This window comes from Mauremys mutica, chromosome 18 (genome assembly GCF_020497125.1).
Source record: "Mauremys mutica isolate MM-2020 ecotype Southern chromosome 18, ASM2049712v1, whole genome shotgun sequence".
In the NCBI taxonomy this organism is placed as follows: domain Eukaryota; kingdom Metazoa; phylum Chordata; order Testudines; family Geoemydidae; genus Mauremys; species Mauremys mutica.
The window spans coordinates 28532510-28676688 of record NC_059089.1 but is presented as its reverse complement, the minus strand read 5'-3'; the positions used below and the strand labels follow the sequence as shown (position 1 = coordinate 28676688).

The window sequence follows — 144179 nt, the reverse complement described above, 5'->3', positions numbered from 1 at the left end:
TGGGCTCTGGTAGGAGATAGGATGGCACAATATATGCAGCCTTATTCATCAGGTTGTACTGTTTGCAAGAAGCCGGGATAAGCAGGGATGATGCACATTAAGCTAAACATAGCCATACATCAGAAACATCAAAGTATCCCCAAAGCGTCACTTGGATAAGGAAATCCCAAAAAAATGGGGACCAGAGTAGAGAATTAGGAAATGCAGACAAGGGGGGAAATAAAAACCAGAAAGCAAGCATTCAGAGTCAGAACCCTTTGAACCAATCAACGTAGAAGCTGACACAATTAAGATGAATAACTGGAAAAGAAGTGCTGCGAATCCACACTGCTCCTCCCACCACAAATGATGTCTCTGCTAGATGCCTGTTAACACCTCATAACAGCCACCCACCAACAAAAGAAACAAACTTTAAAGAAGATATCAAAGGAGGGCATTAAAATTCCCAATGGGAAACAGACTCCACATCCCGTTCATGGTGACAGGAGACACATTGGAGATATTTGCAGCCTTGAACACAGATGATGAAGGCAAAGAACTGAAACTGCCAAGTTCCTGACCATGGTGTTCATTGAGGAGAGAAATTAAGTCCCATCGAACTTCTCCAGATACAAGGTGGGTCAGTATTGCAGGATTTGGAGGGGGAGGGGAGTTCATAAAGCCCGGCATTTCATGAGTACCAGATGCTTAAACGACCCACAAAGAATTCCAACAGGATACCTGCTGTCTGCAGACAGGGGATAGGCCAACTAAAAAAGAAAACAACAACAGAGGCTGCATTGTTCTGGCTTTCTGACTTTATGCAGCATAACACAGCATGTTACAAACAGGCTGGCTAACGCAGACAAGAAAAAAATGCTTCATTTCTTATCCACAGTCAGGGATAGGCAGGGACCTATCTGAGCCTTCCTGGCACTAAAAGGAAAGTGGTCTGCATGGAGCTGAAAGCATGATGTGTAGAACAGCCAGTACACAATCATTCTCATCTGTTCCAGGTTCTGTTACTCTCACCCCCATGGTATATACTGCAGTGGGGAAAGTAGTGCTTGGGGCTTATTAATATTTTCACTCTGCATCAAGTGTTTTCTACAGATCATAATTCAGCCATTGAAACTGATTCTGAGTGGGATTTGGCATTGAAGCCCTCTGCCAAAGAAATTAAAAAAGAGAGAGTGCTCAGCCTGGCCATGGAATGTCCATTCAGTGCCGCCTAAGCTCATCATGAGGCAGCTTGTGCAATACAATTAGGTCTGTGACTCATAAGCCAAGCTCTTTGGTCTGGTCTGCACTAGGATTCTCAGAAACTGGAAGCTGTAGTGTAGACAAGGCTCAGGCATTTTTACCACATGTCTAACACTGCTGAGAGTAGGGGTTTGTGTTTGAGCCCATATGAGTCTTGTCTACACTGTAGCTTCCACTGGTGCTGTCACTGGGGGAGCTGTATGTGTTGGCAATTATGTAGCCAAAAATCCTAGTGAAAACTGATGCTGCCGTGTAGGAGGCATGAAAAGGAAGGATCCATGTGTGTAAAGTAGGAGTAATGTGGCATCGCTGTCTGTAGCTGAGTGGGCTACAATGCAGAGCCCAGACAACACAATGTGATTTCTCTAGGGCCTGCAATCCTCTGCAGAAGACGCAGCTGCAAATGCAAATGTTAAGACTGCCTGAGCTGTGAAAACTGGTTTAAAATGTTGGCTTTACATACACTTGCAATAGTGTTTTCTGGTTAATAAATGACATATTGTATGCACATCACTAGGTAATACAACTTGATTTTCAATGCAGTAGCAGCACTAGGATGGAACAGACGCAGCTGAGTGGAACGTTCCTGGAGAAATATCTTTAAAGCTCTGTACTATTGGTAGCATCTGCTATGGGTCAGGACAAGAAAGTGTTTCCTACACTGATGTTTCTATCTAGCTTTTCCTGGCTTGTGCATACAGTTCTGGAAGACTTGCTGCACCTCTCCCCCAAGTCTAATAGTGCTGCTCCCAGGCTGGTCCCCCCCAGCGCAGGGCCGTTTTTAATAAAATGTGAATACCCACATCAGCTCTTCTGAGAATGTTTCAACTTTAAAAAATTGAAAAGAAGGTCCCTGTGTATCTTTTGGGCACACAGGATGAACTGTGCCAGCTGGGAGAGCCCCACAGGTGGAGGATCTCAGGGAATGGAGAGTTCAGATGTGATGTAGTTGGAAGCATCTAATGTCAGCAGCTCTTGCTTAAATTTTGTGAAACAGCCTGCAAATGAGATAGGGGCTCTTAGCCCTGGTCTACAATACAGGGTTAGGTCAAATTTAGCTGTGTTAGGTTGATTTTATAATTAATGCCTCTACGCAAGCAACCCCGTTCCATCGACCTAAAGGACTCTTAAAATTGACTTCCGTACTCCTCCCTGGTGAGGGGAGTAGCGCTAAAATGACCTTGCTGAATCGAATTTGTGGTAGTGCAGAGGCAAATTGACATTATTGGTAGGGTGACCAGTAGGCAAATGTGAAAAATTGGGACAGGTGGTGGGGGTAATAGGAGCCTATATAAGAAAAAGACACAAAAATTGGGACTGTCCCTGTAAAATAGGGACATCCAGTCACCCTAGTTATTGGCCTCTGGGAGCTCTCCCAGAGTGCTCCAATGTGACCGCTCTGGACAGCACTTTCAACTCCGATGCACTAGCCAGGTACACAGGAAAAGCCCCGGGAACTTTTGAATTTCATTTCCAGTTTGGTCAGGGTGGCGAGCTCAGCAGCACAGGTGACCATGCATACCCCCCAGAATCACAAATGAGCTCCAGCATGGAGCAAACAGGAGACACTGGATCTGATTGCTGTATGGGGAGAAGAATCTGTGCAGGCAGAACTCCAATCAAAAAGAAGAAATGCTAATACATATGCCAAAATTGCACAGGGCATGACAGACAAAGGCTACAACAGGGACACACAGCAGTGCCACGTGAAAGTCAAGGAGCTCAGGCAAGCCTACCAAAAGACAAAGGAGGCAAACAGTCGCTCTGGATCAGAACTCCATACATTCTGCTTCTATGATCAGCTGCATGGCATTCTAGGGGGGGGACACTACCACTACCCCACCACTGACCCTACCATTACCCCTACCACTACCCCACACCTGAAGGGGGGAGTCTCACGCAACATGGAGGAGGATTCTGTGGATGAGGAAGAGGAAGAGGAGGAGCATGCACAACAGGCAAGCGGTGAATCCATTCTCCCTGGCAGCCAGGATCTTTTCATCACCCTGGAGCCAATACCCTCCCAAGGTGGGATCCCCAACCCTGAAAGCGGAGAAGGCACCTCTGGTGAGTGCACATTTGTAACTACAGTACAGGGTTTAAAAGCAATAGTGTTTAATGTTTGATTTGCCTTGAAGACTTGGGATGCATTCGTGGCCCGTAGAGCTACTGGAAAAGTCTGTTAATGTGTCTGGGGATGGAGCGGGAATCCTCCAGGAACATCTCCATTAGGCTCTCCTGGAGGTACTCTGAAAGCCTTTGCAGACGGTTTCTGGGGAGGGCTGCCTTATTTCGTCCTCCACGGTAGGACACTTTACCACGCCAAGCCAGTAGCAAGTAGTCTGAAATCATTGCAGCAGAAAGCATGGCAGCGAATGGTCCTGGGTTTTGGTTGCATTCAAGCAACATTCGGTCTATATCTTTCTGTGTTAGCCTCAGGAGAGTGATATCATTCATGGTCACCTGGTTGAAATAGGGAAATTTTTGTAAGGGAACAGTAAAAGGACCCTGTTCATGCTGGTCTGTTTGCCTTTGGCTAAAAAGGATCATCCCTGAGAATAGCCGTGTGGCAGGGGGAGGGGTGAAGGAATCATCCCAAATAGCCACGCAGAGGGATGTGGGAAGGTGTGTGCTGCACATTCACCCAAAAACCACAGCCCCTCCTTTTAAATGGCAAACCCAACCGGCATTGCTTGCTATGGGAAAGGAGGGCGCTGCAGTTTGAAAACATTCCCATGTGTTATGAAGGCGTTAGAAGCCAAATCCTTTGGCTTACCATGGCTGCTTGGAAACTGAATTCTGTTTCCCAGCCATGTGTGATGTGTCACCATATCGGCAGGCGCTCAGTATAAAAGGCAAAATCGACCTTGTACCTAAAGCACATGTGCTGTCTGCTGTGAATTGCTTGATTCTCTGTGAAAGAATCTCCCTTTTGTTCTCAGAACTGCATCATCTTAAATTTTACTCTCCCTTTTTATCCCCCCACAGGTCAAATGTTTCTATGCTCCCCCTATCATCTCCATCCCTGAGGTTATTGCAGATTAGAAGGCGAAAAAACCGCACTTGTGATGACATGTTTTCTGAGCTCATGCAGTCCTCCTGCACCAATAGGGCACAGTTGAATGCATGGAGGCATTCAGTGGCAGAATCCAGGAAAGCATTAAGTGAGCGTGATGAGAAGAGGCAGGATGCAATACTGAGGCTAATAGGGGAGCAAACGGACATGCTCAGGCATCTGGTGGAGCTGCAGGAAAACCAAGAAGAGCACAGACCGCCGCTGCATCCACTGTATAACCACCTGCCCTCCTCCCCAAGTTCCATATCCTTCTCACCCAGATGCCCGAGAACGCAAGGGAGAAGGCTCCGGGCACCCAGCCACTCACTCCAGAGGATGGCCCAAGCAACAGACTTAATGCGCTTAGTGGGGACATACACAACTGACTGTATAAAATTGATTTCTAAAAATAGACTTCTATAAAATCGACCTAATTTCACAGTGTAGACATACTCTCAGTTACCATCACAGGGTGAATAGTAGCAGCAAGGCCTGCTCTTTACATAGCCTGAACCCAGCCCACATACCTGGTCCATCCCCTGCCCAAGGTGAGAGCAGCAGGTAGGTTTCCCTGGAGGGGGTTGAGTTTCTCAACCCTTTCTAGGGGGATGGGGTCCTGCACATTCCTAGGGTCACAGAGGAGCATATATTCTCTTCTCAGAGGTTTTTTTGGGGGGACAAAGGGATATTTGTTTGTTTCACAGTTGTGGGTCACAAATGCCATTTAATTATTTATTCCTGAATTTATTAATTGGCTTGTAATAATTCCCCATAATTGTCAGTGTGCAGGTTGCTATTGCTATATGGTCAAAGCCCAGATTCCTGGGTTTGGGGCCTGATTAATTTCTGCTTTGCATCTTGTGAAGTCAGCTATACCAGTGCAAATTCAGTATGATCTGACACTATTTTGATGGGTTACAGTACACGCATGTGGCATTTGTGCAAACAACTAGATGAGGTGCAGGGCAATGGAAAATCAAAAGTTACTAACATTTAACCAAAGTGACAAATATGTAAAACTTTATAGTCAGATTAGGGCTCCTTCCTTCCAATTGCTAATCAACAATGCTCATGTGGAATTTCCTCTTTAGATTTTGGCAGAAAATTGAAAGCTGCAATTATTTTAGGAAGGGTTTAGCACTCACATGCCAAGCTCTAAGTACCAGACCTGATAATGGATTGTATCTCAGAATAGGTTTCTGCACAATATGCAGCAATTTGGAGACAGAAATCTGAGATGTTACTGATGCTGATTCCATTGCTTTTATTCTCTTGTTTCTTCATTTGTGCCTTAATAGTTTTAAACTGAGACCCTCATTTTTCTTCCTGATGTTGAGTGCTTTTTTATAGTGGTGGTTTTCTTTTTTTGTGCTCTGCATCTCCTGCTGTGATTCATTTAAATAATTTATTTTAAGGGTGGATTTCAGATTTTTTAGGTTATGATCAAAAGGAGAATTGTTTTAATAAATTATTAACAAGGCAACTTTCCTCATCATTTCATGGGGAGGTGAAAATGTCTTTTCAGGGCTTTCTGTGGTTTTGAAACTGATGTGGTCCGAGTATTTTGTGTTTTCAATTCTCACAGTAGCACAAGAACACCGATATTTGTAGATCATTGGTGAAAAAGCATAGCAAGGCCTGTCCTATAATATTAAAATACCCGGAGAGCTTGGAACAATGACAACTAATCTGAAAGCTCTAACCCAATGATATATTATATCAAATGAACCTTGGTGTACGAAGTTAGTGTCTGACCTTGCAAGCTGTTCCTGGGGCCAGCTTTCAATGCACATATGGAGCAATTTGCTGGATCGGGACTCAGTCTCTGATGCAACAGAAAAACCGCCCATTTAGTTTGGGCACTGCAGGGCCGGGCCCAGAAACTCAAAAGGGAGAGCATATTTTTTAATCTGAGTCCAACTGCTGCATATTTTTGAGTTTCCTATTTCAAGTGAGCAGAAAATGAAATTTACAGTCCTGTAATTCTTCAAGACAGGTTATTTGCATATTATTAAGTTAGTGTTTTACATGTGTGGGAAATTTTACATTTCAGCAGAGAGATACTCCCAGTAAATCTGTTGCAGCACTATTCTTCAGGAATACACCACTCCATTCATCTCTAAGTTGTCTCTTGTTAATCCTAAATTTTAAAAAATAAAATAATATCTGCGCATTGGTGCAAGTCTAGCAAATAATTATATACATATCAAATATTTATTGTTTGCTCATAAAAAGGAAAGTCACAATGATAAGATAGAAAAGTTTTACAATGTAACAAAACTATATATATAAAATTTTATGGCACTAATCAAGAACAGGAAAGTATTGAGTTCCACAACACCTTTAAATTTTAAACCGACCCACATTGCAAAATCCCTAGAGCAAAACTTAAACAATATATTATAAAGGTATAAATTTCATTCTGCCTCTCCCCAAAAAGTCAGTGTTGTGTCTTGTGTGCTGTTGTGAAGACCAACCTGGGTTGCCAACAGACTTCAACAGGGATGCCAGCAAAAACAAAACAAACAAAACCCATTTATGATCCAGCTATAGACTTGTCTTTATTGTACTTATAAAATATACATAGCTTTTTATTGAATTGCCTACTGTTGAAATCTGCAAGAATTTTATTGCTTTTTACTGTCCTGGAGAGGAATAAAGCAGCAGCTTCTGTGTAATTTCATAAGAAGTAAGGACAGTAAATTTAATTTTGCTGGATATGGGGGTCGATGATAAAAAGTAATGCATTGAACAAAAATTAGTTGTATCAGTGATAAGAAGTTTTCCAATATACAGCATCAGTGTCTCTTCCCCTCATTTGGGATTTCCAGGGTTTGTTTAAAAAGCATTTTGGGGATTATTCATGTCTGAACGCTTTTTGCATGGCAGCGCACTGTCTGAGCTATTTTAAGCTACACATTCCCCACTGTAAGTATTTTAGTCTGTTCCTATACTAAATGGGGTTTTTTTTACAGCCATATCGCCTTTCCTTCACCTTGAAGTGGGATGTAGTTGGCTATGCAATGTGATGAGAATAAATGGGACTCAGACGTTTAACAATATCCTTTCCTTTCCTCTGATTTGAAATAGGGATCAACCTATGAAAACCCCAAATTCCCACCACTGAAGCCACTAGTCTGGAACATGAAAAGGAGGGTATTTTTAAAGCAAAATTTGTAGCTTAGCAGCTTTTCAATAAGAGGTGCAGTCTGCTGCTGTGGGTCATATTTCTAACCTCGGGAACCCTTCTGACTGTTGTTTCCCAATTTCATGCATATCCCAGCGGAAGTGTGGGCTAACATATGTAGAGGTGAGGCTGTTTGTAAGTAAAATAAACTTATGTGAATTTTTTATTTAAAAATAAATCTAGTGCAAGATAATGTGCAAGGTAACAAAGTCAGTGTACTAAATGCTTGAGCCAGGGGGAAGGAAAACAGCCATTTTATTATTGTACATTTTCTGGTTGCATAGGGGTTAAAGAGGTATCTTCTCTAGACTGCTGATAAGGATCTGCTGTATCTTTAGCCCCATTCATCAGGATGGATCCCAAAGCACTTTACAGACTTGGGGCCTGCTGCAGAATAGTACTGAATATATGCAACTTATCACAGCACCTCTCAGGATCAGACCCCTAAACTGTTAACATACAAACATTGCTGAAGGATTACTTTTTCGTTTACCCGTGAAATGCAGCAGCACACAGCAGTGCTACTGAGAAATTTAGGACAGGAAGTGAAAAATCTCTTGTCAAATTGAAAGTGCAGGGGATGGGGGATGTAGGGAAAGTGGATTTGAGTATGGCCACAAGCTTTCAAAGAAATGAGAGAGGAAAGTCAGAAGCAGGGAAGACCAAGAGACAGGAAATGCAGAGAGAACTTACCATGTGAAAGATAGGAGGCAGTTTGTCTGTCTTTACCATAAACACAACCAGATTTCTTCCACTGCTGTGCCTATACGCTGGAATGAAATGATAGCAAGACAATCCTGCAGCATCAGCCAAAAGAGAAGCCTTTTAGTCATGAAGAGACCGGACTGTGACCCATAACCCGGGCAGCTTATTGCAGGTTGGAATGCTGGAAACCTTGAGTCATCTCTTTTATCCAAACTATGTTTCATAAAAAGCCATTAAGGTTTGAACTTTGTTAAGAAAAAAATGCCTTTCATAAAGAGCTTATCTGGCAGAGAGATGCCACTCACTATGATAAGCAAAAGCTTTGGAAATTCAAATGTTTGTAATCTGAAACATGAAAATGCAATTAGATTAATTTAAGCAGGGAAAGAGAACCTAAAGATGCTTCCAAGTAAATCCACATTTATCAGATGAAAAGAAAAGTACATCCTAATCCCTTGGATAACATAGAAATAACAAGGAATTGGGTTCAGCAAAGAACAAATGTATTTTCTCATTATTTTATTGCTCACAGAATTATATTTTTCTTTATTACTAAAACACAAACTATTTGCATTAGCTCACTAATCTAGGTTGTATACTTCCTTTCGCTATTTTGTATCATGTATTTCTTTGTGCAGTTACTCAGCATGTGAGCAAATGGCCAGTAGTCCATCTGCATTATTCCAGCAAAGGACTAGACTACTTACATCAGCTGAATCTAAAAATAGAGGCTGACAAAAACTATTTTCAAGTTATTCACAGACAAACATATTTAAATAACTAATTTGTTTCCATCCAGTCACAATTCTACCATTAATGAAATACCAGATTGCTAAACTTATGTTAATTAGTCAAACACTGGAACAGCCTCACAAATGAACAAACCAACCCCTTCATCAGCCCAGGACAAGGCAGAAAGCTGTGTGCTGTACAGGGAGCCTGAAGGCATTTAATTGTGCCATGGGGTGAAAGTAACTTAAAGGACTTACCGGTACACCAGAGTCCTGAGCGGGGGGCGGGGCCTTGACCGGAAGGGGCGGGGCCTTTCGAGCCCTGGAACCTTTACATCGAGATTTAAATGGCCCTGGGCTCTGTCTGCAGTAGTGGCGGCTGGGAGCCCCGGACCGTTTAAATCACTGCTGGAGCTACCAGCTGTAGAGGTGGCTGGGAGCCCCGGGGTTTGGGGGCCATTTAAAGGGCCCAGGGCTCGGCAGCCGCTACTACAGCGGAGCCCCAGGCCCTTTAAATCACTGCCTGAACCCTGCTGCCGGAGCCCTGGGGCAGCAGCAGCGGCCAGGGGCTCGGGCAGTGATTTAAAGGGCCAGGGGCTCCCAGCCACCGCTACTGCAGCACTGCCCCGGGTGTCCCGGCTGCCGCTGCTACCCCGGAGCTCCGGCAGCGGGGCTTGAGTGGCGATTTTAAGGGCCCGGGGCTCCAGCCGCTGCTGGGAGCCACAGGCCCTTTAAATTGCCGCCTGGGAAAGCTGGTCCACTACGGCGTACCAGCTTACTTTCACCTCCGATTGTGCCCCATTGCTCATTGGTTGTACAACCAGAATTCCTGTTCCACTTGGTAGAGAAAAGAGACAGATTAAGGTGCTATGTTGTGATAAAGTCAATACCTGAGCCCAGGGTCAAGCCCTTCCTCTTCTGTAATAATGAGTCTGGGATCCTCGCTGAGGCCAATCAGGTGCTAAGGGCTAACATCCGAGGGCCCTATAAAAATGGTTCATCCATAAACCTTTCTGGTGGCTACGCACTATAACAGGATCTTTGGTATGGTTTGAGCAGGGGCTTTGCCTGTATGCCCTGGGAATTTAAACTTGGATCGTGCCTGACAGTAAATATGTAGCAAAAAAGGACCCTCTGGGACATACTCTTTTGGCTGGCCAGCTCTGCTAGTGTGCACAGTCTGCTGTCTCCTGTTCTGCATCTTGGGGCAGAATGAGAGACCGCTTGTGCTGTGTGGTGAAATCCCCACCAAAGAATTGCAACAAAGAGAGCAGAGAACTACTTTAGTGTCCTGGGTAAGGAGAGAGGGCAGGGAAAGGCTCAGAAGGAAGATCACCTCTGATATTTTCCTATGAGTTGTAAGAGTAAAACAGTCTGTGTTCTTACTACTTGTAGCATGAGGCACACCAGATACATTTAGGCTATGCCTGGGCCTTTCACATGGAGTCACTAGTTGCCAGATGTTTGGTGGGAGCTGCCCAGTACAGAGAATCTTCCCCAAGAACTATATTGGGTCACATGACTCTCAGGGGAGTCTGCTTTAAAAAGGAAGGCGACTTCTGTCAACCTCTCTTGCTTTCTTTGTACTGATGCTCTATAAGGAATGAGCCCATAAAAGTGCTGTACTAAACAGTGGTTGTTCTGAATGAGCTGCTTTGATACTTGTTTTGTCCAGAAACAGGTGCTGGAACAAGTTGTCAACATCTGAGCCTTGCCATTGTTGAAATGAAATAACAGCTGACCTTCTGCAGGTGTGTGGACCAGCCATGTCACTCCTATGCTTATCAAGTTTCCCCTGAGTGGAGCTGTGCACCTTGATAAGCTGAGAAGGCTCATTATGTTTAACATCTGAGCTACTGCACATAATATTCTAAACACACAAGTGACTATGGGTTAAATCCACTAGGCTGATGCTTCTGTTCTGGATCTGTATGGTTTCTATAGAATTTACCAACTTTAATTCTGTGCTTGAGGCTATCATGTACATGTATATAGGTGCATCTTAAATTGTAATACAATAGACTTCTGATATCAGCTGATGCAGCATAATAAATTTTCAAATGAATACAAGACTTCACGGAAGTGATTAGAGCTGTGTGAAAAAACATCTGTAAGACTATTGAAGCCACTGACAAATCATCTTTCTGTATCTCTTCCAAGAACCACAAAGGAAAGAAAGGGTGGTACTTTTGTTATGTTGCTGAACTGGGACTTAGGAGGTCGAAGCTTTGCCACAGATTTCGTGTGTGATCTTGGGCAAGTCAATTTAATCTCTCTGCCTCAGTTTTCATAAACAGGCATAGTTATACTTCCCTACCTCTCTAAGTATTGTGAGGCTAAATACATTAATGTAATGGAATCACTTAGACGCTATGGTACCATAGGAAATCTTATAAGTTACCAAAATACTTATGACATTTGCCTCAGTTTGTTTGCAGTTTTCCATGAAAACAAGTGGCATTTTTCACTACTGTGAAGCACAGTTATTTCATTATAAAACTTCTCTTTTGTTACAAAGGTGTCAATATTTTTCTGTGACAATGGTTAATTTTAACTTGGGAGAAACTTGCAGCTAGTTCCCAGGTGTAATTGTTATTTCTCATTGAAATAAATTGAGTAATTTCTCCCTAGTGCGAGTTTGAGTATTCTTAAAAAACCCTGTGAAGAGCTCAGTGTCTGCATGTGAAAAATCTGTAGAAAAATGTTTTCTTAGCTCTGCTTTAATGCTGCCACCCAGTGTAAACAGTGCATCTCTGCTGTCACTGCTGTGTCTTTGACAAACATGGTTCCACAGTAGCTACCTTCAGAGAGGCTGCAAATTCCCTCAGGTCAATGGCCCTTGCAGGCTACAGGATGGGCCGCCCAATAAATCTATGAGACATTCTGCACATACAGAGAAATAAGCTGAGATGGCCTGGAAGCCTTGGCAGCCCATAGTGACACAGGACAGGGTCCCACTCTTGAAGCACCATCAGTAAAGCAAGGAAAACTCTGAAATAAGTATTGCAAAGTATGGTTGTTGGTAAAACAGTCTTGTGAAAAGAGATATCTTTGTGACATGCTACAGAACGAGGCATCTTCTAACATTTGATCTGCATACAAAGGTTCATTTTTGTCTGTAGTTTTTTTGGTTATTTTTAGTCCTACTTACTCTTATCTGAAGGTGCTTATCTAGGGGAAAGGGGGAGGCAGCTAAAAGGAATGATTAAAGATGATGTGGTGTCCTTTACAGTATGCTAGTAATAATGAGACATAATCTGCTGCCAAAGACCTACAAGTAAATATGTATCTATGGATAAACTGATACCAGACCCTGGCTAGAATAATTCGTTATCAGATGCTGGCTCTTTAAAGCTTGGAGATACCAGATACCAGCAAAAAATCAATATAATCTTTTATGCTAAACAAATCTCATTTAAAGTGTTTTCCTGACTATATTACTGACACAAAGCACGAGACAAGAGCATTGCATTGATGCACACCCACAGAGAACCAACCTTTCTTTCAGCAAACCTGATAAAATCAGGAACTCCGAGGAATACAAATGGGACATAAAATTACACTCCTAGAAAAAATGTTAACCTTTCCTTGGACATACAGCTCTGAAAGTTACCAGGATTCAACTAGGGGTTGGAGCTTTTAATGTGGGAGGGACAGTGAGGTAATTAAGGGCTCAATCCTGCCAACCCTTTCTACCAAGCACATAGTGCGACCCTGCCACCTGATTGACGCAAACAGATCCCTGCCCCCTTCAGAACGCCATAGACTTCAGCTTGACTCTCTGTGGATTTAACGGTCGGTCTGTGTAGGGCAGGAGACTCAGTGTTTACTCCTGTGCACATTCTCATTGGAGTCAATGGAATAAGCAAGACACCCTGGAGTATGAGTTTGTGGATTGTTTCCTAACCTAGTAACCAAAAAGTGTTGCAGAAGAAATGGACAAATTCCATTTGGGGGCAAAGTTGACTGCTCTTACAACTGTGTGACAACAAGCAAACCAAAAATTAGTAGAGAATGTTCCAATCAGCCAGCTATGTGCTGGCATTATATTTATGGATTTAAAGTGTGTTAAAATATTTAATATTGACTTTTCAGGTCAATATTACAATTTTGGTAATTTTTACTTTGGCGAAGATATTTGTGTCCAAATTATAAAAAGGGTTTTATATGGAAATGCTAACTGAACCCTAAGCAGGGCAGCGCAGGGACACTGCTGCCCACAGTAACACCACTGATTAGCTCAGTAGATCACCTTCTCTGCGCTGGAATCAATGACAGTGGTTAAAGGTCTCTGCAATTGCTGTTTTCCCAGTAATGAGTTTATAACAAAGCTGCCACCAAATAGTTTAGTGTCATGTGTTTTCTTCTTTATTGATTTCAATAAAAAGGCTAATTTGGAGATATGCTGGATTGTCATCTCTGGGTTAAAAGTAGTTAAAATAACAAATGGCAGTGTGGCAGCATGATGGGGACACTAAACCTGGCTCACTCCTAGAAAACAGAATGGGCTTAACAGAGAAAAGAGAACCCCATGTTTAAAGTACACATTGAGGCTGGGACACAAACTGGCAGATGCCAGGATGGTCAGTGTCCCGTCAGACACATGGGCTGCTGTGAGGAATGAGTCCCATTGACAGCATCAGGCCAAGCTGTGTGGCCACCTCTGTCACCATCTTGCTCCTCCTCAGAACCTTTCCATCGAGTGCCTTTCCATCACTATTATCAGCACTACGCATGTGCAATGTGTGAACGAATCACCAGACCTTTCATCATTCCCAATGAGTGTGCTAAGGGGCTAGAAAATCCAACCAACTGCAATGTTTCAGGAGCGAGGATTGGGATCCAGGAAGATACTTGCCTCCTGCACGCTAAGAGAGAGCGGGCCGAAGACTCAGGTATTGGAATAGTTGGCTGCTATTTCACTAACATTGATACTGTGGCCCCAAGAAACTTCATGCCCCCTCAAAATGGACTCTTGACAGCTGAAGCCTAGTTATTTATGGTAGATCTAGCCCAGTGCCAAAGAACTAATCCAGAGAAGGACATCTTAGTAACAAAGCAAATTTAGGGGCAATTAAAAATGATGTAATCTACCCAAGAAGGAACCTCCACTGGGGTTTTAGAGAGCAGAACCTTTCTGAGCTCCCCATCTCTGCTCTCTGACTCCTGGTAGCATGGGTAACAGACTCTTCATTCATCAGGGCAATTAAAATTATTGTATGCCTCCTTAGGTGAATGCGGGTATACATATTTTTTCTCTTCTTAGACTGAGCAGATACAGATATTGCTAGGATGGTCTCAACCCCAAAGCGGCCTTGGAAATGGGAGACCAGAACTAATTTCAAGACAGCAGAATATCGACATTAAGATGTCTATTAGCTGGGGAAAGGGAGGAGGAGAGGAAAATACTGATGCAACTGGCTTTAGGCACCTGACAGGCCCCAGATCAGATAGGACCCTGTGCCCAGCTACTATTTCAAATCAGCAGATAACTTTACAATCAGATTTCAGAGTGATAGCCATGTTAGTCTGTTTCAGCAAAAAGAATGAGGAGTACTTGTAGCACCTTAGAGACTAACAAATTTATTTGAACATAAGCTTTCGTGGGCTAAAACCCACTTCATCGGATGCATTCAGTGGAAAATACAGTAGGAAGATATATATACACAGACAACATGAAAAAATGGGTGTTGCCATACTAACCATTTTTTCATGTCCTCTATATAAATATATACAATCAGAATGATTTTCAGGGGTGCTGAAATCTGCAGTTTCCATTGACCTGAGCTGGAGTTGTGGGTGCTTAGTTTTCCTTCAAATCAAGCCCTTAGAGTTTTGCACAGTTCATGTTTCTGTTGAAACAGAACAATAGAGGTCTCTGGAGTTTCCTGTCCTCATAATGAAACAATCCCTATGCAGTGAGCACACTTTTCCCTTCTGGGGGGATCTTTATAGCCTCACCTTGCTGAATCCTCTCCACCAGGAAACTGCACAGAGCCCCTTTATATGCGGTTGGGGTGGTATCTTCACTTCTGCAAGCTGCCGCTGGTCACTCAATGGGATTATTCTTTCCTGGGCTCAGATTTCTTTGTGTTTAGATCCTAGTCTGTTTTTTGCTGGGACCTTCTACATCATCTCTGGGTTTTAGCGTTCTAAATTCTTTCCTTCTTCATGCTGCCATGTCTAATGCTTAACAAAAAGCTGCCAGAGCAGAAGTCAATGCAAGAATTGCCACTATAGTTTAAAAACATGGAGCTTTCTGGAGTAAAGAAAAGTATTAATGTCAGACTTTGTGGTATGTGGCTCTAATCCATTTGAGATTGTGCCCGTAGCTGCTTAAAAAATTCTGGCTTTGGAAATATTAGCCTAAGCAGTTCTGAGTAATATTTCAGGAAAGTATTATATTGGATTTAGCTACTATAAGTCTAGCATTAGTAACAAAACTCTAATCAAATACCTGCTGAAAACAAGGCATTCTTGAAAGATTGGATATGATTAAAAAAAACATACACTTTGGCTGTATTAAAGGTTCCCTTATTTCAAAATAAAAGGATTAAAAAGAAATATAGTTTTAAGAGTTTTTAAAAAACAAAACAAACGGAACATAGTTTGACAATCAAGAAACCCTTTTTAGTTGTGATCTGTTCTGAACACTGAGCTGCATTCAGTGCAGCACTGTGGGTGGAGCTGCTAGCTAGGGATTCAGTGGAAGAAGTGCTTTGGGTTTATAAAGGCTCTAATGAGAGGGACAGTTTATTCCCTAACTGCCATTTGTGCCTTTGTAAATCTCCCTTTGTAAAGGGCCTCAAAGTGGACTCAACCAAACTCTCAAAGGTATAGGCCCCATGTGAGAAGGGATGAGGTAGTTAACTGCAGTACCAGGGAGAGTGTGATTTTCACTGTGCAAAGGGCACTGACCCCAAGCCCATTCAAATCAATGGAAAGACTCCCTTTGCCTTTCACGGGCTTTGGATCAGGGCCAAACTGAGGATGTCTGATTTTTCCCTCTAGTTCTGCCCGGCTGCACTTCCCTCTGTAGCTTAGATGCATGATGCTAGGGAACATTCTCAGCGTATAGGATGCCCAGGCTTGCCACATGAAGGAATCCAAGTTGGAGCCATGTTTAAGATTTACTAATCACCCATTCATGTGATTTGCATTTTTCAAGAATCAGATGAAAACAAAGTGACATAACAAAAATATATAAAAATGAATAGTTTAGCAAGGGCAAATTGGGAACTTCTGTTCTCCCTCTCTCATAACTATGCGTGTGATTTGGTCATAGATTCCTTGACTTTAACAGATCTCCATGACTTTTTGGCTTCAGCTTCAGCTCTGGGTGGCAGGGCTTGGCTGTGAGACATGGGTGGTGGGGCTCCAGCTTCAGCTTCAGCCCTGCAGTGACCATGCCCTGGTTTTGTCCTTTTCTCCCATGACTGTTCCATTAATTTTGCTTAATTTTACTATGACAAAATTGTATGCATAGTCATAACACTAAGACAAGGGTACATGCAATATAGTTAAAATGTGGGAAACTCAAAACTGATGAAAGGATATACTTTTTCACACAATGCATAATTAAACTGTAACTCATTGTCACAGGAAGTCATTCAGGCCAAGAATTCAATGAGTCAAAAAGGGATTGGACATTTATATGCATATCAAGGCTATTCAGAGTTGTCATAACTGATGCTGATCAACTTTGTGGAAAGGATATTAAGCCTCATGCTTCAAGTTTTAAGCCAATCTCTAACTATTAGCGGTCATGTGACTTAAAGTAGCAGGCAGATTATCCCACATGTCCTACTGCTGGGTTATTATACCTTCCTTTGAAGCAGTTGGTGCTGGCCACTGTGAGAGACAGGATATGGAACAAGATCCACTTGGGCTGATCCACTTGGGCAATTCCTATGTTTAAATACCAAACAGGCAATAATGTACATGAAAGGGCAAGTCACAGGATACACTGTGCCCAACCCTGCTCTCCCCCTGGTCGAGGGAGTGGGATTGGGCTCACTGTCAGTCAGGCCACTAGTTTTGAACTTCCCTGGCTTATATAATTAATAATTGTGGCAGACATCGGGTTATATATATATATATATCAGACATGTAGATTGTTCAAACAAGTCAGGCAAAAGGCTCTCTGCAACAACTTCAGAAACTATGGTGATGAGGCCATATAAATACCTGGAGAGATATAAAACAAATCCCATACCATGTATACAATGAATGTTAAGTGTTTAGTGTTGAATGAGTTCATTTTATTTTTAATGAACAAATGGGTTTTTATTAAACAAATGTTGACACCTTTTGTTCAAACATTCCTCAGAGATAATCTATATAATGTTTAGGTTTTAAACTTTTATTCAGTTATAGAGAACAATACTTGCACTGAGTGCAGTATGTGTGGGTGGTGTGCATGTGTGTGTGTATATATGTGTAACTCTGCATATATGCGTATTGACACAAGCATGCTCTCCATCTTTCTTATCACATATTGAAATAAATGCACAGGGGGCATCTCTCTGGCTTAAGCTGTTTAATGGGAGAGTTCTCAGGTTTTCATCTCTGTTTATAAATGAAATTGGTCAAATCATCATGGTTTAAGATAGAAAAACACAACAAAAGCTCTGCAGCTGACTGATTTTTGGCACAATATGAAGTAAAAAATAGACACTGGTGCTTCTTTTAAATGAGTGCTGCGCTCAGCGGAGCAGAGATCAAGCCGAAATTCACATTATCGGCTCATGTACCTCACCTGGGGCTCTGTTATTGATAAGTCTGTCATCCCTCCTAATATTGGAGGGGTAATGGCAGCTGATGATTAAGCCACTCTTGAGCTATTAACTACATTTCTTATCCCTTTTAGAAGAGATTCTTAGTCAGCTGGGAAACAAAGGCTGCCTTCAGTGAACTAAGACCCAAATTGTGGGCCTGCATCCTGCAACCTGAAAGACACAACTGTTACACTTCCAGGAGCCTCCGAAGTCAGCGAGGAGGTAAATGTCAAAGGTTACCCAATGGTGTTATCTGAAATGAGTGGGCTCTGACTGCCTCTTGTGCTGACAGAAGCTTGCAGGGAAATTACAGAAAATTGCCTGTTTTGTCAACATTTTCTCGGGAGGTTTAGAAAAAAAGGGACTCTGGTTTCAGACAGTTAAAGGGGCTCAGTCAGCCCAGAATTGACTGACAAACACTCTATTATTCATCTATGTAAAAAAGTGATATTTTATATCATTTCTCTGAGTGATTGTTAAGTGACTGGATAGCAACTTTGACATGCAAGATAATCCTGGTAATATTTGCAGTTCTTGTTTCAAGGCAGACTTGCTCATTTGTCGATAGTTACAATAGAAGATATTCAGAAAGGTAGTGGTAACAAAGGGCTAGCTCCCAAAAATGTCTCATACAAAGCCAAAGCAATGATAAGGGTCTGCACCCACATGCTCCAGCAGTGGGTGCATTGGAATTAGGTAGACTGGTGGCTGAACAAAGCACACATGCAGGAACTGAGCTGATAATTCCAGATCATGTGATACTGCAAACACATCTATGGGAATTCTGCAGCATCACAGTTTTAAAAAGGTTTTTTTAAATAGTTTTTCCTGTGTTGCCCATGGTATAACCATCTTGTCAGGTGTTTCCCAGAAGAACCATTACTGAGCTGGAAGCACGTTTGTCAGAGTGAAGTGACTACTGCGTTTGTAAAAGTTACTGTGGTCGAAGTTGCCTAGAACGGTGGCTGCTCGGTGAACTTTGGAGGATCAGGTCAGTAGTCCCCATCACTTTCTTACCAAAGGAACAGATTCCTTGTTATATGTGCATAGTATGTGAGTTGCTTGATGAGTCTGTGGCTGCCTGGGTGGGTATTTTAGCTACAGTGACTTCACTGCTGGTGCTCAGGCAGAAAAGGCAGGTTGAGCTGGCAAGGAGAGGAAAGAAGGGGAGGGGAGGAGAGGGAAGAGGGAAGGGTGACCCAATCCACAAAGGCTCCATTATGAGCTGAAGAGTGATTAGACTACAATGGAAAACAAAGCCCATAACCATCTATCTAAATGACCCTATTATGGCTTATTCACACCCCACAGTAACTGGCTTTGGGGACAATGCTTTTCCTGGAATTTTCGGGTCTCTGTCCTAAGCAAATGTACATTAGTACAGTGCACCGAGTGCCGATACTGTACCCTAACTCCACTCCCTGACACTGCAGTTAAGGATAATACTTTATATACTAAACACCTCTCACATTAGCAGGTTGCACTGAGTAAAGAAAATGTCAGAGGACATTATAAGCCCCATGCAGACTCTTTCCACCTTATCTGAACCTAGGTACTATAGACTTTTGATGTGAATCAGAAAGTTGTCATAACTGGCTGGATTTCTAATGCCTGAATTTCCATGGCTGGCTGCTGGTCAGTATTTGCTTCCAGAACTCCAGGGAAAATGGCACAAAGCGACCAAGTAGATAAGGCTGGGAGGTTTGCAGCACTGTGCTCCTGAGGATGGGAGTTTGCTCTTTTGGACATAGCTACAGGAAAGGCTTTTCTCTGTCATTTCTCTCAAAGAATTCCAGTTGGAGACAAACTCAAATGAGCTCATGTTATTAGCAAAAGAATGTTATGCGGTTCAGATGTGAATTTTATAAAGAACATGGCTCTGAAGTAACATAAACATAAGTAAAAGCATCAAAGAATCCTGTGGCACCTTATAGACTAACAGACGTTTTGGAGCATGAGCTTTCGTGGGTGAATACCCACTTCGTCGGATGCATGTAGTGGAAATTTCCAGGGGCAGGTATATATATGCAAGCAAGAAGCAAGCTAGAGATAATGAGGTTAGTTCAATCAGGGAGGATGAGGCCGTGTTCTAGCAGTTGAGGTGTGAAAACCAAGGGAGGAGAAACTGGTTTTGTAGTTTCTTTGATGCTTTTACAGATCCAGACTAACACAGCTACCCCTCTGATACATAAACATAAGTGTAATTTTTTTTGTCAGACACTGGAGACAAGGTTTCCTAAATGTTGTTTCTGCTAGCACAAGCCTTAAAAGTAAAGGAAATGCACAATCAAGATTACTGCTTTTGCCAGTCAAAGACTAAGAAATTCACTATGCCAATGACAGAAATTAAAATTCCAAGAAGCTTGAAAACAGTACAAATACATGTTGAAAAACCCTTGCTCCTAAGACAGTAATGTTTTCACTTCTTAGCAAACTGGTAGTTGTTTTGAACGTTGGGTGCCTGCTATGGCATTGGAAACATTGCCACACACTCCTGGTAGAAATCTGAACATAGTGATACCACAGCAGTAAGATTCAGTGGTCACCATTTTTCCATTATTGAATATACGGTACCACAACAGAACTGGAACAAATCTATTGCAATATCATTGTTGTTACCCTAATTTGATCTTTTGTGATCACAATGAGCTGGCAATGGCAAGAATACTGTCCCAATATGAGAGTATAGATGGTTCATAGATCAGTTTAAGTTTCTCTAGATACAGTAAAATAATCAGAGGGAGAGCACAGTAAATAAAGATGTATAGAATTCAAGTGGTTTTGTGTGTGCTTAGAGCATTAATGAGAAAGGGTAGCAAAAAGAGCTAGGGCATATAAAATGGGTAGACAATAATACTGAAAACATTACAGTGCCGTTCTATAACTTGGGGGTTTGTGAGCTCACCAGGGTTATTGTGCTCAACTCTTGTCTCTGTATCTCAAAAATGATATAGCACAAATTGAAGTGGGTCCAGAGATGGGTGACAAAATTTTCAGAGGCCTGACAAGGATTTCCTATGGGAAGAGATGGAAATTATTTAGTTGAGGGGATAGATGGAAAAGTGGGGACATAAGTGTAGGCAAATAAGGAATGGTCTAGAGAAGGTCAGTCGGGTGCTCTTATTTACCCTTTCTCATCATCAGGGGCGCCCAGAGGATTCAGGGGGCCTGGGGCAAAGCAATTTCGGGGGCCCCTGTGGGTCCTGGGCAAATTGCCCCATTTGCAACCCCCCGCCCCGGGTGGCCCTGCTCATCATACAGGAACAAAGGAATGTAAACAAAAGGGAACAGATAAAACTAATAAAAGGAAACACTTTTTTACCCCTAATCATCCTGTGGGACTCACTGTCACAAGATATCTTTGAGTCTGCTTAGCAGGATTTTAAAAAATGTTAGACATGCAACATGTACAGTTATGTTATATCAGATCAGAGAAAGATATAAAACCTCATGCTTCAGCCATGAGCCAATTATTAACTAATGGGGTTCAGGAAGAAACTGCCTTTGTAATGGAGAGCAGAATTTGATCCATGGAGTGTCAGGTACTCTCAGGTGGGGCCCAAGGCAGAGAGTATGGGAGGGGTCTATCCTATATAGGCTTTTATATCACGTTCATCACTGTAGTAGCTGCTCTCTTATCTTGTCTCCTGTAGATTCTGTGCTCTCATTATTCAGTCCGATAGAAGGGCGTTCTCTGTTTCCCTCTTCCATGTCAAACAATGGCACTTTTCCAGTCACCTCTTTGGCAGGTGGTAGAAAGGCTTTTTGATAAAGCATTGGCCTTTCTTCTTGAACAATGGCAGTGGCTGCAAAGGACTGGGCCACAAAAAGAGAAACTGAAATTAGAAAATAAGATGACTCCTATGAATGTGTGAGACTTGTGGGGTGAGTGTTATTAGGCCATTATCAGAAATATCCTGTGTTTTTCTGGCTTGCTGTTCAGTCCCTGGCCCGCTGGTTCTGTTCCTGTCAGAAGAGTCCCAAGGCAGGAAGAATACTCTAGTGCACTGAAAATGTGTTTGCTCTGGCCAGACTATAGGTCTTCTTGTGGGACTGATTTCTAACAAGGAACTATCCCATTTCTCTGTGAAAATACTTTTGTTCAAATCATGGTTAGGTAGAAGTTATAGAACTTAAAACTGAGGCTCTTACAGAGGAGAAAACCTCACCAGATTCATTCTTGAGTCGCTCCAGCATCTGTCTGTGAAGAAGCAGTCATTGGTATTATATTTTGATGTTTTTTATTCCAAAGATATTGAACCACACTTGCTCTCCCTCTGCTTACTGGAGCTTGCTATTCTTGCTTCGCAGCACACACTGTATGTTTCCCCTAATTATACACACTTAAGAGCTCAAAGTCCATTTTTACATCATATTCAGCTCAGAAGTCCTTTCTACAGATGTTCATGCTATTTCCCTCCAGAGCGATCGGGCTAGGTGGGTGGAGGGGTAGAAAGATTGGACAGATATGTGAAGCAGAGTATGTAGTGGCAGCCCCCTTGGGCTCTTTTAGTACAGCTGCTACCTCCACTATACAAGGATCTTGGATCAAGTCCTGCCTGTGGTAACATGTAGGATCCACACTCAGCAAAACAAGTCTGGTCAGCAGGTGGGGGGCTCTGGTAATGGATTGTCCCTCGCCTGGTGGACAGTACCACTTGGGGATGAGGGTGGGACTGAGTCTGTGTGTGCAGATTCTGCAGGGGAAATCAATGTAAGAATTGCAATTGTTGTGTCAGCCGTGGGGGTCAATACAATCTTTTTCTTGTACTGGTTTCCATAGCACCAGTTATCATGGTAGCTGGGTGCTGAATTTAGAAATGAAAGCATAATATGGACTATGCAAAAATAAGTGAGCAGGATTGTTTGTTAATCAACATTTATTGCTCATAAAGGAAAGCAAAAGTGTAGGGAGCACCCATTTCGTTTGTGTGTGTGTCCCCTTAGGAAGCAGCAGGGAGGGCACTGCTGCTGTGTCACTTTCTCCTTTTCCTGAGGAGTGCAGTAATGACTGAAGTGGCAAGAGGAGCTAGGTGGGAGCTGGGATTTAAGAGCAGCATATGCCACAGGGTTCGGAGGAGCAGACCTACTGGCACTGTCGAGCTGCTTTGGCTAGAGGTTGCAAATTGTCTTTTAGAAGGTGAAGTTTGATTGTAGGATATATCAAAGCCCCATAGTAATCTGCACATGGCTCAATATTAAAGGGGAGGGTTCCCTCCCCTTTAATATTGAGCCATGTACAATCAAACCCCAGTTCAAGTCCTGTGATGTGAACACTGCTCTAGAGTTAGTGTCCGTATTCTGCTTTCATTTCCTGCAACCTGTTTTCAGGATTATGTTTTTATTTTCTAGGAAACTGTTTTGTCACAGGTGACATGGCAGATTTCCATTGGGGGCGGGGCTGCTGTAAAGATGGCAGATGCACAGAAAACTTTATTTACATATTTTACATTAAACCCATCTTTACTGTATTTTTTTAAGGAAGACCCTAGTGAAGGTTGGAAACATTTTTGGGTAGGAGGGTCGTACTAGTGAATGTTGATCCTATGCCTGGTGACCTTGGGCTGAAATGCACTGTGTATGGTACAGGCTTGGGTTGTGAGAACTTGACAGTCTCTTAGGCCTTGCAGCATTGGGACCGAAATGTATGCAGCCAGTTTATATAGCTTTCTGGTAAACATTCCTAGCAACAGTCTGGAACTTCAGATACAATGCTAGCTACTACAATAATGGGGAAAAACTGACAACTTCCACTTAACTAATGTATCAAGTACACACAATCAAAACTATCCTTCTTCCATAATGCCAACGGGTAACCCTGAAGCATATTTACCTTATGTAGTAATGAAGAATGCAACCAAAATTCCAATGAGCAATTCAAAGGAAGTGACCCCTAGACCCTCAGCACAGTAAGTGTCTCTGAAATGCTATCAGCTATGCACTTTGGATGGACATCTCTCTCTCTCTCTCTCTCTGATATACACCGTTTTCCAAGCTGTGCACAGTATTTCGCTTCTGAAGGTGCATGCAGGAAGCAGCAGCAGTTGCAGATGTACAGATGGCCCCTGATTCTTCCCCCTCAGTACAGGGGTTGCACTTTGCACCCTTTTGCCTGTGGAACACAGCTGCCCTGGATAGGGCATTCACTCCTCCGGGAAGAGGGGTTCCAATTGAACTGGGATGGATTTAACCAATTACCTAGGTGTGAAAGACTCCATTATCAATACCCACAGCAATTCCTAATAAACTAACAGAATCTCAAGAAGTTCTGTTAATCCTCATTTAAATTGCCATGTACAGAACAATGTGGCTATAGACTACATATTTTCTGTAGTATTTAATCATCTATATCTTGTAGGTTGTTCAGACACTAATTTTTAAAATATTATATAATGTGCATGCACATTTTGCCCCTTTCTATATTTCAAGTAGCCATCATGCTCTTTAGTGACCTAGACTAGTGATGAGACGCTTCAGATGCTAATTCTCCTGACTTCTGGAGTTTTTGTGTAAGTCACAGGTCATGGAGTTGTGTATGTGAGACTCTTAGCTTTCATTTAAAAAAAATAAGTTTCTAATCCTCATAGTTGGGGAGAAAAGCTTGAAAAATGTGACCCCTTGAAGCTTCAGAATCCACAAGGAAAATACAAAGAACCCATCCTTTATTACATTAAAAATATCTTGATTTTTGGTGGCCTGTCTTGTGGTTTTGAACATATGGGTTCAGCAATGCTGGATATTTGCACACATTTTTCAATGTAATAGACAGATATGGCAGCTGAGAAGCCCCACTGAGTCAAGGATGAGGCACTGTCACAGAGTTTTGTGATGACTGAATAAAGACCTCGTCCAAAATGTCAGCCGAACCCCCAAGTCTTACAGCACGTATATAAGGTTTACAAGCAGAATTTGCCAGTGGTAGGAGCAGCTGAGGAACCAGGCATTTCTCCCGCCCTCCCATTCAGATGAGGAAATGCTTAGGCAAACCAGCTGCCCAAACTCCAAACCTTACTGGTGGGTAGGCTTCCCCCTGCCCTCTGGCAGAAGCAGTGCCCTTCTATGGCAGCTCCACAGCCACCTAACCAGCAAGGGTTGCCAGTTTTGGTTGGACGTATTCCTGAAAGGTTCATTACATGACATAATCTTTAATTAAAGATTAATCTTTAATTCCTGGAGACTCCAGGACAATCCTGGAGAGTTGGGACCCCTACAACCAGCAACAGCAAGTGTCAGTTCTGGGTTTGCTACCATGCATTGAGTTTCAGATATCAGGGGCCTCCAATGCCTTAGTGCCCCAAACTTGCACAGCATAGCTGAGCAGCTCCAGACTTCATGAGGTTTGAAGTTTTCCAGGATGCTGTGTCCTCTGGGGAATCTCTGCAGAGGAAGCTTCTGAGAGATGAGGGGAGAAACATAGCTGAACTTTCCAAAATCTCCAGAAAAGTCCAGGGCGGGTTTAGCTGCAGGGAAGGTCAAAGGTTCTGGTTGGCTCTTTCCTTAGTTTAGCAGCATTGTTTTGCTCACCCTTATTCTCAGGTACCTCTATAACTCATTGGTTTCAGCTGGGAGGGGAAACAGGAGCAGAACACACAGCAAGAAAAATCTGTTCTGAGCTGACTAAACCAGGAAGTGCTGGACATTATTTCTCTCTTTATTGCCTGGCTTTTTCATGGTGCTCGTCGTCACTGGAGTGTCTGATCATTCATGTACATCCAGATGCAGAGGTTTGGATATGTGTGGAAAGCCACTGGAGAAGCACTGAAACTTCTAAATGCTCACATTGTAAACTGCACCACCAAACCCTTTGGGTTCCACCCATCACCTCTGCTGCTGTTACCCTCAAATGTACAGAGGAAGAAGTGGCTGGGTTTTTGCTGGTCGTCTCACGTGAGGCCACTGCCCTGGCTACACTGTGATTTGTGACCATTGTAATGAGGTTCAAATTGTTAGCTTTTACCATTGTTATTGAACACGTTGTTTTAAAAATGGACAGCTTCAAGACTCTTCGAAGTAGGAATTTCCTTGGAGAAATAATCTACATTAAAGCACAGCATAAAACGGGAAGTGCTATTATGACTCATTTATAATAGTGGTGATTTGTATATGACAGGATGTCAAGGATATGTTCAGAAATGTGATACTCTGTACATGTGATCTCCTGGTTCATTTTATTCTGTGACTATGCATCTCACCTTGTGACCCCTACAATAACATTCTTGGCTCTTTCTGAGCACCAGATGTCAGTTTCATTAGCTAACCAAGTTACTTCTCTGTGTATTAAGAAAGTTCTGAGTTACACAAAATTGCTCTTCGGAGAGAGTGCAAGAGAGCATTTCTATAACTTACGATCTTCTAATCTTTTAATTTTGTCAGTACCAGCATTCTGCTCTGAATCCACTGAGGCTGCCATCAGTTATCAAAGACCCAGGTCTTGGAATTCACTGCTGCTAGACTAAATAAAAATTGTCAGCAATCTTTAGTTTTAAAAACAGTGGATGTTTTTCTGGCTCTATCATGTAGTGTAAGTATAAGTACTTACCAAGTGCATCTTATTACATCTAGTGTTTTGAGATTCAGATCTTTAGCAGCTTCATGGATCATGAGATCAGAACAAGAATCTGCAGTCTTGTTTCCCCTCTAGATCACCTGTATTAATGTTCCCTCTTTTTTATTTGTATAGTGTTTAGCACGTTAGGGTGTTGCTAGAAACAAATAATAATGCAAATGGTACCTACAATAATAATATAACCCTGTTATTTTTTGAGCACCTCTGCAGAGGAAGTTTTAGTTTCTAAAATATCTTCCACACCAAGATCCTTCAATTTGGGACAATAAAAATGAGCTGTAGTAGCCCAGATGTGTGAAAATTCCTCCTTTGCTGAGTTGTTTTCATCACACATGGAACTTGTGTATTCTTCTACCAAACAGCCCCCCCCCTTTTTTTTTCCTGCTGGTGCATAACCGCTGAATTGTGGTAAAGCAAACAAACAAAAAGTAACCCCCAGGGGCAATGTCTTTTGAGAGTGGTAACTTCATTTAATTTAATGCTGGGTTTACAACATAAATACAGCTCCATTCACAAATACTGTCCAACAAGAGAGAGACTGGAGTGCTCAGTGTGTGGGGGCACAGGCACCCACAGAGATACAGTCGCCCTTGAGTACCACCATCACTATTCAGCTGCATATTATCACTTGTTTTCATGTCCCTTTGCATGGTGCATTGTCCATGAATGTTCTCTCGTGTCTATGCTGCCTTGCACACTAGAGTGTATTCATGGGAGCTCTGGACAGGGTTTCTTTTAAAAGTTGAACTAGCGTTTTACAGAACGGCTCCATTTGCCCCAGAGAGATTTAGTGAATTAATTAATCAATCCTCAAGCCCCTCTGTGGGGCTCTTCCCCTTTGTGTGTTGCAGGAGCCCCTTTGGAATGCTGCATCTCCATCACTTTGCAAAGGGTGGTGATTGCCCTGTAGGTGTTCTACACTCTTAGTCTTGGTGGCTTATGCAGAATGTGGCAACAAACCCTTATAATCTTCTTCAAACTCTGTAAGTGGGTGTAATGCATCTACAGCTGCTCGTGTTTCCTACCACAGCTGAGCGATGGGAAAGCAGTTAGACTGTTACTCACCTCGCAATGGCCACTGATTTATTCCTGCAGCAGACTTAGCTTCCAGCACTTCCCTAAGTGGAACTCATACTGTGTGGTTCCTCTGGGCATACTGAGAGACCTACTGACTGATATTTCCCAGCCCTTGGTCCTGTCTCATATTCCTCGCACTTACATTTTCTATGCTGAGGAAGGCAGCAGCATCTGCAATGGGAATAGCTGTGAGGCTCAGAGCTAGAAAAGCCATCAAGGGCTTTTGCTCTGTTTATATCAGCATCTTGTGGTCATTTCATATTTGTTCTGTAGACTCCAGGATTTTTAGCAGCAGGCAAATTTAGTCAGCTCACATCAACCCCCAATAAGATCCAGACATTTTAGGTTGGAATCAGCAGCAAAGAAGAATAATTAAGCATTAATGGTCTGTTGGGAAGTGAGTGACAATATCCCACCAGTTATCACAGCCTGCTAAAGAAATGCTAGCTAAGGTTGTTCGGAGTGTGAAATAGACAACTTTTTCCCCCTGGCTTCCTCGCTATCTCCAAAACTGGCTGTTCTTTGGCTTCATATCTATGGCGTGCTGCTTCTGAGATACACACTGCATGAAAGCCTGCCATGCTTTCGGTCAGAGTCAAGTGAATACAGACAAAAGCAGGATGGAACAGATTCCCAGATGTTTGTACTGCCCTGGAGAGGTCACTGAATCTGAATGATCCAATCCAATCATGGGTCTAGAAATCTGGAGACAGACAGGCTGACTTTAAAACAAACAATCCAATAGCAAGGTGTTAAGCATTCATTATGTAACACCAACAAACCCCAAACATCGGTGGGTGGGATTGAACCTGGGACCTCTGGAGCTAAATACATGAGCCAAAAGCCACATGGCCCTTATCAAAGGCTGTAGCAGATTTATTAATCTCTACGTGGTCTCAGTGCCACTAGAGAGGACAGAACACCACACCCAGGAGGTGTGTGGGTTACAATTGGAACTCAGCAGAATTCTTAAAACAGTGATTTAGCTATGTGCAGGGCATGGGAACAGCCACACTGATCAGAGCAATGGTTCATCTAGTCTGGTCTTCCACCTCGTGCAAAAACCAGTAACAGATGCTATGCAAGAAGGTACAGAACATGTAACTGATTAGGTAATAATTTGCCTCTGGGGGAAGCTGGTGTTTGTCCTATGTCCTGAAGCAGGATGGTTTTGCATAATTTGTATCTCAGCTACTGTAACTGCAGGTATTTTTATTAACCATGTAAGTGTCTAATCCTTTTTTGAGTTCTGTCAAGCTCAGTGTCTCAGTGATATCACATGGCAATACATTACATAGGTTAATCAAGGATATATAGAGAAAAAGAGTATTTCTTTTGATCAGTTGCCTTTCAGTTTCTCTGGATGTCCTGGTGTATTGGAGGAAGGCACATGTGATTTAGCTTCTCTATAGCATGTGTTACTTTACACAACTCTCTGATGTCCCCTCTGAGGGTTAGATTGCTTTATTGAGGTCCATCCCAGAGCAGAGGGCAGGATGGGCTGTCACACACCTGAGAGGCACAGAGAACACGTCCCTGGGACACAGCACACTCCTGACACTTGTTACTGCCCCAATGTAGGGCACAGCCTGTTCCTTATACGTGTGTGGAGGTGGGACAGTGATGCAACTTCCCTTTCCCTGCTTTGGGCACTGTGCACCTCAGGGCTGTAGTGATGGAGCAGCCTCTGCACTCCCCTGAGTGCAGCTATTGCCATTTGACTTGGCCTTTACATTTGCCACACGAATAGGTGGAACCCGCAGTCTGGCCCTGAGCTCAGTGTTCCCACCTGCTAAATCCTCCTCACATGGAACGTTCCAGGCCTCTCAGCACTCTGGCCCCTTCCCCATTTCTGCCATATCATTGATGGAATTGGCTGACTGAACACAGTGTCCCGGGGAGGGCATGCCCTCAGTTTACAGAATGGCACCACCCTATTTCAATATAATATACCAGCTCTTTCTCTTTAGGTAGAGTTTATTTTTATTAGAAGAGTCATTTAAAGGCAGCAGCACAAGGAAGCTGCTATGATGGAAGTCATATGGAGTGCATACTCCTGCATACAGGGGTAGAGACACAGGTAAATGCCATAAGTATGAATCTCTCATCTGCTTTTCTGACCACTTATGTACATCAGGCAGGAGTTTTCACTGAGCTGTTCATATGTCCCTAGGTAAAATTACTTGAGTTGGCTCCATAGTACAATCAATAGCTACTAGGGCATGTTGCTTCCATGTGCTAACATTGTTAACATCATTGTGGGAGTGTTTTGGAATTTTGTGGCATGAACCACAAGTGGAATTGAACCTTTGATGTGTGCATCACAGGATGATGGAATTACTAGGCAAACAGAAGTCTGTCCATGAGAACGAGAAGCAAAGCAAAGGAAGCACAGGTGACAGCACAGCCTACCAGGAAAATAGCCTGCAGGGTTATGTTTGCTTATTCTGACAGCTAGATTTTATGTCAGAAATTCTAAAGTTGTGTGAGGCAGCTATAAATCTAGTTCCAGGGTATAGCGAGATGAAGGCCATGCCGACACATTGATCTGACAAATACATGACAAATTCTATATGTTAAGCACTGGGGAATGCATATCATTAGCTTTTGAACACACAGTGATGCAGAACTCTGCATTCTGCCAGAAAGCAACATACACTAACATGCTCCATTTGTGTGATTTAGTTCCAGGGTCTCTTAATTAATATCCCTTATCTAGCATGCTGGTCCCTCAAATGAATCAACTGCTGAATACTTTTCTGCCTAAGCAGATGAAAGCAGTGCTGCCGTTAGAAGTTTTAATGACCAGATGAGTCTAAATGTAAAAACAATTTACATTTAACTGATTTGTTAGTTGGCAGTTCTTACTATTGTACATTACTGTATCACAAGAAATAATTTATTTCAGAACCTCAGTAGCAGCAAGACCAAACTGCAGTGTTTTCAGTGACCTCCAGAAGTGATATGCTGTGCCCCTTCTGGAGACTGCCCCTTTCCCCCTTTTCCTTGTGAAGAATAGTGGTTTTGATTTACCTGCTGCACAGTGCTGTGTAGAAAATCAAACAGTGGAGTTTTTCTGTGCAAATATTTTTCTTTCAAAATAGAACCTTTAATGTATTCTAAGCAGCCTTTCTAAATTGAGTTTGCTCTCACTGTTATTAATTTTTTTATTAAAGATCTTGTTATTTTCAGAGTTCCCCAGTGACCCATTAACAACAGATTTTTATGGAAAAGAAGCATGGTTAAACTGGTGAAAATAACTGTGCACAAGTCATAAGTAAGTAATATAAGCTGCAGCAAGGATACTGTGTGTTGTTTTAATTTCCAAAATAGCAACAGTTCAGACATTTAATTGCATTTTTATGACTTTTTTTCATAGCTGCCTAGTGTAAAATATGTTGCCAGTAATATATAACTGCTAACAACTTTTAAGTTACTTAAGCTGGCATTAGATTTCTTATCCTATTGGAGATGAAGGTTATTTAATGTACTTCTCATTCTCAGAAAAAATTCATCTCTATTTTTTATCATATCCTCATTGCTGTTCTGTAACTTCTTTCCCCTCTTCTCACCATGGCTACCCTGCCTAAAAGCAGAGGGCAGGAAGAGTGGAGGACTAATTTATTTATTATTCATGTATTTTCATGAGTTTAAGTTTCTAAAATGTGCCCTCCACAAAGTTTATTTTGCAATCAGCCAACAATGCTTCATCTTGCATAGTCAGTGCTAGCTGCTATTGGGGTCATGCAGGGCCACTAACCTGAGCATCATCTCTCTCTCATTGTCACTGTGTGATAATGACTAATGACAGCGTCCATATTGCCAAGTCACAGCACAGGATGGACTGTTCTCTTCTGAATGTCAGATGCTTGCTCAGCATAACATTCCTCTTGTGGTTCCAGTGCAGGCAGAGTCGAGAGGGAATACGTGGAAAGCAGGTGCCACTTGATTCCAGGGCAGTTCCTGATCATTGAGATACAGTCAAGAAGTTGCAGTGTGGGAATTACACCTCATCCTCACTCTGCTGTGTCTATCTCCCTAGGTGTTTTTGTGGTGTTCATCCCCATGGTAGCTGAGTGCCATACTACATTATATGAAGAGTAGGGCAGTCAAGCGATTAAAAAAATTAATTGCGATTAATCGTGCTGTTAAACAATAATAGAATACCATTTATTTAAATATTTTTGGATGTTGTCTACATTTTTAAATATAGTGATTTCAATTACAACACTACACAGAATACAAAGATTTATTTTTGATTACAAGTATTTGTACAGTAAAAAACCCAAAAGAAATAGTATTTTTCAATTCACCTAATACAAGTACTATAGTGCAAGCTCTTTATCATGAAAGTTGAACTTACAAATGTAGAATTATGTACAAAAAAACCCCTGCATTCAAAAATAAAACAATGTAAAATTTTAGAGCCTATTTCTTGTTCAGCCAATTACTCAGACAAACAAGTTTGTTTACATTTGCAGGGGATAATGCTGCCCATTTCTTGTTTACAATGTCACCGGAAAGTGAGAACAGGCATTCTCATGGCATTGTTGTAGCCGGTGTTGCAAGATATTTACATGCCAGATGTGCTAAAGATTCACATGTCCCTTCATGCTTCAACCATCATTCCATCCATGCTGATGACAGGTTGTGCTCGATAACAATCCAAAGCAGTTCAGACCGACGCATGTTCATTTTCATTATCTGAGTCAGATGCCACCAGCAGAAGGTTGATTTTCTATTTTGGTGGTTCGGGTTCTGTAGTTTCTGCATTGGAGTGTTGTTCTTTTAAGACATCTGAAAGCATGCTCCAGATGACCTCCTGAGGTCCCTTCCAACCCTGAGATTCTATGATTCTATGAGATCTCATCCCTCTCATATTTTGGAAGGCACTTCAGATTCTTCAACCTTGGGTCAAGTGCTGTAGCTATCTTTAGAAATCTCACATTGGTACCTTCTTTGCGTTTTGTCAGCTCTGCAGTGAAAGTGTTCTTAAAATGAACATGTGCTGGGTCATCATCTGAGACTGCTATAACATGAAATATATGGCAGAAGGTGGGTAAAACACAGGAGCAGGAGCATACAGTTCTCCCCAGGGAGTTCAGTCACAAATTTAATTAACTCATATTTTTTAATGAGCATCATCAGCATGGAAGCATGTCCTCTGGAATGGTGGCCGAAGCATGAAGAATCATACGAATGTTTAGCATATCTGGCATGTAAATACCTTGCAATGCTGGTACAAAAGTGCCATGCAAATGCTGGTTCTCATTTTCTGGTGACATTGTAAATAAGAAGAGGGTAGCATTATCTCCTGTAAATGTAAATGAACTTGTTTTGTCTTAGCAATTGGCTGAACAAGAAGTAGAACTGAGTGGACTTGTAGGCTCTGAAGTTTTACATTGTTTTGTTTTTGAGCGCAGTTATGTAACAAAAGAAATTCTACATTCTAAGTTGCAATTTCACAACAAAGAGATTGCACTACAGTACTTGTATGAGGTGAATTGAAAAATACTATTTCTTTTATTTCTAATTTTTACAGTGCAAATATTTATAATAAAAATAATATACACTTTGATTTCAATTACAACACAGAATAAAATATATATGAAAGCGTAGAAAAACATCCAAAATATGTAATAAATTTTCAATTGGTATTCTATTGTTTAACAGTGCGATTAAAACAGCAATTAATCATGATTAATTTGAGTTAATTTTGGGAGTTAATTGCAATTAATCGACAGCCCTAATAAAGTGTTCTTCTGGTGAAAGCTTAACTGCCTCCGAGGCTGTTTCTGTCTTTCTCTCTTGGTTTCCCTGCCTTTCCTGTGCACATGTACAGATGGGAGCTGGGTTCTCTAAGAACGGAATTGGTATGAGGGGCTCCCTGATTGTTCTGGAGGTTCAACTGTGATGGGTTCAGTCACAAAGATCCCCTTGGGACTGTCGCTTGATGTGCTGAAATTACCTCTGAGCCCGTTTTCCCTGCCAGCTTGAGACTCCAGAACCCTGCCTTGTGATTCTATTAAGTATAAAAAGTAGGATTTAAGTGGTTTCAAGTACTAACAGACAGAACAAAGTAAGTCACCAAGCAGAATAAAACAAAAATGCACCACTCTAAGCCTAATACATTAAGAAACTGATTACAGGTAATATCTCACCCTCAGAGATGTTCCAATAAGCTTCTTTCACAGACTAGACTCCTTCCTGGTCTGGCCTCAATCCTTTCCCCTGGTACAATCCTAGATAGTTCCAGCAGACATCTCAGGTGGTAAGCAGGGGCTGTCTCATGACTGGCCACCCCTTTGTACTGCTCCACTCCCTTTTATAGCTTTGGCACAAGGCAGGAATCTTTTGTCTCTCTGGTCCCCACCCCTCCTTCTAAATGGAAAAGTAGCAGATTTAAGATGGATTTCATTATCAGGTGACATGGTCACATGTCACTGTAAGACCCCTAGAATCCATTCCCTGTGGGCTGGCCCACATGTACACAGGAAGGTTTGCAAGTAAACAGAGCCATTTACAGTTCATTGATTCTGAAGCACCGTTAATGGCTTCCACTTAATATGTTTACATCAGTGATACAAGTTTATATCTTATTCTCCTAACTCCAGACTTAGAAATAATACATGCAGACAAATAGGATGGACACACTCAGTGGATTATAAGCTTTGTAATGATACCTTACAAGAGACCTTTTGCATAAAGCATATTCCAGTTACATCATATTCACATTCATAAGCATATTTTCATAAAGCATATGGAGTGCAATGTCGCATCAGCTACTACTGGTTCACCCTCCCAGAGACTTACTGGTGACGATACCTTTAAAGTCTGAACTCATGGGGGCAGGGGAGTATTTTTAATTTATTCTTGAACTTTACATCAACCTAAAGTGACCTGAAAAATCCTGCTTGTTTTCCCGGGCCAAGAGGATCAGAGCCAGGTGCTTGCCCTAAAGCTTTGGCTTCAGCACCAAGTTGAGCTATTTGATCTGAAACGAAACAAACATTTTATGGGGGGATGGGAGCGTCAGAGGGAGAGTGAGAGCGAGAGGGAGGCTTTGAGACTCCGTTGTGATTCTTTCTGCCACTGTACTGTAATTCAGTGCAATTACCTCGCTACTACCATACGAAAGCATAATATTCACGCATAGTCATGGTTAACACTTGTTCCTGATGGAGCTACAATTTCTCCTTTCGTGTTTGTTTTTGTCTTTTGCTAATACAGTAGCACTCCGTTTGCAGAAGAGCTTGGCAGACTTGGCCTGGCAGGCGACCTGCACTCTGCACACCTGGCTAGCCATAAGATAGGTAACTAGGATTACTGAAAATCATTCACCTCACACAGTAAATATACAGATTAACAGACGATAAGCACCAAGTAAGATACTGGAAGAAGTTTGTCTGTAGTTTGATTTAATTGCAGCCTAGTTTATAATTTAAAAAAGCAGGTACACTTGGGGTTTGAGAAACAACTTTTTAAAGCCTAGAATGAAGGTTTATATAATAAATAAATAAATAAAATAAAAAGCGCTGCTTAGTCAACAAGTGTCTTAGTAGCAGAGCAGGGGAAAAACTGGTATGGCAAAGAGCTATCACAGTTGGCCAGCTGATGCTGGAATTTTGCATGTGCATCCACTGTCTGTCACTTCTGCCATTGAAAGATAATTGGCTTCCAGCTCAAAAATATTTCCTCAGTGGATTCTGCAGAAGTGCAGGGAGGGGTCTGACAGGGTGCTGGGCCTTTGTAGGGTTTCCTAAGTGCAACAAGCCATGAACATGAACAGTGCTTTTACCCTGCAAGCCATCAGTGACAATGCAACAAGGTTAATGTAGGTGGAGCCTGCAGGAAGAGTTCTATGCTGCAGGGGTCCAGGGATGGACTAAATGCCCTAACAGGCTTTTGTATCTCAAACTTCCATGATTTATTGAAGAATAGATTGACCAGAATAAGAGTAGATTCAATGTTGATGGATAAAGCACAAAGCAGAAAGGAGGGAGTTTATATTTATTTGCTTATATCTGCCACCAGGAACTACAGTAAAATACTATCTTAGTTTCTAGATTTTTGATGGCTACTTCATTCCCTTCACAATGTACGTCAGATATTCATTACCCAGATTAAATGAAGACCTCCAAAGATGACCTGAGTGTTTCCCTAGAGAGCAAACAAAACCACCCCCCAGCTGTTGTTAGATAAGCTCTGCCCAAGATTTAAAGCAATTTATTTCCTACTTTTATCATTGGCCACCCCACTTCAAGATCTGCTTCTTGGATGAGGCCCTGTCAACTGAGGGCAGACAAGGTGATTGTGTTTCTTCTAGTGCTACAACCTATTCTTCTGTACTTGCTCTTTTAAATCTACCTTGATAATGGTTAGCATTGCCTAGGATCCGGTAGCTCCAAAACCCTGTACAAACATTAATTAATACTCTCAATACCCAGAGAGTATCAGTAGATGGGAAACCGAGGCAGGATGTTAAGTGACTTACCCAGAACGACAACAGAACCAGTAGTCAAGCTGGAAATGGAACCCAGGAGTGCTTGTTCCAAGCCCTGGGCTAGCCCAGTTAGACAAGATGCCTCTGTGTCTACATACTCATAGCTATCGGGGCTATGATGTTCGGTCACTGGGTGCTGTCTCCCTGTAAGTGAGTCTACAACCTATATAGCGGAAGTTGGTTGCTTGTACTGTGTTAATTGCACTACTTCAATGGGGTGCTAAATAACTTAGCTCCTTCACTTCAGAGCCACATTGTAAGCCTCTCTCATGGTACAAAGGGATAAAAGGAGCATGAATGTTACTATGCTATTAATTTACAGAACATTAGCAGCAACAAATCCCACCTCTCCCCTTCCCTCCCCCACCATATCTAGCAACTCCTTTCTAAGTCACTGTCAGTGCACCAGAGGGTTGCTGTATTTATTAGGATCCAATAATGCATTACACATTCCTTCATGTGATTTTTTTTAATTACTCCCTTGGGGATTAGTCAGGCAGTGTTGATGGTGTTGGACTATACACTGGGGCTATTCAGGTTAATGGCCCAATGATTCACACGACAAGACATTCTTGAAATGTAATTGATTGTATTAATTGTTTCACTGAACAGTGTGAACCAGAGCAGCCACCCCTCTGCTCCTAGCACTGGAGCTGAGCCTTTGCCATGGTAGCAGAGCAGGTGCAATAGCTGTGCCAGTTGGCCTGAAGGCTCTGGGTTGGCACATCTTATCCCTCTTTTGTGCTTGGCTTCACTCTGCCTCTCTATTCTAGGCTGCTCTTGGATGCCTCTTTTTTACAGACACCCAGTTGTGGAGAAAAGACCTGTGATGTCTGCTGAGACCAGCCATAGTCCTGGGGGAAACAATCTCTCCATCATTCAGCAGACAATGCTGGAGTGCCTGCTGTTTGGCACAGGGTTGTATTAGGTTACTAGAGAATCTTATTCAATAGGGTTGAAAAATGGGCAATTTGCAAAAACTTTATTACTCTCAAAACAGAGAATGACTTGGTGAAATTTAATATGGCTCAGAGAGACTGAAAGCAGCCACAGTGGAGCAGGTTCTCATGATTATGGCTGAGGTGAAGACTGAGTGGCCTTCAATGGGGAAAGAGACAAGAGCATGGCAAGGACAGAAATGATAAGATGCTCATGTCAGCCTGCACTGGATACACTCAGGAATGTTCCTCCTCCTTTTGCTGAGGTGACCTGAGGAAGGTGAGATTTCTCAACAGCATGTTGACTCCTGTTGAATGCATTGAGTGAGCAGTTGGCACTCCACATGTCAGCTGCTCCTTCTTCTGGGGTGTAACAGGGTCAGCACCCACCTCTCATGCATGCCCCTCTTTTCTCTGGCCAATAGTGTCTGCAAACACAGTTCTTTTCAGTGGGGCATCACCCACCTCTCATAGGTGGCCCCCTTTCTCTCAAATATGAGCCTGCTTTTATTTTTTGGTCTTACATCAGGGTGGAACCTGCCTCCTGCAAGCACCCCCTGAGTGGTGGTTCTCTCAGCTGGTCTTTGGGAGGTCAGCCCTCTGGCCGAGCCGCACACGCTGTCCCCCCTTCTGGAGTACACAGTCAAAGCTCCTTTTCAGCCCCTGTATGGGGCCATAGCTCTAAGGGTTCTCCCCAAGGCACTGCCTTCTTCAGCCAACCAGCCGGGGCCCATCTCAGTACCCGCAGCTGGGGTCCTTTTCAGCAGCCCTCCCTGGGCTCAGTCTGCCACCAGACCAGCAGGCCCTATCTTGGTACTCTCGCCTGGTCTGGCGGTCCCGACTCCGCCTGCCCACAAGGACCTTTTCATGGTCCTGCTGCTATTCTATCCAGCCAGCCAGGCACACAGTCTTTGGCAGCCTCTGCTGGGCTCAGTTCTATCTGGTGAACTCTCTGCAGTGAGCTATCCGCAGTCCTGCTGTTCATCTAGCCAGCCAGACACCCAGTCCTCCCTCATCAAGCTTCACACAGCAACTGTACTTCTCTGCTCTGCTGCTTGTCTTATATAGGGTCCTTCTGGCCCCTCATTGGGCACTCCAGCAGCCCCTCTGATTGGCTGCTCTTCTGCAGCCACTCTAGGCTACCTGAAGGACTTCTCACAGCTCTATTCTGGGGCAGGGTGATGACGAACCACAAAGTCTCCAGCAGGGGGCCTCTGGACCTAGTCCACCCTGCCACATGGGGCTTGACTTTTATGATAACTCTGTGAAGAGTAATGGAACAGAAACCCAGCTCAAGCTCTCTCCCCAAGCCTGGATCCCCAAGCCTGGCTGTCTCCAGTTTCCTGAAGGACCTCCCTGTCTCTGACCCTCGTTCCATCTGATCCAGGGGTCACACGCACCTCTCCTGGTGCCGGGGGAGTAGGAAAGCTGCACCTGCCACAGGGACTAAGCATTTGTACTCACAGTTCCAACTCCTGCGAACAGGGTTGCTCAACAGATGAGCCAGGCTTCCCTGTGTGGGGCTGTGGATCCTGCTTCCCTGTCACATTGTGCAAGAGAAATATTCTAGAACTTAACATGTGGTGTAGAGTGTGCAGGGGGGACTGGATGCGAAGGGCTGTGTTGGTCAGGGGCGGCTCTAGGATTTCCGCCGCCCCAAGCAGGGCGGCACACCGCGGGGGGTGCTCTGGTCCCGCGGCGCCAGTGGACCTCTCGCAGACGTGCCTGCGGAGGGGCCGCTGATCCCGCGGCGCCGGTGGACCTCCCATAGGCATGACTGCAGATGCTCCACCGGAGCCGCGGGACCAGCGGCCCCTCCGCAGGCACGTCTGCGAGAGGTCCACCGGCGCCGCCTGCCGCCCTCCCGCAGGACACCGCCCCAAGCGCACGCTTGGCGCGCTGGGGTCTGGAGCTGGCCCTGGTGTTGGTAACCATGTGTGTGTGTGTTGTGGTGCCCCACCCCATGGAAGGCTCCCGGCTGGTCACCTTGGAGAAATATGCACTAGTATTAATTGCTGATAATTCACCAAGGACACAAAATGATGAGTGGGAAAATAACAGAGATTCATGCCTCTGTGCAGTGAGGCCTCCTGCTGTGAGCCTGAGCTGCCCCATCTCCACTGCCCTTTGCCTGCTATGACCAGGGCCATGCTGCCACTGCATGCGCTGTTGGTACTCCATGGATAATAAATAGCCAGGATAACTAGCATCCCTCACTGGCCGGCTGCAGGAGCAGCTGGAACCCCATTGCATGGCATACTCAGGGCTCCAGCAAAGCCTGAACTGCACTCTCACCAGACAGACAGCAGGATCAACCCACCCACCTCATCAGGGAACCCCAGCTGCAGAATTCTTCCTGGGATCCTGCAGCCACCTGATTCTGCTGCTATCATGGCCCTGGCACTGGGGAACCGTGGAGGCAGTTTTTCACTTAAATTAAAGCCCAGCAGCACCCCAGACACCTGGCATTTCCTGAGGGTTGGGGTATCTCTGTTCATCTTACGTGCAATGGGAAAAATGAATGTGTGAAAATGGGGCACATTATTTAGTCCACTAAAAGCAATGCAGGGTGCTGGAGTCTTGACCTGTGTTAGACTGAACTGTTCCTTAATCCATCCTCCCAATCATTGTGGAGGCCTGATTGTAAATCCCAAAGTGGTTGGTGTTACAAACAGCGGCATGTGCATGGGATAATTTAATTTGCATGCATTTTTCAAGGTCAGCCCAGAGCAGCTTGGAAATGTGCTCACTTAAGAGGCAAATGTAGCACAGCTGGCTATAAATTACAGTAACATATTGTGGGATACCTAGCGATGAGGTGCATATTGTTGAAGAGTGTCATAGATAGTAACCTATTATAATTATAGTTTGCTTAAATGTACCATTGAAGACTTCACCATTATAATTAACTCTGGCTCAGAACATTATCTCCAAGCACAGTCATGGTGATTGATTACGTTGGTTAGTGTCTAGGCTGTGAGAGGCAGGGTAACTGTTGAAATAGAGAAGGAAGTAGATTTTTTGTAGTTGTCTCTAACACTAAAAGAATCTACCAGTTTGGCAAGCTCCTGGGTAGGACAGTTCTCCCGCAGGTCTGTGCCAGCTGCCATCCCCAAAACGTCCAGATAATGAACTTGTTCAGTAAGAAAAACTGGGGTCTTTACAATATCCTGGGAGATGTGTTATTGTCCATGTTCTCAAATAGTTCAAACACTGCTTTGTTATAAATGTGAGATGAGAGCAGTTCGCTCAGAAAACAGTTTGGAATTTAAAGCCATGCACTCTGATACACCCAAATTTCAGAGCATTCCCAGCAAATTTTAAAAGCTTCTTGGCTAACTGAGAAAGCAGAGTGATAGAGATCAGAGTGCAGGACTGGGTGCCAGATGCTCTCAGCTTTCGATTCCACCTTTGCCATTGAGTCCTTGATTGTTGTGGGCGAGTCACTTAGGGTGGCGTTTTCAAACGTGGGAGCTTGGTTTCAGTGGGAGTTGCACATGCTGAGCCCAACCAGCTCAGAACCATTGGGCAAGAAGGAAGCTCACAGAAGCCTAACTCCAGCTCACTGCTGAGCTGACATTAATGCAGTATGAGCAAATGATAAATGCTCTATTCACTGAGGATGGTGCCCTGATGTATTAAACATGCAGAGAAGAAGTGAAGCAGCATTTCAGGGGGACAGAGCAAACCCTGACCCTGGAGAGAAGGTGGAATATTGACCCTGTTAGATTGTGGTTTAGGAATTATGGTGAAGATCAGGGGTCAGCAGCCTTTCAGAAGTGGTGTGCCAAGTCTTCGTTTATTCACTCTAATTTAAGGTTTCGCGTGCCAGTCATACATTTTAATGTTTTTAGAAGGTCTCTTTCTATAAGTCTATAATATATAACTAAACTATTGTTGTATGTAAAGTAAATAAGGTTTTAAAAATGTTTAAGAAGCTTCATTTAAAATTAAATTAAAATGCAGAGCCCCACTGACCGGTGGCCAGAACCCCCGCAGTGTGAGTGCCACTGAAAATCAACTCGCGTGCCGCCTTCGGCACCCGTGCCATAGGTTGCCTGCCCCTGGTGAAGATGATAAAATCACTTTCAAGAAATGGGCACACCAAACTCTTTGGAGTGGCTATCCTGCAAGCAGATTCAGGAAAAGGCTTTGGGTCTCTGAAATTGTCACTCCAGGGATACTGGGTATAGATTGTGTGGTCCAAGGCAAAGTCAGCTAATTTTCAGTGTATAAAGTGTGTGTAAAGTTCAGCAAAAAGAGCTCTAAAAGAGACATCGTGGGCACAATATCAATGTCTAGGGAGAGCAGAATCCTCTTTGAACCTCCTGCCAACTGCTAGTCACTTACTGAAGTTTTATAGCACTAGCTTAGTAGTGGCAGCCTTCTAAATCTGTCATATCTTGTTTTATTTGCATCAAGAGTATAATTATCTTCATACAAACTTTAGTTTTTTCTAAAAGGTGAGAATGGTCCCTGATTTATGTTCCCTACAAGGCAATTCCTTCACTCCTGGATGTAATATGTCACAAACCAAAGTGACGCTGCAGCATTGCTGCAATCCCTCCACCTTCCCCACCCCTGCCTTCAGGATACTGCACATATATTACACTGTGACAGCAAGCCCCAGATTCTCCCCCTTCTCCTCCAGTGCTCCTGTTCGGAGGTGTCTCTGCACTACATCCAGTCAATTTGTAAGTGGTGGCTTCTCAGAAATGCTACAACATGCTCCCGAGAACCGAGACATACCTGGCTCCTGACAGCCTCACAGAGAATCCCTTTGGGAAAGGCAGCACAGGAGGAGCAGGCCCAAAGCGATAGTCAAACTCTCCCTCTCATTAGCAGGTGGGCAGACAGTGGGGCAGGTCCAGGACCATGGTGATGAGAGTGGCATAAATGCCTGGAGGAGAAGGTGTGTTCTGGGGAATGGCAGCTTGCTGGTCTGCATCAGCCCAAGTTGCTGGATGTTGACTATCCTCTTACAGCTGCAATAAGTTTGGGAGTTAATTGCCCTTCCTCGTGCACAGGGATCCGCAAACCTCTCCACAATGATCAGCTGCTGTGGAGATTGGGGTGGAGGTGCACTGACAGCTGCGTGGGTGTCTGACAATCAACAAGGGTCTTAGCCTGGGGACTGACACTGGACACTCAAACAGTGGGAGTCACAAAGCAGCGGTCTTCCCCCTTTGACTGTCCATCCCTTTGGGAGGGCAACCTGCCCCCTGCAGCTCATGCATGGAGTGTCTGCCGGCTGGACTCTTGCATATCACTGGATCTAGATGCAATGTTCATGATGAAGCCAGCACTGGTACATAATGTTGTAGCCTATCTCCCGGGCATGACCAGCCAGAGAGGATATTATACCAGTGTTCCATAACTGCAGTGGCTCCTTGTGGTCCAGTTCAAGGCCTGGTACTGATCCATTCTACCCCAGGGGCTCTTGTTTCTTCCAGGACATGTCATGATTGTTGGCTGTCTGACAATTACTAGAGCACAGTGGTCAGCATGAGGGAGCCTCCCAAAGAGCCTCTTCCACAGCAGGTCCAAGACTCTGGTCTGCCCTCCCCAAGGACCTTTCTTCTGGCACCTTCTTCTTATTTGTATTGTCGATCTTTAGATCACTCTGCAGTGTTCACCTCCGTCCCCAAAGCAGAAGAAAACCTGACACTGCATCCCAGCATAGAAACCAGTGGTTAAATGAAAGAGCAGGATGGAGAACTCTCTCTCTCCCTTTGGGATTATCTGTGCACAATCTGGTTTCCATGCTCAGAGATGCAGAAATGCTGCTTTGCCAGACTAGCAGGAGGCACTGAAGGTCAGAATGAGGAGCAATGACAGAACAGTGTGGGGAGCCCTGGGCTGGATCAGAATGGGTGGGGAGTGGGGCAGGAGTGAGGTGCAGGCCAGGACTGATATGAACAGGGTGGAGAGGAGAGGATTGTAGGGCAGTGACAGAGCTATTGTAGGGGCAAGGGCGGGGATGGCTACAGCAGTGAGAGCTGCAGGTCATAGTTTAGGTGTATTGGCAGAGCTGGGGGCGAGAGCTGCCAGAACACCTGCCTGTCTGGCTTCAGCTAGAGTAACAACGTCTCCCTTGTATAAACACTAAATTCATTCACAAAATGTTTAATAAGTGCTGAAAAATATAGCTGTCCTGAGTGAGCTGATGTATCATGCGACGCACAGCCGTGGGATGAAGGATTTAGCCGCTAAACTGCTTCTCGACCTTTCTAGTACGTCCTTTGCTTCACCCTGCAAAAATCCTGTGGCTTCACACGAATCATGATGCTAATGACTAATGAGGAGGATGCTGGCAAGAATGCTGAAATGAAGATTTATGGCCATGACTTGCTCTCCCCGGGTTATTTCCCACCCCTTTGCATGCAGGCAGATGGGACTGCTCCACTGTCTCCTTCTCAAAGGGAGGTTGTGACATTCTTTCTTTTAAACCTTCTGTCTAATTTCCCTGAAGACTCTTTCCAAAAGGACAATCTGAGAAACCTCCTTGCTGTCAGTGAACAGCAAGTTAGAGTTCAGCTCCTGAGCATGGAATCACCTGGGACACGCTGGCAGTCGAGCGTCAGGCCTCAGAAACATTTGGGATGGAACTTTTACCGAACTCCGGAGCTGAGCAAGCAATGACTGAGTTCCCCAGCAGTGCGAGGTGACAAAACCTTCCAAGGGCTAAGCTGCTAGATAAGGCAGGGCCCTGTTCTTACGTTTCTGTAGGATCTGTTTGGAAAATAAAAACCCAACCCTGATACATCACAACCTATCAACTACAATGTGGGGGAACGCCAGCCTCTCTGCGCCTTGTCATGTCTTCATTCCTGCCTTAGAGCGTGAATGCCTCAGGGTGGGGTCACATCTTATCCACTCTGGTAAGAATCCTCGACACTGGGAGGTTTTCTTATTGCAGTAGCACCTAGAGGCCCCAACCAAGATAAAAGGTCCCATGACATATTCACTGAACACAGAGTATGAGTCATTTCCTGCTCTAAAGGGCTTATAGTCCAAATGGACAAGACAGACAAAGGGTGGGAGAAAGGGAGTATTAACCCCATTTGACAGCTGGGAGACTGAGGCATGGAGACACAAAAGCCTTGATCCAAAGCCGATTGAAATCGAGGGGAAGACATTGACTGAATTCAATGGGCTTTGGATTAGGCCCTACGAGTACATCTACACTGCAATAAAACACCTGCTGCTGGCCTGTATCAGCTGACTTGGACTCATGGGGCTCAAGCTGCATGGCTATAAAATTGCAGTGTCGATGTTTGGACTTGGGCTACAACCTGGGCTCTGGGGTCCTCCCCACTCACGGAGTCCCAGAGCTTGGGCTCCAACTCGAGCCTGGATGTTGACACTGCAATTCTACAGTCCCACAGGTTGAGGTCCCTGAGCCTGAGTCAGCTGCCCTGGGCCAGCCATGGGCATTTTACTGGGGTGTAAACGTACCCTCAGTGATTTGCCCAAGGTCAGAGTGGCGCTCTGTGACAGAGCTGAGAACTAAAGCCGGATCTCTGAAGTCTCAGTCCAGAGTCTTCATCCGTCTTTATGGAGCTACAGAAATGATTATTTGATGATCATTCATTGGGTCCCTTCCCTCTGCAGATTTCTATATTCATTCTAGTCGAAGAAGCCACCACTCACACAGTGAGGACTCTACCCCTTCTTAAAAATGTCAGAGCTATGATGGTAGAGACAGGCTCTCTTGCCATTTCCTTGAACAGAAATTTCAGGGCCCTGTGGACAAGGGAGAGTTTCTCCCATCTGGAAGCCCTTTGGCTGGATTAATATTTCAGGAGCTTATGCCTTCTTTCTTTGTAGTTGGTCTCTCCATTCAGCATTTGAAGGAAGACAATTATCCCTGCTTTGTGAAACACAAAACCTGTTGCCCCCTGTGCTCCATCCCATTCCTCTGACAGCAGTCGTGGCATTGTGAGGTGCACTTGCTAATGTTCATTCAAAAGTGAACTTGAGAGGAGCCATGTAGACGAATCACAATGAAGTCTCTAGGGCACCTCGGCAAGGTGAAACTCTGGAGAAGAAGTTTATTAAATGTTCATAAAAACTCTGGAACAGTTGGTGAAATTCTGTGATTTTTATCCTGGCCACCAGCTTGTCCTTCCTGCAAATGGTCCATTACCTGTTAAACCCCAGCACGTGATGAGCATGGTTGAAGGTATTCTTGGTAACAACAATGTTTTATTTGCATGCACACAGGCCGCTACACACTTACAGGCCAATTAACAATTTACGGGGGAAAGCCAGTGATGGGACTAGAACACAGATTCTTCATGTAAGTGAGCACTCAGCCAGCTGGACAGAAACAGCTGCTGCAGCATCTCAGGCCAATGGCCACTTGTTCTATTGACCCAGATTCTTTACAGTCATTGTTGTCACCAGACCAAGGGGTGTGAATGACACGAGGATGGTGCCTGGGATGTCAGCCCCACAGGGAGTGCTTCTCACAGCTGTACTAACTGTGATGTGTGGCAAACAGGCAAATAAATGGTGTAGGCAATGATTGTATTATGATTAGGTCTCCGTACAGAGTGTTGCATTTACAAAAAGACAGGCAAATTTTAAAATGTGGGAACAGCAACAAAAACAATGAACAAGACTCTGAGGAGAAAGACTGCGAGTGAATCATGTTCAAATCAACAGAAAAGAAGACTGAGGTGAGATGCCAGCACTAGTTATTACTATTTTAATTAATTAATTTAATTAGCACCATAAATGTGTCTGGCTCTTTAGCGAGCAAATAAACACTAGAGGTGAGATTTTCAAAGCACTTAAGTGAGTTGGGTGCCCGAGCACCATTGGCTCTCATTGGCTGTTAGGCATCTGACTCACTCAGGCACTTTTGAGAATCCCACCTTGAGTCCCACCCCAAAGAGTGTCAATCAATATAAGAAAAGGAGAGCGAGGCAAGAGCCACAGGGTAGGATTGAGACGAGAGAGGACAATGAGAGATGGGTGAGGAGAGGCCCCCATTGAGACTTATACTGTGTGTGTGTTCGTTCTAATACCTGCTGGGCCTTCATCCCAGTCTCTGGAGAAGAACACTTTGGGAAGGGACTTGAGAGGAGAGGGTGAAGGTGAAGCAATTGTGCTTAGTAAAGTCAGTCTCCAGGAGGAGATGTAACAGTTTCCTCTAGGGCAGGGCATATTCAGCCTAACCATAATGAAAAGCCTTACCTCTAAGGGTAGCTTGGGCAATCCAGCCCAAGGAAGGTGTGGTTAGTTATTGCTGGCAATATTCAGGGTTCTTGCTTCCAGCCTGTCATTTCGCTACCTGCCTCCTGGACCCTCTACAAATGTAGTGAATTTACTGTGGAAATGCAGGGTGTAGACAGTGGGAAGGCAGGTCCCTGCAGCTGGTGCCTGACCAGCATGACTCTGGTATTTTTAGCCTCTCTACTGCTTACGCTTTATTCCTCTCCAGAGTTGGCGGTGTGCGGTAATGTGTGCCTTCTGCTCCGGGTAAGCCACAGAGCGTGGGCACGGAAGGAAAATACTTTCCAGTGCCTTGTTCATTTGCTGTTCCTATCTCTCAACTTGGGGAATACTTCAGACCCCTTTCTGGGTGTGCTGATGTCATGAGTTCATGTGTTATGATGGTAACGAGCAGGGGATATGTTCTGGGGGGTGGGTGGGTGCGGCTGCCATCCATCCTAGGGGGAGGCATAAAACAGAGCCAATTGGCTCTGCAATTTTGCTTCAGTGCTCACTACTGACTTGGGGGATGGAGGGTGGGGGAAGGGACTGACAGGCTCTTGCTGTGTGACTCTGTGGTCTTAAGACAATACTCATTTCTGCATTGCTCATAAACAAATGTATCTAAAACACCACCCTTTATATCCACTTACAATTCTGAATACCTTTCCATTTATCTAAAGCTCGCTGAGGTGAGTTCCTATAAGGGAAGACTTATTTCATTTCCATGAAATGTTTATATTTTCTGGGAAGTTTCTCTCTCACCTCTTTAAATTTTACTGCATTTGGCATGCAGCCTGCAGCAGAGTCCTCCCAGGGAAGCTGGTGAGCCAGGCAGGTTCAAGAGGGACTATAAATTTCAAACTCTCTGGGTTAGAATAATTTAAGTGCACCAAGATCTTAACCTTAAAGGATCAATACCAACTTGGGTCTTTTCTTTCTGTCGTGCTGTAAAACTCAGGCAAAGAAAAAAAAGCTAAAGTTAAAAAAAAAGAAGTAAATAAAGATTCTGTGTGAGCTGGGGGTTGATCCTAGATTATGATGCTGTTAGGGTTTTCATCAGAGCCTTTGGGCGACTTCTAGACTTCTCTGTTTCTGAGATTAGCCATCACAGGAAAGGCTTTTTAAAAAAATGTAATGACCCACAACTTGGTAGTCATCTCTGCCAAATGTACACAGCTCTCTGCCTCCAAGCACCTTGCTTACATCTCACCTGGGACATGCTACTCCAGCACAGATCCCTTGAATGAATTGGGTTTGGCAGATCTGAAAATGTCCCACTGGATGACATGGCCTTGGCCTCAAACAACTCTCTAGAATTTCACACTGCAGCAAGTTACTTTTCTTACTAGCTGGCTGAAGTCATCCTTCTGCAGCATCGTCCTCAGTGCCACAGTCTGAGTAAGCTATAAGTGGTGTCCTACATACATACTATAAAAAGGATGTAAGACAGAAACTTTAGTGGTTTCTGCCAGCCGGTGGGTATCCCAGAAGGAATTGGCTGACCTGTTCCAATAGAGTCCTCCCAGAACATTTATGAACTGGATCAGTCCAACCTACAGCAAGATGCAACGTGTTCAGGGGTTCATTTTTGTGAAGGGGAAAAACAAAGCAAACAACGACAAAAGAAAGAAACTCATGCTCACAAAAGGAGGCCTGAAAAACTTCACAGAAAATAAACTCATGCCCCCCCCATCTTGTTGTAAGATCCCAAATCTTGACTCTACAGCACACGTGTAGGTACAAAATATATATAAATAATCATATCTTTAAAGCAAAGAATCTGAGTATCATTTCGCGGTGTTGTACCTGCCAGGGCTTGAAGTTAGGGTTTTCTGAGATTTTCCTGGAGCAGCTGATGACATCACCACTACTTAAAAGAGCCTTTCTTGCCCTGCTTTTGGGGCTGTATGAAGTCATCATCTTAACATGGGAAGTCCAGGACCCTGAGGTCAGGACTTGACAGGTTAGAGCGGAGAAGCTATTTTGCAAATATTAACTTATAAAATGTACATTGATGTTTAACCTTTAACTCTGCGTGTTGCCTCTATTGACGATTTTGGCTCTGAAGTAGTGGTTCCCCTTGTGCGTTGCACTCATCTTTAGTTCACTAGAGGCAAAAATCCTGCATTTGAACAAAAAAAGCTACTGTGGTTGATGTCAGAGGCAATTACATTCATCCAAACAGCCCATCTCAGAGCCATCTAACCTTCCACAGAAAATAATAGAGACGGGGACGGCAAGGTGCAGGTGATGTCACAATGTCCACGTTGTGCGGCAGGTGCTAAAATTCAGCTATGGCCAAGCTGGTGCATTCAACACCCAGTCACCCCGTATAGGGCCCAAAGTGATAAAGCCCAGCGCTCCAACTCACTCTGAGTAACCCAAGGTCACTGTCAAGAAGCCCTTTGCCAGCCAGTTTAATCACTTACAGGTCACCTGACCTGCTGTGCATCACAATCAAGTATGCTGGACTGACACCTCTATCCTAGTGCTGGCTCGCCTGGCCTTTCAGCTCACCCCCCTAGCCCAGCCTACCGTAAATCAGAAAGCACAAACCTGCGGGGTAGAGTGGGCATTCTGGGTCCAGTTCTACAGAGGACCTCTCAGCATTAAATTCTTTGGCTGCATCTGTTTGATCTTTGAGTCCAGAGACCAGAACAGTCTGGGCATCCTGCTAATCCTGCTAATCTCAGATCCGTAGATGGAAAGGTTCCCCAGAGGGACCAATGGAGAGACTGTCTGACATGGCAATGACATCCACACAGCTCATTGTTTGGGAGATTCCACTATCCCATTCTGGCTCAGGGCACAAAACCGCCTATTTGGTCTCTCCTCCTGAGGCTTCACACAGACAGGCTTCAGCTTCACCCGCAGAGCTGGCCACTCGTGCTTCTGGCAGTAATGGGTGCCACATCTGGTTAGGATGGATGTTTGTTAATGGTCCATCCGCCTGCACACTGAGAAGTAGCTGCAGGTGTGTAATAAGGATGGCTGGTAAGCACGCTTCCCCTTGTGCCCTTGGAGACCCTGTACCTGCCACCTCTCTCTTCAGGCATAATGCCTCCAGACCCTTTATCTGTACTGGGTACTCCATCTCCCCCCCCCCCCCAGCCTCATCGGGTTCCACGCTACTGAGCCATTGTGTACTACACTTGAAACAAAATATGCTGGAATCTGCATCTTCTAAACACTTGGAATGTGGAGTGGAAGTGGCAATGATTGTCCTGCTACAAACATTAATGCCACAGGACCCGGCCAGTGCTGAGAAGGGTCATGTTTTAATTTTGCAGGAAGGAGGATGGGAGAGCCTTAAAAGGCTTCATGCTTTACAGAACTCCTCCTCCAATAAATATATATATATATATTTATTTATTGGAGGAGGAGTTCTGTATATATTAACTGAAAAGGACAAATTATTTAGAATGCTTCTGCAGCTGAATGGGGTACTTTCTCTACTTTGGCACATAGAAATGTCAGATTCACAGGTGCAGTGGTTGCATGGTTTCTCATCAGGCCTACATGGCTTTCTCATTCTGTTTCTCTTTCTCGGCCACCTTTGCCCCTTCCTCCTTTCCAGGCTCCTGTCACTGCTCTAAGGAGAGTCTTTGTCCCTCATTTCCCTGCGTTAAATGAAAGTTAAACCACAATTATCCCTGAATTTCCTGAAGTAAAACCGTGAGCTTCTTAAAGCAAAGTTCTGCTGGATGAGCAGTCTGGCCTCACAGAGATCAGCTCTTGGGAATGAGGCCTGGTCTGATCACCTGCATCTTGATAAAGGATGAGCCAGTCCTACCACTTCCCCCAAATGGAAGCACTGCTGGGGCTTTGAAGGGAGGCTCAGATCCTTGAGATGGGGCAAAGGCCCCTGCCGTGCAAGGGACAGTTTGTTTCTAGTGGAAATGATACTTGAGGTTAAACTGCACATGTACAATAATAGCTACCCAAATCTTGTCTTTGTTCTGGGGCTTGTGGGGCATCATTTTAACACCATATACAGAGTGGGTGTGACCCCATTGCAGGACAACAGTGAGGAGATGGCTGTGGCTGTGACCCTCTGGCTGGAAGGGGTGGGGGGCAGTTACACAATCAATGCTTCTCAGATTATGGAATGAACACAGACTGCAAACCAGAAGGCAGTCAACCCTTCCAGTCACACTCTGCAGAGACTTAGGCCTGGTCTACACTACGGGGTGGGGGGGGTCGAACTACGGTACGTGACTTCAGCTACGCGGATAGCGTAGCTGAAGTCGAACTACCTTAGTTCGAATTTCCTACCTGTCCAGACGCCGCGGGATCGAACTCCGCGGCTCCCCCGTCGACTCCGCCACCGCCATTCGCGGTGGTGGAGTTCCGGAGTCGACGGGAGCGCGTTCGGAGTTCGAATTATCGCGTCTAGATTAGACGCGATAGTTCGAACTCCGAGAAGTCGAACTCTCCGCGTCGACCTGGCGGGTAAGTATGGACCTACCCTTAGTCTCTGGTTTTCCTGTTCAAATACTGTCAGAAGACTTTGGAATTTCCTGCTTCCATCCTAGAGCAATAGCACTGTATTCCAGGAAAAAAAGCATAGAAGCAAGAGATAGAAAGACCTGTTTCTGCAGGTCACAACTGGTCTATCCCCAGTCAGATCAAGTTCATCTTCCAGAAGACATTTCTTACTCTTGTGTCCACGCCATTTTATATGTCTTGAGCAAATTGGGGCCCAACCCCTCCTGTGTGGATACAGCCCAGCGCCTCACTATTATATGGTGCTGTCAGGAAATTTGTTCCAATATTCATTCTAAATGTTCATTTCCTTAATTTCAGCCAGTTACTCCTGGTTATAACACTTGAGCTACAATAAACAATCCCTCCTGTTCCTTGGTGTTTGCATTCCTCAGATACTGGTTGCCTGTTGTGGTGTGTTCCCGACTATACAGATTTCGTGCTTGTAACCAGTCCCTTCAGTCAGTCCATCCAGCCCCTAATAGTTTGGTTGCTTTTTAATTCCTTCCAGTTCGTCTACATCTTTCTGGTAGGGAGATGTCTAGTCAGAGTGTTATTAATAGTTTACACAGCATTGCAAGTATATATGGGGCTGTACAGTCTGCTGAACCACTAATATATCTTTTCCTTAAAGAGTTTATCGTCTGAAGCCAGGCAGGAGTGTGAGGTACAAGATACAGTACCAAGTGGAAGCTGATTACAGTACGTTCAGTGCTTCATGGAATAGACATTCTGAAGTAAGCAAAGGAAGGAGCTAGTTGCTATGGGGTGCTAGTTGCTCTTTCATATCCATGCTCTCTGATGATGAGATGCCTCTTTGGCTGCAAAGCCCAAAATTGCATTTGCTTTTTTGTGATCCTTTTGCATCCCAATCTCCTGTCTAATTTGCTGTCCAGAATTAGGAACTGGTTAGGAAACTGGAGACAGTAGCTTCCCCATGCTTTTAACAATCACACCAATAGGTTTCATCATGCACCAGTGCCAAACCCAATGCACCTTAATGATGCAATCTCCTCTCAGACCACACCTTTATCCCCTTCTGTGCCTCTGCCAAAGTGAGCATCACACACAGCATAAATCCTTTTGCAGGTATGGTCGCTTTCCCTTCCTTTATGCTCTCTGGAGAGCAATGACTGCACATACTGTTATTTTAGCCCAAGGGCATCAGTGGTGATTAACCTTCAAGTCATTAATGCTGCCTCTTTTGCTTCATGCAATAAGATATTTAAATGGCCATTTTAAAATAAATGATTTATCAAATAGAGTGCAGTGATGGAGGTGTGTATAGAGGTTTGAGCTCCTTGGATCAAAGGCACCAGTGGAAGGTAAAGTGAAAGTATTTAAACTTCTTGTTCATTGTTCTGAGGATTATATTTTAGATTAAGGATCTGTTTAATTCCCAAAGATTGTTTCATTACAGTTTCACTAAAGCCCTGCTCTTGCTCTCATTGCGGAGGGGAGTGTCTCTATTTTTGTTAACTTTCGGGGTTTTATTTGCACTTCGAGATTTTTTTCATCCTAAAATAAAAGTTGGCCTTTAGCAGGTTAATAATCTGCTGCCTCTTCTCAGCTCTTACTCCACAGGAATGGCCTTGCCTAATATAAATCATGTTAACACCCTTGGTTTTTAACTCCTCCATCTCTACACCTGTAGCCCTGGGGACCTGAGGCAGTGGGTGTGGATTCAGATAGCCTAAACACTTTGTGTGCGCTGAGCCATTGCTCCTTCCTCCCCGCACTCCCAGGAGCAGTGCTGCAGGGTTTTACCACATGCCTGTAGGCTCACTGTTTTTCTGAGCTGCTTTGGGTTTGGAGAAGCTAAATCTAATTAGTTTAAATTAGGAGTTTCAATCAATTCAAGGCCCACAGATTTCCTTGAAGTGCTTTGAAAAAACTGTAAACTGCCAGACCAAAAAACCAGACCAAACCAATCAACCAAACAAACAACAAAAAAACTCACCAACCACTCAAAGCACCAAAGAAACAATTTATTTTGGAAAAAACTCCTTTCCCTTTCTTTCTCTCTAAAACTTAAAACTTTGAGTGTCTGTAGGACACTCTGGCAAATTAAATTGGTTTGTTCTAGGCAAAGCAAAACTTGCTGTAAAATTATTTTTTAAAATTTGGTTCTTAGACATCTAAACATTGCATTGTACCCCATTTAACCAAGGGCTTTCATTCCCCCCCACCCCAGTGAGCCAAAGACATTAGTCAATAGTTTGCAGAAGCTTGAACCTGTCACTTTTGAAGGCCTCCCACTCCCTCCCACCCCCCTGCAGTAACAGATATAAAACAAAAGAAATTGTGAGGAAGGCGGCAGGGGTTGGCCTTAGGAGCGCACTGCAGTGAGGGTAGTTTATGCTCAGGGGACTGTTGTTCTTCTTGTGCAGCTTTGTTTGAAAGAAGCCTGGCGTGTGTCACATCTCTGAGGGTGCATTTCCTCGGGGAGGACTCAAACCTTGATCAGCAGGTCCTGTAGAAATGTCCATGTCATCCTCTCATTGGCAAAATGGGACCAATTCCCACTTTCCACTGGAAAATGATTAACAACAGGTTAGTCTCATGTGAAAAAGTCCCTTTTTAATTTGAGCTGATTCTGTGGGCAGTAGCTTGGAGCAGATAAATACCCAACCTTAACTTGAACCTAGAACATTGCAAGTGGTTTGAAGTTGTTGTTTTTCCAGGAGCTGCCTGTGTCTATCTAGGCTTCTGAGGAGAAGTGGTGGATTAACAAATTTGCTGCCCCTAGGCCCTCAAAAAATTGCTTCCGCGCCCCGCGCCAGCTCACCTCCGCTCCCCCGCGGCAAGCCTGGGATGGAGGGGGGAGAAGGGGAGTTGTGGCGCGCTCGGGGGATGGCGGAGGTGGGGTGATGGTGAGCTGGGGCAGGGAGTGGTTCCCTGCTACTCCTTCCCCCCGAAGAGTTACTCCCTGCGCCTGCCAGCCCCAGCTCACCTCCGCTATCCCCCGAGTGTGCCGCTACTCGCTTCTCCCTCCCTCCCTCCCAGCGCTTTCGCATGGCAAGCCTGGGAGAGAGTGGGGAGAAGGGGAGTTGTGGCGCGCTCGGGGGATGGCAGAGGTGGAGTGGAGGTGAGCTGGGGCGGGGAGCGGTTCCCAGCCCCCCAGGTTACTCCCTGCGCCCGCGGGCCCCAGCTCACCTCTGCTCTGCCTCTTCCGAGCGCACAGCAACTCGCTTCTCCCTCCCTCCCTCCCTCCCTCCCAGCGCTTTCGTGCAGCAAGCCTGGGAGGGAGGTGGAAAGAGGGAAGCGCGGTGCGCCTGGGGGAGGAGGCAGGCTGGGGAGTTGGGGAGAGGGCGCGAGCAAATTTGCCACCCCTGCAAATTTGCGGGCCTAGGCCTAGGCCTAGGCCTTGTTGGCCTAGGCGATAATACGCCGCTGCTGAGGAGAGCTGTTCTTATGCAACAGAAAGCAGGCAGGACTGAGAAACACAGAGCAGACAGTCTGTTCTCATGGTGTTTCTCTGTCAGCTTTGGGTAAGCTCAGAGCAGCCCCTCCAAACCGGTGAATTTCACCCATTGTTGGCCACAAGATTAAGCATGCGTCAGTCCCAGAGCCAGCCAGGACTAGTGATCCTCTCTCCCCATCACACATGGCCCAGAGCTATTTCCCCAGTGCATGTGCAGTCACTGCTTCCCTCCCTCAGGAGAAGTGCCAAAGACGGTCCCAGCCAGGGACACACACAATTCTACCACAACCTACCTGAGAACTTCTGAGGCCTTAGAAGGGCAAAGGTTTAAAAAACTGCAGCCTGCTCTTCTGCAAGGAATGTGTCAGTCTGAGGAGCCAAAAGAGAGATCCATGCTAATGTAATTTGTCCTCCTGTTGCTTTCAAGATAAGAAGGGAAATGTGGTACTGATTTCCCTAGTAAAAGTGACACCCTTCAACATGCGGAATCTATCTCTGTCTGCTGCTCGTTGCTGCTCTGCCTTTCCGACAGTGCTGTTTGTATGTGTGAAGTTATTAAACAGAACCATATTGCCCAGCCTGACTATTGGAGCCAGCTTCAGAAAGGGCAGGTATGATATCAATTCAAAGAGCGTGTGAAAGACCGTGGTGCTTAGCAGCGGGCTCCAAATCCGGCTACCAGAATGTAGGCAGAAGTTGTTATCTAAAGTGTATTTCTGCTCCTGGACGAAATCCCCACAAGATGGCTTAATTAATAATTAATTGCAGCTGTTTATAATCCATAGTTTGTAGTTCAAAAGCCAAAGGAGCAATATTGTTATGAGCCCCCAATGTAAAGAATTCCTTTCAGACCAAAAGGCTCTGGGAACCTCTTTGTAACTAACCAAGTGGCAGCAGATTTTGTTGTTGGTTGTTATTTCATAAACGTCAAGATTATCAAGTGTGTCTAGTACATAATTAGGGCTGCAAATGGTCAGCTGGTCAGCACTTCCTCCAGTGCCTGGAGACTGCTAATAATTAGGACCCAAGCAGTGTGGAATGGATTTTTGTTCTCTATTGATCTTCAAAGGGGTCAGAGCTGGAAGTTTGTCCAGGCTTAATTTTAAGTCAGGTTGTGCATATGGTTAAGCCATTCAACATCCCACTCAGACTTCACTCCCTCCCTCATTGCCTCTTTCTCTCCATCAGGCCAATGTCAAAAAGAGGTAGAATGGAACAATGTCTTACTGTGAACTCATCCATCAGGAAATACACCCACTCAGCACTGAAAGCAAAATCTAAACAGGGAGGTAGCACCCAGCTCAGGTATAACAACACCCACCCCATAGTGTCACCCAACATTTGAAACATACCCAAACCAATTGCTTTTTGATGTTGGAAAAATATCCCCTTGGCTTTAATTTTATTTTCATTTTCAGACATCTGTGTGCTGGGACCAGTATTAGAAATTCTGAAATTTCAGGAGAAAGACTTTTCCTACCACTTGTTAAAAATGTATTATTCTGAAGAAGAACCAGATCTTTGTTCTGTAGGAATTCACCTGCCTTTTTCCTCACCTGAAGCCAAAATCCCCAGTGGCAGTATAATCATCTGCATTCTGAGCTAAGAACTAACTAAAAAGAACTGGTGATGCTGAAGGAACAATGATCTTGGTTTTGAAAAATATCTTCATTAAAAAAAATCCCTCCAGTCTCTCCAATCCAAAGCTAGGTGAATGGCACCCTGAACCTTTCTCAGCCAAGGGAAAATGTTGAGTGCTTTTTCTTTTCTGTTACTGGAAATGATCAGTCCAACTGTGGTGACCAAAACTATTGGAAGTCCTCTGCTTCCTGAATGATTTGCCAGGTCATTTAACGTAGGGTGACCAGATAGTAAATGTGAAAAAACGGGACAGGGGTGGAGGGTAATAGGCGCCTATATAAGAAAAAGTCCCCCCAAATGGGACTGTCCCTTTAAAAATGGGACATCTGGTCACCCTATTTAACAGTAGCACTCCCCTCAGAGATCTTGCTCTCAGGCAAATGTCCCTAGTGATAAGGAAGAGATATGAAGAGAGTATTATGGAAAACAAAGTTGTCCCTAAATAGAATGTTTTTCACTCTTTTCCAGAAGGTATTAGTGGGTCACTAATAAGCAGCAATTTAAATCCCCTTGCACACCCTGGCTATAACAGCAAACATTCACTGTATCCATGGTAAGTGAAGGGAGTTCCAGAGCACACTGCAGAAGCTTTCTCTCTGGTTACTGTGTTACCCCTGCTGTGTGATCATACCCAGCAGAGCTAACAACGCAAACAATAAATAATGACTTATTCAGAAAGCCTGGAAGCTCTTGTTCCTGTAACTACATATATCTTGTAGAGCAGCACTTTGACCTCACACATATAATGCACCATAATGCCCCTGAGGCCACCGCCTGTGACTCCACATTTTATGGACTGTCTCTCTATTTATGCTTCACAGACACAAACTCAGCAGATGCATGGCTTGCAGTTGATCCCAGTATGGGATCCATCAGAAGCAGTTTGTCTGTTAAAGCCAGGTGACCTGCAAAGGAAAAGAAAATGGTGTTTGTGTCCTTTGTTGTTGCTTGATGATGGATAAAGAAGGCCAGGGAGTTTTTTTTATTCTTTCTTGTTTTCCACATTAAAGATATCTGGAATATCAACTCCTGTCTTCCCTGGTTTTGCTGGAGGGCTCCACGGCTGAGCAGAGGATGGGAACTCTTGGGAGCAGTCGCCACTCACAGTTTAGGTCAAGGTGTTAGAGCGTCTCTCCCCAGTGTTTGTCAGGAGACGTGTGAGGATTCAGCTATGCTGTAGAATAGCATTGGGTTAATTAACAGTGTGATTTTCAACTGATTTGGTCAAACCAGTGCCGAAGGCACAGTGGACACACTTATTTCAGTTTAAACACTAATTTGGGTTCTGCTTAAGTCAATTAGAAACAAGTTTAAGCTAAACCAAAATAAGCCATTCTGAAACAAAACTACGTGTGTCCACACAAGGGTTTGCACCAGTTTATCTAAACCAGTTTAACTAAATAGATGCAAATTTGTGTTTAGAGAGTCCGATAAGAAGTCTGAACCAACCAGACAAGCACTGGTGACTCTCTGTCTAAAAATCCCCTCCCTTCTCATTTGTTCAGATTTTGGTCTCTTGTAGCTTGTCATATCTTTGTCAGCCAGAAAATCCTCTTGCACAAACAGCATAGATCACAACTGAGATTTCAAATTTAAAAACCAAACTATTAAAAAGAAAATTAAAAACCCACACAGATTCCAGACCTCCTTTGTATGTCTCTAAGGAGACCCCTTCCCACCACATTATTGTTTTTCCCCTTTGTAGCAGCTTTAAGAGAGTTAAAGATAGTTTGTTTCCCTTCCTAGTGAATAATGTCATCCCTTGTTCTGTAGGATAATATAGTGCCACTATTTGTCAGCATTTCCATTAGGAGCCCTTCTTTTCAAGGGCTGAGTTGTAGCCCCTCCTGATTTCTTCTAGTTTATCGCCCTTGGGGCTGTAAGCAGAGCTCAGATTTCCCTGCACTGGTAAGTCTGGCAAAGAAAACAGCTTTCTGCATATTTGCAAACAACATTTAATATTTTTATCCTCAGCTCAATTTTTTTTTCAGAAGAAAAAAGCACTTTTCATGCAGCAGGTGGTAATTGTCATTTTATTACCAAACCAAAAAAAAAATAGTTTTCATGGTGAAAATGGGCCACAAATTTTCTCCTGGCACATTGTCATTAGCTTTCTCCTAAACCAAGGAAAGCTGGTTGCCATGTAAAGAGTGAAAAGCCATGTTCATGTGGCAACAGTCCCATTGTGGAGCTAATTGACAGAGCAGAAAAGATCAGGCTTGTCTGTAAATATCCACAAGGGGGAGCTTGGCAGTTTTGGTTATTTCTAGGATTCTGGAAATTTTGGATGGAAAAGACCAATTAGTCTGTGCCCTGGGAATGAGGTTGGATTGTTCCATACAACTTATTTCCCAGTGGTTTGTCCAGTTCAGATTTAAGTGTCTCAAGTGTTGGGGCTTCTAACGCTTTTTTGGGAGACCATTGCAGAGTCTAACAGATCTCACTACTAGAGGTTTTTTTTCTGATGTTCTTCCTAAATTTTCCTTGTTTAATTTAATTCCATTACTTGATTTGTCACTAAAGCATCAATTGGCATAAAACCCAGACACTATATACCTACTGTACATTCTCTCTGATGTAGGAGTGCACACTAAGTGATCACAGTGATCCTTTCTGGCCTTAAAAATCTATTAATCTATGAACTTCCACTGTCCCACTTTATGGTGACTCTTCTATGTAGCATCTGTATTTGTGAGAGCGCAGAGCTGGGGCCCATGTGCCAGGAGTGGAACCAGGAGACTGGATTGTGTCTCAGAATGGACTGCACCCATTGAGAATTTACTTGGATTACTGAGCTGATGTCTGAAAAGAGATCAGTGTTGTTATGATATTACTGTGGGGATCTTGCAAGCCACTGTTCACAAGCCCTATGGCAAAGAGTGATGGGATTGAAGTGTGGGAGCCTAATGCTACCATGCCATAACTGACACTACAAGAACATACTGTGCCTTGACTGCTTATGGCCAGGGCAAAGAGGCCTCCTCCTCCACAGCCAGCTAGTTTTAATCATCTGGGCCAGGCCCAAGCTATGCCTCTGCCTGTAATACATTCCAAATCCAGTACTAAAAGGAAACACACAAGCCTATGGGTCTGTGTACCCAGAGTCATATTTAAAAGCAATAAATAATGAATAAAACCAGAATTAAGAGTAAATCAGATATAAATTCCATGAATGTATAAGAAAAAGCTGCCTGGGCTTGTCTAATACACACAGAGGGAAATACAAGCTGTGTCTGCCTGGAGCTACAGAGGAAGAAATCTGCAACCAAAGAATACAACAGCCTCTCTTCATCCTGAGCCAGCCAAATGCTGGACACATCCTTGCCACAGCTGGCTGCCCCTCCCAACTCTGGCCCCCTGATTAGTGCAGTTCCAATGCCTCTTTGAGAGACACAAACTGGACCACGGCCACAGGCTTTCTGCTGGACCTCTGGAGGGCTGCAGTGCTATGCATATGCCATCATGTCACCACTGATGTGTCTTGGTGCACACAGCCCACAGTCCACTAATAACATGGATGGACACTATAAAGTGGGGGAGAGGAGGCGCTTCAGCCAGAGATCTCTCTCTATATACTATGTTTAAGTTTGTGAATGGCTGTCTCCTCTGAAATGAATGAAGATTAATTCCTGGCCACTTTTAGACCCTTGTTCCAGATCCTGGATGAGCCGGGAGTTACAAACCCACTCCTTGGTACTTTTGCAGATAAATGTCTGAACTGGCCACCACCAACCCAGGAGCCAAATTACTTCTTTTACCAGTGATTCCCAAAGTGGGGTCCCCGAACCCCTGGGTGTCTGCCGTGGGTTATGTGGGAGTCCATCCCTTGAGCCAGAATGCTGAAGTGGGTACTTCTGCTGCATGGAGGATGCCATTTTGTTCTCAGAGGAATGTCCTCTGGACAACTTGACCTCAGACGCACAGTGCATGAGAAGTCAGGCTGGCAAAGGTGATTCCACATTGATACACAGTTTAATGGTTGTAATAAATAAATAACCTGTAATGATTGCAGACAGTTTACTTTTGGTTTCTTTGTGAGTCTTATTTTAATTACAAAAATATTTTAATAATAAACAAACATAACTAATAGAATAATAATAACATGAAACATACATATAAAAAATGAAGAGAGCCCAGGAAATTTAACCAGAGGCCAAAGAAGTCCTTAGTGGAAAAAAATTTGGGACCCACTGCCTTAAATCATTCCTTCAGGATATTCCATTCCCTACTAGTCTTCACTTCAGGGCCGGCTCCAGGCACCAGCTCACCAAGTAGGTGCTTGGGGCGGCCAATGGGAAGGGGCAGCATGTCCGGATCTTCGGTGGCAATTCGGTGGCTGGTCCCTTGGTCCCGCTTGGATGGAAGAACCTGCCGCCGAATAATGAAGAGGCGGCGGTAGAGTTGCTGGCTAAGTGCTGATCGCGACTTTTTTTTTTTTTTTTTTTTTTGCCGCTTGGGTCGGCAAAAACGCTGGAGCCGGCCCTGCTTCACTTCACCATATTCCAGTATCCTGCCATTTAGTCCTAACGGTCTTGTCTTCTTGAATCACTTTCTCCAAATTTTCATCATGTCCTTGGTCATTTTCTTTTCCCTCTTGAATTTGCAGCTCAACTTTCTCAGACAAGTTTTAATCCCAAACCCATAAGTGTTTCTGGCAAAGGCTCTAGCCCCTAATTAACCAAGTGATGGCTCTGATTCAGTGATGCTCTACAAGAGTCATGAGCCAAACGGGCCCTCTCCAGTGTGCTCAGTGACACGCTACAGGGCTGATCCTCAGCTGGGGTAAATCAGCCTAGCTCCATGGAAGTCAATGGAGCTACACCAGTTAACACCAAATGACGATATGGCCTTCTAATGAAGAGAAAGGACTATAGAAGGAAAAGACAGACTTGTAACGCCAGGCAATAAACAAAATGTAACTGCAAATGCACGGTTCCTGGAGGCACCTGTCTACAAGATTCCAGAAACCAGCTTGACACTGGGTATGTGCTAGACAGACGTATTTGAATTATGTGGATGGGGCAGCCTGGTCATGGTTCATTTTCTCAAGTTCATTGTGACTTTGGGTTCAGTGGCGGAGGATCCATTTACTGCATACGTCTTATTTAAGCGCTGCCTGTGTGCTGTGTTGTGTCTCTGCTGTAGCATCACATGGAGACTGCGAACTCCTCTATTGACTGACTATTCAATATTGGCACAAACCAGGGCAAGTCTTCTTTCCCTCTCATTTTCCCTTTGGCTGGCTCCAGCCTGCCATAGAAGAGAGTGGAGCCTGCCCGCGAAGGCCAGCCCTACACTTTGAGACCCTCGGCTCCAGTGATTTATCTGTGTAATTCCTGCACAGAGGGAGCAGCTGAGCACAGGGCTTGGAGCTGTAAGGTATTTATCGAAAGATAGTGCAGAGACCACAGAGGGAAAGCATTGAAGCTGCAGGGACCAGGGAGTTTTATTCCCCTTTACAACGTGATCATTGTTCCAAAAGTATAAGAGCTGAGAGTCCTGAACCTGTGCTGGCATTTTTTGTTGCTAGGTTCCTAGAAGCCACTCTCTTGGAGGAGCCATATTTTTTCCTCCATCTGTCCCAATTCTGCCGATTCAGTATTATTTATCTGTTTATTTAATAATAGCCCTATACCATCAAATGCCGGCACCTGCTCAGTACTCTCACTTTATTTTCTGTCTCTGTGAAACACACAAAATGACTTTCTCTTACCTGGCAAAAAGAGGCTGTAAGGTTCTGTGTTTGCTTGCATGTCACATAGACTGTGCTCTTTAATTTCAAAGGTAATACTACTTTGAAGAGCAATGCATGATGGGAAAGCTAGATGGCTATAAAAGGACTGACTCCTAGGACATGGAAAAGTCTGATCTTGGTTATTTGGGTCCAAATGGGGATCCAAACACAACAGACCTACAGCAGCAAGAGGGACGGTGAGAGAGAGGGAACGCTCATTTCACTCCTGAAAGCGAATGAGACTGCTTGCAAGCCTACGCTTTGCCAAGGAGCTTTATCATTGTAGGTGTAGTTTCCATGTAGTGAAGAAAAGCTCTGAGGGTTGATGGGAAGGACTCACGCTCTTGCTTCATGGTACTTATAATTTTAACATAAACCTCTAAAAGAGTGACACAATTAGAATCACACTTGTGTGTGTTGATTTTTCCCCTTGCAAAGTCTTCAGAGACCTGGGCTAAAAGAGGGGAAATCTGTGTGGCCATGAAACCTTATATAATGTTTCTGTGTTGGGCCAATAAAAAATATCCTACCCATTATTTTGTCTGAGCTCAAATCTTGAAGGAAACATCAGGCTGAGTAGGAAAAAAGTTCTATGGTTACAGCTCTTATAATCTCTGAGCTTTCCCCAAATACCGCCCACCTCTAAGCTCCGTCTCCAAACACTCGACCGTGGAAGTGATAACCTGCAGACTTGGCAGTGAACATGACGTTTTACTAAGGGAGCTTACACAAATATTATCTCAAGTGAAATGAGGGTTTAATTCTATTATCTGTAGCTTTTCTTTCCCTGGGGTCAAAAGTACAGAAAGTGGTCATGTTGTCTTTATAGCCCAAGAGACAAAAGACCTGTTTTTAGACCAAATAATTAGTCATCCAGAACTAATGTTCCACAGCACTAACCACGAAGGAACGCTTCAGAGTTAGCTAAACCAGTCTGTAGTTCTCCACTGGGAGCATTTTCAATGTGCCAGAAGAGAATCTCTTGAGATGGGTGATGTGGAGATGGGAGACATCGCCACAGATATGGCTGCAAGGACATGGGGAATGAAGTCACTCAGTGCAGCATGAGGAAACCTGCTGTTGTCTGTGGTGCAGCATGCGAGGGCTGGTGGCACCATGGGCACAGCTGTGTGCGGGCTTCTGGATTGCTTAGGGCATGCTTGGGGTGAGGTTGGTAATGCTGCATATGCAGATGGATATGTGGTGTGGCACCCCGCATAGGAAACTTGGAGGCTGCAGCAGTGGCGATAGAGGAGCTCCTCTGTTGCTCTGGAGCCTGGAAAGATCCTTCCACCGCAGCCCCCTAGAGAACTGCATGGGTTTGGTGCACACACCCTGAATGACTGAGGACCTCTGTGACAAGTAGGGAGCCTGGACTCAGCACTCTGGAGTTACAGGCATGTTCACCTTGTCACCTGCAAAGCTTGGGGGACTCTGACAGGAGTGTGAGGCACAGAGCGGGAGAGCAGGGGGAGTTTTCCAGCTGGGGAGCCGCCAGGCTCCCCCTTAGCAGTCTCGTAGCCCCAGACCAGCTATGTCTGTCTGGGGAACAGGAAACCCTCTTCTACGCTGGTGTGGTTGGGTGTCTCTGATGCATCTCCTCACTCACGAGGCTTGGCCCAAGGGTGTTGGGTCAGGCCCAGAGTGCTTATATGAGCAAGCAGCCTCCTCCAGCCGGCAGGGTAAGGAGAGTGGGGGCTCAGTTTGTATGTGTGCTTAGCAAGTGAGCAGGATGGAGACCTGCTGCTTACCACACACAAATTTGGATTGATTCACAAAGCTACAGCATGATCTCTCCACTCTCCCACTGTGAGCTTAGGGCTCTGCTTATGGTGCCCAGGAATCACTCCTGGCCCAAAGTGCTTGACAGAGATCTTCTCTTCAGTGACCTGCTCCAACTGCCTCTGCCTAACAGACCATGGGCTTCTCCAGGGCCCATTCTGCAGACAACCTGTGTGAGAAGCTAGCCCAATTAAAGGTATGGTTTTGTAGCCTTTTATTTTATTTAAAGTCAATTTTGTAATGTGGTATTCCACCACCCTGAGTTCAGCTCTGGTGGCTACAGTTTCAAGCTTAACAGAGTGAAAGTCATCTCTGCTACTTGTTTTAGAGTTAGAGTGTCTAGGAACACATAAAGACCAAGGGTAGTGATCACACCGATATTCAGAAGTACAAGGTCTACTCTGTTTTACAAGTTTTATTAAGTTACAATGAAAGTTATGATTACCGAAGCATATAGAAATTCTATACAGACCTATGCACAAGTTACAAATATAGTTCTACTCACATCTTTAACAATAGTGTTAGGGTCTGATGGGTGTCTCATGGATTGAGCATCAGTAGAGGGATTGTTCCTGCTGGAGTTTTCCTTATGGAGCTCAGTTTTCATAATCTAGGCACCCTTTTTTTGTATTGTAATTCTGACTATACCTCATTAGCATTTCTGTACAGAGGCTAAAGGACAACAGAATCCTGAATGATGCTGAAATGATCACACAGGCTGAGACTGTACAGCCCTTGCTCACACTGGTGAACTCTTCCTCGCATGAGCAGCCCCACCAGCCACACACTTTGGCCCAAAACACCTTGTTCCTAATTCAATGGCAAGTGGAGTTATAGAACGTTGCATATTCTAATCAGTGTGTCCTTTGGCCACAGCACAGAGAGAATCCGTGAATCTCCATGAACTGGTGAAGGGGGAGGTTGGGACTGCTCTAAGATGATATCATGGTAGATCTTTAATTGTGCCACATAAAGATGGTGTCTTTCCTTTCCTTTCCTTTCCTTTCCTTTCCTTTCCATCACCATGTCTGAGGGCCGGGCAGACCACACCCAGCTCTTGGCAGTGTTCACCAAAGGATCCCCTTCAGACAGGTGCCAAGATGAGTGTATGGGACCTTTAGGGCGAAAGCAACATTTAATTTCTCTTTAACAGAACAGCTGTTGTTCAGTCATGTACATGGCAGCCTAAGGGTTTGGCTACACTTGCAGGTGTGCAGCGCTGGGAGTTACAGCTGTCTTCATACAGCTGTGTAGAGAAAGCGCTGGAGTGTGGCCACACTGACAGCTACCAGTGCTGCAGTGTGGCCACATTTGCAGCGGTGTTGGGAGTGGTGCATTATGGGCAGCTATCCCACAGAGCACCTCGTCCCATTTTGGTGCCATTTTGGCACCGTGGGTTGTGGGAAGGGGGCAGAGGGTGCAGGTCATTCTGCTTCCTGTCCCAGTGCCCCGTGATGCATCGCTTCACATCCCAGCAATACCTGTTTTTCCGTCCACGTTTGGCGCCATCTTGACTCTCTCAACGGTTTCTGTGCAGCGCGATTTCTGTGGGAAATGGAGCCCGAACTGCTGAGGAGTATGCTGACGAGTCTCGCCAGCACATCACGTTTGGCAGTTGAGCTATTCCTTAAGATACAAAGTGATGAGGAGTCTGACAATGCTAGCGAGTCGCCTGACGCGTATGACACTAAATTGCTTCTGGCATTCATGGAAATGCTCAGCACCGTGGAACGCCGCTTTTGGGCTCGGGAAACAAGCACTGAGTGGTGGGATCACATTGTTATGGAAGTCTGGGATGACGAGCAGTGGCTGCAGAACTTTTGGATGAGAAAAGCCACTTTCATGGGACTGTGTGCTGAGCTCGCCCCCACCCTGCGGCGCAAGGACATGAGATTGAGAGCTGCCCTGATGATGGAGAAGCGGGTGGCTATTGCAATCTGGAAGCTGGCAACTCCAGACAGCTACTGATCGGTCGGGAACCAGTTTGAAGTGGGAAAGTCTACCGTTGGAATCGTGTTGATGCAAGTTTGCAGGGCCATTAATCGCATCCTGCTAAGAAGAACCGTAACTCTGGGGAATGTGCAGGACATTGTGGATGGCTTTGCACAAATGGGTTTCCCTAACTGTGGAGGAGCGATAGATGGGACGCATATTCCTATTCTGGCACCACCCCACCTAGCATCCGAGTACGTTAATCGGAAGGGGTATTTCTCTATGGTTCTCCAGGTGCTTGTGGATCACTGTGGGCGTTTCATTGACATTAACACAGGCTGGCCTGGAAAGGTGCATGATGCACGCATCTTTCGGAACACTGCCCTGTTCAGGAAGCTGCAGGCAGGGACTTTTTTCCCAGACTGGAAGATCACAGTAGGGGACATTGAAATGCCCATTGTTATCCTTGGAGATCCTGCTTACCCGTTAATGCCGTGGCTCATGAAACCCGTATACAGGGAAGCTTGACAGGAGCAAGGACCGGTTCAACTACAGGCTGAGCCGGTGCCGAATGACTGTGGAGTGTGCTTTTGGCCATTTAAAGGGGCGCTGGCGATCTCTGTATGGGAAGCTAGACTTGGGGGAAAGCAGCATCCCCACGGTTATATCCGCGTGCTGTACCCTCCATAATATTTGTGAAGGGAAGGGTGAAAGATTCAGTCAGGCATGGACCTCTGAGGTTCAACGCCTGGAGGCTGAATTTGCACAGCCAGAGAGCAGGGCTACTAGAGAGGCCCAGCACAGGGCTGCAAGGATTAGGGATGCCTTGAGGGAGGAATTTGAGGCTGAAAACCAACAGTAATGTTTGGTGTCTTGCACGGGAGTAAGGTGCAGTGGTTACAATGTTAGTAGGAATCTGTTTTTCCTAAGCTGATTTGCAGTGCCTGTTTCTTTACTGGGCTAAGGTATCTTTGACTTTCTGCAATAATAAAGGCTGTTTTCAAAGCCAATAATTCATTTATTGAAAAGAAAATAACTTTATTGACAGACACACAACATTTTGGGAACCTAAAAGGGCAGGGGGGTGGGGAACTGTACAGTCACAGGTTTGAATATGTCCTGTCTGGAGTGCTGTGCAATGACTGCTGCACTTCAGGCTGGCTATACTGCATGGTGCTGGGGGTTGAGTGCGGAGGGTAAGGGTCGTAGTTCTCAGGGCTGGTTGGTGAACGTACAGGTGTTGGAGGCAGCTGGTGGTGGTAAGAACCTGGATGCTGGGGAAGGGGGTTTTGAGCTGACATTGGGGCACAAGGGAAAGAGCTTTGGGACGGGGGGGGGGGGGGCGGCACGGTAGTGCTCTGCCTGCATGGCTACGAGCGCCTGGATAGAGTCCGCTTGGCGCGCCAGGATGCTTATCAGCTGCTTTGTGTTTTTCTTCCTGGCCGCTGCGTTTTTCTGACGGATCCTGCTTTCCCTTTCCCTCCAGTCCTGCACTTTTTGATTCTCTCTGGCAGAGTGATCCATAACTGCTTGCAGCAGGTCTTCTTTGCTTTTTCGCGACTTCTTCCGGAGGTTTTGGAGTCTTTGAGCTGTTGATAACACGGGCAGCCGAGAACTCAAGGTTGTTTGTGGAAAGGCAAAAAAGGCAACACTTAACAGAGGCAGCATTGTTTATATCTCAGACAGTTATTCCCACACAGTGAAGGAGTAACATTCTTCACAATAGCATAGTTTTCCCATACCAAAGAGAGCGCACAGAACCCACAGGAGTCCCAAAATGGTGAATAGGGGGGACTGATTGCTTCAGGGCTGTACTGTGGTTTCTGTGCGTTGGGGAAAGCAAACAGCTGCAGGGGGCACCTACACTGAACACTCTCCCAACATTTTCCACAGGAGTTGATCCTGGAAGATATCTCGCTGCTGCGGGTCACCTGGGAAGAGCGGGAGGGTCTTCTACAGCAATGCGGATTCCGCTCTGGCCCCTATGCAGCTTGCCTGTGTGCAGCAATGGTCCCCCCACCCCTCGCAGCACAGTGGCGCGGACGCGTTAGCCTGACTGGGACAAGGACCACGGTGGCTCTCCCAATAAACTTGCGCAAACGCATTGCCCACGCTCTGACTGAAACTTTTGAAGAGATTACCGAGGCCGATTACCACGACGTGATAGACCACATCAATGCGCTATTCCACATCTAGGCATGCATGCATGCAGAACCCTCCCTCCTCTCCCAAAAAATTTCCATCCAGAAAATAAAAAGCTGCTTACTGGGAACCCGCTCCTCTGTTTGTCCTCCACCAAGTACCGGCTGCTGCGACTGGCTACCTTCCTCCTGGCTTGAAAAGAGCTCCTGGCTGCATGCCTCCTGGGACTCCGGGGTGTCTCTCCCCACCCCAGTACCCTCACTCTTGGTTTCCTCCTCCCCTCCCTCCGCCCCCCACTCTGAAGTGTCCATCGTGGTCCTCAGATTGGCGGTGGGGTCACCCCCAAGTATCGCGTCCAGCTCTTTGTAAAAACGGCAGGTCGTGGGGGCAGCGCCGCAGCGGCGGTTTCCCTCGCGGGCTTTGCAATAGGCACTCCGCAGCTCCTTCAGTTTAACCCTGCACTGCACCGCGTCCCGGTCATGGCCCCTTTCCAGCATGGCCTTTGATACCTGCCCAAAGGTATCGTAATTCCTACGGCTGGAGCGCAGCTGGGACTGCACAGCTTCCTCCCCCAAACACTGATGACGTCCAGCAACTCGCCATTGCTCCATGCTGGGGCTCGTTTGGCGCGTGGAGGCATGGTCACCTGGAAAGATTCACTGATTGCACTCCACACCTGGCTGAGCAAACAGGAAGAGGATTTTTAAAATTCCCGGGGCATTTAAAGGGTGGGTCACCTGAGGCCAGGGCAGTAGAGTTCAAACTGATGAGCAGAGTGGCTGAACAGGCATTCTAGGATACCTCTGGATACCTCTGGAGGCCAATAACAGCGCTTTTGGTGGCCACACTGGTGGAGCAGCGCTGCATCACCAGCGCTGCAGTCGTTATTCCCCAGGCCGAGGTGGAGTACAGCCAGCGCTGTAGCCAGGGAGATACAACGCTGTATGTGCCTTGCCAGTGTGGACAGTGAGTGAGTTGCAGCGCTGTAAAGCCACCACCAGCGCTGCAACTCTCCAGTGTAGCCAAGCCCTAAGAGATTAGCCATTTCTTCCAGTGCTTCCTGCTCCCTGGTGATACTAAAGCCACTTTCCTTCACAACTACTTCAGGGTCAGATAATGCTTCCCGGGACTTTTCCCTTCCTCTGGCTGCTTGGCTGAGTATTCTTAGATCAGGGACAACTCCAGTACAACTCCAGCCCTTCTGGTTAGAAATCTATGGGATGCCCTCCCCACACTCACAATAACTGAGTATGCAGGTTCCATTGAGTTTACATATAAACAGCATGGCCTGCCCAGCTGTGTGCCTTGTTTACATAGACACATGTTATCTCCCAGAGGTGTCTGCATTCCTTTCCTATGCACATCCTTGCAAGGGAAACGTAGTCATTGCACTATGTTCATTACCCAGAGAGAGAATCTTACTCTTCTAAACATGAAGTATCAGCTCTCAGTGGCAATAACAGCTGAGCACACTTGTGGGTTGAAATGTTTTCCACAGACAGTTGGAGGGTTGGGCAAAGTAAACTAAGAGGTGAGAGGCTGATCTGGAAGAAAAAAAGATGTTAAAACCAAGAAGCTGTTTTGCAGGCAGCCTGAACACAGAGCATGCTGGATTTCTGTTGGAGCCCACAGCAAACATGGAATAAAGAAAGCTGGGATTTCAGGTGAGCAGTGTTTCTGCCACTCAGTTTAATTCTGACAGCTGCACTATCAGTATTATTTACTGTTAAAGCCAGGCCCATTGTTCTCAGCACTGAGCACACACAGGAAGGCCCAGTCCTTGCCCAAAAGACTGTGTGGTCTGAGAAGACAGATGACACACAAAGGGCAGGAGAAAGAAAGATACTCCAGCACAGGCAATTCTGAAACCCATCTCTGCATGATAAGGTAAATGCCAGCCAAGCCCACCTATCCCTCAAACCATCACTCACTGATGGATTTCTCATAGGTGTGGAGCAAAGGTGGGTGTGGAGGTGTTGCTCAAAGATTGCTGAGTTCGTCTTTGACAGTCTGTCTGTCTCCTTAGGAGGGTCTGGCTGTGTATTGTACTCAGTTGCTTGGGGGCTTTAGTGGTATAAAAGGGTGTCTTGCAGCTTAGAAGCTGGAGGTCTGTGATCAGCCAACCCTGAGTACTAATGAGCCACACCTGGGTATGTATCAGGTGATTTCCCTATAAAAGCAGCAGGATTCAGTAATGCTCAAGGAGAGTGGAGGTTGTGAGGAGAGAGCAGGTATCAGTAGGGAGTCCTGGGAGATAGACTACAGGTGGGAGAGGAAAGAGGCATTTTGGTTTGAGTGAACTTGTGCTGGACTTGAATTGTGGCCTGGGGGGTTTATTTTGGAGTTTATTTTTATATTAATAAGCTCACAGTGTGTTATTTTGTGTCACAAAAAGCCTCTGGGTGAAACTTACTGAGCAGTCTGAGAAGAAAGTGAGTGTGTGTGGGGGAGGGGGTTGCTGCCTGCAAAGCCCCCTGCTGAGCTCAGCAGGGGGCACATGGGGTGTGGCCACTCACTGATGAGTTATTTTAATGAGACAAGGTGGGGGAGGTAATATCTTTTGTTGGATGCACTTCTGTTGGTGAGAGAGACCAGCTTTGGAGCTTCTGCAGGGCTGGGAGAGGTATTTTGAACATCACTGCTAAATGCAAGATGGAACAGATTGTTTAGCATAAGTAGTTAGCGCATATTCTAAGGCAGTGGCTCTCAACCAGGAGTCCACATACCCCTGGGGATATGCAGAGGTTTTCCAAGGGGTAGTACAACAACTCATCTAGATATTTACCTAGTTTTACAAGAGGCTACACTACTAAAAAGCACTAGTAAAGTCAGTACAAACTATCAGAGGGGTAGCCGTGTTAGTCTGGATCTGTAAAAGCAGCAAAGAGTCTTGTGGCACCTTATAGACTAACAGACGTTTTCACCCAAGAAAGCTCATGCTCCAAAACATCTGTTAGTACAAACTAAAATTTCATGCAATGATTTGTTCATACTGCTCTATATACTGTACACTGAAACACAAGTACAAGTGATATTCCAATCAATTTACTTTTATGTTAAAAATGAGAAGCAATTTTTCAGTAACTGCACAGTGACACTGGTATTTTTATGTCTGATTTTGTAAGCAAGTAGGTTTTAAGTGAGGTGAAATGTGGGAGTATGCAAGACAAATTAAACTTTGGAAAGGGGTACAATAGTCTGGAAAGATTGAGAGCCACTGTTCAAAGGGACCATTCAAGGCAGAGTGGCCCATTAACACCCAATATTGTAGGACCAGCAGGGCTACAACTACCCTGCATACAAGTTATTTTAATGTCTATATCTAGATTTCAGTTGTGCATCATCATTTAGCTGCTCCAGTGACTTAGAGTAAAAAAACAACACTGGTTACACAAGAGCTGAGTTGGTCTCTAGGAAATGAACCAGCCACGTTGTTCAAGTATCGTTATCTAACATTAGGCACCCAAATAAAAGGGGCCCAATGGCCATCTGGCTAATGTGCTTTACAATCAGAGGAACACCCCAGATAACTGTCAGAGCTCCCTGCAGCAGGAGGTGCCCCACCTTGCTGCCATGGCTTGTTAATATTTCGGGTGCTGCTGCTAAGCCAGGCAAAAGCTGGCCAGCATCTGTGGCTACCCCGGTGAAATCTGAAATGTAACACAAGGTCCTTTTAGCACCTTCAGAGTCTTTCCTTTGTGGCAATCTTAGCCTGTAATGTAACTTGACCACATGGGGGCAGGCTTGTGCCTGCTCAGTATTGCTGGGTCTCTGCAGTGGACTGGGAACAGATGTGACACACCTGGTGTGGGCACCACATGGTCAAAGGGAAGAAAGACCATTCTTTCCTGTTCAGAGTGATGAGTTCTGCTCCTGGCTTTCCGGGTAGAGTCCTAGAGTGATTCAGCATCCTCTGTGCTGAAATGGCACTGACTTTAATCACTCCAACACCTGCCTAAGGGGAGTTTCTTCCCCTGATGCTCGGGGAGTTACATGAGCACGTGGAGAGACCCTTCCGCTGTGCTTCGCTCCCAGGACTTCCATGCTGCAACACCCACAACAAAGAGCTGCAAACCTCAGCCTACCCTTTGAAGAAAATCCAAATGCACAACAGTGCAAGGCAGGGAAATGAATAGACAGAAGAATTAAAAGGAGGAGATGTGAGGTCACTTTGAGCTAGTTGCCTTTGCACCTGGAAAGCGGACAACCCAGCACAAAGGATAGCTTGGCTGCACTAAACCAAGCTCTGAATGACAGTACCATTCAAACCACTTGGAAGGAATGGCTGCTAAGGCTTCCTTTCTTGTGCTTGTAGACAGGTGATAGGCCAGGGCCAGGATGGGGAAAAGCAAAACCCCTATTTCTGTCTATGCTCTGTATTGATTAACCCAGTTACGCAATCTTCCTGAGTGGGATTGGCTTGTCAGCAGTGTGGCTTTCCAGCTGGCCCTTGTTACATGGTGTGCAGGATGCTCTGTATGAGTCAGGGCTTTGGGGCAGGAGTAAGACTCGGAGTCAGCTCAGTTGCATGTATCAAGAGCTTCTACAGAAGCTGCTACAATGTCTATAAAATGTCAAATGTGCCCATAATCACAACAAATGGGTTTACCGCTCCCTGTGAATCTGACCCATTGTATGGTGCAAAGGATGTGGATCTGGGGGCTGGTTTGCTGGTCTGTCTCATTTACACATTTCCAAAAACATTTTCCAAAATGAAGGGAGTGCAGCTCTGGAGGCTGAAATCCTCCATCCAACAGGTAAATCCAGGCACTGGTAGTGCATTTGCAAATGTGCTAGAGCCCTGACTTGGAGGGACCACGTCTACATCTGATTCCATGAGCATTGGGACTGGCAATAAGGAGTTAGCAAGCACCTATTGACAAGGTGATGTTTTGTGATGTGGACATAGTCCAGTTCCTAGTGGACAAAGTCCCTCAACTCATCTCACATAAACCACCAAGCGCCCATTAGATGGTAGAAACTTGGTCACTGCAGTTGTTGGTCAACAATCAAACCATGATTTCTGTCCTGCTGTAAATTCCCTCAGCCATCCCATTGTCTTCTGTCATATTGTTATTCAAACTCTGCAGGAGGAACTCTGAATGAAATGGTTAATGCAAAAAAATTTGCTTTAATAAAGAAGAAACTTTGAAAAATGTTTTTCATTTACAGCATGTGCTAGAATAACAAAACCCAATGATATTGGTATGGTAGTTACAAGTGAGATAGTCCTTAGCCCTAAGAGATGCTTTGCAAAGTCTGTTTGGACAGATGGCATGCTGTCCTTTAGCTTTAAACCTATTACTTAAATTTTCCACATAACAACTTCCCAAAGATGCCTTTGAAAATTTCTAAAGGCAACATGTACTTAATACTTTAATGTAATCAGGTTTGATTCAATACAGATTGTTCAGAAGCACCAAATATCTGTGGATGTATCTCGGGTTGTATCTAAATCTGTACTTCCGTGCATAGTTCTGTGTCTGAAAGCAATCCTGAGCTGCATGGTCTGTGAAACAGCCTGGCGAGCTTAGCAGAAATATGAACCATCTGAATTGTGATGCCACTAAACTGTGCATCTTCCTTTTGTCTGTTTTGATAGACCTTGATCCTCTGAGGACATGGAAGTATTTTTCAGTTCAGCATCTGAAAAATAATGCCCCTCTGGATTCTGGAAAAAACAACATTAAGCGCAAATCCATTCCTCTCCACTTTTGCTTTCAGCTACTGTCTGTCTAGTCTTTGAAATTAGCACAAATACCCCCAAGAAATATAATCCTGCTCACGGCTCTGAATCAAATACATTGCACCCAATAAGTAGTTGCCCTCTGACTTCCAAATGATGTTTAATCTCTGAAGCAGGTACAGTCTGTATAATCTGCTCGTCATTTTTATGGGTTAAATAAATGGCTGCATTAGTTTCCTCCAGATCTCATTGTTCTATAACTGCAGCTGGAACATAAGGTCAGAGCTGGGCGGGGGGTCGGGGGGAAGGACCCAAGAACTGTCTATTCTGCTCTGTTGACTCCATAAGTGAGACATGAGTTCTGAAAAGCCCTCTGTTAAGTAGAATCTATACTGACCAATGTGGATTTAAGGATGGCCTATTGCAGGGTGGTTATATTCACCTAGGGCAGACATAGCCAGCGAGTGGATTCCCAACCGGTAGCCAGACTAGCTGCATATGTGTCCTGCATCTTACTGCAGGAGAGATCAGAACTGGGACCTTCACTCTGCTCAGGCCAGTGGGAGCACTGCTGAGTTTCTCTTTGCAGAGTCCATAGGCATCAGTGGCATTTTTAGACTTGGGTGCCCTGGTGTCTCTGATTTTGCTCAGTAGCTTGTTAGCATCACAGTGAATTGGGGAGTTTAATTTACTGAGACCATGGCAAGTCACTAGTCAGTTTGGGTATTTAAAAATCAACTACAAACCACTGCGTATGAATGGTAATAATTTTTTATAAGAAAACCAATCCCAACATATTTAAATTTAGCATTTTTTAAAATTCAGACCAAGATCAAGTGAACAGGTGACAGAGCTCATTGCCTTGGCTGTGAGGACTCTGCATTTATCTTGGGCAACTGGCACTACGTTCTTGTATTATTCATTATTTTATACCTTATCAATGGAAAAATCATCACTGCCTGTACCCACCAATAGGTAATAGCTTCAGTGTTCCACAATGTTCCCTGAAGAGGTGAGGCCTGTCACATCGATGAGATCATTCATTTCATCTTCATTTGTAAATCCCTTCATCTGTATGTTTACAACTAAGCTGCAGTGAAGGAGATACAGATTCCTGTTTGCTCTGGGAGATGTGTGTGTGGACACAAGATCTGGTTACTAGTTCATCTTCAGTCAACTGTGCTGCAGACAGGAATATACCTACCTTATATACGTGTGTGTGTGTGTGTATCTGTTTCCATAGCTTTACAAAGGAATTGGTCTCCTGAGTGCTTCTTACGTTGCATGAGAACTTATCCTCGGTTATAATATTGGAGACTAGGTTTTCTCTTTTGGTTAGGCAGTGAGAGCTGCCAGCTTCTTCCTTGCAGCTGCATAATATAATTGAATCTCCTGTTAGATAGTTTAACCACTTCTGTCACTCAGTGGGGACAACTACCGTGGAATAGACACAGTGCAATGGATAGCAGAGGTACTGAGCCACGGGTCAATGGCGTTCTTGTCTAATATATCACTGGTACCACCACCTTCACTTCCAGGTATGACACCATTAACTAAAAAGCAATCAAATAGTTACAAACCATTGTAAAACAGACCACGTAAAACCCCAAAGTCTCCATGCCCAGAGATACAGGAGCCTCAGAGCCAACGCTTCACGGCGGGTGATGGAAATTCAAATAGTGACTTGGGCTTAGGGAGAAGCCCAGGGGGGTGAGTTCCACACACAAGGGCCCCCAAGGTCAGGCTCAGCCACTCCCAAGTAAAGGTGAGATGCTGGAGCCTGTGTGCAGACCCCAGGACAGACGCAGCTTTGGGGAGCAGCCCCTTTGGGCTGTGTGTGTCCATGGGAGAGGAGCTCCCATCCAAGTGGGCAACAGATCCCACACTGATCTCCAGGGGAGCAGGACCTGGTCCTATCTGACTGTTAGTTCATGAATTGGTTTAAAAATACAGCATCACACAAGCATTAAAGCGAGTAACTGCCAGCCCACGGTGCCCCATGTGCCTTTGGGAATTGGCACCTCCCTGCCCTGAGCTCCTTCCTGTGCCTTCCCCCAGGGTCCAGGCCAGAGGGCAGGTTCTGCTGAATCATCTTGGAGTGGCATGTGGTACCAGAGCCATTCCATGTGCTCTTGAATGCAAATGATTTTGTCAGCCTGGCCTCCTTGTTCTCATTTAAACCATCAGAACAACTGATGCATGTGCGGTCGCCCACTTGAAATCAATACCTGCACAGAACAGATAATCAATAGGGAAAGTCTATTGTCTAATGCCGTTTAGGGATCATTTGGAGAGATGATTTACAGAATTATAAAGGTCTGACATTAGCTGACCACCAAATTACCCTTTAAATTATTCAGTGGTTTAGGAGATTATCTCCTGCCCTGCAGTGACCTAATCCTGGGCTGACTAGCATAGCAGTAGATATGTGCATGGCCTACCGCCCCCTTGCAGGCAGGGCGCAACGAGGTTTTACACCCTGTTGGCAGTAAAAACAATTTCATTACGTTCAGGTTGTTTTTGCAATATGAAACTGTAAAAAAGCATGAAAGTGAAGGTCACAGGAGGTCAGGACCCCTGAGCACGTCCCCAAGAAAGGCTGGGGGCACAAAACAAGCTGCGCACGATCCTCCCTTATCGGAGCTGAAATCACGCTGGATTCCTGTCTGCGAAGCTAGCCATTGTTCGGCAGCCATGGCCAGGGGGGATGTTGGCTTCCTGCTAGTCTGAGCAGGGCTGCGTTTTGGCTGAATGTTGGTGACCCGGGCGAGGCCCAAATGGCAGGGATTAGAGAAGGGCGTTTGCACAGCACCCTGTCCCAGAGGGTGGGTCTATGCCACAAAAGCTGTGCACCAGCTAGCACAGGTAGCGATAGCAGTGAGCCGGGGTCTGCTGGGTCGGTACTGCCACCACTGCCACCCACACTGTGCCGTCTGCACAGCTGTGCCCCAGCTGGAGCCAGGCTAGCTCATGGACAGCCCTTGCAGTCAGGGCCGGCTTTAGGGCGATTCAGCTGATTGCCCGGAATCAGGCCCCGTGCCCCTAAGAGGGCCCAGCAACATCCCGAAGGAGCTGCTGCCGCAGTCCCGCCGCTGTCTTTGGCGGCAGCTCAATTGCTGTCGTGGAGGAAGGTCCTTCCACTGAAATGCCGCCGAAGGCACCTGCAGCCGATTGAGCTGCCGCTGAAGTCCCAGCACTGTCAGCGGCAGCAGCTCAATCGTTGCTGCTGTCTTCGGCGGCATTTCTGTGGAGGGACCTTCCTCCGTGGCAGTAATTGAGCTGCCGCCAAAGACAGCGGAAGGACTTCGGTGGCAGCTCCTTTGAATCAGGCCCTGCAGTGCCTAAAGCCGGCCCTGCTTGCAGTGTAGCCACAGCCTTCGGGTGCTTCTGCCAGAAACAAACAAAAACCTGTTAAAATCCAGGGAATGACACCAGCAGCGGCATTCACCCTGCCGCTACTCCACTGCCTCTATGCAGTCAGCTTTCAATTTGCACCAGCCTTTGGCACACAGACGGTCAGGGGGCCCTGGCCTCAGCTGGGGTAACCCCATTGACTTTGACATGGAATGGAAACTAGTCCTGAAATGCAGCACTATGACACAGGGTAAAAAGACAATAATTAAAAATGACAAAACAAGTAACTTTTAAAATGCTGACATATAAACTCTCATACATCAGCATTTCTATGTTCCAGCAGTGGAGATAGGTGTGATAGAAAGCCCATAGACAGTCATGGTATTTCTTACTTTAGATTGACTCTAAGTATCTGAAGTCCAAGAGCAAAGTAGCAAGAACTTCCTGGCCGCATATCTTGCAGTATTACTTTGATGTGGATTTCATGGCATCCGTCATAGGTAAAGCAAGAAAGTTTAAGGATGTGATGTGGGTTGCAAGTGTGGTTCAGTGGAAAATATTTCTTGGCAAGATGAGTTAAAAAGGTGATGTTGGAACAAAATGTTGCTTTGCAGAAAGCCACTTAAATTATTAGAACATGGGCAATGTTTAAAGAGCTTTCCACAGGGCAGCAGAATCCTGCTAGCAGCCATCTAGCCCCTAAACACAACAGGGAGAAAGTACAGTGTAGAGCCTACAAGCAGCTGCCAAGGTAAAGCAAGTCTGGGCAGAAGAGAGGGAAGAGCATTTCGGGAAAGTGATGTTCTAGGGTAGGGTAAGATGAGCACAACAAATACACCAGCCCTACTCAGACAGTTAAAAGTTTGTCCAAAGCTAGAGTAATCCACGCAGTGTCCTGGGGGAGGGTTTAAAACATTTGCCGAATCATTAGATCCCAGTGACTAAGCTAAAGACTAAATTATGAACAAACGACAGTAAACCTGGTCTCTGCAGAAAACATAATCAGCTGCCAGTCCATGGAGGATGTTCTACTTTCACTTATCCAGGGGAGATACCAGGGCTCCGTCACAGTTTTGGGAGCCCAGTCTTGATAGCCTATGTGTGCAGACATCTCCAGCACCATGTGGCTTCTGCCCACTGTACAGGTGGAAATAAATAAATGGCAGCCCTTAACAAAATCCTTCTTGTTCAGGTGCAAAGGGATTCCTCTCTGCTCACCATCCTGGCCCTATTAAGGCTGTTTTTTTAATACAAGGACATTAGCTGAGGCCATTGTGTGAATGTAATTCTCTGTGTGCGCGGGAGTGGGTGGGGAAGGACTGTGCGCAGGCTCAGCTCCTGGTGGGAAGGCCCCTGAGTGGACCCACATTTCTGCTGGCACTTGTGAACATCTCCTGGTTTACATGTAAGGCTCCAGAAGTTTCTCAAAGTGAAGTTGCTCACATATTTTCTTATAAAAGTGCTTGAAAACCTTAAACGAAGACCTACAGCTCCCCTGGGGATAATGGGACTTTCTGGGTGTGTGTGCAGGAAAAAATCCTTCCTATGTGACATTAGAGAAAATGCTCTTTAAACTCTTACCAAACTCTTGCTGTTCTACAGTTAGGGTGACCAGATGTCCCGATTTTATAGGGACAGTCACGATTTTTGGGTCTTTTTCTTATATAGGTTCCTATTACCCCCCACCACCATCCCGATTTTTCACACTTGCTGTCTAGTCACCCTATCTACAGTTCTCCTGTATTTGAAACAGACCTTGGCATGCCAGAGAGTATGAACATCATGCGACTTCCCCAGGTTTGTAATGTTTCCAGTGCAAGAGCTACAGATATGTGCAGTGCATTTGATTAAACATATGGAAATAGTGTTTTCCCCCTATGGGCATTGTCTAGAATGAGGGAGATTGCTAGCTTTGCGGACAGCAGAGACACATTGGGAGGCCCCAAGGCTAACCTCTTTGAGCCACGCTGCTCAGAGTCTTACAAGGCTGGGAGTGCAGAAGACAGAATCTTTTCCATTTACAGGGCAGACCGTGTCAGGCAGCTACTGCGTGAACTTCCCCATTTACCCTGCTAATGATCTCAGCCCTGACCTGAGCAGTCACCTCTGGGAGTGAGTGATCTGCACTGGCCCCACAGCGAGGCAATGAAATGCATTCACTGCCATCAGGTAGCTGCTCTTTTCCTGAGTTGGTTAGTGATGACCTATGGCCTATTCACGAGTCTGATCCCAGCCTGATTTCCAGACTAAAGAGGTTCGGAGCTGTTTGGATGCCTGCTTTCTATGGTGAGCGGCTTGGGGCTGGAACTGTTTTACGCTATGGATATATGCAGTACCTACTCCTAGCACAAAGGGGCCCTGATCCAGTCTCGGGCCTTCAGGAGCTACTGAAACACAAGTAGCAAACAATAATACTCAGACAGAAATGGGCTTCCATCCTCTTTGAGGACTGTGCTGCACTAGTTGTAAGAGTGTGAACTCAGTGTTGTCGGTGACAGCCTGGGAATGGAGGAAGACAATGGAACACAGATTTCTGCAGTGCCAAACTGGTCCTTACTGATGGCACAAGGATTCCTGAACTCACAGCATTGATTGCAAATGCAAACCATTGGAATTTTTCTTCTCAAGCTATGGTTTCTAAACACCATTAATCACTTTTTGCTAGGGTTCCACACACTAACCAGTGCAGAGTAAGTGTGTGTACACACACGCACACACACACACACACACACACACACACCCTCCAATCTCAAAGACTAATAGCATCAGCATAATTCTACATGCTGTAAATCCTGACTGCTGAGTCTCTTGAGAGACACATCACATAGCTATTTATGACCTTTGACAATTCTAAGAGGTATTTCTTTCCCCTATATGTGTCAAGTAACATTTTGGTGCTTTGGGATCAAACTGAACGAACACCCACTGACTGGGGCTGTGAACTTGTGGGGGGTCTCATCTTTCCATCAGTGCACATGGTGTTTGGGACTTTATGCAGCAGTGCCATGAGGAGCCAAGATAGTTCATAACAGTGAGAGTGACTCATACTTACATCCCTCTTGTGTCAGAGGTAGGCTGGACTCCTGTCTATACAAGGCAGATCAGGGCAATTCACTCCTGTACTGGGAGCCAGCACCACTGAAATCCCCATTAAGTCCCCAAATAGAATGTTAGTGGGGCCTGGGCCTTGGGCTGGCTCTCTGCACAGGGGCAGTTTGCACCCAGTGCTGGTACCTGGCTCTCTGCACAGGGGCAGTTTGCACCCAGTGCTGGTACCTGGCTCTCTGCACAGGGGCAGTTTGCACCCAGTGCTGGTACCTGGCTCTCTGCACAGGGGCAGTTTGCACCCAGTGCTGGTACCTGGCTCTCTGCACAGGGGCAGTTTGCACCCAGTGCTGGTACCTGGCTCTCTGCACAGGGGCAGTTTGCACCCAGTGCTGGTACCTGGCTCTCTGCACAGGGGCAGTTTGCACCCAGTGCTGGTACCTGGCTCTTTCTTGGGCAGTGTTTGTAGCCCTGTCAGTCCCAGGATATTAGAGAGGTAAGGTGGTGAGGTAATAGCTTTTATTGAACCAACTTCTGTTGGTGAGAGAAACAAGCTTTCAGCTTATGCAGAGCTCTTCTTCAGGCCTGGGAAAGGTACTCCGAGTGTCACAGCAAAGTGGAACAGATTGTTTAGCATATGTAGGTAGTGCATATTTCAAGGGGCCATTCAAGGTGCAGTGGCCCATTAACACTCCTCCCATCACAGGGAGGAAAGGAAAGTGGAGGGGGAGGCAGCTTGAGGCCAGGGGAGTTGTTTGTAGGTTACAGATTGTTGTAATAAGCCATAAATCCAGTGCGTCTGTTCACTCCGTGGTTTTTAGTTCAAGCAAAGTTAAGGATTTAAGCTCCCAGGCTCGGCTTTTGAAGGGGTTGTGCAGATTTCCTTTGAGAATGAGGACTGAGACGGCAAATGTGGAGTGATTGTTTTGTGACAAGTGTTCACCCACAGGCGACAGGGTGTTTGTCTTTTACCATTTTCCTGTGTGAGTTCATCCGAGAGCGCAGTGATTGTCTGATTTCACCCACCCCGTTGGCACTGGGGAAGTTAGTGCACTGGATGATTCTCAGCGTGTGTAGTACCCATGGAGCTTGGAAGGCGTGTTGACCCTCACAGCAGTGGAGCTGTGTCTGCAGGTTTTGCAGCCCTTGTCCTGGCAGGGTGTGGTGGTGCTTTGAGTTGGTGTATCCTGGTCTGTGGGGAGCTTGGAGAGCTGGGGGGTTGTTTGAAGGCCAGAAGAGGGGGCAATATTTGGGCAGCCACCAGTGTTTAAAGAGAGATTCACAAACAGAAAAGCTTAGAGTGGAGTCCCTTGCTGCCTATAGGATGTCCCCTGCGAATGCTGGGTGAGGAGGAAGAGGCAGAACTTGGTCTCTGTTCTTTCATGTGATGCAATGAGACAGAAGGCAGACAGGGATACTGGCACTGGGTTAGCATAGCTGTTTGAAATCCTGAGCTGTCTTTACCTGTCATGTCTAGGAGGAGCCATCTCGTACCTCACCCCTGCTTAAATCTGGTAACAAGGTGTACATTTTTAATGGTGAGAGTAATGAACCTTTAGGACAATTTACGAAGGGGCGGGGTGGATTCTCCATCCCTGACAATTTTTAAACCAAGACTGGATGTTTTTCTGAAAGCTCTGCTCTAGGAATGATTGTGGGGCAGGTCTCTGGCCGTTGCTATACAGGAGGTCAGACTGGATGATCACAGTGGTCCCTTCTGGCCATGGACTCTGTGAATTTCACAACGTCCTACACTCTGTTACTGTCAGGTACAGTTTACCTCACTTTCTGCTTGTACTATTTCGAATTAATAATGTTTGCACAGTGCTTGGGAAATACACAATGCTATCTATGGAAGTGCGAAGTGTTATTACAAGTGTTTCTGATTTCTGGGGTAGTTCCATCTCCTTCCATCAGGTGACGTGTCTTTCAGAAACTGGGAATGTGCCTAATGTCCTGCTCACCAGTGGGGTACCTATATATCGCCCTTTTCAGTGCTGGGTCAGTATATAATGCTCCGCTCAGTGGCAGCAAATGTATAACAGTCAGCTGGGAATTAGGAGTCCCTCAAAGAAAAGAATAATAAAAACAAAAGCAATTAAAGATACAATTAATCCAAAGCAAATACTGGGAGGAAAGGGTGGCTAGACAGATTTCCAGTCATCTGGAGTCAAACATATGCAAAATGTTATGCTTTTTTTCCTAGCTGGCCTTATGCATGAAGTGGCTTTCAGAATTGTTTTATAAAGCAGTGGAACCCGTGAAGTCTTTATTCATAAACTCTAATTGTCCTCCGTAGGGAATACAGGGTTTGTTTCTTTGTCTAGTTCACTCAGTCTCCATTCTGTTTACAGAACCTAGGCTTGAACCTAAGACATCCTCCACTGCTAGTTCAAGGTATGCTGCCCATACCAGAGGATGTTTCAGCAGACACCACTCTGGTCAGGGAAAAGGGGTTTCTCTTTCTTTCATACAGTCAAATCCAAATCCCAAACTGTACTGAACAGAGCACAGACCAATGTCACTTCCTGGCTATGTGTGACAGATGCATTGAAAAAGGGACACTTTTCCTTCAAATGTTAATTTTTGCATTGTTATTGTAGGGGAATGTAACAGGATATGGAAAAGTTATCAACAATGAATTGCCCATGTATCCTAAATATTGTACCTTGCTATTTAGTGACTGCAAACACAGGTGCATAATCCTGGACCACAGGAATCTGGTGTGTGTGTGCGTGTGTGTGTTTGTTTGTTTTGCCCCATGGATTGAAATGAATCTACACAGTTTTCTGGTGTATTTTACAATGATTTTATAATCCTGTTCTCAAAACAATCTTAGATACATGTATCGTACTAAAGCCTTCCAGCTCTTTTCTAATCCAACTGGTTAAAGTACATTTTTGGAATTTAATATAGGAGTGCTTTAGACTCATTTGGTGTTTCCACCCTATAAATGGCATTTTGGGGTTCCTAGTCTCTTGACCATTTTAAAGCACATTGCATTGAAATAAAAGACTCAGTGCTGCATCCTAGATGCTATTCACATCCCTATGTGGCTTGAGAATTGCCAGTACAATGCAGAATACAACCTGGCTCCAGCGCTTAGCATACAAGCCATAGCCCTGCCCAATGGTTATACCAGGTAAACCATGTGTTGAGCTCTGTAGAAATGGTGCTGCCCCCTACCTCTGACAGAGGGGACTACAGTGTGCACTGCAATTCATTGGTACAAGGTTTGTACAGAGCACCTTCCAGCAGCTGGGAGACCAGCAATCTCAAACCTCCTGCTCTCTTGGACAATGAAGATGTTGAACAAAACTGGCCCTAGGACTGACCCCTGGGGCACTCCGCTTGATACTGGCTGCCAACTAGACATCGAGCCATTGATCACTACCCATTGAGCCTGACGATCTAGTCAGCTTTCTATCTACCTTATAGTCCATTCATCCAATCCATACTTTTTTAGCTTGCTGGCAAGAATACTGCGGGAGATCATATCAAAAGCTTTGCTAAAGTCAAGATATATCAAGTCCACTGCTTTCCCCATATCCACAGAGCCAGTTATCTCATCATAGAAGGCAATCAGGTTGGTCAGGCATGACTTGCCCTTAGTGAATCCATGCTGACTGTTCCTGATTACCTTCCTCTCCTCCAAGTGCTTCAAAATGAATTCCTTGAGGTCCTGCTCCATGATTTTTCCAGGGACTGAGGTGAGGCTGACTGGCCTGTAGTTTCCTGGATTCTCCTTCTTCCCTTTTTTAAAGATGGTAACTAGTGGTGTTCCCCAAGGGTGAGTCCTAGGACCAATCCTATTCAACTTATTCATAAATGATCTGGAGAAAGGGATAAACAGCGAGGTAGCAAAGTTTGCAGATGATACTAAACTGCTCAAGATAAGACCAAAGCAGACTGTGAAGAACTTCAAAAAGATCTCACAAAACTAAGTGATTGGGCAACAAAATGGCAAATGAAATTTAATGTGGATAAATGTAAAGTAATGCACATTGGAAAAAATAACCCCAACTATACATACAACATGATGGGGGGGGGGCTAATTTAGCTACAACAAATCAGGAAAGAGATCTTGGAGTCATCATGGATAGTTCTCTGAAGACGTCCACGCAGTATGCAACGGCAGTCAAAAAAGCAAACAGGATGTTAGGAATCATTAAAAAAGGGATAGAGAATAAGATGAAGAATATCTTATTGCCCTTATATAAATCCATGGTACGCCCACATCTTGAATACTGCGTACAGATGTAGTCTCCTCATCTCAAAAAAGTTATACTGGCATTAGAAAGGTTCAGAGAAGGGCAACTAAGATGATTAGGGGTTTGGAGAGGGTCCCATATGAGGAGAGATTAAAGAGGCTAGGACTTTTCATCTTGGAAAAAAGGAGACTAAGGGGGGGGATATGATAGAGGTATATAAAATCATGAGTGGTGTGGAGAAAGTGAATAAGGAAAAGTTATTTACTTGTTCCCATAATATAAGAACTAGGGGCCACTGAATGAAATTAATGGGCAGCAGGTTTAAAACCAATAAAAGGAAGTTCTTCACACAGTGCACAGTCAACCTATGGAACTCCTTGCCTGAGGAGGTTGTGAAGGCTAGGACTATAACAGGGTTTAAAAGAGAACTAGATAAATTCATGGAGATTAAGTCTATTAATGTCTATTAGCCAGGATGGGTAAGGAATGGTGTCCCTAGCCTCTGTTGTCAGAGGGTGGAGATGGATGGCAGGAGAGAGATCACTTGATCGTTGCCTGTTAGGTTCACTCCCTCTGGGACACCTGGCATTGGTCACTGTCGGTAGACAGGATACTGGGCTGGATGGACCTTTGGTCTGACCCAATATGGCCATTCTTATGTTCTTATGGGCACTACATTTAGCCTTTTTCCAATCGTCCGGGACCTCCCCCAATCCCCACGAGTTTTCAAAGATAATGGCCAGTGGCTCTGCAGTCACAACAGCCAACTCCCTCAGCACCCTTGGATGCATTAGGTCTGGCCCCATGGCCTTGTGCATGGCCAGCTTTTCTAACTAGTCCTTAACCTGTTCTTTCATCACTGAGGGCCGCTTGTCTCCTCCCTGTACTGTGCTGCCCAGTGCAGCAGACTGGGAGCTGACCATGTCTGTGAAGACCGAGGCAAAAAAAGCATTGAGTACTTCTGCTTTTTCCACATCATCTGTCACTAAGTTGCCTCCCCCATTCAGTAAGGGTCCCGCACTTTCCCTGACCACTTTCTTGTTGCTAACATACCTATAGAAACCCTTCTTGTTACCCTTCACATCCCTTGCTAGCTGCAACTCCAGTTGTGCCTTGGCCTTCCTGATTACACCCCTGCATGCTCGAGCAATATTTGTATACTCCTCTCTAGTCATCTGTCCACATTTTCACTTTTTGTAAGCTTCCTTTTTTATTTTAAGCTCACCAAAGATTTCACTGTTAAGCCAAGCTGGTCACCTGCCATATTTGCTATTCTTTATGCACATTGGCATGGTTTTTTCCTGCAAACTCAATAAGGCTTCTTTAAAATACAGCCAGCTCTTCTGGACTACTTTCCCCCTCATGTTATTTTCCCAGGGGATCCTGCCCATCAGTTCCCTGAGGGAGTCAAAGTGCTCTTCTGAAGTCCAGGGTCCGTATTCTGCTGCTCTCCTTCCTTCCTTGTGTCAGGATCCTGAACTCGACCATCTCATGGTGACCACCGAGCATGGCTCTCGCTGCCCTGTTGTGATGTGGTTGTGGTGGGTTCACTCAGATAGGCTGGGGAGTGGATGGTAAAAAATCATTTTGTCAGCCAGCCTTGGAACCACAGATAGCGACAGTGCAAGTTGCATCCTCAGTATGTTTCAATTCTGCCCTGACTGGATTCCCGCAGGTGAGAAGGGAGTTCCCTGCCTTTGGCCTCCTTGCTGGGACTCAGAAAGGGGCTAGTTGGTGTCAATTGGCTATTTTGTCCCTTTGAGCACATTATGGATTCTTCCTTCTGTCTCCTCCCTCCTCCTCCTCTCCTCACTGTCCCAGCTCTCACATGCAGTGTTAGTAGCAGACTGTGCAGGCCAAGGAACATTGCCTGGTTTCTAATAACAAGAGCTAATGGTAACACTGAACATCAGACTTTGTACATTTCCATGACAGGAGTGACCCAAACTCAAATGAGCCTTGACGGTGAGACCACCATTGGCTAGCTGGGAGAAGGCGGTGCTGAGTCTGTCATTTATCTGTGGAAATGCCATCATCTTAGCTATGCAGCCAGCCATGCTGCCATCCTGATCTAGTTATTTGTATCATGGGAGGTACCTCTGCCTGGTCCCTTGTGGTGTCTGCTTGTCAGTGTACATCCTGGAGCGGGTTCAGCCCTGAGTTTTTAGTTGGCTCTGTGCTAGATGTTTTACCTACATGCTGCTGGCCACAAAATCTTCCACACAGACAAAGATGTGAAACTGGTGAGCTGTCAAGGCATTTCCTCTGCTACATTTATCAGCTTGAGGAATGTTCAGCAAGAGATTCCTTTAATCTTATTTTGAACTGTAATCAACCATCCCAAACATGCTGAACTTCCCAAAAGCCCCATTCCCATGCAATCTCTGCCCCTTCAGAGTCCCAGAGCTAGTGATTGAGTATCTGTAATTCTTTACTGGCCTGAGAAACTAGGAGATTCAATTTTATTCAGGTAGTGCAAAGGGGCAACATCCAGATTTCTCTAATTCAGCATGTTTTCTTCTCTTTGTTTGTACTTTGCCATCAGAAAGCAAACTCCTTGGGCTAATTTAAAATCCTGTGTGCAAGAATAATTCACAATGATAACTTCAGGGTGGGTGTTTTATTTTCATTTTTAATTTGAGATATCAAAACACATGCATCTGTCCCTTTTGTAAATTTCAAGCTGAAATATTGCTCAGCAGGGAGAAACTGGAATGTCATTGCAGATCCTGGACAGCATTCAGGGCTATTTTCCTTAACTGAAATAACTCAGTTTCTGAAAACTAAGTTTAATTTAACAAGAGTTTGGCCTAACCCTCCTGGTCATTTCCTTTTTAAATGTCAGTTTTGTGTGTGTGTGTAATATGAGATAACAGGCTGTAGTTCACAGTGTAATCTGATTGGAATCTACAATGCTCTGAATTAATAATCTGCAATTTAGCCTCATCTGAACACAATTATAGGCCAAATTTCATCTCCTTTGCTCTCTGCAATCTCATTGCAGCACCGATAGCTAGCAAGTATAAAAATAAAAATTCAGAGTTTGTGACTCACCATTAGGTGGTGCCCCTGCTTTTTCTTTAAAAAAAAACAACAACCCAAAAACAAAAAAACTTTTCCTCAAAAATGTTACCAGTTTAATTTTCTTCTAGCAAGCAAAGGCAGCTCTAAAACACAGCATCGAGGAGGCCCATATTTTGGTGTGTGAGCTCAATGAAATATATATAAGAACATGGAAGAGAGGGTGCATTTGGCCTTTCTCACATTCAAATGCTGGGCAGAGAGGAATCTTCGCTTGCCCTGAGTTCTGTCCGCCAGGCCTGGAGGGGCTGATGCCATAGAAGGTAGAGAGCTGGGGTTTGCCAAAGCAGGTTGGTGCCCCTTTTTTGATGTTTATGTCTTGTGCCCAGTGCTTCAGAGGAAGCTAAACCTCTCCTTCCCATAACAGACTTGGCCACTTCCCAAATGCTGTTGACCACAGAGAATTCCTGTCTGACTCCACGGATCATCAATTTACACCCTGAAGTATGATTTCCTCTGCGCCATCCTACCTTGCACAACTTTACATGTTATTAGTGCTCACCAAATTAGCTTGCTCTTTTAAATCCTGTAAAACGACTTGTCTTGCTGACTTCATGCCAACAGGAATTCTACAAATTAAAGGGAGCATTTCCTTTTATGTGTCTTTAATTGACTGACTTTCATTTTGCCATTGCATATCACCTTGTCTTATGGGATATGTAGACTATATTCTACAGACCAAAGCAACTTTTGCCCTCACGTTGCATTTTTCCAACTAGGAACTATCCAGGTGTTGCAAAGTGTTCTCTTTCCTCATGTCTCATTTGTAGACAGTTGACTTTCCCTGATTTCTTCTGAGGCTCAGCTCATCAGCTGGTTTGCAGGCAGTGGATCCAAATCTAGAACCTGTGCTGGTGACCAGAGCTGGAATCCGATTCAGGCCTGTAGCCCTTGTGATCACTCCACTAATCCCTCATCCCACAGAGGCACCTGTATGGCTGGCTTGTCTGAAAGAATGTTGGCTGCAGCTAGGAAGGATTTTAAGAAATCAAATGATCCCTGACTTAGCTATTTCGGAAGCAGCTGAAATCAAAATAAACTCCCTTGTATAAACATAGGAAATTGGGGTGGGACTGGAGCGATCTGTGGGTCGGAATTGGTTAGATTATAATGATTTGATCAAAACATTATAATCTGAATATTTAATCTCGGTGAAAAGCAAACCTAGTTTGATGGCTGTCATTTAGCCCTGTAGCCTGGCACCCCCTGCCTCTTCAGCTAAGCGAGCTCCACTCCTCTGCCTGCCCTTGGGGGCCTGGGGAAAGGGAGAGGTAAGTCTAGCACTTTAAGTAAAGGCCTGTATACTAGCAGGTCCTGAGTTCTAGTCCTAACTCGCCTTGGGCAAGCAACTAGTCACTTCAGCTTCTCTGTGTAACTGGCCCTAATGAACCACCAAGGTGACATGGGGCTTCATTAGCTAATGACTGCAGAGTTCTCTAATGGTGGAAAGGGCTGTGTGTTCTGATACTAGCAGAGCAGGCTGAATAATTCAGATATATGAACAGTGTTAACATCAGAGACAGATTTCAACAACTAATATTGCATAGTTAGCTACAAATCTGAGCCTTTCACTTCCAAATACAAACATTCGGGCCTAATTTTTTTTTTTTTTTTTTTGCACTATTTGCCCACCTCCAAGTATGAGCATCAGAGCCTTGCCCCATTATCCTGGCTTTTCATGCTTCCCTTAATGTAATGGTCTCTGGTCTCAATCCCACCCTCCCAGATAACACTGCTGAGTCTGGTGTCAGCAGCTGTGCACATCCACTTTCCTGCTTGACTGGCCACCCCACCATGGTCTCATTTCCATGCAGGTTCTTTACTTCAAGGGTTAAACAGTGAGCTATTTGTAAGGGTCATTTTCTGCAGTTCTCCTGTCACTCTGCAGGTTAGTTGCTTTCCCTCCTAGCCTTTTGCTCAGAATAATGTCGCAGTGTTCAGCTGCAGTGGAGGAGCAGGATGATTGTTGGGTTTAATTTTGAAAAAGAGATCCAGTCACCTGCAAACCCAAGGAAGTCAGCTTTGGAGTTCAGTGTCACCTGCACTAGTGGATGGAGGGGGAAGATTAGCTGACTGAATTGGCAGCAACTGCACTTCTGTTGATATGTTCAGGGGCCTGTGCATCAGTCTTAAGGCCAGTGCCCCACTGGGACAGGGAGACCTTCCCCCCAACTAATTGCACAGTGCATCACTGCAAAGTGCTTCACACCGCTGTATTCTAGGGAGTGAGGGGGCCTTGCAAATGCAGGCAAAGCCGGGCTGCTGCTCCCCACCCTACTGGATGTTCTAATCTGTAGCAGGTGAAATCTTGTCACAATATCCATACCAGGGCTGCTTTAGTCTCCAGCTTGAGTGTGAGCACTTTCTCGCAGTATCTGCGTCTGACTACCAGGGTCTGGAGATATCACCTAGAGGAGGCAGAAGATGACAGATGAATTTGTGAAGCACAACAGTGAAATTTTTGGGCTGTGTGTTGCAAAGGATCCCATCCTGAAGCAGGAAGGCACTGATAGCCTCTCTCCAACTAGCTCCGCGAGCACGCACTAGGGGGTATCATGCTCAGGTCTGGACACCATGATTCAGGAAAGATAGTGACAAGTTAAAAAGAAATAATAAAAGAACTATGGAAATGGTCAAGGGGCTGGCGGCAGTGATTTATAAGGAAAGATTAAAGAGCTCAATAAGTCTAGCTTGCTAGTCTACTGGGGGGAATATGATAAGTCTTCAAATATTTGAAGAGCGTAAAAATGCCAAGGGGTGGGGGTGGGGACAGGAATGCAGGGGTATGGCCAGAAGCAGTGGCTTGAAAGAAAGACAGGAAAAAGTTAGGCTGAATAATAATAAGAATTTCCTGACAGTGAGATCTATCAGCCTGTGGAATTGTCTCTCCTGGGAAGGGGTGAAAGCTTCATTGTTAGGACCCTACCAAATTCACAGTCCATTTTGGTCAATTTCATGGCCATGGGATTTTAAAAATTGTAAATTTCGTGATTTCAGCTATTTAAATCTGAAATTTCATGGTATTATAATTGTGAGAGTCCTGACTCAAAAAAAAGGAGTTGTGGTGGCGGGAGTGTGTGTGCGTGTCCGTGTCCACAGGGTTATTGTAGGCAGGGTTGCGGTACTGCTCCCTTACTTCTGCACTGCTGCTGACGGCAGTGCTGACTTCAGAGCTGGGCAGCTGGAAAGCGGTGTCTGCTGTCTGAAGGCAGAACTGCAGCCAGCAGCAGCGCAGAAATAAGGAAGGCATGGTATGGTATTGCCACTCTTACTTCTGCGCTGCTGCCTTCAGAGCTGGGCGGCCAGAGAGTGGCGACTGCTGACTGGTGGCCCAGCTCTGCAGGCAGCAGCGCAGAAGTATGGGTGGCAATACCGTGACCCCCCCTAAAATAACCTTTTGACCCCTTGCAGCCGCCTTTTGGGTCAGAATCCCCAGTTTGAGAAACACTGGTCTCCACCATGAAATCTGTAAAGTCTAGAGTAAAAGCTCACAAAAGACCAGATTTGTCGGGGGGAGACCAGATTTCATGGCCCATAATGCGTTATTCATGGCTGTGAATTTGGTAGGTCCCTATTCATTGCTTGGGACATTAAAGTAAACCTGTGTAAATGTGCAGTAAGGGAACGATCCTGTATTGGCACCAGGGAGATGGGCTAGCTGGGGCCTGACAGGTCTTCTCTATGTCTGACTTTTGTGGCTTGATCAATACACTAAAACATTTCTCCATTGGTTCTGAGAGCCATGCAGCTCCCTTGGGCTTGCACTGAACTCCTCCGCACTGGGATGTTCTCAGCTAGGGATAGGGAGATGTGTTTGTCTAAAATAAGAACCTGACTGCATCTTCCTTAAGCTTCCAAACTGCCTGTTTTCTCTTTCAGAGAAGACTTTTCATTTCCTGGTTCGATCCAGAAGCTGAAATACCCAAATACCAGGAGAGGCGGCTCCTGTGGAATCTCCCAGCAGGCTGGAAGCAGAAATTAGTGGACATCTCATAAAGATGCCAATCCATACGACATTTGCAGTCTTGTTTCTAGTCCTCCCAATGTGGATTAGCTGGGAGAAGGACTTGACTACTGCTAGCACACACATCAGAATTTCTGAATCTTTTGGGGTTGTGTCTGACTCATTACTACTCTGAGCTTCTTCGGCCTGGAGTAGAAAAGCCCTGAACCCAAGGCTCTGTCATGGTGCTGCCGCCTGGTAACTGGTATTTGCTTTGTTAGTTGATATAAAGATAGATAATGAGCAGAGGGAGCTCATGCATCTTCTAGAGTTTCACTGATTTGCTGTAGCATGAGAAAGCAGCCGGAAGCTGATGGAGCAGTCACAGTGATGGATGATGTAGACACTGGTCCTCCCCTTCCTTAGTCATCTCTTTCACTCTTGCCAGTGGGCATAATATGGATTTGGCATTGTCTTGCAGAAGCACATCACATAAGATGGTTAGCACATTGGCAGCCACTGACTGGTGTCTTCAGCCAGGAACGTCTAATGCCTGCTCCCAGATCTGGCACTGACTCCCTCCGTGATCTCACCCGGCATCACTGGGGATGTTCTTACATTATAAACGAGGCCATTGGCACGCTGCCCCCAAAGCAAACTGGTTTAGGTGAGCAGTTAGAGTGGAGGGCAATGCCCTTTTCTGTGCCTGGTGCTGCTGCAGTGAGTGGGAGCACAGAACCCAGGGGTTGTTCTGTTCCGGCTCTGATCCAGGCATGCTCGCTCCCTCTCCAGCATCACACACACTATCCAACCCTACACAACAGGGAGCAAGTTGAAGGCCCCAATCAGGGAGGGCTTTTTCAGCTGCTTAGGAATGAAAACGCTCCCTTCACACACTCATTTTCTGCATTTTTTCTTTCTAAATGACTACATTCTGCTTCCCTATTGTCTCCTGAGCATCCTCCAACGCCAGGCAGACCCACTGTTCTGCTTTGAGGGGGATCTCTAAATGGGATGTAGGCAGCAGCAAGAGTGGAAGTGACATCAAGTGAGCGCTGTTGGGATTAGACATTGGCGCACATTCTGTGATACTACCCTTTTGTGACAGCTCAAACAACCGAAAGCAAACAAAGAGCCTGAGAGACTCCTGCAAAGAGCCACTTCAGTCAAGGGAGCTCTCTGCTGTGCTCAGCAACAGGGGCGGCTCCAGGCACCAGCACAGCAAGCGCGTGCCTGGGGCGGCAAGCCGCAAGGGGCGGCCTGCTGGTTGCTGTGAGGGCAGCAGTCAGGTTGCCTTCGGCTGGATGCTTGTGGGAGGACCAGGGGCAGCTCTAGGCATTTGCCGCCCCAAGCACGGCAGGCAGGCTGCCTTCAGCGGCTTGCCTGCGGGATTCAGGATTTTTCTGCATGGCTGCTGGACGTTCACAACCTATGAAGCCTTTGTGACCAGAAGGCACAGACCCACTTAAGGCGTAAATCTTTAAGTGGAGTGTGCAGTGCCAATAAGAGACCTGGCTGTGTTGCCATGTAACAGAGAAACAAAATCTGTTCTCTGAAGGAAGCTCCCAAGAGCACATGTTGGTGCATATGCTGAGGATTGCTGGTTCAGTTATACGGTCCCGCGGATTCGGCGGCAGCCTGCGGGAGGTCCGCCAAAGCAGCGGGACTGGCGGACCCTTCACAGGCAAGCTGCCAAAAGCAGCCTGTCTGCCGCCCTCGCAGCGACCGGCAGAGCGCCCCCCTTGGCTTGCCGCCCCAGGCACACGCTTGGCGTGCTGGTGCCTGGAGCCGCCCCTGGGGAGGACCCATGGCTTCGGCGGCAATTCAGCAGGGGGTACACCAAAGGCGCGGGACCGGCAGACCTCCCGCAGGTATGCCGCCAAAAGCGGCCTGCCTGCCATGCTTGGGGCAGCAAAAATGATAGAGCCGCCCCTGCTCAGCAAACACCTCTCACTTGGAAACTGGTGAGCTTGTGTCAGCCTCAGTGAATTCTTACAAATAACCCCTGTGGTGAGCGTGTGTAGGTGAGTGTCTTCTCCCATCTCCCTCTTGGTAACATTTCAGAGAAAAGAATTTGCTCCCCTTGGGAGTTGAGGGTACTCAGCACCTTGCAGAATCCAGCCTTTGGGTCCAGCTGTGCATGTCAGGGACTTCACAGCCCCAGCTCTATTGTTCATACCTGTGTGCAGGTGAGGCACTAGGCAGAGGAAAAATGACACTTGGGACTGGGGTTCCAGGAAGTCACCCAGCTACCTGGACTGTCTCCCAGGTGGGCACAGCTCCGCTATATACGGCTCTCAGTCTGCTGCCTGACAGGTGAAGACTGTAGTGCTCATATCATGAAACCAGTCACTGTTTAAGGTGCCCTTAGGCCACTGAACTGAAACCGACAAAGGAAATGATGGTATCCGATTGTTTCAGTGAACTTTAATCTGATTGGACCAAGTTGACAGATTTTTGTAACGTGTTTAAAGCCTGCCTTTGGAATGGGCTAGGTAGCATGTATTTGCCATTAGAGAGCATGGCGTATCTCTGGCAGCACAGCACTGAGATTTGGAAACTATTGCATACATAGTGTTTATAGCCTAGCCATTGTAGGGTTTGCCACATGCCTGTTCAGACCATTTGGCCATCAAATCCAGCACCCTGCCTGCATCAGAATTGATCCTATCTTTAGAGATTGGTGAAGCTCGCTTTCCTCACCCCTGTCAACTTGCTTAACCAACTGCGCATCACTGTACATAGGGAGATAGTCCCTTCCTGATCCTCTCATTCAGGGACTACTGGAAGAGCAGAGCGTGAGTATTTCCCTAGTCAATTGCTGAGCATGCATAGCTACAAATGCCACTGGTTATAAAACTAGTCAGCTCTTTCTAAAATCCAGCCACAGGCTTTGACTTGTTGACTTCCAGTAACAGTGAGTTCCACTGGTTATGCTTTATAAAGTAGTATTGCCTTTTATTTATGTTTTTCAATTGATAGCCTTTTAATTTTTTGATCGATTTCTATTGTGATTGGGCTTCCAGTCTGACCCTAGAAACATGGAAAACAATTTGCTTTAGCCATTTCATCAGATGAAACGAAATCTGTTTGTGAGTTGGCAAATCTCTGAAGGTTCAAAGCATCAACATTCCAAACACTGCTATTTCTTGGTTCTCATTCTGAATATGTGTTGGAGATAAAGCATGTGAGGCTAAAGAGAAGCTGGGCTTTAATATGTATTTTCTTGTCTCCAGAATTCTCATGCTGCACAATCTGTTCTGGGCAGTCTGCTGCTGCAAAGCTTTTTTTGAAGTTCCACAGGACACTTTCAAACTAACTTGCTCGCTGCGGGTATCATTTGCTCCTTCCACTTAAGGATCACCTGGAAAACCCAGCTCAGCCTTTGCCACAAGAAAATGGCTTGTGTGTATCTTGGTGAGCTGCTGTGATATGCCTCACTAGCCTGGTAAGACTACCCCTTTGTTCGCTGGTTGTTGCAAAAGGCACTCCTTGGGAATGTGGTTTGCACCTGCTTCCTCTCTTGCATGTCATATTTGGAGATGAACTTTCAGGTTGTGTCAAAGATTCTTAAAAAAAAATATTGAAACAAAAACTCCAGTCATTGTTGCAGGATTTTTTCTTGAACCTTTTCCAACATCACTAAGTGTATATTATTTCCTTTGTGAGTGAACAAACAAGAACATTCTCTGGGGCCACAGCGCAGCCCCCTGCACTGGCTGGTTAAGGGCAATTCAGAGCCACATTGTTCAGAGGAATGATTACTGTAGGGATATGAAGCCATTTTGACTCCAGATGGGACAGAGGAACTGGGATGAGAGATCTTTGTCAATACACTCGCAGAGCTACATAGTGCATTGGTGGTTCTGTTCCAGGCCTCTCCTGAGCCATAAGCAGGCTTATCACTGCACATGAGAAGGTTGTCAATTCAACAGAGAAGCTTCCCTCCTCTGGGATACCAGACTTCTACTGTCCAAGAACACGGAAGGCACAAGAAGGAAAACAAAGCATGTTTCACTGAGCATTGAGCAATAACACCACGCTTGGGATCTTCTGCAGTTCATCATTTTACCAGCACTTTACTCCACTGAGCCATAGTGTCTCCTAGGACACACTTCTGTGGTTGCTAGAAGAGGCCAGAGGTTAAAGCTGTAGGTATTGTTCTTACGTTTTATGAAGATGGGCACCCATTCCAGCAACTCCTTCTTCGAGGGTACTGTCTTTTGCCTCATTGTGCTTTGGTGACATGAAGGAGAGGCTGGACTTGTATAGACTATCTGTCCATTTTCATGTTACTGATGTTGTAGGCAGCTGGCTAAGTTATTCAACCAGAAACTAACCTGGGCCATGGGGCCATTTATCAGATATTGTGTGCTGGGTGGAGAGGGAGGTATGAAGAGTTTTTACAGTAACATTCTCTTCTTCTGTGAAACACAAACCCTGATTAAACATAGCTCAGAACTCAGCCTGGACAGCACAGAAGCAACTTTGGGAGTTTGAATGTTAATCAGACTCTGAACTTCTCACTCCAGTGTCTGGTGTGGCTTTCCATGGCTTAGTGCATGATATTCTTAATGGGGATTTGATCCCCAACCCCTAACTTGGTGCACACAGTGGTTATGTGGAATCTCCTCCCAATGTCCTTTGTGCAGTCACTTTACATCCCGAACCATGCTATGCCAGGTGACAGCTGTGTGCTGCTACTAGCCCTTCGTAGTTCACAGAGCAGGTGGAAGCCACAGGAGGCTTTGACTTATGAAGAACTGCACCTTGGTGGGTCAATAGTGCAGAAAGTGAGAGATATCTCATCTCTCTGCAGATCTCTTTCAAAGCCTTCTCCAGAGTCCTGGAATCTATGGGTGTATCTTTCCTGTGCACTCAGTAAAGGAGAGGTAGCTTTGGGGATGTGAAGTGAAGCCAGGAATAAGTGACCTGCAGTGGAGGAGAATCATTTTGTCTGATGATTCAGGATTTTTCTGCATGGCTGCTGGACGTTCACAACCTATGAAGCCTTTGTGACCAGAAGGCACAGACCCACTTAAGGCGTAAATCTTTAAGTGGAGTGTGCAGTGCCAATAAGAGACCTGGCTGTGTTGCCATGTAACAGAGAAATAAAATCTGTTCTCTGAAGGAAGCTCCCAAGAGCACATGTTGGTGCATATGATGAGGATTGCTGGTTCAGTTATACTTTAAAATTGGAAAGGTTAAGGAAACATTTGTTACTAAGATTTAAAAAGTTTATAGGCACCTCTGACTTCCAAGTGCTGGTGTTAATTCTAGGCATTTCTGTACTCTGCAATATGTCCCTTTTCTTTATCCAGTGGTATGAGAGATTAAAGAATATTTAGACTATTTCTGCTCAGTGGGGCACATTTGGTTTGAGAAGCCAGGTGGCCTTTAACTAGCTAGTGTAAAAGTTAATGCCAGGAGCCTGTGCCTCTCTTAGGATATTGGAAGAAGTAAAGTTCCTTCAGTGCAGCTGGTTGCTTAGCGCTCAGTGGATCCAGCTCTGGGATCAGATCCCAGGTGCAGCTGACTGCACAGAATACAGGTCAAAGGTGTGTGATGCATCCTCTGTCCAGGGCCAGTCCCCTTGCACTGCCTTAGAGCTTTCTCAGGAATGTTCTAGCTTATGCTGCTGTAAAGGCCCAGAACAGGGAATTGGTGTGGCACAGGGTGTGGTAGGGGTAGGGGTAGTGCTGTTAGAGCTCTGTCCTAGGCTCTGAGCCCCCTGAACATCACCTTTATGCTGCATGAATCCTCCCAGGGCCAGTTCAAGCCAGCATTACGACCAGATACTGCTAGGCATGTGACGCAAAGCAGTCACACTGTATTGCAGAATCAGGCCCAAATAAGCACGCTCTGCCATGGCACTCTCGATCAGTTGCCCAAATTGGCAAAAAAAGCCTTTGGCTACTTTCCTGACCTGCTTATTAGCCCACCACCAACAAACAGTTCTTATTTAGCTACCAGTGAGCTGGGAGTCTTTGCTGGGAGCAGTGGCCTAGAGACAGGCTGCCCATGAGTTCCCATTAGCTCTGCCGGTTGTCCGAGGTACCAGCTCTGCCATATCACATACTCTGCCCATCTGGCAGAGGCCTCGTTCCGCATGGGAGATTCCAAACTGACAGAGATACAAATTCTGAACTGTTATTCTCACCCCCTGGGCATAGAGAAAGGGGCTGTGGGCAATGAGCTGTGGGTCCCATTCCTAGTGAGAAATTGTTCATAATCCAAGGGAAAAAATCACCCCGTTGCTGGCAGCCTGAACTGGGCTAAGGACTGAATGAGCACTGGACACAGAGTGACCTGCCCCGCCTGGCCAATGGGAGCACAATGGGTTGGAGTAATCTGGGGAGGTCTATGCCGGGCCTGCTCGGGCGGTGAGGCGAGGACTCCAGTCTCCAGGGGGCACTGTGCTGTCACTAGAGCTACATTCAGTTGCAGACAAAAATTGAGTAAGCGGCTGCTGTGAAAACCCAAATGTTCATTTTCTCAGGAAACAGTGGGCCACATTCTGCCCTTTTCCCATGGCAACAAGCACCTTCCCTTGTGAGCGGTGCCTGACTCCAAGGAGACGCAGTGGGGAGTGGGACACAGCTACCCGGGTTGGGGGATGGGGTCAGAACCTAGCCTGGTAGGTGCAGTAGGGGCAGCACCCCTGGAGTGGGCTGAGATGTGCTGGCCTGATTCCCTGCTGCCCTGCATCCCCTGCCGTGTAAGTGGTCGACATGGATGTGCCCTTCGCCTCTGGCGGTGGTCCATGCCCACTTGACACAGGTGAGAATGGTGACACGTGCTGCATTGGTGAGGCCATACGCAGGGACTGCTTAACTTGTTCAGATGAGAGCTGGATGGACACACACACCATTCACCCCTCAGACTGAAACAGAGCCAAAGAGACAAGCTGCCCTCCAGCCCTTTCAGACTAAGTGCTCCTATGCCTGCTCCTCACTCGCATGTGGTGGTAGAGATCAGCTTTAGGGCCACCAATATCTCCTCTCCCATGGGCTTTGTTTCATTGACACATGCCTTTCATGGGGTAGGGGGTCTTTAGACCACAGTGTGGGTTGTTACAGGCAGATTGTGCCAAATGGTTAGGGTTGCCTGATGAAATGGGGAAAAATTCACCTCCAGTGGAAAACATTTAAAGTTCAGACATACTATATCGAAATGTAAAATACTTTCAAATTAGAAACTAGGTGTCCCTGTGTTAGTGGCTTACCACAGCGGGAATCCAGTGCTGACCAGAGGAAGCCAGCCCAGGCCTGTTCTAATATGGATCAGATGGCACACCAGAACATGTGCACTAAATTTGGAAGGTTTTCTGCTGGTGTGGTAGGGGGTCGTCCACATTACAAAAGCAGCATAGATTTTCCATGGCCGGCCCTGCTCACTGAAATGAGACCTAGAGGTTGAATAGATAGGTTGCCTCTGTAAATGAGAGATTGATCTCATCAGGTTGGCCTAGTTAAATAATTTTAGATAAATAAACACAGGGAGTAAAATATCTTCTCATCTTACTAAAAAGCGCGGTGCTCCCAGGGCAGCACTGAGGGGATTTTGTGGGGCAGAGCAGGGAATCCTGCACTTTGGCAGCTTTCACCTATATTATAATAAACAGACCAGGCCTCTCTCCCCTTCAGCTTTTCAATGCAACCAAGAGCCTGAGGATCTGTTGGATGTTGTTGGAATCTTGCCAGTAACTAGGTACCACCAGGACCTAGCAACACCCCAAAGGGGGACCTGCTTGTGCAGTGGGAAGTAGGCAATACCAGCATTTTCTGAGTCCCTCCCTTGTATTGCTGGTGTCTGGCTGTTCTGCTAAAGGCCTTCCCACACCACCTGCTCTTTCTTCTTCATCCTGCAGTGAGTCGTTAGCTTATGTTCAGGAGTTGCAATCTGCTCCTGTGGAAATGGTTATAATATCACAAGTGCCGGATTATTCTGACATCACTCCAACCTGGGGAGGCCGGGGGCCACTTTGCTGTAAACATCAATAACTTAGGTCACCAAGAAACATAGGAAGGAAAGTCCCCGCCCACACAGTTTTCCCCAGTGTGGTTTTAAAGGGTGTGGCAGGACCAGGTGGTTCCTGCCTAAACCATTCAGGTTTAATCTTATTCTATGGCTGAAGAATGATGAGTTTGTGATCCTGCTGCTTCAGGCAACAGTATTTTAAATCTCTCTGAGGAGGAGCTGCCTCCTGTCCTGGGGGAACCAGGAAGCTTGTCTGTCCCAGCGAAACGATTTGCGCCAATACTGAAGCTTGTGAAATGCTTCCTGTTATTATGGTCCAGTGGGTAATTCTGTTTGCTCAAGTGAAGGGGTGGCTCTAGGTATTTTGCCGCCCCAAGCACGGCAGGCAGGCTGCCTTCGGCGGCTTGACTGCGGGAGGTCCCCGGTCCGCGGATTTGGAGGCACACCTGCGGGAGGTCCGCCAAAGCTGCGGGACCAGCGGACCCTCTGCAGGCATGCCGCTGAAGGCAACCTGCCTGCCGCCCTCGCAGCAACCGGCAGAGCGCCCCCCGCGGCTTGCCGCCCCAGGCACGCGCTTGGCGTGCTGGTGCCTGGAGCCACCCCTGCTCAAGTGTCAGGGGTAGGCACTCTATAAACCTGGCTGGGGATGGAGGGAGAACAAACTACCTGGTATCATCAAGAGTATTTCGCACTCCTCCATAACATGACCAACTTCACGTTTGTTGATCTTTCACAGGGCTGTGCAGGGCAGTGAAACATTAGTTTCCAACAACACAAAACACCTTTGGGGTTTGCCTTGGATTTTCTACAGAAATGCAAGGCTGTTTCCCCCCCAGAAAACCCCTCAGCAGGGAAAGTCAGTCACTCTCTGGTTGCAAGAGTTTTCTTGCTTTTAAGCACTGTGCTGCTTGGAATCAAAGTCTTTTTTTTAATTCTCCCCCAACATAGCTACTGAACACAAACTGTGAGGCAGCACAGCAGGAGCTGCTGCAGTGACCTTGGGATCAAAGGGAGATGTTGCTGTGCTGGCCCAAGTGCCAACCGATCTTGTTTTAACTTAAGAATGTCAAAATAATCGTGAATAAAATACGTGAGGAATGGTCCCCCATTGCTAGTGGGGGCGGGAGGGGCAGGATTCACTCCCCTCTCCCAGTACAGTCACGTGTAGAGCCTGAGAGTTCCAGTCTGGAAAACCAGCCAATGGAGGAGATGAGCGAGCGATGGAGAAGGGAAATAGAAATGTGGGGAAATTGGAGCCAAGGGCTGGGATCTGTAATGGGAGCAACGTGTGCCAGTTGTTTGTGATGAAACGGAACCACAGCAAGAGCTAAATGACCCATCGTTCTGATGAGAATCACTGGGTCTCTGACAATGGCACATCCATGTTCATGAAGGGCTGTTTTCTAGCAGTCAAGAGCATCACAATTTGGGATCTAATGATTATTTTGTTTCATTTTCTTTCCTGCTGTGCTGAATAGGAAGGGAAGTTATTTCTGTGACAGATTGTGAGATGAGACGCTGCGACTGCTTATCCTGTGGGTGAATTCACTTGGGGCCTATTCTGCCCGTGTATGTCACTGCTGCCTATTGAGGGGCTAATACTGTAGTGAAACCTGGAGCTTAGAAAAGTGTATTTCCCAATCCCATGAACGGCCCCCCATCTTCCCTCAAATTTGGGGAGAAGAATGCAGGTACTTAGCAAAGATCCAGGAACTTCTGGTTTGTGGGGGATTCTCAAAAGGTAAATGTCAAATCTAAATGTTAAAGAAATGCAAATAATCGGAGTGATGGTTCAGTCCTCACACAGCTCTCCCAGTGTAACTCAATCCTGATGTGCGGCACACTCTGTTGTTCCAATCCTGGGCCTCAAGACAGCTCTGACAATGCACCTCAGTCTTGGCCTTGGGCACCTCCAATGATTCTAGCCAATGTCCTTGTCTTTTGACCTGGACTGCCCTGTGCGTCAGCTCCTAGCCTGAAAACCATTTCACTGTTGGCCTAAGTGAGATCTACCTGTGAGAAAATGAACTCAGAGCAGGGTTTATTTTCTCCAGGAGTCTCACAACCAAATAGAGAGCCTGGAATAAGCCCAAGAGCATCTTGGACACAATCTCCATAGTTTTTCTGGCTATGAAAGCATTCAAATAACACATACAAAACTGACTTGAGTCACAAACCTCCACCCTTTGAAACAGAAAACCCACTGGAAATTGAGCATAGACTAGGAGTCAAATCTGGAGGTCCTTACTTTGGTTTTACTGAGGCAAAGCTCTCCTTGGAGGCAATGAAGACAGTGGGCGTTTGCACTGGCCTCAGGATACAGCACAGTTTGCATACAGTGCATGAGTGTACATGTACAGGTGGGGGCATATTCAGTATGGTACAGCAGTAGAGTTAAATTCACCCCTCTCCCCCAGAACTATAGTAGGGGCCCAGGTTTTGAGTGGCTGATGAGACAGTTAGAGAAGACTGATACCATGGCTGGAAAGAACTGGTATTGTTAACTTGGAACATCCTGAGGAGAAACCATTTTAATTTAAAAAGGTTGTTGGAGTTTAAAGCTAAAGCAGAAATTTACTCTTGAATCTGATCCAACAGTCAGTTTCTTCTAAGGAGATAATTGGTTCCTGTCAGTGTCTATTTGGGGAGATTTGACTCAACGTTCTTCTTCCCAAAATCTGAAACTGGAATTCTCTCTTCTGTTCCAGCGCATGCTGCATATGGTACATTTCTGTGCTTGTCTTTTCTTTATTAATTGAGTCCATTAAGTGGGAGTTCATCAGAGATGGCCTCCTTCACCTGTGCTCACATCATGTTTGTTTGGGATGAAGGAACCAGCTTAGAAATTCAGAACTGACATGAACCGTGGCCTTAAACTCTCAGCTGAAACAAACCTTGTGTGAAGCTGGAAAAGTGTTTTTTGAATTTTTGGACACCCTTGTGCTTTCTTAGTTTGTCTAGAATCTCTGCATCTCTCCTTGGAAACAGGGAAATGCCCCAAGAGAAGCTGAGACACCAGCACATCCTGGAAATGTGGCTAGGGAGCCTGGTCTCAGCCTCTCCCAGATCAAAGGGGTGCAGTGAGTTCTGCTAAGCTCCAAGCCTTGGCCCCAGATTGAACCAAGTCTCTGAGCTTTCTGGGACTCACCTGCCAGCCTTCTCTGATCTTTGCATACATTCACTTGCATCTTCCTCAGGACCAGCTGATCACAATCCTGTGACTGTTGCTCAAAAAGATGAAAACTCATTTTTACAAACCTTGTTCCCGTACAGTCTGCAGTTCTGTGATGGCTCCTGCCCATTGCTGCCATCAATCCATTGCTATGTAATGGAGAGTCAGTTGCTATGGTGCTTTGACCACATTTAGATAAAAAGAAGGCAGAGATATTGGTCTCTAAAGCCAGAGACACTTCAGGGCCCGGCTGTCAGAGAAATCTGCTCTTTCTCCATGTTTGGCTATGGCAGCTGGGGTCAGCAGAGGCACCTGAGTGATCAGTCCCTAGATTTCAGGGTCTGAGCCACATTCTATGACAGGCAGAACTCAGACACCTGACTGGGATTGGCCAAGAAGTTAATTGTTTTCTGTGCTGGGCAATCTGCTGGGTGCATGAGGCTGCGAAAGGCCTAGCTGTGCCCTGTGGCTGGGGCAGAGTCAGGGCAGATTATCTCCTATTGTTGTGCTCCTCACACAGGGTGGGGCAGGAAACAGGAACCCCAGTTGCTGTGTTGGAGACAGAAGGTGGCCTGGAGGAGTTGGCTCAGTTTGAGTATAATTCTGTTTGGTTTGAGCCTGCTCCAGACCAAACCATAGAGGCTTTGTCCACATGTTTAGCCGTTCTGTGTCAACCACCCTATCTCCCTAGCACTGACCCAGGCGGTGGGGAAAGTGGCATAAAGGCACCCATCTTCCCCATGGACACAGGTAAGAAATGAACATTCAGCTTGAAATAAAACAACCTGACTTTTCTTTCACAGGAAAATCAGTGGGATGAGCTGGCAAAGACCAGCAAAGCCCTAGCCCCAGGGAGAAGATAATGAAGTGCTCCATTATACACCACAGAGCAGAAAAGGGCATCTTCTCTTGTCTTGCTATCCCCAGCCCTGTTCTGTTTCTGCGGTGAGGCAAACCCCTGAATGGTGGGTTTGTAATAAGTCATCCCTGTGCCTGGGATTCTAGCAGGATGGAGAAGTGTCCCTCATCAGTATTAGCTAGCTGAGGGTTCTCACGTGATTTATGGGATTACGTATGGGTATCTGAAACTATCACAGACCTCGTCAGCAATATCCACCATGTTTTCTGTACTGCGTCTGGACTAAAGGGATGGTGGATCATTACAATCTAAGCTTCCAGGCCAAACTTGGCACAAAACAGTAAGACTTAGCTTTGCCCTTTGCCTTCCTACCAGAGTCCGATCTGAATTTCAGGTTCCAGTTCCACAGTGTGAATGGACCAAGCCTTAGGGCCCCACCATGCTGGCAGCGTCTCCGGTAATCACAGTGCTAGGGAGAGCTGTGAATGCAGGTATATCAGCGTGATTAGTGCTCCAGTGTATATTTGGGAATATTAGAATATCAACATCCACATAAGACTCATCCTAAGTTGCTGTCAGGATTTCCTATAGAAGCCTCTTTAACAGAGAGGGGAAGAGTCAGACTTTAAACACCCCCCCCAACACACACACACACACACACACACACACACACACACACACACACACACACACACACACACACACACACACACACACACACACACACACACACACACACACACACACACACACACACACACACACACACACACACACACACACACACACACACACACACACACTGGTTATTATGTCTTAATGTTCATCTTTAGCTCACACTGTTTGACCTGGGTGTAAGCACAGGGACAGAGCATTAGCTGAGATGGGCTCCTTAACTCTGGACATCCTGGCTCATGTAGGTGGAAATTGGACTGTTAAGGTAACTTGAATGTAAGTTTTTTCTTTTGTGGTTTATTGTAAGCAGCCCTGAAGTAACAGCAGCTTACACAGTAATCCAGCCCAGTAGATACTTCCTGTTTGACTATGAGAGCTCTGGAATTCGATATTTAATTCCACCTCTGCACTTTTGGATGTGTAAAAGAAAGTCTTCCACGTAAAAGAAAAAAATCTCATTGTTGAGACTTTCTGATGACCTCTTTATTGGGCTAGTTAAACAGAGGTGAAGTACTTGGTAATGAGATTGCAATACCTGCTATTAGTGTACCTGTTTTTACCTACGGTGATGGGGGAAATGCACTTGCTTCTGATTGGTTACTAGCCCTGGCTAATTGCTTGTGGTTGGTGTTCATGCCCCAAATAAATTAAGCAAGTGTGTTATCAATTGAGCTAGTCTTGTACTCAGCTCAGGGCACAAGAGCAACCCTAGAATAACAAAGCAGTCTGTGTGCAGTGATGGGGAAATGGCTTTTAATGTAAGAGGAACTTGTCATAAAAATTCTGAGTGACAAATGATTTGGAAAATCCTGACAATGCATTTTAACTGAGACTTGCTAAAGTGTTTTAGACACTGGGCTTTCACCATTCTCTATAGGTTTTCTCAAGGTAGTCAGAAGTATCTTGACACAGGCAGTAAAAGAAAACTAGTTTAGCTGAATTTCATAAAGAGCCCCATGAAATGGCCAGACATAGACATTTCTGGCTGAGAGCTGTGTCTAAGGATGTGTGTGGAGGGAAGATCTGGACACTATCCCTACCCACAATGCAATAAACCTCGCTCTCTAACACAGTATAAGACTTTCAATGCTTTAATAGCTAATTACAGACAGGAGATTCATTCGACACCACTGGTAACATTTACTACCTCTGTCTGATATTTGTCAAGACAGCATCTTCCTCTCTTACCAAAGGAATTCACCCGTCCGCCGAAATGAGCCTTTTCTAACGTGTCTCCTTGCTAAATAAATACTGGGATTAGAGCCCAAACTGAGCAGCTTCCGGCCTCAGTACTAGCCCTCCTCACCTGCACTGATCCCCTGCTCTCCAGCCGAACCCCAGAAAAACCCAGTACCAAGTCAACTCCCCAGCTGGAGCCCAGCATGCTTCCCCTAGAGAGACCCCAGCTTCCTATTATACATTCCAGCACAGGCAGATAAAAATGATTTCCAATTATGCAAATTAGCTCATTAAATAATATGCAAAAAATGTCTCACATGGCGCTGCGGACACTTGCCAGCTCTGTTTCCCTCTCACCCAGTGCTAGTAATTGGGGTGCATTTTGTTTCGTTGGGCAGCAGTCCCAAGCTGTGGCTAAGGCCTTGTTGTCCTTGGGCTGGGAACTGTGTTCTAAGCTCAGTACAGAAACTTTCCTTTTATTCACATTTCGGCTACCCAGAGGGGATGCACCAACCATTGTCCTTAGGCGAAATGTTGTCTGCGCTGGCTCTGTGTGTTAGAAGGCATTTGGACAGATCTGCATTTACACCATATCTGAGGGCCTGTCTACACTGTGAATAGAACCACAATTACTACATCAGATGTAGCTTTATCTCTTTCTGGTCTGTGTGTGCACACTCTTATTTCGGATTGAGAGTGTCCAATTTTGGAGTAACCTATTTGTTTTGGATTTTTTACTGAATGAAGATTGCTAATGTCAAAGCCTGCCTTCTACATTTACTCATGAGCCAGCACGTGGCGGGTGGGCCATTGGGTGATACTATTAGCTCTGTTCCACGCAGAGCTCTGATGCTCATTCTGTTTTATGGTCCTTTCCTGGTGCTTAGCTAGATTGAGGCTTCCTCTTTTTATTCTCAGTGGTCCCTAAAATTCGTATTCCTCTGCCAGCATGTGGGACGATAACCCGAGAGGTGCACGTATGTGTGATAGAAACAGAAGATTTGTCCCTTTCTCTTTTCTAGCTAGCGTGTTCCTGTGTGATTCAGTCAACGTACCCATAGTGCGGCACTTGGCGCATCTCACTCCATCAGCATGGCATGGACTTCAGAGTTGCTGAATGGATCAGGAGAATCCCCTTTGCATGGCTCTTGCTGTCATTCTCTCTGCTCAGCAGCTGACATTGGGAATAGAAGAATGAGCTTCAAGTGAAGAAGGACTGTAAACCGGTTCCAAGTGACATTCAGAGCTCACTATTCGCTTTTATTGCTAGGCTGGGTTAGTAATGGTTTGATAATTAGGTGCTGACCGTAAAATGCTAGCTACAATGCAGCTCAACCACAGGTGAACTTGTGTGTAAAAAACCTGACCCTTTGAATACATTTACTTCTAAGGATATATAATGACAATTGCTCCATTATGGCATGTATGTCCTTCTACTGTATGCAATGGAGTCTGAGCCACTCTGGGGACAGAAACAGTTATGGTGGAGTTAGCCAGCATTCCAGATCTCTGTACAGTAGGTTAGGACTTTGGGCTTGTCAGAATGTTACTACTTTAAACTCTAGTTTGCAAAACTGTTCTCAGTGTTGTGTCCTTAAAGCTTGTAAATCTGTGCTGAGTTGGGAGTTCTGTGGGCATAAATGCTACTGATCAGACATCTAAGCAGCCAATTGTACCTGTAAATTGTGTTCTTAGGCCTCCAAGTGAGAGGCTTTGGGCCCACGGTGAACTGTAGTTAATCTAAAAGATAGAAGTTGTGCTACAGTCAACTGGGAGAACAAAAATCAATACAGGTTCAATCAATTGCACCTGCATAAAAGATCAGAGAATGGAACCCTTGGAATGGCTATAACTAAGCAGACCAAAATGATGCCCCCAAATGGTGGCTGGCACAGAAAGTCTGACATGAACTGTTTAATCAGATGTTTCATATGAAACTGTGGAAACTGGGCTTTGCCACCGCCCAGTGTCCACACCAGGGTGTAAGATCCTTCAGCTGCATCCTGTGCCGTTTACCTTCCAGAAGTGGCCCATACACCAATTCTGCCAGAGGTAAAGGCCCAAAGTCACCTGTCTCTGCCAGATTCATTCAGACCAGCCACAGTCTCCCAGCCCTCAAAGGAAGGAGGTTCAGGACAGGTCCACATTCATCTGGGGGCGGGGGAGCTGAGATTTCTGCTCTGAAAGCTTTGTATCAGGGAGGTTTATCAGTGGGACCCAGCCAGGTGACAAGATCAGGGAATGTGATGATAGTGTCTGAGGGCACGACAGCCCAATGACGGGGTTGCATCCCAAGTGCTGAAAAGCACAAAAGCCTCAGTAAACCAGCCTGCTTGACTTCAACTCTTCCTGTTTTTTCCTCCTGGATCCCTGCTGGCTATTAGTATAACCACAGCTGATGTTCAGTTCCAAGTGGCAGACTTACTGACTGTGTCTTTGGTCTCAAATATCCCCTGTAACTTCACCTTTATTCTGCTTAATAATGCAGCCCATTGTCTGCAGTTCCCCTCAAGTCGTTTCAAGCAGTTCTTAGTGTCAGCTGTAATTCTGTCAGTAACTCAATCCAGGATGGGCTCTCACTGTTTAGCAATGTCTTTCCAACTCTGCAGCTCCTTGGAATCAGTTGCTAAATTAATGTAAACTACACCCTTGGGATAATTGGGGATTTTATTATTTTTATCTGTAAATAAAATATGACGTGAAGGCACTGAGCCTGCCCTGGGCCTGGTGATGTGATCCCAGCCTGGGCTAGCTTCAAAGCCCACATTTGTTTATCAGCAGAGGAGTCAGTTCTCAGTGTGAACCGGATCAGGGCGCCGTTCTTGGAAAGAGCAGTGAAAGAACAATAAAAACACGGGATGAGCTGTCATGTTTGCTTTTCTCCAGAGGCCAAGTGTAATCAATAGAAGGATTCAAGAAAAACTGAGTGTGTGCAAGGATGCCAGTAGTTCTGAGTCACCCGCAATACAGAGACTGATCATCATTCTTGCTTGCTTAATTGTCCCTAAGTTTAGTGCTGCTGGACTGACAGCCACAGAACAGGTATAATATTGGCAAGTTTCCTGCACATGGCCCCTCATGCTAAGGTGCCCCACCCTGACCTGGGGTAACCTCCCCTCTGGGGGAGAGAAGTTAGCTTTGTATCAATGGCCTATTCAGCCCTTAGCCTCCCTGCCGGGCTGCCAAGAAGGAAAGCGGTTAGTGTGAATTGTTATGAGGATCCACCTTCTCCAGGTCATGTCACGCAGGACACTGAGATCTCATCAGCTGGGCAAGAATTTCTCTCCTTGCTGACCAGGGCTGAACCAGAAGTGAGTGAGATAGAGGTAAAAGGCTCTGGAGCCTGCTACCAATCTCCTTCCTCCCCATGGCACACTGTGAGAAGTGTCATTGGCCCGACAGCTTCTTCACATTCCAAACGAGTGGAGACATTTTGGGGACATCTTCAGCAGTTTCACTCTGTAGCTCTAGATGGTAAAGTTCATCAGTGGAACAGGAGCTGTGTTAGAATAACACCACCACCATGATGAAACAAGGACAGAAGTGGCTCATAAAGAGAGGAAAGACTCAATGCAGTCACTTGTCAGAGATTGTTCACAAACTGTGAGAGGATCCAGTCTGGAATTTGTACTGGATCAGGGCTGACTCCCCTCTCAGCATTAGTACAGCTCCTAGCAGGCGGCTTCCTTCTGCCCATAACTCCTTTTTGGTGGGTCATTTCTGTCCATATCTGAGTGAGTAGGTAATGGCAGGAGGATGCTGGGGGAAATGATTGATGTCTGTGTGTGATACTGAACGACGTGGCCATAGTTTTTGTTAGCAAAACAAAATTCAGTACAAATAAAGAGCAAGATAAGTAGTTTGTTAACATTTTCCATAGATGTATAGTTTGCCATAGGAGCAAATATTAACTCAACTGATCAAGCCAACCTCCAAGGGGAGCTGAGTTGAATTAATTGGTCTTGGTGAGAGCTGGATTTCTAAGCGAGTTTTTCACAGACAATCCATAGTACAGCCTGACTATACTTATGTCAAGGTAGCTGCTCTCTGCATGTCAGGGGTATATCCTGACCCCTTGCACACCTCTATAATTGTGACATGCCTGTCATGTGCCTTCATCTACAGTGCCCTCTTCAGCTTGGCTGAGCCCATGGTGCATTCAGCTTGGCAGTGATGACGGCAGGAGCCAGGCTGTCTGGGCCTGGGGCAAGATGACGAGACATTCCTTTCCCCATCGTCTGGGAGACTTGGAAGGAATGAGGTGGGTTGGTTAGTGCCTAAGAACCTCCGTACCGTGTTTTTAATGGAAATCCAGCTTTCTGGTTACCATGGCCAATGCCACATGTCATGCAGCCATATAGCCATCCATGCTGCAGTGCCCAAGTGAATATCACGAGTCACCACCACGAACGCCACAGAACTAGCAGAACGCCAGAAGACCTTGGGCCAGTCACCAGGTCTGATCAAGTTAGACCACAGAAAACCAGTTTATATGAGACTAGACTCAGGCTCCTACCAATTCAGCTGCCTCCCAGAGCTGTTGTGACACATAATATATAAATATGTGTAAAAAGCCTTAGGAGTCTCAAGTGGAAGGTGCTGGCAACATGCAAAGTGTGGTTCATTACATAACTTTATTTTATTGTATTATTATGCTGTTAATAGTTTGGTGCCACAGATAAATGTATCATAATAATATAATACTCCTTTGTACCAGTGATGAAATTCACACCCATAATTAATGGCTGGCTTCTATGTACAGTGTTGATAACATCTTTCAAGAAGCTTATATATTGACTTAAATTAACCAGGTTTTTATATCTGTCTAAGTTCTTAAACTGGCTCCCACTAATGAAGTCTTTGAAGGCCTCCCACAGGGCCGGCTCCAGGCACCAGCATTCCAAGCAAGTGCTTAGGGCGGCAATCTGCAAGGGGCGGCAGTCTGTGTTTTTTTGCCCCCAAGCAGCGTGCCAAATTGTCACTGCGGACGGTGGGGGCAGTCCGTGTGCTCTTAGGGTGGCACGCACGTTTCCGCAGCGGTGGCAATTCAGCGGCAGCTTCTGTCTTCAGCCGGAAGACAGAAGCTGCGCCGCCGCGGACAGCTGAACATAGAAGCTGCCGCCGAATTGCTGCCGCTGTGGAAACGTGCGTGCCTCCCTAATGGCGCACGGACTGTCCCCGCCGTCCGCGGCGGCAATTCGGCGCGCTGCTTGGGGCGGCAAAAACAGTAGAGCCAGCCCTGGCCTCCCAGCAGTAAAACCACCACCAAGTATAACTCCCTTCCAGCCCTGCCCTAACAATCAGAGAGAATGTTTGTTTGAAAGTAACCTTGGATTGTAAGCTCTTTGGGGTGGGGTGGGGACCATGTCTTCCTGGGTGTTTGTGCAGCACCCAGAACAATAGGGCCCTGGTCCTGACTGGGATTTTTGGGCGCTACCATGATACAAATAACAACTTTCTGAATATTAAAACAACTCCAGTGTACAGGAGAATAGGGCTAGCAGGCAATGTGTGCAACTCTAGAGTAACGCACTGAAGTCAATGGAGTTACTCTGGAGTTACTTATCCTGCTGTAACTAAGAGCAGAACTGTCCTAATAAAGATCTCAGACATCGTTCTTTTCTTTAGTCCTTTTCTTCCCCCCCTTTCCTGCAATTCAGCTTTCCCATGCTTCTCCTCTTAGAACTGACTGTTCGTATTACAAGACGTGCGTCTGACGAAGTGGGGATTCACCCACGGAAGCTCATGCTCCAATACATCTGTTAGTCTATGAGGTGCCACAGGACTCTTTGTCGCTTTTTACAGATCCAGACTAACACGGCTACCCCTCTGATACTTATTACAAGAGTGAAGGATAGTGGGGAGTCAGTACATTAAAAGCATAACTGTCAACTAGGGATTGAGGGAGATTCTGTAAAATGCTCTATTTGCTGCCTCTGTGTTTTATGCCATTGAGAGTGTTCCTTTGCTTCTTATTTTATATATTTAAATATTTAGATCACTGAATTTGCAAACTGTGCCTTGATGTTGTATGTGGCCCTAGATCCGAAGGTGATGGGTGTATTGTCAGTGCACAGGCAGATAAAATGCACATTGCATCAGGCAAAGCAAATAGCCTGCCAGTTGTGCAAGCTTGCCCTAGACTATCGAAAAGGAGAATTTCTGCAATTACAACGACTTATGCTTCTTATTGGATGAGGCTGACTGAGAACATTCTGCCACGCCTCACACAGAAGCTTTTTAATGTGACCCAAGAGATTTGAGGTACAGTGACCTGCCAAAACATGTCTGTGGATTTGCCTCAAACCTGCCAAACCATTCAGGGTTCCTGCTGCCCCCATTCTCCCCCGCCCTGTGCTCTCCTACCTAGAGTGAAGATCTGGGGCTGGGACTGAACTGGGGCTTTTAGAAGCGTATAAAGAGCAGAAGAGGGAGGGAAATTCATGCCTCTTTCTTCTGGTCAGGGAAAGAGGCTGGATGCTTTGGAATTGAGGGCTCCCCGTGCTGAAGATGGGCATTCACTTTTCATAAGGTCCATTTGCCACTTGTAAAACTAGTCCATGTAGGTGTGGCTGTTGCAACATCAAAACAGCTTTGCACAAAAGCAAAGCATTAGTCATTGTCATTAAATTCTCTTGGCCTCTAGAGAGATGGCTTCTGGGACTATCTCATGCACAGGGTGTAATACAGTCTCCAGATTTGTGCAATGGCACTGGGACTCTACCTTGTATTTTAGATGATAATTAATGGCCAGGGTGAGGTGTGTGGGTGACAGAGAAACTCATTTCTGTTGTCAGGATGGCTTCAAAATCACCACAAAAGCACTGCAGGTGCCGAGATGGCTCAGCCCCAAGGGGAGCAGTGAGCATGGTAGCTTGTGTGTAGGCACCAGAGGTTGTAACTTATGCCTTTCAAGGGCTTTCTGTCTTTGCTGATTTTTGCTAAGGTAACCCTGAAAATTAAATCTTACAACTGCTGTCTTACCATAGTAAAATACCCAAAGAGGCCTCTAAATTTATATATACTTACCAAAAGCCATGCTGCAACAGTCAGGAGCTACCCAGGAAATGGTGCATGCATGGCTGCCATTAGTTATGCAAAGCTGTTGCTTTCCAGCTAAACAAAAGCCACGCACAAGGTTTCTGTATTTCAAGATGCCGGGATTCTCACAACAAAATTTTTAGTGGCCTCAGAATGCAGCCACCAACTCTTGCTGGTGGCCACTCTGACAATTTTTTCTAAAATATTTAATTAAATGTAGGAAAAATAAATAAATATGCACATATCCATGTCCAAATCATTGTAATTTTTTTATGTAGGGTTTTTTTTGCAGACAGTCCCGTTGTCTCTGTTCTTTACTGAACCTAAACAGAACAGAAACACAAATAAGGTGCTTAGCATGTTTTGCCTTTTTTGGTTGTTGTTTTTTAATTTTTTTTAGACTTGCTAACTGTTATGACCCCTGCTGTGAAAAGTGGTATTTGTGTATTTGTTAATATCACTTTTCACAGAAGACTTACTCAGCCCTGGCAAGCTGGGGGACAGATTAAGCCCTGGATGGGTAGGTGGCTAGGGAGGTGGGGGAGGGAGGGGACAGAACGGGGCAATGAGAGTGGCTGGATGAAGGGCTGGAGGAGACAATGAGGGTCGGGACAATAGGGGTGGAGGTGACATTGGGGGGGTGAGTCTGGGGCCAGAGCCTGAAGCCCCGTGGCTGAAGGATGGAGCCCACCACATGGCCAGAGCCTGCCGCACACCACCCCAGGGCTGAAACATGAGTCCCACTGTCTCTGGGAAGGTGGGGAACTCACACTGGTTGCCTGCTCCTACAGTGTTTGTGGCTCCATAAGGGGCAGGGACCAGCTTCTGCTGATGGCCCTGGGGGGAGAGGTTGCTGTTTTCCCCCACTGCCCCATCACCACCCAGGAGGCGCTGGCTGCAAGAAAAGCCCCTGGTGATCGCATGTGGCCACGGTGGCCGCATTTGAGAAACACTATCCCTCCACTTCCCTTTTGTTAAAAGAAGATGTGAAAGTAAAACTGTAAAACAAATAATCCTCTAATGCCTTTCTCTCAGGATTTTGTACCATTGCCCATCGCTCTTGTACTTGCAATGTACATGCATATGCCATGCAACGCGCTCAGACTTGCAGAAAGGGGATTAGGAAGGCTCTTTACTTTGGAGAAATCACTCTCTCGTCAGTAAGTTTTTACTAGTGTCTTGGTTGGAATTTTTAGGATTTTTGAGATTCTCGAGACTGTTAATAAACTGGGGCAGGACTCTAGTGAAGGAGAGAGATGATCTAACAGGTTGTTTCCATCTCTTATTTCTGCGTTTCTGTGATTTAAAGATTTTCTGCATTTATTGGCTGCTGCTTCTCTTGGCCACGTTACACTCTGTCTTGTGTTTTTACCAATCATTAGGTAATGGCAAAGACTACTTGAAACACCGTGTTGCCATAGAAACACAATAGCATCCAGTTGAGTTTAACCTCTCTCTCTCTCCTTTCAGCCCCCATGGGAAGCAGAAATACAGGCCTCAAAAATTAATCAATTTGATGTTAACTTTTAGAAGTAATTTTCTTTTCGGTTGCCTGGGCTTCCTGCTGGATTCTCCCACACACACTTAATGATTTACACTATTAATACTGTATTAACATTACTGCAACTAATTATTAGCACCAGTTGATAGTAACGTCTGTGGTTACTAGCACCACTGGTACTCCCAGGATTACTATTGTTGCTGCATTGTTGCCTGAATGGGTGGATTCTTGTTTCAATCAAAGCTGAAGCAGCCGTGGAAGGAAACCTTTAAACATGAGACACAAGGTGTGAGCCTGAGCAAATGTCTCTGAGCCCTTCACAAACGGTCAGGCAAGGAGGCTCAGGGCTTGGCTACACTCGAAACTTCAAAGTGCTGCTGCGGGAGCGCTGCCGCGGCAGTGCTTTGAAGTGTGAGTGTGGCCGCGGTGCCAGCGCTGGGAGAGAGCTCTCCCAGCGCTACAGGTACTCCACCTCCCCGTGGGGATTAGCTTGCAGCGCTGGGAGCCGCACTCCCAGCCCTGGGGCACTGTTTACACTGGCGCTTTGCAGCGCTGTAACTTGCAGCACTCAGGGGGGGGTGTTTTTCACACCTCTGAGCAAGAAACTTGCAGCGCTGTAAAGTGCCAGTGTAGCCAAGGCCTCAGTGAGTCCTGGGAAGGAATGTGCATCTCAATAGGAGACCTGCACAGCCATGACTGCTTGGTTATGTTACAGTCCGTCACATTTCTTGTCGGCCGCAGACTTTGGCCTTTATTATTTCACATCCCTGGCTCAGCCCAGACTGAAGCTGCACCGTGGGCCTCATTCTGAAGTGTGTGAATCAAGGCTGCTGCCTTTTCCCTTGTCGTTTCCTTCTTGCCCCAAGTGTTTGTGAGACACTGACTTCTTTTCTAGTGAAGCGTTTCCCTTCCACAAAGCAGTGCTCCGTGGTACAGTCAGTTACAAGCTCCTTAGCATGATCACTTTAACCTGGATTTTCTCCCCCACCCCTTTTAAGAATGGCAGCATCTGCAGACCCCAAGGGAGTGAAAGGACCTTTAATAAAGTAGTGCTGTTGAGTGCCATCCATCCGGGGCTTCTCGCAGCCAGGCAGCGTGACTTTATAATTGGGTGCTTAGAGAACAGTAATTTCAGGTAATCTTTAATAATTTGCAGCTCTGAGGCATCCATGGGAACCGAAGCTTTTTGTTTCATTCAGTGTCTATAAATACCAGTGCTTGGATCAGCTTACCGACATTGCACAGCCTGGTGAACACACATTCTGGCATCAAAGAGCAAGCCCGTATTGAGCTACCTCAGATAGGGTGCATGGAAAAAAATAGTAATTGTTTTAAATTGCCACTGGCAGATTACAAAGAGATACCAGTGAGCTGTGCTGGGCTGCCTTCTGGATCGTGAAGTACTTGATTTTAGTAAGGCTTTTGCCACAGCCCCACATAGCATTCTCAGGAGCAAACTAGGGAAATGTGGTCCAGATGGAATTACTATAAGGTGGGCGCACAGCTGGTTGGAAGACTGGACTCAAAGAGTAGTTATCAATGACTTGCTGTCAGACTGGAAGAGCATATCTAGTAGGGTCCTGCAGGAGTCAGTTCTGGGATGGTACTATTCAATATTTTCATTAATGGTGGAGAATATGCTTATAAAATTTGCAGATGACACCAAGCTGGGAGGGGTCGCTACCACTTTGAACAACAGGATTAGCATTCAAAATAATGTTGATAAATTGGAGAATTGGTCTGAATTCAACAAGATTAAATTCAACAAAGATAAGTGCAAAGTACTACTTCAAAATGGGGAATAAGTGGCTAGGTGGCAGTGCTGCTGAAAAGGACCTGAGGGTTATAGTGGATCACAAATTGAAAATGAGTCAACAGTGTGACGCAGTTGCAAAAAGGGCTAATATCATTCTGGGATGTATTAATAGTAGTGTGGTATGTTAGACATGGGAGGTCATTGTCCCCCTCTACTCATCACTAGTGAGGCCTCCGCTGGAGTCCTGTGTCAAAGACTGGGTACCTCACTTTAGGAAAGATGTGGATAAACTGGAGAGAGTCCAGAGGAGAGCAACCAAAATTACAATAGGTTTAGAAAACCTGACCTCTGAGGAATGCTTAAAAGTACTGAGCATGTTTAGTGTTGAGAAAAGAAGACTGAGGGGAGATTTGATAACAGTCTTCAAATCTATTAAGGGCTGTTATAAAGAGGACTGTGATCAATTGTTCTCCATGCCCACTGAAAGTAGGACAAGAAGTAATGGGCTTAATACAGCAAGGGAGAGTTAGTTTAGATGTTAAGGTAGTTAAGGTCTGGAATAGGCTTCCAAGAATCTCCATTATTGGAGGTTTTCAAGAACAGGTTTGACAAAACCTAGGGATGGCCTAGGTTTACTTGGTTCTGCCACAGTGCAGGGGGCTGAACTTGATGACGTTGTGAGGTCCCTTGCAGCCCTACAGTTCTATGACTCTGTGAACAGCACCTGATGCTGTATGCAAAGGACCTCCAGCATCTGACCATTTGGAGAGAAATAGAGGTTATCACCGTCGCACGTTCTTTCTTTAGTTGCATTTCTAGCAACCATGGTCCCCTTGAGTACTGCTCTGTAGGAAGGCTGGAAAGAGACTATCAGGCAGTTACCACACAAATGGATTCTGACAAACCAAATTGCCTCACCAATCTACTAGAATTCTTTGAGGGGGTCAACAAGCATGTGGACAAGGGGGATCCAGTGGATATAGTGAACTTAGATTTTCAGAAAGCCTTTGACCAGGTCCCTCACCAAAGGCTCTTAAGTAAAGTAAGCTGTCATGGGATAAGAGGGAAGGCCCTCTCATGGATTGGTAACTGGGGTTAAAAGATAGGAAACAAAGGGTAGGAAGAAATGGTCAGTTTTCGGAATGGAGAGAGGTAAATAGTGGTGTCCCTGAGAGGTCTGTACTGGGACCAGGCCTATTCAGCATATTCGTAAATGATCTGGAAAAAGAGGTAAACGGTGAGGTGGCAAAATTTGAAGATGATATAAAACTACTTAAGATAGTTAAGTCCCAGGCAGACGGCGAAGAGCTACAAAAGGATCTCACAAAACTAGGCAACAAAATGGCAGATGAAATTCAGTGTTGATAAATGCAAAGTAATGCACGTTGGAAAACATAATCCCAACTATACATATAAAATGCTGGGGTCTAAATTAGCTGTTACCGCTCCAGAAAGCGATCTTGGAGTCATTGTGGATAGTTCTCTGAAAACATTCACTCAGTGTGCAGCGGCAGTCAAAAAAGTGAACAGAATGTTGGGAATCATTAAGAAAGGGATAGAGAATAAGACAGAAAACATCATATTGCCTCTATATAAATCCATGGTACGCCCACATCTTGAATACTACGTGCAGATGTGGTTACCCCATCTCAAAAAAGATATATTGGAATTGGAAAAGGTTCAGAAAAGGGCAACAAAAATGATTAGGGGTATGGAACAGCTGCCATATGAGGAGAGATTAATAAGGCTGGGATTTTTCAGCTTGGAAAAGAGATGACTAAGGGGGGATATGGTAGAGGTCTATAAAATCATGACTGGTGTTGAGAAAGTTATAAAGGAAGTGTTATTTACTCCTTCTCATAACACAAGAACTAGAGATCACCAAATGAGATTAATAGGCAGCAGGTTTAAAACAAACAAAAGGAAGTATTTCTTCACACAATACACAGTCAACCTGTGGAACTCCTTGCCAGAGGATGTTGTGAAGGCCAAGACTATAACAGGGTTCCAAAAAGAACTAGATGAATTCATGGAGGTTAAGTCCATCAATGGCTATTAGCCAGGATGGGTAAGGAATGGTGTCCCTAGCCTCTGTTTGTCAGAGAGTGGAGATGGATGGCAGGAGAGAGATCACTTGATCATTGCCTGTTAGGTTCAGTCCCTCAGGGGCACCTGGCAATGGCCACTGTTGGTAGACAGGATACTGGGCTGGATGGACCTTTGGTCTGACCCAATATGGTCGCTCTTATGTTCTTATATAACACTGTTGCTCACTTTCAGTGGGGGCCATGTCCAGCAGTCCTTACGCTGCCCTGACATGGGGCAAACGGGAAGGCAATGAGTGTGTTCTGGAATAAGAACGCCAGGGACTGGATCTTAGTGAGTTGTTGTAACCATTTGCCTGAGGATTGTTTGGCTCCAGCTCTAAACTTGGGGTCAGGGGCTCTGTGTGCTCAGGAGAGTGCAAAGCACCTTGTATTGGTAGTTCGATAAGGTTTGCACAGCGAGGACAATACTGCTGATGCTCTAGGCCACAAAGGACATGGCATTGCCAGGGCGGGAATAAGGCATCACAGACCTGTGCCTTGGGCCCAGGCTCCTGGAGTCATATGCTTACATCAGACTTTACACTTTTATTTAAAAAAATACAGCCCTTGTGGTTGTGGGGATAGGTTTGGAAATTTGACCTGAGTGCAGAGATGTCTGCCTGCATCTGCAGACGGCCTGAAACAATAGCTCCGAGAAGGGGAGCTGCCCCATGCCTCTCAATGGAGTATTTACTCAAAGACTGGCTGCTCGAGAGAGCTCACTGTCACCACTCCAGCAGAGGAGAAAAGGGCAGAGAGCTCAGCCCTCTGCTGCACGCTGATTCCTCCCAACTTCTGGGATAAGTACTGGAGGCAGGGAGAGAGGGGATCTTGCTACTACTTCTGGGGAGGATGGGGCCAAGTTCCCCTGTGTAATGCCTGAGCCCTGGGTACTGCTGACAGTGGGTTTCTGTAATGCCAATATATAGTAGGAACAGTGTTGATTCCTTGTTATAGCTAAGACAGACTCCTCTGTGAAATTTGGAGCTATGCCTGTGCCTTTACTGTGGGTTCATAATTCATCTGCCTGCTGTGTTTTAGTCTTCTTTCCATGAATATCCTCCCTTTCTGCTTTTCCTTCTCTCTTCCAGTTCAAGTCTCTGACCTGTACCAGCTCATGTAAAAGCTACAAAGAAGAAATGCTCTCAGCTCTCTTCTCATAAACTGGTAAACCTCTTCCTGAGTCTTCAGAGCCCTTTAGTAACACACACACATTACATTTCATTTGGGTGCTAATCATACTTTCCAGGTAGTGCATGAAAATCTGGCTAAGTAAACCCTATAAAGTAGCATTTGAGAAAAACGCAAGTCACCATTATGCAGTTCCAAAACCAAAATCCACAAATAAAGCTAGTATATTTTGTTTTATTGGTTGCGATTGCATGTACTGTGGTACACAAAGGAAGCCTTTGAAATGTAAGCAAACAATTGTATGCAGCTTATTCTTACTAGGCAATTTGTCTAGTAATCTGGGTGTTAATTTTTTCAACTTGTGTATGCAGCTAAAATACATAACGATGAATTTTGCAAGCCAATTGAAAATAAACATAATCTACATTTTTGCTTAGCTCAGTCTCTTAATTTTTAGAAGCACTATGTGTCTCTCTGTCCACTGTCTTTGCTAAATGTTGTGGAAGCAAAGTTTTCCTGCACTGTCTTTCCACTTTAAAGTTCTCAGAGTAAATAAAAGCAATATGCATTCCATTAAAAAACACAAAGTATCCAAATCCTAATTTTCCAGGGCTGCCAATGCTGCATCTGTTTAAACATGTTACCTATATACATTTGTACAGTACGGGAGGCTGGGCTGCTTTTCAAAATTGCCTGGAGTGGTATCTGTTTTATTCTCCTCTTTCTCAAAACAATTTTAAATCTACAAGAAAGGTCAGAAGAGGTCACGATTCCTGACCCAGTGCTGAACTGAGGGAGCCTCTACTGTCTTTTTGATGCTCCGACAGGGGTCACTGAACTGAGGCTTATTATTGGCTCCCTGTGTCTAAGAGGCTCAGCCTATCCCAAACAATTTTTAAATTACCACTGGCCTGAGAATATCAGAAGGGTAGTAGCTGGGAATGTCTAGACTCTGTGGCCAAGACAAGCTTCCCTATAGTGGAGACACCGTGCGCTGAAGGGGGGTCAGAGAGACAGGCCATGAAACTGTCTCTGGAACTCCCAGGCTGAAAGACAAAACTCCCACAATGCACCCTGTGATTTGCTCCAGGGGTTTAGCCAAAGAATTTAAGATAAGGAAATCTATAGGGCCTACAACTGGGAGAATTTTACACTGCTTTATTGCTTTCCATTGATTCTAAGGCCAGCCGGCTGCTTTTTATGAGCTCTTTAAATCGCACATCAGAATGTCTCCTAGCTTCAGCAGTGCTTATGGGCTCTGAATTTGCACTCATTCTTCCTGGTTTTCCACTTAAAAATTAACACCCCAATATGATTTTAAAGTTCTACCAACGATTATAACCATGAACTCTGTGCAGCCCTGCAATCATCTGCATTCAGCTACCTTCTATTTGCTTGTGTGTGGAGTCCCAAGGTGAGGACTCAGGAGTCTGTCATGGGCTCGGTACTTTCTGTGAATCTGTGTTTGGTACTGTCCTGTTCATCATTTAGCTGAAACAGACCTGCAAGGGCGCATAAAACTATAATCCACTCTCCAACATCACTGTCTCATTCTGTCTGCATTTCTACCTTTGGCCTCGCTGCTTTTTAGCAAAGTCATCTAAAGTGTACTAGCAATCTACTGGATTTCCTTATAACGTACTATATAGATGAATATCACCAGCTATATACTAATAACGTACTGTGCACATTAACAAATATCATACTGCGTATAGTAACAATATACTCTATCCTAGCATTTATATCACAAATATTTTTTCCATATGGATGCCTGAGCCAGTTTCATAAATTAAGGATCGTTTTAAACTTCCCCTAAAGCCTGAAGAAACCCTGGAACAAAGCTTTTGGGTGTGGTAACCATTTTTGGATTAATTTTTTTGAAAACTTGCTGTTTATTTTCACAAATCTCTGCACTTCTGGGCCCTGGCAGGCTCAGAGAGAGATTGTTCCTGTGGTGGAGATAGTTTCAACTGGCTACGGTTTGCTTCTTCACTCCCTGCAAGCCAGCCTGCCGACAGCAATTCTGGGCCTCAGAGCCAGGATCGTCTCTTGGGGGGTGCGGAGCCCGGGGCAGAAGTGACTAATCCGTCACTTCCGGGACCAACTGCGCTGGCCAATCACACTGGCCCATGGGGGCCCCCCAAAGCACGGGGCCCAGAGTGGTTGCATGTGCTCAGGCAATTTAAAAGGGCCTGAGTAGCGGTGGCGGATGAGGGCTCCCAGACCCTTTTAAATTGCCCAGGGCACTGGGCAATTGACCCCTTTGCCCCCCTCCTCTCCATGTTGGCGGGCCTTCCTGCAAGCAGAGTGGTGCTAGCCCATTGTGGACCCTAAGCAGGAATATTTGGGGGCTCCCGTCCATGCACAACACACAACAAAAAGCAAATGGGGGGCTCCCTTGAGCTGCGCGGGGCCCTAAGCAATAGCTTAGTCTGCTTATGCCTAGCACTGGCTCTGCCCGCATGTTAACTATAGTGTAGTACAGCTCCTTGGAGCTAAGATCAAAAGCGTAGTGTCTGCTCTCGTGTTGGTGAAGAGCTTTTATGTTCTACCCCAGAAGTGGCTGCATTTCAGTGGTGGAGGAGGTGGTCCCTATTATACTTGGTATCTCTGTGGAAGAGGCTTTGGGAGCTGCTGAACACAGAATAAGGAAGGGATTGGTATGAAATGTTTTAGGGCTATTTCAACCCCTGTTGGAAGCAGCAAGTAATGAAAGTCTCAGCAGGAAGCCTGTCCTGTGCGTTCCAGTCCACTTGTGCCTACTCCTAAGGGCCGGATAAACATCTGTGTGGCTGGGTGTTTAGCTGAACCAAACTGAGAGCTTTGGACTGAGTTCTTCACCTCTCTGAGCATCCCCTTCGCTCTCCTGCCCTGTGTCCCAAGGCCTCCCTTCTGAGCAGGGCAAGATGTTATGTCCTAGGGGGACCAGATGTCCCAATTTTACAGGGACAGTCCTGATTTTTGGGTCTTTTTCTTATATAGGCTCCTGTTACCCCCCAACCCCAGTCCCGATTTTTCACACTTGCTGTCTGGTCACCCTACTTCCTTCCTAGCTCATCAACACCCTTTCCCAGCCCCACAGAGGAGCCAGAGCATGCCAGTGAGCTCCTCTCCCTTTCGACCTGAGCACTCTCCCTTGGCAGCTCTCGCAGCACCTCTGGCCTTGGCGCGAGGAACTGAACTCAAATCTCAATCTCATATGCTCCTGACTCTGCACTGCTGGGCTGGCATCCCCAGACTCACTCTGCCAGAGCATGTGCTTACTGCTGGCTGGGAGGGCAGAGAGCATGGAACAGCCCTGCTGAGCTTGGGAGGCTCATTGTGGCCTTTGCACACGGGCTGGGACCCATAGCTAATGACTGGCACCCCAGCTCCTGCGCCATAATGTCCCGGGGTTAGTGCAGTGGGGGGGCGTGCTGGTATTTTGCTGCAGTGACTTTGATGGACTCTGGGCACCACCGTGTGCTTTGCTTTGTGATTTTTTTTTACATGTGGAAAGAACCCAGAATCCTGCCAGTTCCTGTGAAGGAGGCTGAAGATTGGAACGGTCACAGTTCCCTCCAGGAAGTGCAGAGTGCCGCAGGGCTGCCCGGGGGCAAGTGGGGCAATTTGCCCCAGGCCCCGCAGGGGCCCCCACGAGAATATAATATTCTATAATATTGCAACTTTTTTTTTTTATGGAAGGGGCCCCTGAAATTGCTTTGCCCCAGGCCCCCTGAATCCTCTGGGCGGCCCTGGAGTGCCAAGAGGGGGAGGGGCAGATGGGAAGTGGGACATTTTCTCACAGGCCCCAGCTGAAATTCACCATTTTGCAGCAAGATGTGATTTTTCTGGCTGTTCTACTCAGCAACAGCATCCTCAAACTGCCCCACAGCTGGGTGTGATCAGTCTGTATGTAGCCTGGAAAAGAATCCTCCCCTAGTTCAACTTCCATCCATTTCAGTTCGTTAGACTCTGTACTGTAGTCCTGGTTCTACCATGAAGCGTGCTGTATATGTCTGTACAGGGCCTTGCACAATGGGACTTTCTTGTGGCCTCAGGCGCTACCACAATATCCATGCTAAATAACAGTACCAATAGCACCACAATTTGTTTGACCAGTCCCGACCGGGAGTTTTATCTGAGAGTTGCAATACAACTATGCTGTCCAGTTCAGAGTGCCAGCAGCTCCTCACCTCCACAGAATACCTAGAATCCTGGCCAAAAATCAAGGGGAAATTTGTAGCGTAAAATGGATCTAGGCCCAGGTCATTAGCTTTAGCTGGAATTCAGTAATATAGGAAGAATAAAGAGTCGCTACCAACAAATGCTGACAAGCTTAAAAACTCAGTGACATTAAAGAAATGACAGCCTGTGTCTTGTTCCTCTCAGTAATCTTTCAGTTAAACAACTGTTGAACCTCCCCTCAGGCGCTTGATGGATAACAGCAGAAAAGTACATAGAGTGAAAGGGGCGATGCTTGGGTTTGTCAGCCTCTGCCTTTTGGCTCAAATCAGAGAGACACACACACAAGGCACATGGCTGCTGATGTTTCTCACAGTTGCTCAGGTTTGTCATCAGATTTCAGTATCTCAGTAAGTCTGATTTTCAGGTTGCCTTTTTCGTGATAGTTCTCCAAGCCCAGGATTTGCAGCTGAAACCTGGTTCTGCTCTGAGCCGTAGCCAAATACGTGAGGGGCTTGCTTGCCACGCTGCTAGCACACTGTTCTCAGGGACAATGCTGGAATGGAAGTGAATAAGGACAAAGTCTTAATGAGCCCCCTGCCCCTGGAGGTGTGGGCCTTGAGGAGCAGGTATTGAGAGCCGGAGGGCAGTGGCCAGTTACACAAAGTTTGTAGAATTTTTTTTAACCTTGTCTTTGTGAAGGAATTAGTGATCAGGGAGATTGAGGCAAGTACTTTGCACCAGCCCAACTCAGCAATGGGTGCTCAGCCACTGGGACTTTTCAGCAGTGGCAGAACCCCTAGGCTGCACCTCTGGTCTCGCTCTCTTAGGGTATGTCTACACTGAAATCAGAACCCACAGCTGGCACATGAGTTGAGTTGGGCTTGTGGAGCTCAGGCTGTGGAGCTGTTTAATTGTAGTGTAGACACTGGGGTTGGGCTGTGTCCCAGAGCATAGGCTGCAACCAGCGCTGGAACAGCTACACTGCAATTAAACAGCCCCAGGAGCCTGAGTCAGCTGGCCTGGGCCAGCCGCGGGTATCTCACTGCAGGGTAGACAGACCCTTAGTTTCTGCCAGTACTTTAGAAATGAAATACCGATTTTTCCTAAGTGGTGTTTGCATGATGCTTTTAAAAAAGGTGTCTTTGTAATGTGAAATCATGAGCCACATTAAGTGGCAGCAGAATTGGTCTCACTTAGGGGTGAGGCGTGAGGGCTGCAGGTTTGCCTCATTCTAAGGCAGATGTTTAGAGAGAAATATATCATGGCGGTTATTGCTGCTTCAACCTGCTAAGCCTGGGTCTCAAGTCAACCTGAAAATATGGAGGGCCTTTTAATTTCAGAGCCAGTGGTAACTTTTCCCTGCCTCTCTCTAACAGCCTCCAGCCTGCCCATCTTACACATCCCAGGACCGTGATTTGGCAGACACTCTGTTTGCATTATGGTCGTATGTTCCCATGGGTGTACCCAAAGTAGATCATGCCAAACTAACCTGATTTCTTGCTTTGAGAAAATAATTGATCATTTTAGATAAGGGAAATGCAATAGAGCTAAGATAATTGGACTTCAGTAAAGTGTTTGACATGGTACCACGTGGGAGGTTATTTGTTAAATTAGAGAGTATGGGATCAGTACAAGAACTGTAAGGTGGATAAGGAACTGGCTAAAGGAGAGGAGGCAACGGGTTGTCCTGAAAGGTGAACTATTGGACTGGAGGGAGGTTACAGGGGAGTTCCTCAATGATCAGTCTTGAGACCAGTCTTATTCAATATTTTTATTAATGATATTGGCACAAAAAGTGGAAGTGTGCTAATGAAATTTGCTGATGATATAAAATTGGGAGGTGTTGTCAATACAGGGGAGGATCGGAATACTATGCAGGAAGATCTGGATGACCTTGAAGACTGTGCCACTGAATTTCATCCCATTTCTGTCACTCCAAAGTGCAAGGTAGTGTGCTTAGGATTTAATCACAAGAATTTCTGCTCCAAGCTGGGGGCTCATAAGTTGGAAGCAACAAAAGAAGAGAGACCTGGGTGTGTGGACTGATCAAAGGATGACTATGAGTCACCAGTGTGGTGGGACTATGACGAAAGGCAAATGCGATCCTAGTATCTATCAGTGAGGCATTTCGTGTAGCTATAGGGAGATATTAATGCCATTGTGCCAGGCACTTGTTTGGAATACTGTGTGCAATTCTGGTCACCTGTGTTTACAAGCAATTAATTCACTTGAGCAGGTGCAGAGAAGAGTAGCTAGGGTGATTCAGGGACAGGAGGGCCTGGCTTATGAGAGGAGAGTGGAAGAGCTTGGCTGAGACTGAAGAAGGGGACTGATTACTTTCTCTAAATATGTTAGGGGGGTAAATACCAGGGAGCGTGAAGAACTATTGAAGCTAAAGGACAATGTTGACATAAGAGTAAAGGGGGATAAACTGGCCATGAACAAATTCAGTTTGGAAATTAGAAGAAGGTTTCTTAGCATCAGAGGGGTGAGGTTCTGGAACAGCCTCCCAACAGTAGCTGTTGGGGTAAACAACTTAATTAATTTTTACAGAGAACTGGACTAATGTATGAGTGTGATTGTATGATGAGATTGCTTCTAAGATTGGGAGCAGGACTCATCAGTCCTGGGGTTCACTCACGGTTTAAGGCCTATGTTTCTAAAAGCTCATACATCAGGGCTTCAGCTGGCCACCCGCAGGGGTCAGGAGGGGATTCAACCCCCCCCCCCCAGCATTCTGTTGGTTTTGGGTTTTTTTGTCTCCTTCCTCTGAAGCATCAGAGTTGGCCACAGCTGGAGCTGGGACATTGGGCAGGGTGGGCACTGAGGTGGCACTGAACATTCTTTCTCTCAGCTGCTCGGCTGGCCAGCTCTTGCTCACATGCTCAGGGTATAACTGATGTGGGGTCAGGAAGGAATTTCCCCCCAGGTCACATTGGCAGTGACCTTGGGTTTTTTGACTTTCTCTGCAATATGCGGGGGCAGGTCACTTGCCAGGATTATCTGGGTCTATCTCAATCATCTCCCTGCTTTGCAGGGGCCTCGGACACTGGGGACCTCAGTCCTTCCTGTTCTCTGCCTGTGGCTCATCACAGTGCAGAGTCCTGTGGGCTGCGATAGTTTGGTCTCACTTCAGTTGATGGGTTCAGTGTGTGGGTGCTGGGTGGGGCTGGCGGCCTGTGACATACAGGAGGTCAGACTAGATGGCTGGTAGTCCCTTCTGGCATAAACTCTGAGACTTTGGGTACCTGGTTGTTAGCCCCCAGATCTTTCCATGTGTGGGTTAATACATGCTTTGAGTGTGGACAAGCTGAGTGTAATACATTTCATGTTGGCAAACAGACCCCAGAGTCTTTTGAAGAGAGTGGGGGTGGAAAGGTGCTGGGTATATGAACTGGGGTGTCTGCGCATGCAGGCAGATTTTAAGAGTGCTTCTCCCTGACTTGCCTAATTAACATACAGAATCTCTTGGATAACAGGAGAGCTGAGAATTAAATGGGGCAAAAGAAGAGCCAAGATCAAAGTTTTTCCCTGAGGTGCCAGAAACATTCCTTAGGCTGTATGTGAATTCTGCATAGTGTAGCACATGACAATCCTGCTAGTAGTGCTGAGTGTAGGACATCTGCAGACAGCACAAAAATGCATCTGTGTAGAAAAGGTGAAGTAAGGCCCATGCAGATCATGTCAGAACCTGCAACAAGCTGAGAAAGGAGAGCTTCCAAATCTTCAAAGGCTTTCTGAAGTGTCTGAGCAGTAACCCTCGGAGCCCAAACCTGGCTTTGCTGGCTCTTGCTGTCTCAGGGCTGGCTGTGCTTCCTGCATTCCCAGTAGCATGCTGCTTTCTTTCCAGTTTCTGGGCACCAGACATTTAAGTCTCCTGCCCTGGCCTCAAATCCCAATCTATATAAGGGGCCCAGTCTGGCACAGAAATCCCATGAAGCTGATGAGTCTCCTTCTACAAGGCACCTGCAGTTGAGCTGGCCAGGAATCTCTTTTCCTCATCTGCAAATATTTTCAAGAGGTCAAAAATGTTTCCTATCTCAAATTGGTACAAAAAGTTGAAATCTCAAGAATATTTGAGACTCAGAAAAACCAAAAATGTTTTTGTTTTGGGTCAATCAGAACACTGTTTCAATAAATTTCTTAACATTTTGTTTAGATTTTGACCTTTTTTAAAAACAAAACCCCTTTTTTTCAGTCTAACTTACATTTCTAAATAAAACATCATTTTGAAGTGAAAAACTGGAATTGCTTTGAATATGCCAAAATGAAAAGTTTGACAACTTCAAAACTTTCTTCTCTCCATTTTTTCAAGTCAGGAAATGCATCAAATCGCCACCCGTTTTGCCAACAGTTCAGGTTCTGACCAACAAGTATTTTTCAATGAAAAGCCAATTTGTTAACAATTTCCCTGCCAGCAAGGCTTGGCTCTGGAGCTCAATGAACCAGCCACCAGGCCCTTGCTTTTTGTTTACTTTATTTGAAGGAAACTTCTGGTTTTATCTTGACTTTGGGTGGCTTTGAAGAAAAATTAATTTCATGGCCCTGAGAAAAAACAAGCAGGGCTCAACGTACACACATGGTGCTGTAACCAAATTGTGGACGGACTCCACATTTAGACACATGCAGCTCCTGCTGCGGTCTATGCAAGTGCCAGTGCTCAGCACTGCTGACAAGCAGGCCACTTTTTCAGGGTTGGAAGTTACAGAGATTTAGGTGCCTAACTTTTGAACATGCTGACCAATGGGATTTTGTTGAAGATATATTAATGCTTGGATTAAATGCCTGAGTCAGCAAAGAGACCCATTATGAGAAAAGGGAACCACACGATCAGCCTGGAGAGAGACTGAAAACACTTTCAGAGCTGATGTTCACCAGTAACTGTCAGTCAATAAAATATCTCAATATCTTTGGTCAGCAAATGATTTCACTAAGCACCATGGTGTTAGAGAAAGGACTCTTGTCATGTTCATCCCAGGCCCTACTCTCCTCTTGCTTTGCTAGCATTAGATTCAACCCCCTTTATTTGTAAAAAGGAGCATTTTCTAAAGAAAAAGAGACTTCTATCCCTTGAATAGCCTTTTACTTACATTACTTCCTTTAGTTAAAAAATCCCAAGGAATCAAATTATTATAGAACAACAGAGAATAAAGCTTGCCAGTGTGAATGGCAGGAAACTGAGATGTTGGCCTGGTTTTGCAGAATTTTTAAAATTCACTCCGAGGCAAACATCTTAAAACTTCATTTCAAACCAGGAACAACTCATGGATTTGCAAATGTTTCCCCAGGGAAGGATTAACTATTTCCAGGGTGAAAATGTTTTTTCATTTCCAACAACCACAGCAAAATGCTCAAGGCAAAAGCACAAGACGTGTTACTTTTGGTAACACGTAAGAACACATGATGCATTGACAGTTTCAGTAACAGTGTGCATTTTCCCCAACAGAGATGACATGGTATGTGAACTGACCTACCAAACAAACAAACTCTTAGATTAGGAAAAAATATCGCAGGGTTCTTTTTAAAAAGTTGTGATAGGATTTCAATGCAGTGTCATGTTTGTCTGAGGGCACATGCACTGTGTATTACAAGTAACACAAGTCTCAAGTATTACACAACCATAGTTCTGACAGTGTTTGCTGTTAGGTTGCAGAGGAATGTATAACTCCAGAGTAATGTATTTTTATGCAGGCTCCTTTATGTCCTTTAAAAGTCCTTTAGCAGGAAACAGGGTAGAGCTCTTTTTGCTGGATTTATCTTCTGTTCTGGAAAGGTCCCCACTCTCTCAGTGCTGCACTCCAGCGAGGAGGGGAAGTCCTGTTGTGAGCAGGAAAGAAACCTGCCTCTTGCTTTTTCTGAATCAATCCCTTCAGAATTCCACCCCCCCACCATAAACAATGTGGATTAGTCTAATTAACTTCCCACATCTCTGGCCTTCACAATCAATATAGGTTAGGATTAGAGAACAACAGTTTAAAATAGAAAATTATTACAATTTGGGTGTGCATAATTTGTACTGTCACAAGTGAAATAACCTCAGGTTTAGGTGGGAGGGAGGCAATGTTGGATCGAAACAAGGGTTGCCCTGGCTCAGTCTGGGAGCAGAGAGGACTGGGAGCAGGGAGCAGAGTCTGGAGTAGCTAGAACCTGGCAGGTTTCTTTTATGATGCCATTTTTGTCTGGTAAGAGAGCAATACAATGATCACTACTTCAGTCTAAGCTGTCAGACGAGATCATGAGCAAAATAGCCCCAGGGCTTAAGAGTTAAACATACTGCCAAGTTTCTTCTCATCGTGTCTCTCCACCACCGCCAAAAGCAGGGCAGGGAAGTCACTGCACCCAGGCCAGGAGGGAGGGAAAAGCTGCATAGCATGTTGTGTAAACCACCGTTTCCGCTCACACGGTCTCTAAATGGGTCTGGCAATGAAAATCCGGAGGGGCTGGAAGGCACCTCCTGATGAGGAGAGACGGAAAAGTCGGGGGCTCTTCAGTTTAGAGAAGCGATGAATAAGAGGGACTTGAGGGAGGTGTCTGAAGAAATCCTTTGCTCTTCCCCTCAATAAGAATAAGGAGAGGTTCCGGGAAATTAAAGGCAAAACATTGACAATGGATAAAAGGAGCTACTTTTTTACACAACACATAACTGACATGGGGAACTCATGGCTACCAGATATTGAAAGCAGAGGTTTAGCAGGGTTCAGAGACGGATTAGACAATTGTATGGGTAATTGGAACATTCAGTTACATTAAACAGGATGAGCGATATTTTTTACAAAGGATAAAAATGCTGTAAGCCAAACACTAATTGCTGGGGGATAGGCAGAAGCTTTCCCTGGGGCAGGTTATTTCACAATTGTTCATTAGGGAGTTTCTTGCACCTTCTTCTGTCAGATACAGGATGGTAGGGTAGTTGCACTCTGGTCTTATCCAGTCTGGCAATCCCTGTTCTTTTACTGCACTCAACTTGAATTTTAAAAGTTATATTAGACAATTATTTAAGAATGAGAGGCAAATTGCTAATGGGGCCAAAGAAAGATTCTTATTCTTTACTAATTGGTTACAGTTTATCCTTATTTACAATAGATAAAATATGAAGAGAGTGGATAAGCAGAGAGGAGTCTGGAGTATTAAAAATCAGGCACTCTTGCACTGAAGGCAATGGGAGCTTTGCCTTTGCCTTCACAGGGAGTTTTTGTGTGTCCTCTCTCCTGTTGTTCGCACACATGTTTGTGTGTGTGTCTCATTTGATCTCTGAGTAATATTTTTGAAGGACTGTGCTGAGGCAAGTTCTTCCTGCTCAGATGCCACATACTGCCCTGATTTGGTTTATCTTCTGAGCAATATTAAAATAGGAACCATTTGCCTAAGTGGAGTCTTTAAGAATGTCAGTGATGAAGTTAAGGGATAATTTCATCTGGAAAGTCAAATGTAGTTTATTAATTCTATACATAAAATGACATGTAAAGCAGAAAAATTGGAGAGAGCATGAGTGAGAATGGAAGTCTCTGCGCAGGTAGATTTCTTTCATTACCCAGTGTTCTGAGCCCTTCAATTTGCCTGATTCCTTTTCACTGCTCTCTGGAATTCTCTCACATGTCACAGCTACAGAAAACACTTCCTATCACATAAAGTGCTTGCAGAATACAGCAACAGTAAATACAATTTGCATTTCTCCATAGCACTTTCAAATCACAGTAATAGTGTGTTTGTAATGATGAAATTGACCTATAGTATGAACCAAAGAATTGCAGGTTTGTACTGACAGAATATTAAAAAAGAAGCAGAAAGCCTTGTAATGAAAATACTATATAAAGCAGTAGTTATTTTCTATAAGAACGATTACCTTTTAAAAGACTGATTAGGCTAGAGAATGCTTTCATAATGGTGTCTTTTGTTTTATGCACAAAAAAGATCAGTTTTATAATGAAATGCAAAATATTCCAGTGTGCATAACCTATGTTGTGTGTAAAAACCTCAAATGAATAAACGCATCTGCATGGTGCTAAGTGGCTCTCATGCACATCACTTTACTGTTAGCTGCAACATTTTTGGACTTTATTATCACCCTTATGTGCTAATTTTCTGATGTACGCATCACTGTTTACTCTCAATAATGTAAACATAAGAATGGCCATACTAGATCAGACCAATGGTCCATCTAACCCAGGATCCTCTCTTCTGACAGTGGCCAATGCCAGATACTTCAGAGAGAATGAAGAGGACAGGGCAATTATCAAGTGATCCATTCCCCGTTGTCCAGTTCGAGCTTCTGGCAGTAAGAGGTTTAGGGACAGACAGAGCATGGAGTTCCGTCCTTGACTATCATGGCTAGTAGCCATTGATGGATCTATCCTCCAGGAACTTATTTACTTCTTTTTTTGAACTTAGTTATACTTTTGGCATTCACAATATCCCCGGCAATGAGTTTCACAGGATGACTGTGCGTTGTGTGAAGTACTTCCTTATGTTTGTTTTAATCCTGCTCCCTATTAATTTCATTGGGTTTCTATGTTATGTAAAGGGGTAAATAACACTTCTGTATTCATTTTTGACACACTGTTCATAATTTTATAGACCTCTATCATATTCCCCCTTGGTCATCTCTTTTCTAAGCTGAACTCTCCCAGTTGTTTTAATCTCTTCTGAGATGGAAGCTGTTCCATACCCCTAATTATTTTTGTTGCCCTTCTCTGTACTTTTTCCAATTCTAATATATCTTTTTTTGAGATGGGATGACCAGAGCTTCATGCAGTATTCAAGATGTGGGCATACCATGGATTTATATAGTGGCATTATGATATTTTCTGTTTTAATATCTATCCCTTTCCTAATGGTTCCTAACATTCTGTCGCTTTTTTGACTGCTGCTGCACATTGAGCAGGTGTTTTCAGAGAGCTATTCATAATGATGCCAAGATCTCTTTCTTGAGTGGTAATAGCTAATTTAGACCACATGATTTTGTATGTATAGTTGTGATTATGTTTTGCAATGTGCATTATTTTTAATTTATCAGCATTAATTTTCATCTGCCATCTTGTTGCCCAGTCACCCAGTTTTGTGAGAGTTCTTTGTAAAGCTTCTTATCAGCTTTGGACTTAACTATTTTGAGTAATTTTGTATCATCTGCAAATTTTGCCACCTCACTGTTTACCCCTTTTTCCAGGTCATTTTCTGAATACGTTAAATACCATAGGTACCAAGTACAGCTCCTTGGAGAATGCCACTATTTCACCTCTCTCCACTGTAAATCTTTACTATTTATTCCTACCCTTTGTTTCCTATCTTTTAACGAATTACTGATCCAAGAGAGGACCTTCCCTCTTATTCCATGACTGCCTACTTTGCTTAAGAACCTTTGGTGAAGGACCTTGTCAAAGGTTTTCTGAAAGTCCAAGTACACAATAGCCACTGGATCATCCTTATTCACATGTTTGTTGACACTCTCAAAGAATTCTACTTAGCTGAATATGTATGGAGAGAGTTTCCTCATTCCACACAGCATGCAAAGTAAATGAATTGTTTGCCTAAACAGGTCATCTGCAATGAATGTTTATTGCAGCAAGAATTCAGAGTTAGGGTATCCGCAAAGTATATAATCATACTGGAAGCAAACACTCCATACCATACTGCACCAATACACTTGGGTTTCATTTCTGTTGCTAGGAGTTTGTGGGTGTTTAAATTGTATTTTATTTTATGTATTCAAAGTGTATAACTGAATTATTTATATTTTATTAAAATCATTATTGTTTGAAATAAGATTTGTATTCAGGATTTAATGCATGAAAAAGATTCCTGTTGTAATTAAGATAACTTCTTAGAAGAAAGGCTAGCACCGAGGAAGTGAAAATTACTGCAAACTTGATCCATAATAATAATTTTATTTCATTTAAGGAACAGGGTTCTCACTATTACTACATTTAATGAAAAAAGGCTCTAGTCACATTGTTAATGGGAACAATTATTTATTTTCACTCAAGGTTCTATTTGAATTGCTAAAATAAATTTCAAACCCATATTTATCCACTATGATTGTCACTCAGCTTTATGTATTGTTTGTATGTTACACTTAAAAGGGAAAACGGGTAAGAGTCTGACTTGATCAGATGCAGACAAGGTGCTCCACTTTCAGAGCATTCTCCTGGATTATCACGGGTGGCAAAGATTCAAACTGAACCCAAATGTGTATATTTAAAATAATTGTTTTAAATTACACAGTCTGGGTTGAGCACGCAGCAGAAATGCATTTGAGAGATTTTATACAAAGAGCTTGTTCAACTGGATGTGGGGCCGTGACAATTGATTATTCAAGAGCAATAATTTTTTAATATAGACTTTGAGCAATAAATCAAATGAGATCTTTGTGACATGGTCTCTTTCAGCTCTGAACCTCTAGATAGGATCACTTGCACTGTCACAGTACAAAGTGTACTGAGAACACTGGTGACAAATTCCTCCTTAAAACACACATTTCTTTTAACTTTCCATCCCTGATCAACTATGACTCTATCTGCTTCTACACTCATGCCTCACTAGTAATTACATTTAGACTGTCCAGTTTAGACTGTGAGCTCCTAGGGAGTGGGACCTATCTAAACTACGTGTTTTGTAAAGTGCCATGTAAACCTCAGCTTCTGGAACAAAGTAACTGAATTAAGAAATCTCCTGCTAGCCTTACATTGATAATAAGGAGATTATTCAGTTTTCACTTCACAAAAACATATTGAAATGCAATTTGATTTATGACTTTGCATTAGTTAATAAATAGTAAGCTTCAGTAAATAGCTATTTGGTAATCATAACTCTAAATACATGTGTAGTTTTGTCTCTGACAGCAGGTAATGTCTTCTGATTAGTCAGTTTACAGTGTAATTAGTTTCTAAAATCTCAGAATCACATCTAAGCAATAGGAACAATTCCTTTTAAACCATGCTCAGCCAGAAGTCGCTTGCTGCAATTTCATAAGAAATAATTCATTAAGAAGAGCCATAAAATAATGACATTTTCAGTTCTAAAGATTTTTATAGGTGCATTTTCCAGCAGGTTTTAATTTCTCAGACTGGGCTCATAAATAGTTTATTTTGTCTTTCATTCTGCACTCTGAATTTAATATTCATTTCTACTGATTCAGATTCTCCAAACTCTGCAATAAGGTTATTTTTGTTGTTGTTCATTTTAAATAATTATACAAGTAAACTTTATTTTTACTGTACAGTACCGACAACTATGGAGATTATGCTAACTAGGTGACTCTGAAGATAAATAGAAAATTCACAGAGCAATATTTATGAAAAAATGTGCCCAAATACATTTAAAACATAGAATATTTAAGACACTGCAAGACTGTAAATCCTTTTTAGCTCTCTGGCTAGCTAGGACAGCTGGTGATTTTTCAGTTTACAGGTACTGTATCTCTAGCATGGCATTTATTTTGTGACAAAGGAATATAAGTTGCCTTGGAGATTTTTAATTAACTCTTCTCCTGTAGCTCTTGCCTGCTTATCATTTCACTGGTTATTTAAGCTTCGCATCAGATTTGGGATATTATTCTTCAGAAATGTCCTCTTAATCTCCCCAAATTAGCATTTCAGCAAAACATTGTTTCCATAACACACCATTAAATCAGCAGTTTTTAAAGGTACAGTTAATATTTACCACCATCAGTTGTGACTTGAACAGCAGCAGGATCCTATAGATAGGCTACTGTATGGACACAGGAATTAAACCTGTGAATATCTGTATTCTAAACAAGGGAAATGAAGGTAGTTTCTTATCTGATTGTTATCCAGACATTTCATGCCTAATGTGATCTTTCTTAGTCACCTTTCACAACTTGCTCCTCAGAAATAACAACTCCCCCTCTTGATTATATACATTTATCCTGAATTGGGATTTATAAACTAATTTATTTATTCAGTGTGTTATTGTACTTTTACAAACTAATTTACATTGTAAAATGGACGCGGCTTGGACATTAACTGTATTGCTTGGCATTTCCAGCCCAGGCAGGCCAATTCTTTCAGCTAAATGCGTAGAACTGTATTAATCTTTCCCTTGAATATTAATAGACGATCGTAAAGCTGGAAAAGGCAGAAAGTGCTGCTAGTGATACATCCCCTGAATGCCAGAGTATTTTTCCCTATACTGTCCTTTTAAAAGTGTGAAATTTATTATTATCAGACCTGCTGATACCACTCAGCCAGCAACTGGGTCTTAAGGGTTTTAGTCAGCTGGATTATAAATGTCACAAACGCTTTTAAGAATTTAGAATCTAAAGCCTTTTCTACCCTGAAAGTGGAAAGATGGGTCTAAGCAAATATGATTTACAGATACAGGTTTAATGCCATAAGCTAGAGGGAGCTCCACCACAACGAAATAGAAAGCTTCAGTTTCATTTATCGATGTGCTCTCCTGGCTTTGTCTGCTTCTGAACATAAAAGACCCAGTTTTATTGCAGATATTATCTACACCATTCTGTGATATGAACGTTATTGTTTAAACTATTGCTGAGACATAAAACAGCTGAAACCTTCCAACATCACCAGCACCATATTCATGCCGAAGCCTTTGATAAATATCAGCTAGCAATCACTGGAAGGATTTTTCTCATTGTCTTTTTCTTTGTCAGAATACTCAGCCATCTTTAAGAAATGCACTGTCTCTAAATCCAGGTGCAGATGCTATTTTAGGGCCTGATTCTGCACTCTTTCTCATGCAAGCTGGGCTGCCTCAGGTGTCAGTGGGGTTCTGAATTGGCCCCTTAGTTCTGTGCTTGAACTGATGTCAATGTGCTAATGTTTGCAAATACATCTTTAAGTAGGAAATATTTGCATTTTCTTTCTAAAGTAACTTATACTAATACAGTTGCATGTGTAGCAGGTAGGAAAGTTGATTTTAATGCTTAAATGGGCCTTTTAATTCAAAGAATGATTGCCAGAATGAGTTTATTGTGATACTTCTTTTATAAAGCAAATGGTGAAGATTGTAGCTGGAACATTTTATAATTTGTTTGCTTACATTGAGAATCTTGGACAAAAGGGTGTCCATACAATTCAAAACAGGATGGCTTTGCCTCTGGAGTATTGCCAAAAGGGTGTTGCTAGAAAATCATAAGACGATAAGAATGGCCAAACTAGGTTAGACCAAAGGTCCATCTAGTCCAGTATCCTGTCTTCCAACAGTGGCCAATGCCAAGTGCCCCAGAGGGAATGAACAGAACAAGTAATCATCAAGTGATCCATCCCCTGTTGTTCATTACTAGTACTTACATGCAGTACTAGTAAACAATTATTTTTTTCCTGTTCACTAGTATCCCTGGCTAATTCACTTTTTGGACAATGGAATTCCCTAGCCTAAATTTGGGTCTCAACTCATTTACAAGGTAGTAGAAAAAAAAAGTTTGACCCTTGATCTAAGCAGTTATTGCGGCTCTGCTCAGATAACTAATAAGAACACACCTATCTAATTGATTTTGTTAATGAAATACCACAGCATGGGGAGAGCACCAACTGAAATTACCATGGCATAGAGTAACCTGGGTGGTGGCTGGGTATCTGGGCTTTATTTCTGTGTATACTGGGTGAGTCAATACAAAAATAATTTATCACATGAACGTGGCCTCTTTTTCTGCTTGTGGAACACCCATAGGCAGCTGATGGTTCCATCCCATTTATTAGAAATCATTTGACCATTTTTTCATGAATTTTTAAAACTGACGACTGATCATGACCAATCTCTTTTATTGGACCAACTTCAGTTGGTGAGAGAGACAAGCTTTCGAGCTTTCATAGAGCTCTGTGTGGCTCAAAAGCTTGTCTCTCTCACCAGAAGAAGTTGGTCCAATAAAAGATATTACCTCCCGCACCTTGTCTCTCTCTAATATCTGTCTATGCATTTCTATTTATGTGATGAAACAAGCAAAGTCTTGGTGATACCCCAACAAGTGCTTTGTATGCAGCCTACATTGTGTTCGATAGGTTTGTACCTTAGGACTTAGTGCTCATGAACTGACAGCCATGGAAACCAAAGATCTCCAGTTTATCCATTTAAGTTGTACATTATGGGTAGCAATAGCGAAAGCTTCCTCCAACCCACCTCACTGGTGTCCCTCAACCCTATCCTGGATTAACTAGTTCTAGAATGAGGCAGAGGAGACTTCAGTGTCTATGACCATTTACTCCTTGGCTTCTCGCCTAAGACTGACAGCAAGGAGGTCTGTGCCTGCTCGCAGAGTCTATGCCACAAGCCCCTTTGCTTTCAGCAGGAGAAGAAGACAGATCAAGGGTGTGCCTCACATGTGACACGGACACTCATTCCGTGGGAGCTGGACTGGCGACACTCATCAGCACACAGCCAGCAGGTGGGTCACTGGTGAGGTGGGCTGTATTTGAATGGGTGGTGACACAGAAAGGAAGGGTCTGAACCTGTTGGGACTGATCCTGAAGCCACTGAACTCATGCCATTGCTGGTTCTCTCGGTGTTGAGAGACCACATAAGGGGGTGTAGGGAGGCATTACATTATTTACTAGTCATGTAGGCACATGCCATAAGATGGAATGATTTGTTCTTCAGTTTCAACTAAAATTATTTGTCACCTGTATTTATTCTGTGGGTAAGAACAGAAAGTAGCTGGTGGGGTTGCCAGTCCTCCAGGATTGTCCTGAAGTCTCCAGGAATTAAAGATTAATCTTGAATTAAAGATTATATCATGTGATGAAACCTCCAGGAATGGGTCCAAACAAATTTGGCTATCCTAGTAGCTGGATACATTCAGCCTGCTCTGTAAATACTACTCTTCTTTCTTATTTATGGACTGCCTTTACAAAGAAGATTTTTCTGTTACAAGCAATTCTTCCTATTTTTCTCTCCAAGTCTCTCTTTTTATTTGTTGCCGGCACTTCTCCAGATCAGTAGCAGGATCTCTAGCTGTGTGAAACTACTGTAGTTGTAGGAACTGAATCCTTTATCCATAAAATGAGTAGCTGCAGTTTAAAGAAAAACATCTTAGATGTTTACCTTGAAAAATGGTGAATTTCCCAGAAGTGGTGAATTTCCCAGCTTGAAAAAGTCTGGTTTGCTACTTTTAATGTTTTGGCTTTTCCCGTTTTTGGGGAGCACTTAAGTTATAATAGCAAGGGCTTCTCTTTGTCTCCTGCTAGTTACAGGCTTTAACGGCATTTCTGTTCCTTTTATATGTTACAGTAACATCCCTAAGTTATTCCCTACGAATAGAGACCTCATTGTGTAGAATCGTAATTGCATTTGTGCTGATGTACTTTAAAAATCGCCTGGATGCAAAGACATAAGGGGAGGTGAGAAGAGAATATCAGCTCTGGGCGAGTTTGAAAAAATCCATCCTATTATATATGACTATATATACATGCACACGTACACACGCATGCACCCATACACACGCACACACACATGCACATGCATGCACACATCATCGTTCCAGGTGAGCACGGCTGAACAAAGCTTTAATTAAAATCAGTGGAGAAATGTCCAAGACAGGTAAAAGGGAAGCGCTGCAAGCTGTTGCGGGCTGAGCTCCTAGGTTGGGCTGGCTCCCAGATAGCACCGTTGTGTTTCCCAGGAGATCAATAGAGGGATAGTAGCTGTTTGTAGAGTGAAGATTTTGGGCCCCTCAGCAGTGGTGAATTTCCCAGCTTTCCCAACCAGCCAGGGCTGGGACACTTCAGTCTTGCCACCAACTTGCTGCTTCTGCAGGTTTTTGCTTCTCTTGGAGGGCAAAACTAATGTTTGCAAGGTAGAGAAAAAGGGCCAATTGGGCCTTCCCAGGCCATATGGGGAGGGACCCGCTGTGCACGGATCACCCACTTTCCTTGTGGAAGGGAGCCTGGTTCTTCCTCAAGAACACAAGGGTGCCCCCTACTGAAGCTCTGCAAATGTGTCTGCCAGACTAAACCCCATTCTGCAAGCCCGCCGGGGGCCTGACACCCCACGATATCAATGAGCTCACAGAGCTGGGTCCACAAACACCTCAGACAGATCATCACAAATATCCATATCCAGGGACCCCCGTCACCATCACTGGACGTAGTACACGTGCCTGCAACGTTATTCAAGGCTGCCTTGCATAATGAAATGAAAGTTCTAATCTGAAATATTTGCACAAATGAGGCTTCAGAGGCTAGATCAATAGGATTTATACAGCAGATCCATTTTTCTTTATTGGATGTAGAAAAGAAATAAAGACCCAACGCTTTGATTGGCAGGAATGCCAGTGTTCAGTATGTGAAGGCAAGGATGCAGCTAAGAACAGAGGAGCCAATACATACAGTACAGAATTAGATGTTTAATATAAGTCTGTATTTTATAGGAACAGTCTCATATACCCTAATTGTGCCTTTCTGCCTTTCTGTGTTTCTGTATTTCTACAGTACATCACATTTTATAGATTTATAAAAATGGTCCCACCATCAAATCTCAAGTTCCAGGGACAATATACAGAAAATATGGCACCTGTCATGAACTCCTCCATAGATTTAACTGTAATTAATCCTCAGGCAAAAAGAGAGAGCTCTTCACCATGTCCTGAAGGGAATCAATGTATGTTTTGTCAGATCATCTGGGGGAAGTTTTCTCCACTGACATCCTGCCCCTACTACCAAAGCTGGGATTCATTGAGCAAGCAAGTAGTGGGTTTAAGGACACCTACGGACTTGTGTCTATTTGCTGAACAAGTACAGGCCTATTGCATTTTCAGCCAGAAATGACTCAGAGACGAATCCCCAGACACTCTGTTTCTACCACTTGTGTTCCTCACCATTTTATCTGAGGTGCAAACATGCCACATGTTATTGTTCTTGCTTATTGTCTTTTTTTCTCACTGGAATTCCATTCTATGCTGCTTGCTTGCTGCTTTCACCAGTCGTTCTGCCTTTTTATTACCAGAATAGTTCTAGTGGTTACTGACCAAGTCTTGGGTCCTACCAGTGTTTCTGCTGCAAGTGCCCAAGCTGCTAATGGCCGAGTTACCTCCTGCCTAGGGACTTTGAATAGCCTACCTCTTACTAAATGTGTACAGGAGAGTTACATGTTCCACAAGCATTTCCTGAGCAACCTGTCTGCGTATCCTCACTGCTCCATACCTGGAGGCCATGCCCTAGTTATTCTGAGAAGATAAAAGGGTTGTCATTAAAGCAGACTCCCTGCTGTCTGTTAAGATATTGTATCTCACCTTTCATAAGGTTGCATTCATTAGTGACTCTTAGTGTAAGGTTCGTTCAGGTTCAGATGAGCACCTTCAGTTAAAACACTAATTGAAATCTCTTTAGTTTGGAATTACACTGTGAATCTTGTGGGAGCAGATTTATTCTACTGATATCACGATGCTTTCATTCCCAGCTGAAACGAGGAATCCCAAAGCATGTGAAAATTTAAAAGCAGGATTTAGTTTGAATTTTGGAGTAAGGTTCAGGATTCTGGCAGTTCAGGTCAGCTACTTTATTGACACTGGTTTGCCCATTTTAATGGAAACCTCTTGCCACCATTCTGTAGCCCCTCAAATTCATCCAGAGCCTCCTTCAGAAATCCTGGGCTGGATGTTTTGTGCAGGTCATAACTGGCAATGCCAGACCTGCCCAGTGGTTCCTCTTTGTCTCTTCCAAGTCTTGAAATACTTTCAAATTTGGGTGGACAAAATGTAAAGTATGCCAGGATGGATGAATATGCAGAAATTTACTGGAGCTAATACTTAAAGATTAAATGAAACAAAAATAGACGAAAGAAACTAAATCATAGCATTGGATCCACCATTACTCAACATGACATTTAGAAAAACCAAACCCTTTATTGGTTTATTCAATTGCCACTGAAACCCACACATTAAATTCTCAAAGGAAAATGAGTTTTCCAGAGCAGAAAAGACAATAAAAAAGGATTGCAAGGACATTGTGTAAGAAGTAACCATTTCTGGGCAGACTGCATGTCCAGATTCTTCCAGTATTGAAGATCTGGTAATCCTGTATCAGCAAAATAAGGTATTTATATTTAATGGCACAAACAATATTTGTAAGGTTAATTGGTTTTGTCCCAGTTTCAACTACTCCCTAAAATTAACACATCTGAATTTCAAACTTAGATTCCATTACAAAGGTGGGTATTAGAATGGGAGCTCTGCAAAAAATAATTATCATGTCACGTGATGTGTAGGAGAACAGGAGGGGCTGCAATAAATGTTACCCACTATAAGGAAACTGATCTGGGGAGGAGGAGGACGGAGCAATGAAAAGTAATTGGGGGATTATCAGGAGAAGAGTTTTTAGCAATCAGCACATCTACAATTTATTGATATGTTGTCAGTAAATGCCTTATGAGCTGCACAAGAAGCCCCACATTTAAAAGAATCCGGGCAAATGTGAGGTCTTTTGCTGGGTTTGTGCAATACAGGGCCTTAAGCAAAAGGCCATTTTTGGCTGGCCAATAGGAGCTTTTCACAATGTTTTGGAGAAAAATGATAGCTGCTAACTGAAAATACATTGGTGGCCTTTGATCTAACTCAGCTATTTCTTCCTGTCTGGCTTGTGTACTGTTTACAGCTCCAAAGTGATGAGGTGTGTGTAAACCTCAAAAGGTTTGGAGGTTCAGATAAATATTCATAAGTTCAGGTGCCTGTCTGAATTATTCTGAGACACTTTGGTCAGGGAATTGGGCTGGACCTCCCATGAGGTCAGGCTTTGTTGTGAAACTACTTGAATTTCCTGGCTTCATGTAGGCTGGAGTGGGTGATATTCACCCTGCTACAGTGAAATTCACCTCTCTGAGGAGGCCAGCACAAGGCAGTTATTTTTCACAGGATATTTTGAAATGTTTTAAAATTTTCCTGTGCAAATTGTTCGTCTTTTCAACAACTTTTCAACCACGGCAAAGCCAAAAATGTTTGGTTTTCACAAACTACTTTCAGTAAATCCTCATCAATCATCATATTTTTTCAGGAAAACTTTTCAATTTTTAGAAGCTAAAAAGGCCCAAAAATATATACTGAAAAATGAAATGTTTAACAAAACCTGAACATTTCTACTGAAAACTGAATTATTTTACTGAAAAAAAAAATCTGTTTCTGTTTCTTCATTGAAAAATTGAAAATTTCAACCAAAATGAAAAAAATTTGTTTTGTCCAAAAAAAACCCAAATCCAAAAAATGATTTGAAGAATTTTTTTGACCAGCTCTCATCTCTGAGCTTAGGTAGGATTTAAACAGTGCACAGGCTGGCCCTCTGCAGACAAGGGAATTTTATCCATGCACTGTATCCACTTACACTCACAGGTAAATCAGGAAGAAATGTTCTTTTTCTTCTTCTTTGTATTTATTTGTACTGCAGGAGCACCTAGAAACCCCAGCCAGGATCAGGGCTACATTATGCTGAGCCCTGCACACTCTCAGGAGGACACGGCCCTTCCCTGAAGAACTTACAGTTTAATAGAAGACAAGTGAGTAATAAGCAATAGGAGGAATGGGGAGGGAGGATCAGTGTATATTAGTAATAGGACCAGGTGATTACTGAGACCAGCTGATGCACAGCACAATGGCTTTGAATGTTGTTAACAGTCAAATGACAGGGATGAGAGCAAACCATCGGAAGCACTAGAATAGTTTTAACCTGATTCTTTTGAAACTTCATAAAAGTTTTGAGTTCAGATTTGTGCACATTGTTGCCCACAATGCTTTGCTCCAATATTTAACCCAAGTCAGTTAGCTTATCCCTAACAAACAGCATTCCGATTGCTATATCAGCACCAAAACACAGTGGCCAGTTTCACAAAACAGGACAGTAATAGTGTGAACTTCTAATGTACATCTGCAGCATTACGATCCATGGCTGCATAGCGTAGGCAGTGAATGAGACAAAATATGGTTAAGCCCATTCCTATTATGGATCTACACAATGGAAAGTGTCGTCCTATTAATGACCACTCAGCCTCTGAAATTTCTGAGTGAGACTTGAATACACATTCAGATTAATACACAAAGTTGGGTTAAGTTTGAAATAGTTTGTTAACATGAACTAGGGGCTGAGCTGTGAAGAAACTCGGTGGTAGAAGAGTCTCTAGGAAATCAGAAAAGAAGCCCAATTGCATTACTGCCACTTTCAGCTCTGTGTCTGACCTCAGAGCTGGGGAAGATAGCTTGCCTCTGTTTGGCAAATGTTAGAGCAAACTGCATTGTAATAGAAAATGTCCTCCAAGGAATCAGCAGAGTTTATTGGCCCATGTGTCCCTTGGGAGATACTGGTTTTGGGATTCTTGTTGCCACTGCTGCTCACTTTCAGATCTAATCAAAAGTTCACCTTCTCCCCCAGCATACCTGCAAAGGCCCTAAGGAAATTCTCCAGAGATACCACTAGCGGAAGGAGGAAATGTGACTCCTTTAAATGTAAACAAAACTGGGGAGTTTATACCATAGGTTTTGTTTTGACACCAGACTACCACATGGACTTAGACAAGGGTGTGGGAAATGCCTCTTCTTAGAGGAGACAATTTATTCAACTAACTATTTTGAGGAGAGGAGGAAGGATTGAATCCTGGCGCTGTAGGGAGAGAGCAGTGATTATTAATCAGAATATTTAGCTTTGACTTTTTGAATGTTGGGCCATGGAGTGAGCACACCAGGCTAATAGAGACTGATACTGGGATTTCTGTCTTTATCATTACTAGATGAAGGATTTTGCTGTAAATATATTAAGGGGGATTCATACAAGTATAACCACAAATGTCAGAGTGTATTCCCAATTCCCAAATGTGTGTTGCTGTGCTAATGCTCAGTGCCACTGGCAGATGTTTCAGATTTGGATTTTATGCTCTGTTTTTATGCCATGTCTTCAGACATCTATTATTTATTATTGTTATTGGTAACTCCTGAAATTCTAGACATTGTCATCATTTCTGTCTGATGAGACATTCCTAGAAAAGTGGGAAAAGATAAAAAGGAAGAGAGAGAAAATGCAAGAGTTTAAAGTGCGACCCTCCACCCCCGCAAACTAATGTTAGGTTTTTATCTGCAGTTGGCATGAAGCAGTTAATAAAAAGTTCATCCCTTTATGTACTGATAGCTTTGTGATGTGGTATGTGAGGCTCTGACTGGCTTTCATCAAGGGTATCATAGCCCCGTTTCCCTTGAAATTTAGGCTGGTAATAATGTACGAGCTGACCTGCCTTGGCCTTAATTTCCCATTGCCTTGGTCTTGTGATTCTGTCTCCATCCCCAGATTACATGGCTCTGGGAGAACCTTGCTTCACTTCCTTGACCATATCTTAGAACATTTTCCGTCATTCCTTGGCTGAAACAGGCAAAGATGAAATCCCGGGTCTAAGAGCTCAGAGATTCCGATGCACAACTTATTTCTTAACATGAAATTCAGGGGACTTATTGTGCTACTGTTTTATCTTCTGTTGAAAATAATAGTCAAAAGCTCACCAGGTACCATCACTGTTGGCACTCTCTAATTACACAGCAGACACATAGTTAAGTGGGTCCTTATAAGAAAATGATACCCTGTTTTAAAGCTCTCTCTAGTGGATATTCAAACATCTAGAAATCTGCAACTGGTTTAAAAAAATCACCTTCTCTGGGAGGAATGCATGGTTCTGAGATGTCATTGTTTGGGAGCTGGGCTGCCCTTCCCTCCGTCTCCCCTCAGTTCTGCTGAAGATTCGCCATATTGTTTCCGTAGTGCATTTACAACACAACAGCTCCAAGCACAATGAAGGGAAGGAAGCAACTGTATGTATTGCAGCTAGACACTGCTTCAAAGGAACATCTTCATAGCTGCAGCCCTGTGACCTGAAGGAGCTGAGAGCAGCCAGGGCTTGCTGCAATTGCCATAGGACATTTGTTTTCCCTTTGAAGGAGAACAGGTGTAAAATAAAATAAAGGTTGTTCCTTATATACCTGCCATGTTGCTGCCTGGTGAAACGCAAGGCAAACACACACGGTCACTTGTATTCAAACTGGGGAAGGGATGTTCTGCCATTAAATGGTTCTCAGCTCTCTCCCTGCAGCTGGAAGAGTCTGGAATTGCTCCCCAATTGGTTGGTATTTAGCACGCAATATCCTAAGGAGCTGTGTTTATGGTGTATTAGTGAGCACTAAGTACCCTTTCATGTTGGGTGCTGAGAACTGTAAGAGACAGCTAGAGTTTAAAAT

At 44.8% G+C, this 144179-nt stretch overlaps 1 long non-coding RNA gene across 1 annotated transcript; it reads left to right on the top strand.

Moving 5' to 3' along the window:
• The first annotated feature begins 68912 nt into the window (after positions 1-68912).
• LOC123352511 lies at positions 68913-143909 on the top strand. The gene is made up of 3 exons (XR_006574197.1): positions 68913-69033; positions 141358-141466; positions 143707-143909. It is a non-coding gene; the product is annotated as an uncharacterized LOC123352511 (long non-coding RNA).
• Positions 143910-144179: the final 270 nt, after the last annotated feature.